This window comes from Microcebus murinus, chromosome 3, assembly GCF_040939455.1.
Source record: "Microcebus murinus isolate Inina chromosome 3, M.murinus_Inina_mat1.0, whole genome shotgun sequence".
NCBI lineage: Eukaryota > Metazoa > Chordata > Mammalia > Primates > Cheirogaleidae > Microcebus > Microcebus murinus.
The window spans coordinates 39,359,042-39,503,220 of NC_134106.1; the positions used below are offsets into that span (position 1 = coordinate 39,359,042).

A 144,179-nucleotide genomic window follows, 5' to 3' on the forward strand; every position below is an offset into this window, starting at 1 on the left:
AACAGAAAGGCATCCAAATAAAACAGAATCTCCTCTGCCACTCAGAGCTGCTTAGTAAAGTCACATTATACCAAAAAAAAGCAAATGTCAATTGCAGAATTGGGGTGCAGAAGGGCTTCCTTTTATATTGTCAAAACAGGAGCAGTGATGAATTGACTTTTGGTTGCTTGGGATTAAATAGAGAATTTGAGTGGATACCTCCTGAGCTGGAAGTCAGTGTTGAAGTGGAAAGCCAGCTTACTGTAGCAGTAGGACAAAAAGGAGGGGACGCTGTGGCTGTCTGCATCCTCCCAACTGTTGCTGTGATAGCTAGGAGGCTTAGGCTCCTCATGGTAGATTCCTGTTCAGTCAGAAATGGAAGAAGAAAGCTGCCACCTCTGGATAGACTTAAAACGGCAGTAGAGTACCTATCAGGTATGAAAACCCAAACACAGCTTTAGAGGAGATCCTGAAAAACTCCGGAAAGATTGATTGACAAAGACTGAAATGAATGGAAATCATGTTGAGAAGAATGTAGTGACATAGACATTTTCATAGAGTGCTAGTGGGAGTACAAATTACTATGGTCTTTCTGGAGAGCACTTAAGCAGTTTTATCAAAACTTTAAATGTGCATTTCCTTTGACCCAGAAATTTCACTTCTAGGAATTTCTTGAACAAATAAGCAAAAGATGTATGTACAAGGATGTTCAGACTGGCATTTTTATAGTAGGGAACTCAGGAGAGAATTGTTAAGTCAATTATAGTGCATCCATACAAAGGCATACTATGTAACCATTATAAATGATATCTGGAAAGACATATAGAAAATTGTTATCAGAAGTTTTCTTCTGAATGGCAAAATTCCAGGTTTTTTTTTTAATAAAAGAAAAAGAAACAAATTCAGGAAGAACTCCTTACCCTTCAATATTTGCAAAATAAAACTATTTTCCCTTTTTAATATTATGGCTGCACCTGTTAGCCACACATCACTAGGGATAAAGACAGGCATTTGTTGCAATTTTCCCATTTAGAAGAGAAGCCTTGAGTAATTAACTCTCAACCCTTGGAGTCAAAAGATCGTTAGAGAGTTTCTCTATGGGAAAACTTTCGAGGGATTGTGTGTTTAATGAAGCCTTAGAGTGGTTTGCTAACTAAGGATTATTAAGATTTATTTATATTTATATAAATGTACATGCAATGAATGAATGAATGGAGTAAATGTTTTATAGGGCTAGAAGGGACAAAAGAAACCATCAAAACTCTCATTCTATAAATGGGGTCCTCAGAGTTGCCAATAAGAGACTTGCACAGGTATATACAGCAAGTAGGTGGCAACTCCAGCCAGACCTGGAGTCCAGGGCCCCTGACCAGCGCACTCAACACTACTACTAAGGTCTGTTGAGACTTCACTGTATTAGTGGGAGCTATGAGGGGTCAGATCCCTTCTGCCTCTAGGCCCCCAAGTCCAGTAAGGGCCACTTGTATGCAATCGCTAGCTATTGGCAGGACACTATTTAAAGCTGTGGTTTAACTTAGAGCTGCAAATAATGACAAAGTTTCATGCATGGGTGCCCAGTAAACATTTGGTGGTAATCAGGATGAGGATGCTGTTTTTTTGTTTTTTATTTCAGCATATTATGGGGGTACAGATTTTAAGGTTTCAATAAATGCCCATTTCCCCACCTCCCCCCACAAGTCTGAGTCTCCATCATGACCATCCCCCAGATGGTGCACATCTCACTCATTATGTATGTATATACCCACCCCCTCCCCCCTCCCACCTGCCCAATACCCTATTACTGTAGTACGTATGTGACCGCTTAGGTGCTGTTCAGTTAATACCAATTTGCTAGTGAGTATATGTGGTGCTTGTTTTTCCATTCTTGGGAAACTTCACTTAATAGTATGGGTTCCAGCTCTAACCAGGAAAATATAAGATGTGCTATGTCACCATTGTTTCTTAGAGCTGAATAGTACTCCATGGTATACATATACCACATTTTATTAATCCATTCTTGGATTGATGGACACTTGGGCTGTTTCCACAGCCTTGCAATTATGAATTGTGCTGCTATAAACATTCGAGTGCAGGTGTCTTTTTTGTAGAGTGTCATTGGATCATTTGGGTAGATGCCCAGCAATGGGATTGCTGGATCAAATGGTAGATTCACTTGTATCACTTTAAGATATCTCCATATTGCTTTCCACAGAGGTTGAACTAGTTTGCAGTCCCACCAGCAGTGTAGGAGTGTTCCTCTCTCTCCACAACCACGCCAGCATTATTGTTTGGAGATTTTTTGATAAAGGCCATTCTCACTGGGGTTAAGTGATATCTCATTGTGGCTTTGATTTGCATTTCCCTGATGATTAGAGATGTTGAGCATTTTTTCATATGTTTGTTGGCCATTCTTCTGTCTTCTTTAGAAAAGTTTCTGTTCAAGTCCTTTGCCCACTTTTTAATGGGGTTATTTGATTTTTTCTTGCTGATTTTCATGAGTTCTAAGTATATTGTAGTTATCAGTCCCTTATTGGATGCATAGGATGCAAAAATTTTCTCCCATTCTGTAGGTTGTCTGTTTACTTTCATGACTATTTCTTTGGCTGTGCAGAAGCTTTGTAGTTTGATCATGTCCCATTTATTTATTTTTGTTGCTGCTGTGATTGCCTTTGGGGACTTCTTCATAAACTCTTTGCCCAGGCCGTTGTCTAGGAGAGTGTTTCCAACTTTTTCCTCTAGAGTTCTAATCGTTTCATACCTTAAGTTTAAGTCTGTTATCCAGCGTGAGTTGGTTTTTGTGAGAGGTGAAAGGTGTGGGTCCTGTTTTAGCCTTCTACAGGTGGCTATCCAGTTTTCCCAGCACCATTTATTGAAAAGGGATTCTTTTCCCCAGCGTATATTTTTGTCTGCTTTGTCAAAGATTAGATGGCTATATGAGGATGGTTTTATATCAGGATTCTCACATCTGTTCCACTGGTCAATATTCCTATTCTTGTGCCAATACCATATTGATTTAATTACTATAGCTTTGTAGTATAGTTTGATATCTGGCATATTAATGCCTCCCATTTTGTTTTTGTTGCCTAGAATTGCTCTTGATATTCGGGGTCTTCTTTGGTTCCATACGAAGCATAAAATTATTTTTTCTACATCTGTGAAGAATGCTGATGGGATTTTAATAGGTATTGCATTGAATCTGTAGATCAGTTTGGGTAGTATAGACATTTTGATGATATTGAGTCTACCGATCCATGAGCATGGTATGGATTTCCATCTGTTTACACCCTCTGCTATTTCTTTCCTCAGTGTTTCATAGTTCTCCCTGTAGAGGTCTTTTACGTCCTTGGTTAAGTATATTCCTAGGTACTTTAATTTCTTTGTTGTTATTGTGAAGGGAATTGAGTCTTTGATTTGGTTCTCAATTAGATTGTTGTTGGCGTATATGAATGCCTCTGATTTCTGTGTATTGATTTTGTATCCTGAGACTTTACTAAATTCATTGATCAGTTCCAGGAGTTTCTTGGTTGAATCTTTGGGGTTTTCTAGATACAATATCATATCATCAGCAAACAGTGAAAGTTTGATCTCTTCTGCCCCTATTTGGATACCTTTGATTCCATTTTCCTGTCTGATTGCTGTAGCCAAGACTTCCAGCACTATGTTGAACAGAAGTGGAGATAGTGGGCAGCCTTGTCTGGTTCCAGTTCTAAGTGGGAATGATTTCAATTTTTCAGTATGATGTTGGCTATGGGTCTGTCATATATGGCTTGTATCATTTTTAGGTATGTCCCTTCTATGCCTATTTTCTTAAGTGTTCGTATCATGAAAGGGTGTTGAATTTTGTCAAAAGCTTTTTCTGCATCTATTGAAAGAATCATGTGGTCTTTGTTTTTGCTTCTGTTTATGTGGTGAATTGCATTTATAGATTTACGTATGTTGAACCATCCCTGCATCCCTGGGATGAAGCCCACTTGGTCATGGTGGATTATTTTTTTGATAAGTGTCTGGATTCGGTTAGCTAAGATTTTGTTGAAAATTTTTGCATCTATATTCATTAGGGATATTGGTCTGTAGTTTTCTTTTTTTTGTTGCAGGAGGATGCTGTTTCTTTTGCTCTGAGAAGGGACACACTGAGTGTCCCCTATACCTCATCTAGGTCCTCTGTGACTGTGGCCACTAAAAGCAATCAGGGTGGGGCTGTGGATAGCAGGTGAGGAAGTGTAGTTTTCTTTCTTCCTGAAGAACCCCCCCCCTAGCAAAGTCCTGGAGAACATGGTTTTAGACTCCTGTAGTATTCCTTTCCAGTCTTCCTCTTCTCCACATGCTGCTTTTCCTTCTTCCTTTCTCCTTTTCTTCCCCAGTTTGCCAAAACCCACCCAGGCACCTATCTATCCTGTGTCCTTGAAAGATCATAAATGGCATTAAATAAATCTATAGTTCTCAAGCCATATTAAAAAGTGTTTCATTATAGAAAATTTCAAATATACACAAAAATAGGAATAATGCCCATATCATTATTTCTTTAGCCTCATCAATTGCCAACATTTTGCCAATTTTGTTTCAGCTATTCCCTCTTTGAACTTTTTTTTAGTATCAATATTGTAAAGCATATCTCAGACATGATATTATTTCACTCATAATTTAGAATGAATCCCCAACTGAGAAGGGTTTTTGAAAACACAATCCCTATGTCATTAGTTCACAAATTAACCATAATTTTTTAATATCATCTAACACTTGATTCATATTCAAGGTTCCCAGCTGCTTCAAAAATGTAATTTAATAATTTCTTTGATTGACTCAGAAACAAAACAAGGTCTATACATTGCATTTGGTTAGTATATTTATCCAGTCTTTAAAAAATATCTTATTTATTTTTATTGAGGTGAAATTCACATAACATAAAATTATCCATTTTAAAGTGAACAATTCAGTGGCATTTAGTGCAGTCACAATGTTGTACAACCACCACCCCTGTCTAGTTCTAAAACATTTTCATCATAACAAATGGAAACCCCAAATCCCATTCATTAAGCAGTTTGTCTTCATTTTTCACTATTATTAGCCACGGGCAACCATTAATCTACTTTCTTTCTCTATGAATTTACCTATTCTGAATATTTCATGAAATAGAATCATAATAATATGTGACTTTTGTGTCTGGCTTTTCCCCCGTTAGCATGTTTTTGAGATTTATTGACATTGTAGCATGTATCAGTGTTTCATTCCTTTTTATGGCTGAGTAATATTTTACTGTGTGTATATACAGCAATATGTTTATCCATTCATTCATTGATGGACATTTGGGCTGTTTCCATCTTTTGGCTATTGTGTATAGTGCTGATATGAACATGCAGATACATGTATTTGTTTGAATACCAGTTTTCAGTTCTTTTGGTTGTATACCCAGAAGTGGAATTGCTGGGTCATATGGTAATTATGTGTTTAATTTTTTGAGGAATCACCAAACTGTTTTCCACATGGGTACACCATTTTACATTCCTACTAGTAATGTACGAAAGTTCCAGTTTCTCCTCATCTTTGTTCTCATTTGTTATTTTCTTTAATTTTGAGTATAGCCATCATAGAGGGTGTAAAGTGGTACCTCTTTATGGTTTTGACTAATGACTAATGATGTTGAGCATCTTTTCATGGGCTTCTTGGCCATTTGTATATCTTATTTGGAGAAATGTCTATTCAAGTCTTTTCTCATTTTTAAATTGGGTTGTTTGTCTTTTCGTTATTGTTGTAAGTCTTTTTAAATCTAATAGTTCCCCAGCTCCCTCTCCTTTTTCATGCTATTTATTTGCTGAAAAAACCAGGTCATTTGTCCTATAGAATTCCCCTCATTCTGCATTTGGCTGACAGTTTATTCATGGTAAATTACTCACAGTAAATTACTGGTAGTGTAATTTAACTTGTTTCTGTATCCTCTTACTTCCTGTAAACAGATACTTTAGAACTAGAGGCTTGGTTAGATTCATTTGTTGTTGTTGTTGTGTGGGAATATGTCACAGATGGTCCTATGTCCTTCCCACTTCATTACAGACAGGCATGGAATGCCTAATTGGCCAGTTTTTAATTATCCAAACTGTATTTTGAGGATCCCTAAGTTTCTTCAGGGCTGCTTAAGGAGCCCTGCAAACGTTTAATTCAAATTTCATTTTAAAAATACATAGTTGATTGCTTCTCGGCCTTTTGGCTAAGCTCCAGTGTAAAAATGCACAGTTGACTGTTGGTTTTCTGGATTTCTTCAGATCAAAGAGAAAGCCAAGTAGATGAGCCCCAGCTCTCCACCCTCCTTCAGCCAGAGCTGCTCTGCCTTTTGTATATTTGGGTTGTAGGTAAGTTTTCACTGGAAAAAGTATTGCACTAAGTTTTAAAAATAGAAAATAAAACGAACATTATAGTAAAATGATCCTTTCCTAAAATGTTAGCTGATTGTGTGACTCCATCATAATTGGGGTCTTTGGAAGTCAGCAATACCTTAAGACTCAGAGGGAAAAAAGTTATTTAATGAAGCAACAGGCCCACCTGTGGGGAGACAGGGTGGAGTCTTTCCGGTGTCCCTCAAATCACACAACACGGGAACTGTTGTAATCTCCCCACATCTATGGCTGCCTCCCATTCATATCATATGTTCCTGCCTCATTAAATGAAAGTGGATTTTTAATGAAAGCAACTCATATTTTACAATAGAGCCCAAAGTTTTATGACAGGACCATGATCAAAAATGGAAGGTGATGTGGTAGGAATAGCTGAGAACCTGGCAATTGCCTCTGGTGCAGTATACAGTTGCCCTTCAGGTGCCTTTTGCTGGAAAGATCTCTAATTCTGGTCACAAGAATAGATCTTCCATCTTTCTGACACAGAATGTACACACTTTTTGCGATACCTTAAATCAATACCTGATTGTCCACCAGGCTCTTTCTCCGGTATTCTATTAAAATTGAGCTCCTCTCTGTAACTGAATGTTGAACACATCAAGGTGATGGATAGTGCATCAGCCCATGTCCCCAGGATTTTGGAGGCAAATTCTTCAGCCTTCTTGTGGCTAAAAGGAGATTTATGAACCTTTGCCTCAATTCCAGTTTAATCCTCAAGTGTCTATATTTTAATCGTTGAAGACTTGTAAAGTCTGCCCTTCGTGGAAATAGGATGGACACAGAACTGGATCACATTGCAAGGAGACAGAGAGAGCACTGCACTCAGTCCTCATATTTTTTCTGGAATGAGAAGACTGTGGTTTGTTTCTGGACTAGAAGATTTTGCCAGTAGAAGGAATGCTTTGGCCAGAGTCAATGCTTACTCATCAAATGCAGTCATGTGATATTGTGGTCAATGATGGACTGCATATATACATGGTAGTGGTCCCATAAGATTGTAATGGAGCTGAAAAATTCTCGTCACCTAGTGACATTGTAGCCGTGTAAGTAACATCCTGGCACAACACGTTACATTACTCATATGTTTGTGGCGATGCTGGTGTAAACACACCTACTGTGCTGCTGGTCATATGAAAGTGCAGCACATGCAATTACATACACAGTCCATACTACTTGATAATGATAATAAACAACTATGATACTGGTTTATGTATATACTATACTTTTTTTTTTTTTTTGAGACAGAGTCTCACTTTGTTGCCCAGGTTAGAGTGAGTGCCGTGGCGTCAGCCTAGCTCACAGCAACCTCAAACTCCTGGGCTCGAGCAATCCTCCTGCCTCAGCCTCCCAAGTAGCTGGGACTACGGGCATGCACCACCATCCCCAGCTAATTTTTTCTATATATATTAATTGGCCAATTAATTTCTTTCTATTTATAGTAGAGACGGGGTCTTGCTCTTGCTCAGGCTGGTTTCAAACTCCTGACCTCGAGCAATCTGCCCTCCTCGGCCTCTCAAGAGTGCTAGGATTACAGGCGTGAACCACCTATACTATACTTTTTATTGTTATTTTAGAGTTTACTCCTTCTACTTACTAAAAACAAAAAAAGGTTAACTGTAAAACAGCCTCAGGCAAGTCCTCCAGGCAGTATTCCAGAAGAAGGCATTGTTACCATAAGAGATAACAACTAACTTCATGCATGTTATTGCCCCTAAAGACCTTCCAGTGGGATAAGATGTGGAGGTGAAAGACAGTGATATTGATGATCCTGACTCTCTGCAGGCCTAGGCTAATGTGTGTTGCTTATATCTTAGGTTTTAACAAAACAGTTTAACACTTTAACTGCCATGTGAGTTGTATTTAACTTAAGCTAGTTTTGAGCCCGGGGCCCTGTGAAGCATATATAAGTCACATATCTGTTTACCTTGGGAACTGCATGAACATTTTTCAAGTTTTGCATATAACTCACTTACAGAAAATAATAAAAAATAACAAAATTTTTATTAAATTAGAAAGGATAGTTTTGTTTTCAAATTTTTTTTCTATCTTCATAACAAAACATCATGGCCCCAGGGAAAAAATTTTTCTTCTAGTGTGGCAGTCAATATGTTAAAAAGTAAAAAATAAGTAAATAAAAATTTTGAAAATAGAAAAAAGCTTATAAAATAATTACATAAACAGGGAACATATTTTTGTTCTGGTGTACAATGTGTGTTTTGAGCTGTGTTAATTACAAAAGAGTCAAAAACTTAAAAAAATTAAAACATTAATAAAGTTAAAAAGTTGCAGTAAGTCAAGGCTAATTTATTATTTGAAAAAAGAAAAATATTTTAAAAATAAATTTAGTGTAGCCTAACTGTACATTATTTATAAAGTCTACAGGGATGGTCTAGTAGTCTTTCACATTCACTCAGCACACACTCACTGGTATACCCGGAACAGCTTCTAGTCCTATAAGCTTCATTCATGGTAAGTATCTTATACAGGTGCACTGTTTTAATAATCTTTTATGCCATATTTTTACTGTATCTTTTCTATGTTTAGATACATAAGTGCTTACCATCATGTTACAGTTGCCTACAGTATTCAGTACAGTAACATGCTGTACAGGTGTGTAGGCTAGGAACAATGGGTTTTACCTTATAGCTTAGGTGTGTAGTGGGCTATACTATCTAGGTTTGTATAAGTACATTCTATGATGTTTGCACAATGACAAAATAGCCTAACAATGAATTTTTTAGAATGTGTCCCCTTCATTAACCAATGCATGATGGTGCGTGTGTTATCATTGCTGACACCATCATCATCATTGTCAGCATCATGCCTGTATTCCAACATAACACTGGGAGAGAAGGGCAATTACTGCCTCTCTTAACCTTCTGCAACTGTGAAAAAAGGGCTACAGAAGCAAAAAAAGAAAAAGCAGCCAATCCAAGGCTCAGATAGCAGTTGGCCCCACAAATTCCAAATTTACTGCCTTTTTGAACCCCCAGACAGAATTCTCATAAATTGGCCATGAAAATTTAGCCTAATTTATTGAAACTGATAAAAAGAGATATACACAATAAAAATGAATTTTTAGACACAAATATCAAGGTTTATCAGCTCCCAAGCCCTTTCCCCAAGTCTGTCCCCAACTGGGACTGTAAGCCTATGATAGGAGATGGTTGCTAGAGGCCCACACAAAAAATGGAGCTGTATAACAGGCTTTCTAAGGGCCTCCTCCCTATTCATCAGGCTGCCTTCCTTATAATACAGAAATCATGCTTTGTGTGTACAGATTTATGTCTAAGATGTTCATTATGTTGAACAACTGGAGAGAACCTAAAAGCCCAACAGTGGGAAGACAGGGAAATATAATTGAATTCTGAAACATAAAGGATGCTACAGAAAATTGATTGATGTGGAAAGATGTTCATGATAAATTAGTTTAAAAATAAGGTGGAGGAAATTTTACATAGCTATGATTTTTCTTTTTAGTTTTGGATATTTTTAGCTTTGAAGGAACTATGTGTGCTTTATTTGGGAAGAGAAGGGATATTCTATTCTGAGACTTTTAGTATATTTTCATGGGTTGGCTTATGAGGCCAGCTCCCTGTGGAAGGCACAGGCATCTTGGACCAATGGGAATAAGGCAGTGAAAACAGTTCAACCTGGGAAGAGGAGGGGAAGGGCTTTGGGGGCAAGTCTAGATCACATTCTAGCAGTACTGTTCAGTTAATGAGGAAGCGGCAGATAGAAAAATAAATAGAATAAATGAAGGCTTGATATGATGCACCAAACTCTAAACTTTGAGCCCTTTGTGGTTTGGTTTCAATATGAGGGGGCATAGGGTGATGCCAGGGCCTGGCCCCGAGCTGACATAAGGTGGGACAGGAGTGATCCTGTGATGTTTCTATTTTGCTGTTGTTGCTTTGACCTCTATATTCTTTCTTTACCTACTTGGTTCTGAGTAGAGAGACTTGGCTGTCCTCTCCTGAGTATCTTAAAGCCCACAAGCGATGTTACAAACATAAGCTAGAAGAAAACAAGTGGGTTCAAACAGAGGGAGGTGCTAATGTGGACACTACACATGTGGATCCTCTTTTTAAGCAGCAGTTCACTGCCCTAAATGTGCTGCCTCAGGTAGAAATGCAGGTTAGGATTCAGAGCCTAACATCAAAGATGGGGTACTTTGTTTCAACAGGTTAAAAAGCAACTCATGGTGTCACTGCAAATATATCCGAAAGGTGTTGGCAACTTCAAAGGGGTTCATTAAGAGATCTCCCAATTAAAGTACCTGGAAGTTGACTAAGCTGCATAAAGGTACTTTTATAAAAGCAGGCCCAGGAGGCATTTTAATAAAGACCTCTGTTTAGATAACCAGACCAGGAGAGCTGTGTTACAGGCCTGGAATGCAGAGCAGTTTGCTGGAATGCATCTGACCTAGCTAGACTGAAGTTCCTAACCCTTCTTACCCCAGTTTACTTCTCTTTAAAATGGTAATAATAATATCCACCCTTACAGGGATGTTGAAAGGATGAAATATTATTTTTATTTATTTGTGAACAAAGTCTGTTATTCAATTGGCACTCATTAATGCTAACTTCTTTATAAGTAAAACAAGACACTCAAAATTACTATCTGAACCAAAATCTGTGGTATACTTGCTTCAGAAAGATTCCAGGTTTTCCCTCAATGACTCATACCTAAAAGACAAGCAATGGAAGAGGAAGGTTTAACCCAACCCACTCCTCACGGTTCAGAACAAACAAAATGGTGGGATGTTGAAGGAAGGAAGCTGTCAAGTGGTCAGAATTTGAATAAGGATTGAAAGAAATATTCTGTCAACCCTCTAATGTTCAAATGATCTCACTTGGTCATTTAGATAAATATAGGGTCTGGTAAAATTTTGAAGCTTTCTGAAAGATTGCTCAAACAGATAAGAAAAAAGGGAAGCACCATTGTTGAAGTGACATACGTACACTGTAATAGTGAGCTCTGGACAAAGAGATCCACCATAATTCCAGTTTAACTTCCAGTCCAGAGGCCAGTTCAGCCAAATATTTTGTTCCTGCTTTTTAAAACTCAGTGGCGAGTACATAAAAATGTCTGCAACCCAGATGAGGTTGTTAAATTCCTTCTTAAGAACAAGACAGAAAGGAGAAGTGATTTACTGGACTGTGTTGCTGGGTTTGTTTTTTATTTTTATTTTTGCTCTTCTAATTCCCAAGCCCACAGCAGCCTGGTGCGTTGAATCGTGATTTGTTTTTGTCTCATATGAATGTGAACATCCATCCTCCCAGCAGAAATGGTAAATAGCTGTACACATCTATGTCATGAAGTGGCCGTAAATAACAATCATTTATGGGGCTGGTGGGAGGGCAACCTTAGGGCTCACAGAACTGCTTGCAGCAACACTGCTCTATGAAGTTTTTTTGTAACAAAAGGAGTAGAAACATTGATTTTTGTTGTTACTGTTGTTTAAGAGTATTATTTTAAAATAATACAAATGCACAGGGAAAAAAAGAAAGAAATGGACATGTCATAGAGTGGTATTAAAGGAAAAGGCTCTATGTCCTGCCATCTCCATTTCTCTGCCCCAGTGATAACTACTTAAAAATGATCAGTTTTAGGTTGCCCAAATCATACATGAACACTTTTTTTATTTTTTAATTTTTAAATTTTAAAAATTTTTTATTTTAACGTATTATGGGGGTACAAGTGTTAAGGTTACGTATATTGCCCATGTCCCCCCTTCCCCCTTTAGTCAGAACTTCAAGTGTGCCCATCCCCCAAACTTCGCACGTCTTACTTGTAGTATTTGTATATACCTATCCCCTCCTCCCCCTCCCACCTGCCCGACACCCAATAAATGTTATTCCTATATGTTCACTTAGGTGTTGATCTGTTAATACCAATTTTCTGGAGAGTGCATGTGGTGCTTGTTTTTCCATTCTTGAGATACTTCACTTAGTAGAATGGGTTCCAGCTCTATCCAGGAAAATACATGAGGTGCTATGTAAACACTTTTTTTACATAAAAATTGCAAACCATACAGGTAAGGCTTGAGTCTCTCTTGACCATCACCCCAATTACATTCCCCTCCTCAGAGGTAATCACTATTGTTAATAGAGGCTGGTTTCCTCCAGATCTTTATGATCTTTGTAGATATGCATGTTTCGATTTTTATTTTATACAAATGGTATACCGCATTTGTTATCCAGCTACTTGTTTTTTGACTTAATACTATTTCTAGGATATCTTTCCATGTCAGTGCATATATATCCATTTTGCTTCTTTAAGTGGCTATGTTATGACTGTGGGATAATATATTTATGTACAATGAACATTTAGATATTTCCAATTCTTCATTATAATGACATGGAGCTCAATGAACATCATTATCCCTACTTCTTGGTGCATATGTGGAAGTTTTTCTCTAGGGTAGATAAAAAAGATCCATTTTTAGCTATTTCTAATTTTTGTTCTTCTGTTGGTCACCATGACCATTTGGAATAATGAGCTAATCATTTATTTCTTGGTTTACCAAATTTAGATCTTATCAATTGACTCCTTACCACGAAAGATGAGTTATTTAGCTCACTTATATGACTCTTCACCTCCCTTTCACTCCCAAGTTTTGTTAGTTATATTTTTTTTTTATTTCGGCATATTATGGGGGTACAGATTTTAAGGTTTCAATAAATGCCCATTTCCCCACCTCCCCCCACAAGTCTGAGTCTCCATCATGACCATCCCCCAGATGGTGCACATCTCACTCATTATGTATGTATATACCCGCCCCCCTCCCCCCTCCCACCTGCCCAATACCCTATTACTGTAGCACCTATGTGACCGCTTAGGTGCTGTTCAGTTAATACCAATTTGCTGGTGAGTATATGTGGTGCTTGTTTTTCCATTCTTGGGAAACTTCACTTAATAGTATGGGTTCCAGCTCTAACCAGGAAAATATAAGATGTGCTATGTCACCATTGTTTCTTAGAGCTGAATAGTACTCCATGGTATACATATACCACATTTTATTAATCCATTCTTGGATTGATGGACACTTGGGCTGTTTCCACAGCCTTGTGATTATGAATTGTGCTGCTACAAACATTCGAGTGCAGGTGTCTTTTTTGTAGAGTGTCATTGGATCTTTTGGGTAGATGCCCAGCAATGGGATTGCTGGATCAAATCGTAGAATCACTTGTACCGCTTTAAGATATCTCCATATTGCTTTCCACAGAGGTTGAACTAGTTTGCAGTCCCACCAGCAGTGTAGGAGTGTTCCTCTCTCTCTGCAACCACGCCAGCATTTATTGTTTGGAGATTTTTTGATAAAGGCCATTCTCACTGGGGTTAAGTGATGTCTCATTGTGGTTTTGATTTGCATTTCCCTGATGATTAGAGATGTTGAGCATTTTTTCATATGTTTGTTGGCCATTCTTCTGTCTTCTTTAGAAAAGTTTCTGTTCAAGTCCTTTGCCCACTTTTTAATGGGGTCATTTGATTTTTTCTTCCTGATTTTCGTGAGTTCTAAGTATATTGTAGTTATCAGTCCCTTATCGGATGCATAGGATGCAAAAATTTTCTCCCATTCTGTAGGTTGTCTGTTTACTTTCATGACTATTTCTTTGGCTGTGCAGAAGCTTTGTAGTTTGATCATGTCCCATTTATTTATTTTTGTTGCTGCTGTGATTGCCTTTGGGGACTTCTTCATAAACTCTTTGCCCAGGCCGATGTCTAGGAGAGTGTTTCCAACTTTTTCCTCTAGAGTTCTAATAGTTTCATACCTTAGGTTTAGTTATATTTTTATTACTAGCTCTTCTATTGATTACCTTTACAACCTCACATAATATACTTAAATATCTAGTTTTTATACAGTCAACTTTAGACAATATCTTTTGATTCTCAGCAGTGAACAATGAGGATATTAGCACTTCTACATCATCTGCTCTCCTCTTCTCCCAAGCCCAGTCAGTTACAGTATTCCTCTTACTCTGTCCAGGTTTATAATTTTTCCGTTCTTTTCTATAACTATTAGTAAGTCTTCCATGGTGTTTCTCTGTGAACTGATTCTAAAAATTGGAAAGCTTTTGATAATGTTTTAATATTATGACTCTTTAAACAATATTCTCAGTATACCCAAATATTGTCTTTGAGTCCTTACAGAAGTGGCAGTATTGCTCAAAGAAACCTTTTCCAGCATCAAGGTCAAATGCATTGCATTTTCTTACACTCCATCATACTCTGGAAATCATGTTGCATTTTAGTTTGATTCATGGATGGAACTTAACTTCCTAATAAACTCCTCCCACCTCTGACATTTCTATTCTTCCTTCCTTCCTTCTTTTCTCCTTTCTTTTAAAAAAATTATTTATGATCCAACTCTGCCTTCATAGTTTATATGCATTTGGGGCTACCACTTCCTTTGCTCTGTTTTTTTCTTTTGTTTAATCTGTAAATAAGGTCTTATCTACTTTTTCTTTTCCAGAAAGTTATCAAATTCTCTGCTCTATGAACGGCTTCTACCTTCTAATCTAATTTTGTATGTTTTTAATCTTGTTTCAGTAAAAATTTGGATAAAGGGAATTTAAATGCACAAATTCAGATATCCATCTTGAACCAGGCAAAGGAGGAATTTAAAAAATTTTCTCTTAAATGCCATTGCTTCTTTTAAGGCATTTTCAACATTATATGGCAGCCCACCTCATAGGGTTGTTATGAGTATTAAAAGCAATAATATACATAAAGCACTCAGTGCAATGCTGGCACATGCTAAGCATTCAATAAATGTTAGTTGCTTTTATAATGAACCTTGCATTCTGAACATATACAGTCCTCTGTGGGAAATTCCAGCAGAAGAAATGAATGTGATCTCCCTACTCCACTGGAGTTCCTACTCTAAGGTGGCAATATGGCCAACATTTTTACTTTATGGCGCTTCACATATGGTAAGAATTTAATGGGTATCTATTGGATGGATAATCGAATACCCCCCAGGTCCCAATAGAAGACATCGCTCCTCCTCTCAGGGAATACTTAGTTGAAGAGAAATAAGACACATATGTAAACAGATACTGAGTACATTTAATCCTGGTTCACTCATAAAATTCATTCAACCAATATTTGTTACTCCTTGACTATGTTAGGAAATGTAGCAAGACACGGTTCCTGCCTTCAAAGGGTTTAAAGTCTATTGGATAAGGTTTATACACAGAGCTAAGTACATCAGGGAGAGGGTATTACCCATCAATGGGGTAAGACAACTTTTCAAGTCACCTCATTCCCATGTCCAAGTCCTTTCTCTCCTCTCTGGCCACCGTCCATCTCTCATGATGTGTCTATAGCAATGTTTATTTCCAAGGCAATAAAAATATCATGTGAATTATATATGGAAGATATAATACCTATGGTGATAGGTATATAGTTCCCTATCTCCCTGGATAAACCTATGGAGCTTAATCTCCCCGCAGGCAAGTGAGCTTTCCAAAGAACACACGTTGTTCACACTGACCTAACCCTAGCCATTCATTGACTTCTTTTCTCTGTGCTAGAAACCCTTCACTCCATTAGTCATCTTATAAATATATACCTAGGGGTTGGAAAAAATCTTCTACTTCTACTTTTACTCCACCATCACCTCAAATTCAATATGTGGTATTTCTGGAGGAAGACAATGGTATGGAGAAAAAAACTTTGAAGCTAGACAAACATGGGTCCAAATCCAGTCTATCCTTTATCATAGTAATAGAATTTTTAGCTGGCCATGAGGTTGCCTAGAATACAACAAGCCTTTGGTGGCCATGTAAATAAATTCTGGCCAAAGAGAGGTAGGTAGAAGCAGTAGTGTGCTGCTAAATGTTCAACTGATTCTATTACACATCTACACACAAACACCATGTATGTATATAAGTTTATTATAAATTTTACTGATATCAAAGATACACAATTTATAAAAAATGTACAATATTTTTTATCATAAGTTCCATACAGCTAACCAAATCTTACAGAATGCTTTGGTTGATTTTTGCTGAACTTTTATATCCATATGCAACTTATGATTGCAATTCTACCATGATTTGACAAATGGAGTTGCATTCCAATTTATTAAGTCTTTTCCTGATAAATGTATTATTATTAAATCTGAAATGTCATCTACTATTAAACTATTTCTTATCTTCATACAAATTATATTCTACTTTGAAATATTTTTCAACTTCAGCATTATGAATTGGAACTTCACTCATTGTCAATGAGGGGATGACTGCTGAACTGGTTAATAGTTTTGAAATAGTAGAAGAATATTTTCTTAATGTTTTGTGCTATTCATAATGTTATGGTTATAGATAGCCATGTTTTTAAGTTTAATCTACATTTTAAACATTTTTCTTCATTACTTTCCTAAGTTTAGACAATCAACAAAATAATAAATCAAATTCTGACGTGTAGCAGTTGCCGATTTCCATGGTGTAAAGATTCCCATCACGGCTGAGTTGAAACAGCCAGCATGAGGTCATTGAATGCAGAGTTGAGAAGAAATATGCAGTATTCCACCATGTGAATGCAATAGATATTTCATATCTTTATGGTTACTTGGAATTCTCTGAATTGTCTATTCATGTTTTCTTATCATTTTTTAAGTGAGTTGTTTCTTTCTCTCTCTCTCTGTCTCACTTGTAAGAACTCTTTGTATATATACAGTCATATGTATCATTTATCACTAGAACATAAACTCCATGAATGCAGAGATATTTGTTTTATTTAGCATTGCAATCCAATAGCACCTATAACATAAAAGATGTTCTAGCAAATATTTGTTAACTGAATGAGTGTGTTGCAAATATTGCCCCAGATTACGGTTTGTCTTTTTATTTATTTTTTATGCTTGTTTTTTGCTATACCAAAATGCTAAAATGTATGTTGTCAAATATGTCTGCTTTTTCATTTATTACACCTGAGTTTTCTGTACTATTTAAAAATGTCTCTCATCACAAGGTTGATTAGTCTCCTAAATTTTCTAAAAGTTTTAATTATTTTTTGTTACATTTAAATCTGGAATCCATCTGGAATTTATTTTTGTATATGACATGCATTTCTTCCAGATGGCTAGCCCATTGTGCCACTTCTGTAAAGAAATTATTTTTCTCTGCTAAACTAAAACTCTACCTTTGTGGTACATTAAGTTCCCATGTATATTGGACTCTATTTCTGGCTTTCTAATTTGTTCTGTTATATATTTACTGTTCTGTTCTGTAATATATTGTTCTGTTATATATATATATATTTCTTCTGGGCTTTTATAATACTCTCGATGCACTGACTTAATGGTAATTGTAATGTAATAACAGGGTACTATTGTGTAATATTTACCATATGCCATTCTGAGCAATTTGCATTTAATTCTCATACAAACCCTATGAGTTAAGTACTATTAACATCCCATTTTACTAATGATGAAATTAAGGCACAGAGAAGTTAAGAAACATGTTCAGCATCACACCACCACTAAGTAGCAGAACCTTGATTTGAACCTATGCATTGTAGCTTTGGAGTCCATGTTCTTAACCATTACACCAGAGTGCTAGTCTTTTTAAAACATAACTTTCTTAGCTATTCTTGGTACTTATTCTCCCATGTTCTTCTTTAAAATAAATTTTGGTTCCAAAACAAAACTCAAACCTCTCTTTTGGGATCCTGATTAGAATTGCATTAACTTTATACATTAATTCTGGGAGGCATATGTTTTTATGAATTATGTTTTCCCATTTAGAAACATAAATTTTTCTATATGTTCAGCTCTCATTTTATGTATTCTGCATTAAGATTTTATAGTTTCCCTTATATAGATCTGATACCTAGTAACATTTTATCCTACGTATTTTATGAATTTTGTCATTGTTGTGAATCCACTGTTGAAAATATAGACAACTTATTAATTTTTTGTGTGTGTATGTTTTACATGTGTATATATACTGTTCACTTACCTTATCAAATTCTCTTATTAATTCTACAGGATTTTTTATCACTTGGATTTTCTAGGTACACAATTATATCCCTTGCAAGTAGAGATAATATTCTTCTCCCTCCTCCTCCCTCTCCTTCCTTTCCCTCCGACCCTCCCCTCCCCTCCCCCTCTTCCCTTTCCTTTGCTCCTTCCTTCCAAGCTGTCATGTGAGAATATAATCCCAAGTAGTCATATCTTCCAACCTTTTAAAAGGAACTAGAAAACTGGATTTTAATATGAGATCTCCTAATTTAAATATTGACTTCAATGTTTAAAAGTACTTTTTAGGTCAAACAAAGATGTCTACAAGCTAGGAAATGCCAATTTTTAAAATATTTCATTCTTACTGAGATAATGTTCATTTAAAAATCTTTGCAGTTTTTATTAGAAATGGATATTGCTATATTTCTCTTTTACTTGTAAATAACATTAATTATGTCGATAAGTTTATTACACTCATATCAGCCTTGATTTCTTAGAATAAAACTAACCCATCATGGTATATTACGTCTTTTGATTAACTGATACATTTAATTTTTCATATTTTATTTAGATTCTAAAAATCTTCCTCATAAGTGAGACTGGTCTATTATAGTCATTTGGAGGGGGTTCTGTTTGTATGAGGTCCGAGTATTAAAGTTTTGTTAGCTTCTTAAAATAATTCCTTTTGCATATTTTTAAGTGGTCTGAGATAATTTAAATAGCATTGGAATCATCTACTATTTAAAAATTACATATAACTTAAGCGTAGAACTATTTGAGCCTACCAACGTAAAAAATGTAGATTCTAGGCCGGGCGCGGTGGCTCACGCCTGTAATCCTAGCACTCTGGGAGACCGAGGCGGGCGGATTGCTCGAGGTCAGGAGTTCGAAACCAGCCTGAGCAAGAGCGAGACCCCATCTCTACTATAAATAGAAAGAAATTAATTGGGCAACTAATATATATATAGAAAAAATTAGCCAAGCACGGTGGCACATGCCTGTAGTCCCAGCTACTCGGGAGGCTGAGGCAGGAGGATTGCTTGAGCCCAGGAGTGTGAGGTTGCTGTGAGCTAGGCTGACGCCACCGCACTCACTCTAGCCTGGGCAACAAAGTGAGACCCTGTCTCAAAAAAAAAAAAAAAAAAAGTAGACTCTTAATTACCTTTTTTAAATTATTACTATTTCTATAAGGTTTTATTGTGCACAGAGGGGAGGGGGCTCAGTCCCTGGCAGCTGCTTTTCTCATGGCGGCCAGGACATTGCTCAGCTCCTCTCGCTTCCTCGTGGCACGGATGTGTGTCCCCACCCTGTTCTTGATTAGCTCCAGGGCGGGTTTGTCCTTGAGCACCCGCAAGGCACGTGGTCCATACGGGCCAAGCCGCACACCTCTCGGATCATGTCCTGCGCAGACTCGGTGTTTGGGGAGGTGGGGAGGCGCCCGCCCACAGCAGTGCCTCCGCTTGCTCACATTCTTGGTCACCTTCTGGGCTTTCTTGAAGCCCATGGCCATGGGGTAGCACAGAGCTGTAGCTGCACTCTCCAATGGCTGCTGCCATGGAAGGGCCCTTAATTACCTTTTAAAACTTAAAATTATAATTGGTCTATTTGAATTTCTTGTTTCTTGTGCTTGGATAGACTTCGGCAATTTCTGTTTTCATAACCAGTACATAGAATAAAAACTCATTGGTGAAAACATGAAAGTCACTTAATTTTGGTCTTCAACTGTCCCTTTAATCCTGTTCAGTGGAATAGTCTTGGACAGGTCTATCTAGGCAGGCCTTGGGAAATAGAAAGTCCCAAGTCACCTAAAGTCACAAAAACAGTACCAATTGACTAACTATACTAGTCCAAAATACTATGTACACTTCAATCCTCATTAGGAGGCATGAATTTTCCCCTACTTCTCCATCTGGGCTAGGTGGTATGTACCGTGTTTCCCTGAAAATAAGACCTACCCATAAAATAAGCCCTAGCAGGATTTCTAAGCATTTGCGCAATATAAGCCCTACCCAGAAAATAAGACCTAGTGATGGGCGTGGCTACGCAGCATCTCTCCACAACCCATGCATTTCCTCAAGGAGTGGTAAAGAAGATGAGCAGCCCTTCTCATTTGCCCCATGAGAGCTCTATTGCTGGACATGAGAGATTGGGGCCAATGGTTCTAAAGGAAATAGAATAGCAAGAAATTCAGGATGGAATTTGGGGTTTGGAGAGTTATGATGATGTTCCAGGAGATGACTTAACTATATTTGAATAAATGTAGATTGTTGTACTGTAATTAAAAAAAATAATACAGCCCCTGAAACTAAGCCCTAGGGTGTCTTCTTGAGGAAAAATAAATATAAGATCCTGTCTTATTTTCAGGGAAACATGGTAGGAGGTGTGTTTGTCTTTCTTTTGCTGTTATAGCTGCTACCACTGCTGAATTTATTGTTTTCTTGTTCTTATAGTTCTTCCTCCTCCCCCTCTCTGGCAATTGTTTCTCTTTCTCTTCTTCGCTTTAACATTTTTATTATAAAGTAAAACACAAACATAGAATATGTTTGCATAAAATAAAAATATCGATTAATGAATTATTAATAAGGCTAACACCCTTGTTACAATCACACAAGTCAAGAAGTGGAACTTTGTCAGCCATCCTGAAGTCCCAACGATGTGCCTCATTCCAGTTGCACCTCCCTTTCTCCCTGCAGTCACTATCTTGACTTCTAGAATAATCACTTTCTTGTATTTCTTCACAATTTTATCACCTATTGTGCATCCGTAGACATGAAAGTTTAATTTTGCTCATTTAACATTTTTTGCATGCTTTCAAAATCTCTTTTATAGTGTCTCCTTCATCTCTTTCTTTTTCTTGTAATTTATCTTTTGAAACACCCAAAACAGTTGATTTGTAGACTTTCCCAAGGTCTAATTGCTGCTGATCGCATAGTCATGTGCAAGTCAACATGTTCCTCCTCTGAAAATTGGAAGCTGTATTCCTAGATTCAAGATTCCTATATAAGAATTCCAGGTGGTGATGTTTTCTTTCATGAGGAGTCACACAATACCAGGTTGTCTTTCTTCTTGTGGAATTAGCAGTATTAATGCCCAATGCCTGTATTCATTAATTCACTGGGAGTTGCAAAATGGTGATATTCTAATTCTATCATTTTGTTTTCAATGTTTCCTGGAATACTTTTATAAAAAGATGCTTCCCCTAATTTATTTTTTGGTTACCCAGTGGTAAAATTAGGAAAGGCAGGATAAATGCTTGATTCTTTCTCTTTTGTTTACTAGGTTTCAAGACAATAGTTTCCTAAATTTTTCTAAAAGTCATCAATTAGTTTTTTCGCCAATTTTTTCAAAGCGGTGGTAAGATACACATAACATTCAATTTACCATTAGTGACATTTAGTTTATTCACGATGTTGTGCAATCATCACCACTATCTAGTTCCAGAATATTTTCATCATCCCTAAAGGAAACCTCCTACTCATTGAGCAGTCACTTCCCTTTCCTCCTTCCCCCTAGTTGCTGGCAACCACTGACTTGCTTTCTGTCTCTATGCTTTTACATACTCTAGATATTTCATATAAATCATAATGTGTGGGTTTTTGTGTCTGGCTTGATTAATTAGTTTTTAAAAGATATTATGAATTCATGGATTTAAACATATCTGATGGGTTTCAATCAACTGAAATTATTGTTTTGAAGCTCAAATTCTCCTATCTTTGGTTAGTATAAGCCTCTTCAAGTTGGCTTCTGGGTCATTTTGATGTAATCATACTATTCCTTGGTAAATGGTATTACAGGATATTCTAGGCTTATCTTGCACATGTCTTGCTGTAGAACCAGAATCAGCCATTTCTCTAAGAAGTGCTGATTTCTTTCAGTGAAAAATGGTGTTTCAAGACTACATTTTGAGTACTAGATTAGGTTATTGCTATTGGGTGTTTTTTTTTTTTGTAGGCCTTTTCAGTGGACAAAGCTAGGTAGTATCTATGTCTAGATCTATATTTATATTGTCTAAGATAAAATATCTCATCATTTTATGGTGATATTTGCAATTCAAGTTCAGGTCTTTAGGTTTTACTTAACCTCTTTTATATTAAAATACAGTTGTATCTTTTTATTTCCACACTGAGACTCCTAGTCTCAAGGGCATAGGGATGATAGAATTAGAACATCCCAAGATTACTCACTTGTTTTGTCTCACATATCACTCATACAATCTCAGTGAAACAATAATATTTAGTGAGAAAAATTTGAATTTTTTTTACATTATGCACTCCCTATTCCCTCTCATTTTTTTTACAGTTTTACTGTATCTATGCATATACACATTATATACTGTACTTTCTTCCTTGTAACTCTCATTTAGTCTTAGTTCTACAGATAATTATGTATTCTGTAATCAATGTTCACCAACAGTCCTAATGTTGATGTTTCTCTAGTCATTTTGGTTGTTTGAAGTTCATTTTCTGATAAATTCCACTGGAAGGGCTATTTGGTGCAATACTTCCTGAATTACTGCTTGTCAAAAACAGTTAATCTGTGCCTTTTGTATTTGAAAGTCAATTCTGGATATAAAATCCTGGGCTTAAATTTTCTTTTTCCTTTTGAGCATTTAAAATATGTAACCACTTTCTTCTGATATATGGTGTTGCTATTGAAAAGTTTGATGTCAATCTAATTTTCTTTACCTTACAGGCCACTTTCTGTTCTTGCTTGGATGACCAAAGAATGTTTTTCTTTACTGTTTTAGAATATATCTTGATGTTGGTTACTGTGAGTTGATATTCTCTGAAACAGGTGAGTCCTGTAGTTTCAAATCTTTTTTCACTTCAGGAACTTTTTTTTTTCAATTAAATATTTTTCTTTTCTTTTCTTTTCTTTTCTTTTCTTTTCTTTTCTTTTCTTTTCTTTTCTTTTCTCTTTCTTCTTTCTTTCTTTCTTTCTCTTTCTTTCTTTCTTTCTTTCTTTCTTTCTTTCTTTCTTTCTTTCTTTCTTTCTTTCTTTCTTTCTTTCTTTCTTTCTTTCTTTCTTTCTTTCTTTCTTTCTTTCTTTCTTTCTTTCTTTCTTTCTTTCTTTCTTTCTTTCTTTCTTTCTTTCTGACAATGTCTTGCTCTGTCACCCTGGCTAGAGTGCAGTGACATCATGACAGCTCCCTGCAGCCTTTAACTCCTGGGCTCAAGTATTCTCCTGCTTTGGCCTCCCAGAGTGCTGGGTCAACTAGATTTTAATATTTGTTCTGCCCCCTTGCTTGGCTTTTCTTCCCCTGGATCTTTATTATCTGTACATTGAACTTTCCTTGTCTGTATTCAATATGTATCACTTTCTCTCAAATCCTTTTTTATTTCTTCATTTAATATTTATCTCTAAAAATAAAAAATAAAAAACTTTGTCCTCTTCACCTTCTAATCCTCTGAAGGCATAATCTAGTGTGTTTATTATTTCTAGGTTAGTCTTTAATTTTGGAATATTTTTTCCTTTCATTTCTAATTCTTTCCTGAAGTCTGTAACCTCATTGCTGATTTTTTTCTAAGTTTGATTCATGTCATTCTTTCAAATATTGTATCATTTTCTTTATGTACTTTAGCTCATTTTGAAATAGTTTTGACAGTTATGATCTTTTCTGTGAGCATACCTGAGTGCTTTCATTGTGTGTAACAGTGGATCTCAAAATGTGGCTCAAGACCCTTTCAGATACACTGAGAGGTAAAAACTATTTTCATAACTTTACTAAGATATTCTTTCTTTTTTTTTTTTGAGACAGAGTCTCACTCGGTTGCCCAGCCTAGAGTGCTGTGGTGTCAGCCTAGCTCACAGCTACCTCAAACTCCTGGGCTCAAGCAATTCTTCTGCCTCAGCCTCCCTAGTAGCTGGGACTACAGGCATGTGCCACCATGCCCAGCTAATTTTTTCTATATATACTTTTTTAGTTGTCCAGCTAATTTCTTTCTATTTTTAGTAGAGACGGGGTCTCACTCTTGCTCAGGCTGCTTTCGAACTCCTGACCTTGAGCAATCCTCCTGCCTCGGCCTCCCAGAGCGCTAGGAATATAGGCATGAGCCACTGTGCCTGGCCCTAAGATATTGTTTTTCTTTCACTGTGTCAGTATTCGCAATGATAGCTCAAAAGCAAGGACAGATAAAATTGCTGATGTTTTATCACAAATCAAGATAACGACACCAAAATATACTACTAATCATTTTACATACAGTTTTTCTTTTTTTAAAAACAATCCAATTTTACTTAAGAATGTCCTTAATGAAACAGTAAAAGTTATTAATTTTTATTAAAATTTATCCCACATCTTTTAATCTTCTATGTTACAAAATGGGAAGTACACATAAAACGCTTGCTTTATATTCAAGTGTGATGGTTGTTTCCAGGAAAAGTATTGTAATTGTTTGAATTTTTAGCTGAACTAACCATTAAAAAAAAAAAAAAAGGAATACCACCTTTACTTAAAAGAATGACTAACAGATGAACTATGATTATTCAAATGTGGACATTTGGGAGACATGTTTTAAAAACTAGCTAATTGAGCCTGAAACTTCAAGCAAAACACCTGAAAGTGTTTGTTGCTGGTGATAAAATTTAAGCTTTCAAATGAAAATTAGAATTTTAGAAAATGTGTATTTGCCACTCTGAGCCTGACAGCTTCCTAATACCTATACTTAGAAGACTTTTCTGGTGATATCGGTGTAACATTTACAAGTGTGATTTTTTTTTTTGCAATTGTATAATGAAATGTGTCAACATTTGGAAGATCTACATAATTCAGTGAACCAATATTATCCAAATGATCAATACATTGTTACAAAATCATCCATGGGTAAAAGATACGTTGAAAGATAAATCAATAGATTTTAATGGAATAAAAATTTTCAAGTTTTGATAGGGTTTTGTATTCCATGTTGCAACTAACCTTCAACCAGCTACCACTTGCGAAGGTTTGGTGTAATATCAAAGAAGAATATCCACAATTATCTGAAAAACCTGTTCAGATACTTCTTCCTTTTCTTTTCTTTTTTTTTTTTTTTTACTTCTTTTTTTTTTTTTTACTTCTTCCTTTTCTAAATACATATCTGTATAAGGCTAGATTCTCCCAATATGTTTCAACTAAGACAGCATATCACAACAAATGGAATATAGAAGCAGATATGAGAATACAGCTGTCTTCTATTAAGCCAGATGTTAAAGAGATTTGCATAAATGTAAACCAATGCTATTCTTAAATTACCTATTTATTTATTAAATATTTATTTATTACTTATTTATTAAATATTTTGGAAAATATAGGTGTTTTCAGTAAAATATGTTCTTAATGTTAACATGTAATGGGTACATTATTATTTTTGAATACATTAATAAATATTTTAAACATCACTCAATTTTAATTTTGAATAGGGTGAATATCAATAGATATAACCCACATAAACTAAAGCTTTTGGGGTCACTTTTTTTTTTTTTAGTATAAAGTGATGCTGAGAACTAATGTTTGAGAACCACTGGATCATGGAGATGTTATTCTATGTCTTATTCTCTTTTATCATATAATAACTTTGGGATTTGATTTCAACCCTTTTTTTTTTTTTTTTTGAGACAGAGTCTCACTTTGTTGCCCAGGCTAGAGTGAGTGCTGTGGCATCAGCCTGGCTCACAGCAACCTCAATCTTCTGGGCTCAGCGATCCTACTGCCTCAGCCTCCCGAGTAGCTGGGACTACAGGCATGCGCCACCATGCCCGGCTAATGTTTTGTATATATATATATTTTAGTTGGTCAATTAATTTCTTTCTATTTTTGGTAGAGACGGGGTCTCGCTCAGGCTGGTTTCGAACTCCTGACCTTGAGCGATCCGCCCGCCTCAGCCTCCCAAAGTGCTAGGATTACAGGCGTGAGCCACCGCGCCCGGCTACCCTTTTTATTATTGATTTTTTAATATGAAACTAGTTTTTCTGAACTTTTGTGAGAAAACATGGTTCAGGGTAACTTCTCTTGTTTTCATGTAGCATTAAAAATATGGCAGCTTGTTTTCTGAGATTTTAATAAGAAAATATTAATGTCCTCTACATTCTCAAAAATATAGTCCTAGAGTTTAACTTAATATTCATTCCCCATATTTCCTTAAAATATCTCTTTTCTCATTCCCAATCATGTGTTTCTCTTTGCTGTAGATTTTCTCTTAATTAGTTTCTAGAGACATATACTCATTTTATTGGTCCTTTTCAAATATCAAGCTCAGAGGTTTTATTTATATTTCCATAATTTTTTAAACATTTCAATAATTTAAACATTTGTTTTTACTAATTAGTTCCTATTACTTTTTGTTGGTTTTCTCATTGTTATTTTACTACTCTCTTCAAAATAAAGCTCATATATTTTTGGTATTCAGGCTGTAAATTTTCCTCAGGTATAGTTTTAGCTGTGCCTTATTGGTTTTCTTATATAGTACTCTCCTTTTCATGATTTTCTATATATAATTTGTAATTTCAGTTTTAATTTCCTCTTTCATCAAGACAATTTCATATAAAAATTAATGAAATATGAATAAAAGCAATGCAGATGAGCAAGGACACCAAGAAGGATTTTGATCCCCCAAAATTTCAGATTACATCAAAAGCAGTAAGTGGAAGAGAGAGATTTTTAATAGTAGTAATGAATACAGTCTTGGATTGTTTGATAACTCAGTTAATCGAGACCACAAAATCATTTGAACACACTGGAAAAGCATTTCTATTAATATTACTTCATGATTTGATATAAAATACTGGACAAAAGACATTTACATAAAACTCATTTAAGCCTTACAGTGATGGCAATGCTGACAAACTGATTAATGAACACCAGCAATTCAAAAGTTAGTCATTGACCAAGGAAAATTAAAATGAATCAAAATGTTACGGTTCATATGTGAAATAAGCTTGATATGAAGTTACTGATAATATCTATATCACATTGTAATGCTGAAGGAAACTTTACTAAACCATCATTAATAAAACACCAAATTTTGATCAACCATGCTAGAGGAAAAACTGAATTATCTTTCTATTTTTCTCCATGGAAAATAATATTATAAAATTATCATATGAGGAGCCAATCAAAGAATGTGCAGTCAAAATATTATAGCGGTACCTCACTTTTCATTGCCTTTGTCAGGCAGTTAATAAAAATATTATTATATTATTTTATTTTTCTATATTTTCTAATGTTTGTAGACTATATTAGCTTTTAAAATTTTAATTTATTATAATTTCTATTTTCATTCTAAGTAAATATTCATGCTTATATAATTTTATATTTGTAATTTTACATTATTTTTCTTAAAGAACACCTCACTCACTCCCCTCCACAAATTTAAGTTTTAAGCCTCACAAAGCTTGTCTGCCTAGACCTGGACTAATCCCAGTCCCCCTGTTTTTTATTCATATACATGCTACTTGTACAAACTTATTTCTCATGGGGTAATCATGGTACTTTCTGTGTACTATGTGGGATGGGTTTTCTGAGGGATGTGAAGGTAAAGATAATGCCAATTTATAGGTTTCTTAATATACCGCCAAGCATTCTCTAAAAAAGATGAAATACAAAACAGTTTTTGGACCACTTGGCAGCCTTTTGGGAAACTAAAATAAAATTGGATCACTACCTTGCTCTTTGTATCTAATATGTTCCAGATGGATCAAAGATTTAAACATAAAAAATGAAGCCATAAAATGCTAGACAAAAAATATAGGAGAATTTCTATATAATATTAATGTGGGAAAAGGCTTTTTAAGTTTGATACAAATCCCAGAGGCCATAAAAATGAATTGATAAATTTTAATGTATAAAAGTGAAAAAAAATTGCCTGCCAAGAAATAATAAAGTTAAAAGACAAGCAACAAGTTGAGAAAAATAACTTTAACACATATCCTGTAGGGGTTTATTCCTTAATATAAAAAGAATTCCTATACATTCTTGACAAGAAAAAGGACCAATAACCTAACAGTAATATAGGCAAAGGATATTAACAGATAGTTATAGGAAAGGGAATACAGATGATTTGTAAACATATGAAAAGTTGTTCATTCATCCTTCTTATGAGATAAATGCAAATTAGGACTAACAATCAGATTGACAAAGATCCAAAAGTTTATAACACATTGTGTAGGTGAGGATATTGGGAAACAGGCATACTGTCTAAGTGTAAATTGATGCAACTTTTGGAAAGGGAATATTAAATTTGACACAGCAAGTTCATTTCTAGGAATTCATATTATAGACATGGCTAAATTTGTAAGTTGTTACAAGTAGAAGGGTATTCACTGTTGCATTATTAATAATAGCACAATGTCAGAAACAACCTGAATGTCTATCATAGTATTCCATGGTGTGTAATATTTAAAAAATGTCTATCAAAAGGAGACTTGTTTAATATATTATGGTACATCCACCATGAAATATTATGCAGCTATAAAAAGGAGTAAAGAAATTCTATATATGCAAACATGAAACCATCTGCTATAGTTTGAATGTATCCCCCAAATGTGTTAGAAACTTAATCCCCCATGCAACAGTGTTAGGAGATGGGGCCTAATGGGAGCCGTTTAGGTCAGAAGGCTCTATCCTCATGAGTGGTTTAATACTGATTCTAGAAGGGCTAGAGGCTATGAATTGAATCTCTGGCTATCTCTTGTCAACGAGTGCTCTCTTGCCCTTCTACCTTCCACCTTCCACCATGGGATGGCATAACAAGAAGGCCCTACTCAGATGACCTTGGACTTCTCAGCCTCCAGAACTGTAAGAAAGAAATTTCTTTTCTTTATAAATTACCCAGTCTGTGGTATTCTGTTATAGCAACACAAACAGACTAAGACACCATCTTACAGACACATTGTTAAAAATGCAGTGCTCTGGGTAGAACCCTGACATTTAAATGAATAAAGTCAAGGCTTGTATTATCACTTAAAGATAGTGGTTGCCTCTAGGCAGAGAACTAAGGGATGGGGGAGGGAGTGTTGGGGTGGATTGTTGGGTAGGAAGGCTTACTTTCCATTACATATCTTTTTACATATCTTTTTGTACTTTTTGAATATTCTTTCATGTACCTATATTACTTTTTCAAATGATGCATTTATTTATTATAAATAAGAGATTCCCAGTAACTAGGCTACTTCCTGGCCTAGACGATATGCCTATAAATATTTGATTGTTGTTCGTATTTCTTTCTCTGAAAGTACGGTATTTAGTACATGAAGAAAAAGTGAGATATTCCCGGGAATTAAATATAAAGTTTTCCTCTGCAAAGAAGATTGTCACTCTAACAGTGATGTGTGAATGGTTGCTGAGGAGTTTCTTAACTAATGAATTCCCAGTCAAGTTCTAACCTTGGGAGAACATAAAAAGCTGAGCATATCTAAAGTTGAAGGCCATTTGCTATACAGTGGTCATCTGTGTGAAGGAAGACTGAGCTGATGGATGGGAGCTGGTAAGCATGTGGTCTAAAAAAGGGAGTCCAAGAACTAGAATTTGACCATATTCATCTAGTACTGACTGAGGGAGAGGAGGCTCTGCAGTGTACAGTGATGTCTTTTAGTTTTTGTGTAAAATTAGTACCCGCCATTTAAGTGATCTTTGAGAAGTGACTAAAGACATGGCCTTTGGAAACAAACAGATCTGAATTCAAATCCCAGTTCTTCTTTCTATCAGCTGGATGATGTTAGGTAAATTCTAATTCTCTGAGCCTCAGTTTATGAATTATTAAAATGGGATAATAATCTTTACCTCCACAAATGCTGTTGTGGATTAAAGAAAACAACATAGAAAAAGTTTAGCACACTGCCCAGCATGTATTTGGTGCTCGCTAAGTAGTAACTATTATTTTTCTGTATAAATTGTTTTTATCATCTCTACCACTTAAGGGACTAAAGACCAATTCATAATTGAAATGAATTAAATTGAGTCAAACATATAACATCTTGTCATTAGCAAGATAACCACAGCCTTCAGACAAGGCCTGTCAGAAGTTGAGGGAGGCTCAGCCCTTTTTCTTTCTTTTGTTCTTTTATGTACTTATCTGGACACTCTTAGTGTGTAAGATAAAGAAAAATTTCAAAACATGTTTTAAAAAATTGTGGTGTGTTTTAAATGTTTACATTAGTTGGAACGAAATATATTTGTGTTAGTCACAGGATAATAATAATATTTGAAATATGAATATTTAGTGCCCCACACGCAGGACACAAGATCGATGAGGGTTTTGCGATGAGTGTCATGTTCTTTTAGTCGCTGTTCATCTCTGGGACTGGATGGATGACTTCCTTTGAGGATAACATCAAATGTCTAAAGTTGAAGCTCTTCATGGATGAGGGAACCAGCCAAATGGCCAACCTAAATCCCCAGCCTCTGTTCTGTGCAGCAAGGCAACAGAGAAAGGCAAACTCCTCTAATGGGCTACAAAACTTAGCATACACATTTCTCTCTTCCACTTGCTCAGCATTTCTAAGTTGCCAATGACAAAAGCCAGCATCTGCGTCTCATGTCTTCCTCTCAGCTGGTGTGACACAGTCTTTAACACTAATCTGGGCAGGTTGCCACTTGGGGGCCTGGATAAAGCCCTTGTAATGCAGGGAAAACTCAATCTGCTCACATTTCCCTGTGTCATGGGGAGCTGCTTCCGCCCAGTTAAAATCAAGAAATGATACAGTTAAAAGACTCTTCAAGAACCAAGAAATAGCTCCTAAGTGGGGTCTTCAGTTGGACACCAAAGAGAAATGGCCCATTTTCTCCCTGGTTGAGTGAATTTTTGCTGCTGACCTGTAAATTCTACACTATTTCAAAGTTACTGGCTGGGAAATTAATGGAAAGTGAGCTGGGAATTTTTTCTTTCTTACTCTTATGTGTGATGCCTTATTTAAAATAATTCAGACTCAAAGTGAATTTCTAGCAAATGGTGCTATGGCTGCTATTAAATTTATTGATGGAGAATACATCATCCTTGCTTTTTATGTATGATGTCGCTGATGTGGTGATTTTTTTTAAAGCTCCACGGTGAGACTTTCTTAAAATTCACCTCTTTCATCTGCCCATAGTGCTATAAGTGACTTCAGGTTAAAATGCCATTTAGCAAATTAATTTCCCATGTTGATATTTTATGGTAAAGCTTCACAAAACCATTAAATAAACCACACTTATTTTTTATATATTGGGATGTTTTTGATGTGCTAAGATTTTATATAAATTTGTTATTTATCTTGATGAAAGCCAGATAAATAAATGTCCCTATTGTGCCTAATAACTCAACTCTTTGCTTTCACAAGGCCAGAGCAAGGCTGAAAGGAAATTCATCTCAAAGCTATTAAGAAAAGCCAGAAAGAAGGGGAGCATAAAAATGAAATGAACTATGGTGAAAGGGCCAGACCCTCTTCCAGCCTGCTCTACATCATCCCAGCTACCCAGATGGAACAAAGATTTAGAGTTCCAAACAGAACTCAAGAATAGAAAGAAATGATGTGGGATGGTCTGAGAAAGGGATCAATCTAGCCTCTGTTCATAGAAGATACAGGGAGAAAAAGAAATCATTTGGCAGTCTCAACAGCCCAAAGTGGAAATAATATGGCCCACACTTAAGCTGCCACGACGGCCCCCATTTGAATACACCGCCAGAGCAACCTTTGTTTCCACTCCTCTACTTACTGCCCATATGTAGAAGGAGATGAAACAAAGGAAGTGAAGAAACAACCTGGATGCCTTCTCCTTGATACCTGGGGGACTGGATTGTTCTAACTTTCAAGCCCCAGTGGCCAGAATACAAAGAGAGTGACAGACAATTTGGACCTTGAGGATTTCCTCTGATGACCTGCTTTGGGTAACCTTTCTTTTAGAGTCCCTGTGACAGCACAGCTGAGAGCTTGGTCTCACTGTGGCTCCTGTGTTACATGACCGAGTCTGTACATCTTATCTTTCCATCCAAGCTGGAGGCCCATTCAAATTCCTGAAGAGTCTGGGTTTTAATTCCCGTCTACCTAATGCTATTCCCTCAGCTGTAACATTCTTCTAATTTTTCTTGGTCTAAATCCTGTCCACCCATCAAAGAGTAGGTAGAGCTATTTCCACTTTGAGAAACCTTTTGTGGCAGCATTAATTATTCAACCTGTCTACCTTCTTCCTATGTTTGGAGAATTACTCTTCTAAGGCATAATGAATGTACTTTCCCCCACAGCCTTGACAATGCCGGGCACCCACTTTCTCAGACTCCTTTGCAGTTAGGGTACAGGCATGTGACCTAGACTCTCTTAGTGAAATGCTCATACCCCAAAGTGGCAGAAAAGCTGAGATCGTGCAGAATCCAGTCTGGTGGCCAGTGAGGGCAGCAGCAGTGGCAGATGGTCTGGCTCCCAGAGGTAGTGGTGACTGTGGTCTCTGCAGCTGAATTCTGCCTTGGTGATGGTGTCTGGGCAAGCAGCACAATCTACACCCAGTGGCAATGGCTGTGATATCTTTGCTATTCCAGCTGCCTGTGTAATTTGGAGCATTATTTCTGCCTGCACGACCTCTAAGCCTGGTTCTCCAGCCACCTGGAGATTCTACAAGCGACCCACTAGTTCTTTAAAAACAGTTTTGTTGAGTTGTGGTTCACATACCATATAATTCACCTGCTTAAAGTGTGTAGTTTAATGTTTGTAAGTAAATTCATAGGCGTGTGCAATAATCACCCCAATATGATTTTAGGACATTTTTGTCCTCTACAACAGCAGTCCCCAACCTTTTTGGCACCAGGGACCAGATTCATGGAGGACCATTTTCCATAGATGGGGGGTGGGGGGGATAGATAGGTGGAGCTCAGGCAGCGATGCTAGTGATGGTGAATGGCTGTAAATACAGATGAAGCTTTGCTGCTCACCTCCTGCTGTGTGGCCAGGTTCCTAAGTTTCATGGAAGACAATTTTTCCACAGACAGGGGTTGGAATAGTGGGATGGTGGTTTGGGAGGGGAGGTGGAGCTCAGGCGGCCCAGTTCCTAACGGGCCATCGCCTGGGAGTTAGGGACCACAGCTCTACAAAACCCCCCTATACTCATTAGCAGTCACTTTCCATCTTACCCCGACTCCCAGCTCTAGGCAACTGCTAATCTACTTCATCTCTAGATTTGCCTATCTATATTTTAGGCATTTTATACAAATGGAATTATATAATATGTGTTTTTCTGTGACTGATTTCTTTCACTGAGCATAATGTTTTCAAGGTTCATTCATGTTGTGGCACATATCAGAACTTCATTCCGTTTTTTTTTTTTTTTTTTTTTTGAGACAGAATCTCGCTTTTGTTGCCCAGGCTAGAGTGAGTGCCGTGGCGTCAGCCTAGCTCACAGCAACCTCAAACTCCTGGGCTCGAGTGATCCTTCTGCCTCAGCCTCCCGGGTAGCTGGGACTACAGGCATGCGCCACCATGCCCGGCTAATTTTTTTTTTTTTATATATATATCAGTTGGCCAATTAATTTCTTTCTATTTATAGTAGAGACGGGGTCTTGCTCTTGCTCAGGCTGGTTTTGAACTCCTGACCTTGAGCAATCCGCCCGCCTCGGCCTCCCAAGAGCTAGGATTACAGGCGTGAGCCACAGCGCCCGGCCCATTCCGTTTTTATGGTTAATTGTTGTTCCATTGTATGGATATACCACACTTTCCTTATCCATTCATCAGTTGATAGACATTTGGGTTGTTTCTACTTTCTGAGTGCTATGAATAATGCCTCTGTGAATATTTGTGTACAAATATTTGTGTAGATGTAATGTCTTCATTTTTCTTGGGTAGACACCTAGGAGTAGAATTTCTGGGTCATACGGTAACTATATTTAAGCTTTTGTGGAGCTGCCAGACTTTTCTAAAGTGGCTGTACCACTTTGCATTAATACCAGCAACGTATGAGGGTGCAGTTTCTCCATATCCTTGTCAATACTTATTATTATCTGGGTTTTTTTTAATTATAGCCATCCTAGTAGATGTGAAGTGATATCTCATTGTGGTTTTGGCCACTAATTTTTAAATGAATTCTTTCTGCTTAAATTTATTTTCTTGGAACTAGAAACTTGACTGATCCATTTTTTATTTAGTCCATACTGACCTATCCTAACTCTGAACTCTACTACACAATTGAGCTTTACCTAATTGTGGATCAATCCCTGGATGTAAGATGCTTTTCTCCTCTCTGGGGTGGTAACCTATTAGGGGTCAGAGAGCCCATCACCTACTTCTGTGTGTCCCTGACAGTGCCTGGCCTGGAGCTCAGAACTTAGGAGCCTTTAAATGCATGCTTATTCATTACAGAATTGTTGATTGGTTCATCAAAAAAAATTCCTTACTTACCTTGCAATTCTGGAAATGTGTCTTTTATTCTCTCATTAAGTAGACATCATGAAGACGTGTAGCAAGTGCTGGGGACATGGGTTTTGGAGACTGGTCAAATTTGGTACTAATTCTATCTCTACTTATTACTATCTGTGGAATCCAGAGCCAGTTAATTAACTTCTCTGAGCTTTGGCTTTTCTATTTACAAAGATAGATAATAACAGATATCTTAGATAAGTGTTATGAGGATTAAGTTATATCCTGTATATAAAACAGTAGAACAGTGGTGCATGAAGGTTGTTCAATAAATATTAATTTCCCCTGCAACCCTGCATTCCTCCCAATCCTGTTCCCAGTAATCTGGCTTAGAAATGCATCCTGGTTAAATTTGTTGTTTTATAGCCTTGCCAGGAAGGTGGAGCAATGCTGCTGCTTACATGACTTAATGTTCTTGCAAATGAGTTTTACATTGAAGGGTGAAGGCAATGGAAATGGAAATCAGGGAAGGCAGGGAAAGACCTTGCCCAAGCCCAATTTAGAGAGCAGGGAGATGTTGATTTTAGAGAGGTCAAAGATGAGGTTGCCACTGGGAAGGAAGGGACAGGATGCAAAGGATGCCTGAGCTCTGCTGTTTACATGTCCTGTTTCCCCAAAGGACTCTTTTTTTGGGTTATGACCACATAGGCATAGAATCTTTTTGAAGCGAAGTTGATGCTTATTTCAGATGACCTATTTCTAGGGGCATTCTGGGATTTGACTGGAAGAAGCCATGTGTATACCACAGGCTGAAGGATTAATCGTGGGGGTGGCTGGCAGGAATGTTGTGTATTACGGGAAGATTGCTGTCCGTGGCAGCTGACTTTATCCATAGTACATTCAGCTTCCATCCTGGAAGGCTTAAAATAAAGCATGTAACTGAGTGAAACGTTTCATAATATGGTTGTTAGGGGGTTGAGCTGACATCTGTGTGATAAACTAATGGGAGTTGAATCTGGTTTTTCAATGAACCTTACTTAAAGGACAATACAATTTGCTACTTATATATTGTTACAATTTTCTTAATCTTCTACTAAGTAACTTAAATTCCTTAAGCAGAGGTCAAAGTCTTGCTACAGATTCCTCAGTGAGTGCTCATGACCAATAAATCTAGAAGAGTTAACAGACTAATATTTTTATTAATGTGTAAGTTACTGGATACAGGGACTTTGTGAGAGTGGGTTTTAGTAGTGAGCAGAAGGAAGTGATCACGAGGGAACCAGATTTCTAAATAGGACACATTATGAATGAGAAAACAGATGCAGAATGAAGAGGCTGCAGATGTAGAAGTTAATGTCTTGGTTTCCCCAGGCGGGTGCTATCTGGCTTCATCCAGTCATTCAACATTTACTGAGCATCATTTACTGTAGACCAGGTTTTGTGCTGGGAACTAGGATGGCAAGACAGGGTTGTTAAGATCCTTTATGTTGTGTGAACTGAACCTATTCTTCCTCCTATAGTTTGGATCCTAGAACTCAGGAGCCTGAATTCTAGCCTGACCCACTTGAACAGTAGCTGACCTGTAGACTTGTGAGCATGAGAATAAGAGACTGTTGTTGTAAGCCTCTGATTTGGGGGCAGTTTGTTACACAGTATCATTGTGGCAGTAGCTGACTAATACATCATGATAGTTTTGGATTGTCTTCTGAAAGCATTAGGGAGTCAGTGAAGAACTTTAACCAAGGGTGAAGTTGATAACTTTTATATTTTAGAATGATCTCTGTGGCTGCAATGGACTCCTGGGTAGGCACTGCTCCTGCAGCTTGGGTGCCAGAATGAGACACATGGGGCAGTCAGTGTTCAAGCCCCAAGTAGCTGTTGGCTCAAAGACAATGAAAGCCAAGTAGAGCATATCTGAACCAACCTGTAACCTGCAGATTAAAGAACGGGTTGAAGATGTAAGACTGGACACAGGGAGACCATCAAGGAGACTGCTGTGATCATGTAGCCTTGAACTTGGGAAGTGACAGTGTGAGGTAAGGGATCATTTAGGAGGTAGAATTGATTGGTCTTTGAGATGGATTGATCAAATGTGAGAGCTGCAGGAGAGGAAGGTTAAGGGTGACTCAGTTTGTCAATAGGATGGACAATAGTACCCTTGACTGAGATATAACACTCACAAGGAGGAACATATTTTTTTTTTCAAGGGGTAGATGGCAGGGGAGACACACAGGCGGGTTCATTTGAAAGCATATTGAATTTGTGTGTCCATGAGATATCTTGAGTTATATCCGGGAGACACTTAGATCTAGAGAACAGGAAAGTGATCTGGCTGGAGACATGTAGTTGGTGTTATTGGCAAACCCTAGCAAGAGGAGCCAGCAAATACAAAACCTTCCAAAGGAGATTATGTGGCGTGAGAGTGCAAAAGGTCCAAGAACAGACCTCCAGAGAGCACGGACATTTAAAGCATGGGTGAAAAAAGCGGAGCCTGGAGAGGAGACTGAGAAGATGCAGCAGAAAGGAGACAGTGGACTCATGCAAAATGAGAGGGCAAAGAGGTGTACAAACGAGGGAGTGGTAACAGGGACAAATTTGAGAGAGAGAGAGAGAGAGAGAGAGAGAGAGAGAGAGAGAGAGAGAGAGAGAGAGAGAGAGAGATATGAGCTAAAGAGACCCAATTATTGATACTGGAGTCAAAAAGAATTGGGTTTGGGTTTGAGTCCCAGCTCAGCAATTTATAGCTATGAGATTCCATACCTTACCTCTTGGAGGCTGTTTTCTCATCTATAAAATGGAACAATCTTAGTATCCATCTCATATGGCTATTGTGAGGACAAATGAGATTGTGAATATATGAGTACTTACTAGAACAGCATCTGGGGCATAATAAACACCCATTAAACCCTAACTATTAGAATTGTTAGCTATTATTTAGAAAAAGGAAGTCATTGGTGACCCAAGTCAGACCAATTCCAATGGTATGGTGGGTCAGAAGCCAGGTTACAGTGGGTCAGGGACTGAATAGGTGCTGAGGAATTGGGGAAACCCATGTAGAAAATTCTATTGCCTGCCATGAGGGAGAGAAAAAATACAGGATAATAACTTGAAAAAAAGCACAATAGAAGGCAATTTTGTTTTGCTACTTTTAAGAGAAAATAAACTTGGCATATTTGTAAGCCATGGAGAGAATTTCAAGAAAGGAAAGAGAAAGATAATTGGCAAAGAGGGTCTTCCAGGAAGAGAGAAATAGAACCCAAGAATGGCTGGTAGAATAAGCTTCAACTAGTGGGAAAAAAACACAAGAAGCAAAACAGAAAAAACAACCCAGCCTCTCCACTGGAAATGTAAGTAAAGAATAGTTTCAAAAAAGTAAGTACAATGAGATGTTGAAATTTTTATGTTCCAGAATTCCAAAAAGCTGGAGACGGGGCAGACTGGCTCAAGAGAGAATCCTTAGGAAGGGGACTATGCTTCCCAGGAGGCTGCTCGTGGAGGTGAAGGTCATGGAGCAGGCGCTTTGGATGACAGGCAGTGTGTACCCCATGTGATACCACCCCATAACTCCTCAAGCCTTCAGTGAAGTTATGGAATTTGCAAAGTCACTATTGTAACAGGATTTTCTGCAGAAAATGATGAAAGGAGCTAGGTGAGCATGCTGGCTGCCAGGCACTCTGCAGAGAAAACCCACAAAGCAGAAGGAATAGACAAAGCAAAGGCAAGTAAGTATTGCATTGGCACAAACCTTAAGAAGGGTCTCTAGACTCATATAGGTAGAGAAATTGAGGGTTTAGGCCTAGGGCTTAGGTCAAGTTACTTAAGTCTCTGAAGGACAGAGGGCCATCGAAAGTGACATCTCAGTCACATAAGTTTGTCAGGAAGGGTTAAACAATTTTGTTGAGGTCGTACTGACCTTATGACATGTATATACATATATAAACGTATACATATATACATGTCATAAGGTAAATATATATGTATATATGACACATACATGTATCATAAGGTAAGTACAACCTCAATAAAATTATGACACATATATACTTGATATATGTTTGTGTGTGTGTGTGTATATATATTTCAGCTAAGTGAGAAGCAAAGTCATTTACTATTTTAGCAGGGCCTTTTATTCAAGTCGAGTTATTCTGATCAAGTTATTTTTTTCTCCTTTTTTTCAGTCCCTATTGTTTATTTAATTTCATAACTGACAAACCAATATTACACTTTGAATGATGAAATTAAAAAATAACTCAATTGATGAAATTTATTTATCTAATTTTTCAGAACCATGTAATTTATATAAAGTGCGGTCACACTCTTGCCAAGAATTTACAGTAAGCTTTTATTTAAAGACATTTATGTCACATAATTAAAAAAAATAGTAATAACAACAACCTTCTGATCTCCCAGTGTAGCAGAGAACAGCAAATATTAACATCTCCATATTGCAGGTGGGAAACTGAAGCATGGTGAGATTGAATCACTTCCTCAAGGGTCCTTTGTATTCCAGAACATTCCAGCTTCTGAATACATGGTAAATCATGTAAACTTCCAAACAAGAACAGTGAACAAATAAGCTATCATCTGTTAATATTTATGGAGCCCTTGTGTCATGCTCATCCTATGGCGAGTGCTATAAATTATTAAAATAAAGATGTGCAATGCACATTTCTGGACTTAAAAATCCTATAATCTGGTTAGAGAGACCAAACCTCAACACATTAAAAGTTTACAAAGAATATTAGAAATAAATAACAATTTGAGACCGTGACAGGAAAAGTCCCGAGGCAGGTTCAGCATTGTGAGTAGTGTGTAGGGTAGACAGTACATGGGAGGTGGGAGGAAAGGAGAAGCCAGAGTGGGCTGGAGCTGACAGGGCAGACTCCGTGTAGGGCTGGGAGTCTAACTGGGCCTTGGAGAATGGGTAGTGGTTGGAGTGTCATCATTATCATTATCATCTTGCTTGTACAAGAGCAGTTGTATAAATGTGGAACCTCATGAATGTCCATTTGGGCAGACAACTTTCAGACAGAAGTCTGAAAATAATTCCCTTTGAGTAAGTGTCAAGAGGAGCGGGAGATGGGAGAGAATGCACTGAAGCCTAACTCTCCTAAACTCCTATTCATTTCCCCCTGAGAACTGGCTCTCCTGGATTAGATTCAGTTTCCTCAGGCTTCTCACAACTCTGTATCTCCTACATATCCCTGCCCCAAGCCTAAAATCTCTGCATTTGTGACATGAATGAATCCTCCAGCTGCCCTAGTTCCTGATGCTCTATTTTACTTTGCTTCTTCATGAAGCAAAACCAAAAGAGCTCTTTCCCAAACCTTGTAAATTTTCCAGAACATTCACTTCAGGGTTTCCTGAGAGGTGGCAAACACTGTGGCCTGTATAGAAGGATGGCAGGGCAGGGTGTTGCTACCCTCATTTCTCAATTGGAAATCTGGTAGGCAAGGACTATAAGAATAAACAATTTAGAGTTCAGTTGATGAGGATAGAAAGGTCCTTAAAGAGTGACTGTTACTAGAGTCCTGTGGACTCACTGGGTACCTATGGGGCAGCAGCCTCGCATTGGAACAACTTTTCAAGGATGGGTCCCTGGCACCTGTGACCTGTATCCAGCAGGCTCTGAGATTGTCCATTCACTCACAGGCTTCTCCAAATACACACCTACACCCTTTTTATCCCTCTACATAAAAGCTTTATTTTCTTATTGTCTCCTACAATAAGGTTAGCTGATGTGTAGGGAAGAACTTATTTGTCCATTAGATGGAAATATTCAGCAATACAAGGCTCTATATTTAGAAACACAGTTGACTTTTGGTTCAAGAGAACATGGGGAATCTTCTTTCCACTTCTAACACACAACATTGCTAAATGCTAAGAACATTTTTTAAAGTATGTAGCCAAACTTTTAAGTAAGAAATTTCAGTGTCAGACCTTAAGAAAGAATTCACAGAGGTGAATAGTATTTAAATCTCATCAGCAATCCCATCAGCTTGGGGTATGGATTTTAACAACTGGCAAGGATGGGGATCAAGTGCCTAAGTCTCCTGTGTATGGGGACAGGCTGTAGTCAGATTGGAGTCAGACTGGAGTCAGGCTGTAGTCAGACTCCCCACAGAGCATAGGCCAGGCCCCCAGCCCTGGGCCATCAATGTCAAAAGTGTTAATTAAGAGAAACCAAAATCCTTATCCTGTGCTATCTTTGCAGGTTTAGATTCTCAAATACCATCATAATGTAGAAGCCTAGAGCCTAAATTATAAACTGGAATCTGTAAATCCCACTGAACCCCGAGCAAAGGAAGCCATGGAAGAGCTCCATTGGATCATTGCCACAACCCGGGGCCCAATGCAAAAGGGGCTGCGAGTATGTTTTAAAATGTTCAAAGAAAGAAGAGTCTAGAACTTGTAAGGGAGGGACATGACATTATTTTTTTAAAGAGAGGTATAAGCTTCTATTTCAACCCCCTTTTTGAAAAAGTTACATAGCATGGTAGGTTGTATCTTCTAAAGTTGCTAAACGTAGTTGGCCGTGATAATATTTCCCATCTTATATGCTTTTCTTACAATGCATCCTTATGCTCCTTTCAGAGAGAGGTAGGGTCTATGTACCCTCCTTTGAGGGTCATGATTATGACTCTCTTGTAATTAATAGAATGTATTGGAAGTGATGCCTTGCGATTTCTGAGACTAGATCAGAAATGTGAGACAGTTTTTGCCTTGCTTACTGGGCCACTTGTGCTTTAGCCCTGAGCTGCCATGTAAGGAGTCAGCCTGCCAGGCAGTTGCCAGGTGTGAGGAAGCCAAAATCAGCCCATACAAAGAGACCACATGTAGAGGTCTTGTGACCATAAAGAAAAAGAGACGTCCGGCCATCCCCAACTTCTCCAGCCTCTGTTGTTCTGCAACTGCAGCCACCGTCTGCAACGGTGTAAGACTCTAAGCCAGAACCTCTAGCTGAACGCATCCTGAATTTCTAACCCCCAAATCATGAGCAAAATAAGATGATTATTTTAGGCTGCAACATTTTGAGATAATTTGTTATGCAGCAATAAATACTGGAACATACAAAAATTGTAGAAGTTAAAATATTAAGAAAACTTAATGCATAGATTAAACAATAATTTAGATTAGTTGAAAATTAGAATTAGACATCTTCTAATCACAGAGTGAAGACTAGAGAGAGAAAAGACAGAAAAATTGGAAAGGAAATTAAGAGACATGGAGGTTGAAAGAGAAGCTTATACCATATGTCTAGTAGGGATTACTGAGAAAGATGGTAGTAGAGAAAGGAGATCTGAGACCTGGCCAGGTGCAGTGGCTCATGCCTGTAATCCTAGCACTCTGGGAGGCTGAGGCGGGCAGATTGCTCAAGGTCAGGAGTTTGAAACCAGCCTGAGCAAGAGCGAGACCCTGTCTCTACTATAAATAGAAAGAAATTAATTGGCCAACTAATATATATAGAAAAAATTAGCCGGGCATGGTGGTGCATGCCTATAGTCCCAGCTACTCGGGAGGGTCAGGAAGAAGGATTGCTTGAGCCCAGGAGTTTGAGGTTGCTGTGAGCTAGGCTGACTCCATGGCACTCACTCTAGCCTGGGCAACAAAGTGAGACTCTGTCTCAAAAAAAAAAAAAAAAAAGAAAGAAAGAAAGGAGAGAAAATATTTGAAAAAATAATGGCTGAAAAATTTCCAGAATTGAAGACATGATTTCTCAGATAGGAATTGTACAAAGCATTAAATAGAATAAATAAAAATAAATCCAAATTTAAACACAGTGTAGTGGAAATACAGAAAGTCAAGGTAAAAGAGAAAACCTTAAAGCTTTAAGATGGAAAACAGATTACCTATTGGGTTAAGCCATATGAAATATAGATCAACTGTAGATCAAAAATGATTGTTTCTGCTTCTGCGTATGAAGGATTAACTGCTATAAGAATTTGTACTCCCTCTGTAAATAGCTAGAAAACCAGACAAATATATTAACCCAAATGTCCACTAGTTTGTGAACAGAAAAACAGGTCATAGTTTATCCACACAGTGGAATACTAATCAGCAATAAAAAGGCACAAAACTGCTGATGAATGTAATAACGTGAATGAATCTCAAAAGTGTTATGCTAACTGACAGGGAGAAGATACAAAAGAGCATGTGCTGTAGGATTCCATGTATGTAAAATTTCAGAAGATCCAGTCTAATCTGCAGTGACTAAAAGAAGATTAGTCATTCCTGGTAGCCAGAGTGGTAAGAAGGGTATAGAATATAAAAGGTCATGCAGGAATATTTTTGGGTGTTGGAAATGTTTTATAGCTTGATTATGGTGGTGGTTACTTTACTGTATGTTTGTCAAAACTCACTGAATTGTGTATTTAAAGTTGGTGAATTTTATTATTTATAAATTACCTCAATAAAACATGATCAAATACTGGAAATCTCATGTAGTTCAATTTAATTCAAAGACAGAATGACAGCTGACTTTTCATCAGTAACAATAGATTCTGAAAGACCATGAAATAATATTTTCAAAGTTCTAAGGAAAAAATTAGTATCCACCTGGGAGTCTTTAACTACTTCAACCAGTTGTTTTTCCACACTGGAGTGCATCAGAATCACCTGGAGGTTTATGGAAATGCAGATAGCTGCGACTACCCCCAGAGTTTCTGATTCAGTAGGTCTTGGGTGGGCTGAGACTCCACTTGTCTAACAAATTCCCATGCATTTCCAATTCTGTTATTATAGGGACTATGCTTGAGAACCACCAAGCGAAACCATCACGTAAGAGAGGATGAAAACAGAAAAAAATTCAGCCTTACAACAACTAACAGAGTTTAGCACCTATAAACCCTCTCTCAAAGAACTAGTAAGAGATTCTTCAATATGAAGGAGCACAACTCAACAGGGGTGAGTGGGAGGTAAGAAGCCCTTCTTTAAATATCACTGACCCATCTCTCCTACTAAATTTCCAAAGCAGCATTCTCTGGAGGAAAGTCTCTTGTATTCCATTCTGTGGAAGGTTCCAGCCTAATTGGCAAGAATATGTTGAATGACTTCTTATAGCAATAAAAAAAGCAGAGGGGAAAGGAGGAAAGATTTGTTCTCTTACCCTTTAAAGACTGAGGATTATTTTCTTGCTGTAAATGTGAGAAGCAGTTATCCATCAGCAGGAGAGACTAATCTGTAGACATTATAGGGGCTAGACCTTTTATGCAGTGGCAAAACAAGTGTGGGTGAAGAGTGCGGGCCATAAGGGGGGCATTTTCTCTAGAGAATCTAAAAATGATAATAGAGCCAAGTTAAAGTGAATATACTTTTTATTATCTCCACATGCCATCAATTCTAAATAACGTCAGTGATAAAATACTTGACCCTAATAAAATCTTTCGTGAGTCTAAGTTCTAAACAATTGTTCGAGTTACCCGTTAAATTATAATATATGTAGGCTGAGCATGGTGGCTCATGCCTGTAATCCTAGCACTCTGGGAGGCTGAGGCGGTTGGATCCTTTGAGCTCAGGAGTTCGAGATCAGCCTGAGCAAGAGCGAGACCCTGTTTCTACTAAAGATACTTAGAAAGAAATTAGCTGGACAACTACAAATATATGTATAAAAAATTAGCCGGGCATGATGGCGCATGCCTGTAGTCCCAGCTACTCAGGAGGCTGAGGCAGGAGGATTGCTTGAGCCCAGGAGTTTGAGGTTGCTGTGAGCTAGGCTGATCCCATGGCACTCTAGCCCAGGCAACAGAGTGAGACTCTGTCTCAGAAAAACAACAACAACAACAACAACAAATTATGCAGTCTTCAAATTATCACACTTTTATTGCTTATTCTTTAATTAATATTGTATTCTGCATGGAAGTTAATATGGAGAATTCCCAGTTACATAGTTGGCTACCAATATATTCAGACTCAGCTACACACTTTTGTTTCAAGAGTAAGTTAGCAATGGTTTGCAATCATCTGAGCTTACTTTGTATCTCTAACCCTGGAGGTATTACATATTACCACATTTAAGTAGTAGAGTAGAAATAAATGCTCATACCAAAGTGATCACAAAGACAAAGAAACTGAACTTGAGTTACTAAAATTCCATCTTTCTATGTTACTATGTAGACTTTTTAATTATGTTTGAAACTTAAATCAGTGAAACAGAATATAAAATTTGAGGCATTATATTTTTGTCTGGCAAGTGCAAATTTTAGTTCATTCCTGTATTTTTTTATTTTTTATTTTTTGAGACAGGGTCTCACTGTGTCATCCATGCTGCAGTACAGTGGCATGAGAGTAGCTCACTATAACCTCCAGCTCCTGAGCTCAAGTGATCCTCCTGCCTCAGCCTGCCAAGTAGCTGGGACTACAGGCACACAGCACTATGACCAGCTAATTTTTTAATTTTTTGTAGAGATGGGAGGTCTCGCTCTGTTGCCCATGGTGGTCTTAAACTCCTGGCCTCAAGTGATCCTCCTACCTTGGCCTCTCAAAGTGCTGGGATTACAGGCATGAGCCACCACGTCTGGCCTTAGTTCATTAATAATATTTTTTTTACTTACTGTTAATAATAGCTTTTAAATGGAAATAGCTTCCTTTTTATTTGTTATTTTTATTATTTTAAAACTGTTATTATTCATTATTATAACACACTAATATGTAAGCATAAGTTTTTTTAATCTTTGACTGCAAAAATGCATTATAATCAAGAAGCATTAATGTATTACTGATTTTCTTTTATGCATTGTAATATTTACCAACAGTTTTTTTTACTGGCATGTATGTGCATACGTATATACATACACATTTAAGTAAAATAAAAATTTTATTATCTATGTTTCTATTCTTCTTATCATGATTATTTATTTAACTTCATGATTATTACTGAAAACAATTTTGTCATATAGAAGAGGGGATGTTAAAAGTGATCTGCTCTTCTGTGGCCAGGTAGGAGTAGGTATATATGTGCCTTCCAGAAATGTCTCATGGGAACTTGGCCTGGCTCTTCCAACAAAGAGGACAGAAAAATGGAAAGCAGTTACATTTTTGGTCCTAAGTCACTGCAGTAAGTGAGTAAGCCTTCCTTCAGCTCCAAGGAATACACGGGTGGTGGCAGTGACCAGGTGGGAAACTGAGAACAGGTATTGGAGCAATGGCTGGGGCATGGTGGCCCTGGCCACCACACAGGAGAACAGTAACAGGAAACTCACAAAAACTGAGCAAACCCCATTTTTATAATGAGGAATTGACTAGACGAGAGCATAAGGCACCTATATAATCTCCGGAAGACAAGAGACAGGGAGGTTTGGAGGGGAATCAAAGTCAAATATTATTTCACTTGTCATTAATGCCTATAACTGCCACTAAAGCAGATGTGGCTTTCATAAACAAAGGTTGCCTTGACTTGAAAGTAGGCAACTCCCTGAAGGTAGTCCAATGACATAAATCAAGAATATTTTGAGGAGCAATAGCATGACAAATATATTGTCTTTAACAGTGTATTTATGTCAGCCTATTAAGAAATTATGCAAGGAAACTACCAAGGGCAGGCCTGGACTTAATTTAAAAAATTGGTGAAATTCGGCTTCTTTATTTGGCCTCATTCTGGTGCTTTAATCTCCATTGTGTATGCACCTTCTTTTCATAAGGCACCAGGGTCATCCTGTTCTCCCTGAAGGATCATCTATCAAAATATTTTTTACGCTAAGGTCTAAAAGAGTAAAAACAGCCAAATGTGATCTCATCTGGTATATGTGCTTTCTTAAAAAATAAGCTTTTTATTTTGTGATAATTGTAGATTCAAACACAGATGTAAGAAATAAAACAGAGATCCTTTGTGCTCTCTATTTAGTTCTCCCAGTGATAGTATCTTGCAAAACTACAGTATTACAACTGAGTTATTGAAATTGATAGGCAAGGCACAGAATATTTCCATCAATACAAATATCCCTCATGTTGCCCTTTGAGAGCCCCATTCACTTCCCTCCTACTTTCATTCCTTCCTAGACTCCATTTCTGTAATCTGTTCTCTGTTTCTGTAATTTTGTCATTTCAAGAATGTTATATAAATAAAATTGTATAGTATGTAACCTTTGGGGATTGGCTTTTTTCAGTCAGTATTATTCTCTGGAGATTCATCCAGGTTGTTGCATGCATCAGTGGTTCATTCCTTATTATTACTATTATCTATGGTATGGATGTGCCACATTTTGTTTAACCGTTTACACACTGAAGGACACTTACTTGTGTTTTTCCAGTTTTGGGCTATGATGAATAAAGCTGCTGTCAACATTCATGTGCAAGTTTTGTGTGAACATACATTTTCATTTCTCTGGGACAAATATGCAAGAGTTCTATTTTTCTGTCATATGGTGTTAGCATGTTTATTTTTTTTAAAGAACTGACAAATTATTTTTCAGAGTGGCTGTACCATTTTGTATTCTCACTGCATGTATTCTCACTTTTGTATTCGCAATGCATGAGTGATCTAGTTTCTCCACATTCTTATCAGAATTTGGCGTTGTCTCTATTTTGTTTTAGTCAATCTGATAGATGTAAAATGTATCTCATTGTGGTTTTAATATGCACTTACTTAATGGCTAATGAAGTATATGCATCTTCTCATGCATTTATGTGCCATATGCCATCTGTATATCCTCTTCAGGGAAATGTCTGTTCATGTCTCTGTCCATTTTCTAATCGGATTATTGGGTTTTTTTACTGTTCAGTTTTAAGAGTTCGTTATATAGTCTAGATACTAGATACTAGTCCTTTGTCAGGTATGTGGTTTGTAAATAATTTCTCCCAGCCTGTAGCTTGCATTTTCATCCTCTTACAGAGACATAGAGCATAAGTTTTTCAATTTTTATGAAGTTTAATTTATCAGCTTTTCCTTTTATGGATTGTGTTATTAGGAGCTCTAGAGTGGAACCTCATTTTTTTCTGAGGCATTTGGCTACAGTAGAACAGTTACTGTCTAAAGGTTTTCCATCTGCCTGGTCCTTTGCTAGAGAAAGCAGGCTTTTGTTGGGACTTTTTATGTCTGGGCTCATTGGCATTTCCATGTTGCCATCTTGTTTAGCACCTAATCTGGGGTATATGAGGCAAAAAGAAAACTCAGGGAACTCACCCCCATACCATTCCTTGGGTCCTGAGAACCCTAGCTAGTCTACCTTCTCTCTACCATTCAGAGTTCTTACAATTTTACATATAATGTCTAGAGTTTTTAGTTGTACTTAGTGGGAGGAATAGGGAAAAGTGTATCTACTCCATCTTCCTCAAAGCAGAAGTTCTGCATTTAATTTTTATTATGGATTTGGGAATAAAGTCTGACATAAGAATTTGGGACATCAGATTTTTGTTTTTTTTTTTTTTTAATTACTCCTTCACTACTGATGATTTTTGTTTTTAAATAGTAAAACCAGTCCTAGTAAACTATAAGAATGTAGTTCTTTTAAAGTCAAAGACTCTGATTCACTGAGATGGATATACATACTGAGGATTCATAGATCTAATTTAACACATTAAGTCAAGCCACAAATAGGAAAGTAGGAAAATGTGTATGTTAATACAGGTGAAGAATGATTGCCTTTTAAGGCAGGTTGAGCCAAGTTAAATATGTAATAGAGGAAGTAACTGTAGGCATGTCATGAGTAGAGCTCTTTCTTTGAATCAATCTGGGAAGGCTGCCTAAAGGAAATGATGTTTCAAGAGTTGCTTTACAGTATGAGGAAAGGGCATGCCAATTGGATGGTAAAAAATACCCAGCAAGGTAATACTTTCTAGTGCATTTTTAATTTCAGATACTTTGTTTTTCATCTCTTGAAGTTTCATTTTAAAATAATTTACAGTCCTCTCCTCATTTTGTTTATGTTTTCCCCTACCTTCTCAAATGAATGGAACATATTTATAACAGCTGTTCTCTGTGGAAAAGGCACTGAGTGAGAAATGGGTTGTGGAGCAGCTTTGAGGCAATTTGAGGGAGATGATTTGTATGCAAAAGACGAGAGTAATAAGGTAAAATCAGATCCTTAGATTTTCTAGATAAAAATTCATGTGCATACCCATACACACATATATATTTTGCAGAAGTATTTGAGAATACATTACAGACTTAATATACTTTATCCCTAAATATTTGTCTCTTTTCTAAGAAATGATATTCTCTTAAATAATTATCATGCAATCATCAAAAGGAATTTAATGCTGATACAATATTATTATCTAATATTCAGTACCCATTCAAATTTTGCCAGTTTCCACAATAATGTCCTTTCTAGTTATTTTCTTTTTCCTTTGATTCCGTATCCAATCTAGGATCCTGTGTTGCATTTACTTAGCATGTTTCTCTAGTCTTTAATCTGTAACAGCTCCTTAGCCTTTCTTTGTTTTTTTATGACATTGATATTTTTGAAGAGTATAAGCAAGTTGTTTTGTAGATTGTTCTTTAATTGGGGTTTGTTTGTTTTCTCATGATTACATTCATGATTACATTTTTGGCATGAATACTACATAAATGATGTGTATCCTTCTCAGTATCAAAAAATGCATAATGTCAATTTATCTTTATTTTTTTTTTTGAAGACAGAGTCTCATTTTGTTGCTCAGGCTAGAGTGAGTGCCATGGCGTCAGCCTAGCTCACAGCAACCTCAAACTCCTGGGCTCAAGCAATCCTCCTGCCTCAGCCTCCCAAGTAGCTGGGACTACAGGCATGCACCACCATGCCTGGCTAATTTTTTCTATGTATATTAGTTAGCCAATTAATTGCTTTCTATTTATAGTAGAGATGGGGTCTCACTCTTGCTCAGGCTGGTTTCGAACTCCTGACCTCAAGCAATCCACCCGCTTCAGCCTCCCAGAGTGCTGGGATTACAGGCGTGAGCCACCACGCCTGGCCAATTTATCTTTTTTTTTTTTTTTTTGAGAAAGAGTCTGGCTCTGTTGCCTGGGTTAGAGTGCCGTGGCATCAGCCTAGCTCACAGCAACCTCAAACTCCTGGGCTCAAGCAATCCTTCTGCCTCAGCTTCCCGAGTAGCTGGAACTACAGGCATGCGCCACCATGCCCCACTAATTTTTTTTATATATATATATTTTTTTTAGTTGCCCAGATAATTTCTTTCTATTTTTAGTAGAGATGGGGGTCTTGCTCTTGCTCAGCCTGGTCTCGAACTCCTGACCTTGAGTCATCCTCGCACCTCGGCCTCCCAGAGTGCTAGGATTACAGGTGTGAGCCACCACACCCAGCCTCAATTTATCTTTTTATTAGTGATGATAACTTTGATCTTTTGGTTAAGGTGATGTCCACCACGTTTCTCAACTGTAAAGTTACAATTTCTCCCTTTGTAATTAGTGAGTAATCATTTCTGGCACTTTTCATTCCCTTGTGTACATCCAAATTTCCAACTCTTACCATTTTCCATCTACCTGAAAAACTTCCTTTATCATTTTTTGTAAGAAAGGTCTGATGTAAATAAATCATCTCATCTTTGTTTGTATAAAATATCTTTATTTAACCTCTATTTTTGAAACATATTTTTGCTGGATAAAAAATTGTAGGTTTTCTGTTTTCTTTTAGTAAAGATGCTTCTCCATTGTCTTCTGGATTACATAGTTTCTGATGAAAAATATGCTGTAATTCTTATCTTCATTCCTCTTTGTATTGTGTTTTTTCTAAATTCATTTATAATTTTCTCTTTTTTTGAGGGTGTGTGAAGTGAGTTTATTCTTTAATATTTCTTTTTTTTTAATTTAAGAATATTACAGGAGTACAAACATTTTGGTTACATGAATTGTTTTAGTTTTCAGTAATTTCATTATGATGTGCCTTGGTATGATTTTCTTTAGGTTTATTCTGCTTCTTGAGGTGGTAGCTTAGATTATTGATTTTAGATTTTCCTGCCCTCTAGGATAAGTTATTAAATCCATGAATTTCCCTCTGAGCACTGCTTTTATCTATATTCCATAAATTTTGATATGTTCTGTTTCATTTTCATTTTCATTCAGTATATTTTCCAAGTTCCCCTTGTGATTTCTTCTTGTACTTATTATTTATTTAGAAATGTGCTGTTTATTTTCTAACTATTTGAGATTTCCTCAAATTTCTTTCTGTTTCTGACTTGTAATTTAATTCTGTTGTGATCAGAGAACATACTTTGAATTATTTCAATCATTTTAAATTTATTGAAATTTGTTTTTGGCCTAGCATGTGATCTATCCTGGAGAATGTTCCATGGGCACTCAAAAAATAAATGTGTATTTTGCTGTTGTTAGGTGTAGTGTCCTAAAAATGTCAGTTAGGTCAGGTTGGTAGATGGTGTTGTTCAAGTCTTCTATATTCTTACTTGTTTATCATTTAGTTTTATAAACTAAATGATAAACAAGTAAGAATTGTGAATGATAAACAAGGAGATAAAGATAAACATAATCTTCATCATAAGAATGATAAACAAGGAGCAATGATGTCTCCAAGTATAATTGCTGAATTGTCTAATTTTCATTTCAATTCTATTAGTTTTTGCTTCATGTATTTTAGAGCACTGATATTAGATAAACATATACTTTTATAATCTTTATATCTTCTTACTAATGTATTAAATCTTTTATCTTCATGAAATTTTTCCTTTCTTCTCTAGTAATGTTTTTTGTCTGAATGTTTGTTTTATCTGATATTGATATGGCCACCCCAGTTTTTTATGGTTACTCTATGTATGATATATTTTTTACCATCTGTATTACTCAGGGTTTTCCAAAGAAACAGAACCAACAGAATCTCTCTCTATCTCTATATATCTGTATATCTCCTGTCTTTTATATATTTATGTGTGTGTCTACATATATATTTGATATATATATATGTACATATATATATCTTGTTGACCTAGGGATTACAGTATACATCTTAATTATCACAATGTGCTTCAGGTTAATACTGACACAATTTCAGAAAAATATGGAAACTATGCTCCACTACAACTCCATTTCTGTCTCCTTCCTTTGTACTATTAATGTCATATATTTTAATTATATGTGTTATAAACCCAATAATATAGTGTTGTAATTATTGTTTTATACAATCTTATGTTTTTAAAGAACTTAAGAGAAGAAAGAAAATATATTTACTCATAACTACATTTTATGTAATATATACTTATAAATATATATTTCTTATATATATATCTTTTTAATATACCCATATATTTACCATGGCTGTGATCTTCATTTATCCCTGTAGAATTAATTTACTATCTAGTATCATTTTGTTTTAGCTTGAAGGACTTTTTTTAGTATTTCTTTCTTTCTTTTTTTTTTTTTTTTGAGACAGAGTCTCACTCTGTTGCCTGGGCAAGTGCTGTGGTGTCAGCCTAGCTCACAGCAACCTCAAACTCCTGGGCTCAAGCAATCTTCCTGCCTCAGCCTCCCGAGTATCTGGGACTACAGGCATGCGCCACCATGCCTGGCTAATTTTTTCTATATATTTTTAGTTGGCCAAGTAATTTCTTTCTATTTTTAGTAGAGATGGCATCTCGCTCTTACTCAGGCTGGTCTCAATCTCCTGAGGTCAAACGATCTGCCTGCCTCGGCCTCCCAGAGTGCAAGAAGTTCTAGCAATTTCTTAAAAAAAAATCAATAAATATTTCTCAATTTATTTGCCTTTGGTCATTTTTCAGAGTCCTGAAATAGTTGTTTTTGACAATTTTGTCCAGTTTTTGTTTTGCAAAGAGAATATTCACCTACTTTTTAATTCTACCATAGCCAGAAGTCCTGTCTACCTACTTGGTGATTTTTTTATTGGATGACAGACATTGTGAATTTACCATTTTGGTTACTGGAGTTTGTTCTATTTCTTTAACACATGTTGGATTTTGTTCTGGTGCACGGTTATTTGGTCTTGTTTGGCTTATTCTGAGGTTTGCTTTTAAACTTTGTTAAAGCAGGTCCAGAGCTGACATTAATCTGGGGCTAATTTAATGCTACTATTAAAGTGATACCCTTTCAAGGACTCTACTGAAGTCCCATATATTATGAGGTCTTTTCACTCCGAGTGGTAAGAACATGAACTATTCCTAGATCTGTGAATTATTCTGCTACTCCTTTCAGGGGCTTCTTTCCCCTGCCTAGGGCAGATTCTGCTACGCATGCATAGATCAGTATCATCCAGAGACTCGATGGGATTCCCCTGCAGACTTTTGGAGCTCTTTCTCTTTCTCTGTTGTTCACATCTTGTCCAGTATTCTGCTCTGCAAATCCTAGCCACTCTAAAGATCTCTACCCCTATATAAGATCTCTATGTCTGCAACTCATGGAGATCTGTGTGGTTTATCCCTGCCAGTGAAGTGAACTGGAAGCTGCCACCAGGCAATAAGCTCATGCAATTGCAGGGCTCACCTTGTTTGTTTCCCTTCTCTCAGGGACCAAAGTCCTGGACAAAGTCTTAGTACAGACTACCTGTCTAAATATACATAAATATTTTTGTTTATTTTTCTAGTTGCTTATGAAAGGAGGCTAGATCTGATATCTGTTACTTTATTTTGGGTGAAAGTGAAAGCTAAAGAGTTTTAATCAGAGGAGAAAAGTTATTTTATTCACGATGTAAGATTACTGTGGCTTTTTTGTAGAGAATGAATCATATGAAAGTAAGATTGGAAAAAGGGAGATCAGGAGGTTTCAAGTAGTAGTCCAGGGCAGAAGTGGTTGCCTGGTCTAAAGAAGTTGTGGCTAATGAAATGCCAAAAAACAAAAAACCCAAAACAAAAAAGAATAGATTTGACATGCATTTTGGACATAAAATGGGTAAGAACTGTCAATTATTTGGATGTAGGAAATGAAAGAAAGCTAGCAAACAAGGGTGATTTCTGATTAGCAAGCTCAGCCAACTTTCATTTCCTTTAGCTTTTTTTTTTAAAACAAATCTATAATTTGGCTTCTAGTTCTGCCCTTACCACTCTGCTCTTTGAGCCCAATCTCCTTCCCTGTTTCTTGCTTCCTTCTCTGACAACAGAAAATGTCAAATGGTCAATCCTGTAACTATGGAGAAGAGAATGTATTGCATACCTATCGTGTGGGCACAGAAGCCCCAGGAGAGACAACTTAATCAGTGGCCCATGTCAAACAGATCCCAGGAGCAGAAGAGGACTTAATAGTACCAAGTTAGGTAGGCTATCTAAGATCCAATGTTATAATCCAATCAGCAAGAGTTCAGGCACAAAAGAAAGATTTAAAACAGGTCACTCTTTAGTGTTCCAAAAAGGCAGGGTTCTCCAGCTGGTTGAGGCTCTGGTTGGGGAAAGCTTGGAGCCATGTGGTTGGCCCCATCCCGCGGCTAATAGTCACAGCAAGCATAATAACTTTGCCAGATGTGAGGGGTTGTCCTGTTTATCCCAGTAGTTTGTGGTATTTGTGTTCAAAACAAGAGTCACTTCCTCGTGAAAGACTGACCATTAGTTGAAGGCTTTGTCATGGGAGATTGGGAACATGGGGTCCAAAAGGCCAAGGAGATATAAATGTCCTTGTGTCAATGCTGTGAATGAAGTAACCCAGTCACCCTGGAGGCTTGAGGGGCTTGAGTCTAGGGGTAGGAATCAAGCAGTACCTGGGAGTATCTGGACTCCTTTTGCAGTTCTTCTCAGTGCCACATAGTTTAAGATCACATTAGTCTATAACTGCGTTGTTATGTCTGAGTTTTTGAATCTTTAATTAGATGACTGTATTAGTTTCCTAGGGCTGCCATAACAAAGCACTACAAACTAGGTGGCTTAAAAACAGAAATTTATTGTCTCACAGATCGGAGGCTGGAAGTTCAAAAGCAAGGTGTCAGCACAGCAGTGCTTCCTCTTCCATCAAAGAGAAAGACTATTTAGAGACTGGCATATTTATCTTATTGTACTGATTATGAGACATACTCAAAAGTGAGGCCACATTTTTATACGGAACCTGTAGAGAAGAATTCTGCCATGCCTTTTTAAGTTTCTGGTATTTTCTGGCCTCCTTGGCTTGTTGATGCATCACTCCAAACTCTTCCTTTGATATCACATAGCCATCTTCCCCTTCTGTGTCTCTGTGTATGTGTCTTTTCTCCTTTTTTTATAAGGACACCAGTTATATTGGATTAAGGGCTCACCCTACCCCAGTATAACCTCATGGTAACTAATTGAATCTTCAATGACTCTATTTCCAAATAAGGTCACATTCTGAGGCACTGGGAGTTAGGACTTCAACATGACTTTCTGGGAGACACAATTTAACCTATAATAACCACCCTTAAGGAAAGGGACTGTGTCTCATACTGTTTTCATTCCAAGGAAACTTAACTCAGGGCACTCTGCAAAGTTTTCTGCTTTGGATGGAAGTGAAAGAAAATTAAGCACTATGATTTTAAAAGAAACATTTTATGTAAGGCTGGGAAATATATTTAATTGTAATGGAATGATATTTTGATATTAATTAATATGTGTCTCCCAGACTTGTTTTTATTTCTCCTACAACTCTTCCCCCATTCTTGATATATGGGTTGTCTTAGCAAATGTTTTACAGAAATATTAGGGAACAAAAGAGTAAAATTTTACCTTTTAAGTTTCAAAAGCTTAGGTCCAGGATAAAGCAAAAAGATTTAGAATAATACCTGGTTAATCAAAGACAGTTCTTCCTCCTTCCTTTCTACCTGAGACTAGATAAAGTCTCTAGAACTGGGGGAGGAGTAAGAGGAGCATCTGAAAGGAAGTAGAACTTCACTGGTTCCTGAGCAGGGGTTCCATGGCTCATCCCCAGAATCAATTCCTGGGAAGTGGGAAGGAAGTGAGACCTTCCCCAGACAGGTATAGAGATTTAGGAGAAGAGGAGATTATACCCTGCGTTCAGGGAGGCTATACGACTTGTAGAATTTTTCTGTCTACCTAGAATAGAAGAAGAGTGGAGTTTTCCTATACCTCTGAGACAGGCACAGAAATACCCAAGGTAGAGCTAGCCTGGAGGGGCCTAGTGGCCAGGAACAAAGGGCTGAGAATGGCTCTAGGACTCAGGACCAGCACAACAGATACAGGTATAGACAGATGACAGCTGAAAGCCTGCCCTGCTATACCTCAAGCTCAAGTCAACACCAAGGATGGGTCCCTAAATTGACTAGCTAGGTTTCTACACCTATGTGGAATGAGGTTCACAAAATAAATTATGCTTGGTTATTAAAAATAAAGTTAGTTTATTTCAATCCTTAATTTGTGGCCTGAGATTTATTTCAGCTACATAGAGAAAATGATCATTCTACTTGCAAGTCACTTCTTATTTGTAGGTGGGCAGTGGGAACTGAAACCATCCTCCGGGCAGTCAGGTGTAACCTCTGCATTTTCCCAGACTACAGAAGTTATTGCTGAGATCTTACTGACTCAGCCTCCAGGGAAAAGGGAAAGGGAAAAGGAAGAGGTGGGAAGGGATAAAGGTATGCGATTAAAGCAATTAAATTATGTGTTAAGCTTGTAACTTATTGTTCTGAAAGGGACTCTCTGGCCCTTTTAGAGAGGAAGTTCTGAGAAGCTCTGAAACTTGAGGTACCTGCAAAGACAACTCAGCTGTCGTTGCTAAGGAACAAGTGTGTTTGAATTGTGGTATCAATGTCACCAGCTCCTGCTCAAATGGCAAAAAGGAAAGGAAAGATGTAAAATCATCAGAGGCAAAGAACAGTTTAGTGCGATAGGCCATGCGAAGTGATTTAAAATTGTCTCTTCTCTGAAAAAATATGGGCTCACATTTGAAGATGTCTCATAATTGCTCCAATAAGGTAAATACACCAAGCCCTGAATAGTTTTCTCTTTGATGGAAGAGAAGTGGAGAGAAAAACAGGAAGACATCGAGGGAAGAGAGCAGAAGCCAGAAGGCATAAATGACCTAATTAAAGGACATTTTGGAGGGAGAGGTCAGAGTCAGAATGAGCCTTTGGAATCAGACTGAGGTTTGAGTATTGGTTTTGTTACTATATAATAATTAAATGACTTTGGGCAAATAATTTTTTTTTTTTTTTTTGAGACGGAGTCTCACATTGTTGCCCAGGCTAGAGTGAGTGCCGTGGCATCAGCCTAGCTCACAGCAACCTCAAACTCCTGGGCTCAAGCAATCCTTCTGCCTCAGCCTCCCGAGTAGCTGAGACTACAGGCATGCGCCACCATGCCCGGCTAATTTTTTCTATATGTATTAGTTGGCCAATTAATTTCTTTTGTATTTATAGTAGAGACGGGGTCTCGCTCTTGCTCAGGCTGGTTTCGAACTCCTGACCTCGAGCAATCCACCCACCTCGGCCTCCCAGAGAGCTAGGATTACAGGCGTGAGCCACCGCGCCCGGCCCGGGCAAATAATTTTTAACTGTTCCACACCTTGGATTTCCAATCTATAAAATGGGATGTGTTGTGTGAAGACTGCATGAATTTTGCTATTTTGGATCTTAATATTTCTAAATCATTCATGATTTTCATTTTTATTTCAATAACTCAATGTAGTAGGCAGTCTCTAAAGTGGTCCCCAGTGATCCCCACTTCCTGGAATTCACACCCTCACACAATCTCTTCTCCTTGAGTATGGGTTGCACCTAGTGACTTGCTTCTAACGAATAGAATACAGCAGAAATAGTGGGATGACACCTTCTATATTAGGTTATAATGACTATGGCTTCTGTCTTGGGCACATTCTATTTCTCTCTATATATCTCTCCCCCTTCCTCTCTTCCTCCCTTTCTCTCTCTTTCTCTCTCCCTCTTTCTTTCTTTGTCTTGGATCACTGGCACTGAGAGAAGCTTACTGTGATGAGGTGAGGAACTGAGGCCCTCAAACAACCCAGAGAAACTGAAGCCTGCCAACAGCTCGGTGTGTGAGCTTGGAGGTGGAGCCTTTATCCACAGTCAAGTCTTGAGATAACTGCAACCTCGGGCAGCAGCTTGGCTGCAATCATCCTGGGGCCAGAGGCACCTAGCTTAAGCCACTCGCAGACTCTTGACCCACAGAAACTGGGAGATAATAAATGTTTGGTTTTTTAGCTTCTAAGTTTCAGAATAATTTGTTATGCAACAGTAGAGAACTGATACATGGCTCAGGTCCATCTCACAGTGAGCCCATCGTGTCCTAAAACTCATAATGTAGTTATTTTCCCAGTTCCAAGAATGCATAATTAGAACAGACATACTCAGCAACTGGCAGAATCCCCCACAGTGGTTCCCTGACACATGGAATGAGGGCTATTTTGGTAGGAAAGACCAAGTGGAAGCCATTAGAGCTGTCTCTGCTTACAGAAACAGTAAAGTAAAAGCAATACTGCATTCTTAGAGGAATTGCAGAGATTAGTAGCACTAAATGGGAGTTGAAAGATGCAGGGGCTGTGATTCAACCAGAATGACAATGGACTATCATAAACTTAGTCAGGTGGTGACTCCAATTGTAGTTGCTTTTCTAGATGTGGTTTTGTTGCCAGAGCAAGTCAACATGTCCTTCGTATGCAGCTATTAATCTGGCACTTGATTTTACCTTTATACTTGTTAGCAAAGACCATCAGAAGAAGTTGACTTTCATCTGACAAGATAGCAATATATCTTCGCTGTCCTGCCTCAGGGGTATATCAGCTCTCTATGTCATAATCTTGTCTGCAAGGACCTTGATTGCTTTTCCCTTCCATAGAACATCATACCAATCCATTACATTGATGATATTTTACTTATTGGACATTGAGCAGAAAGTAGCAACTACTTTAGACACTTCAATAAGACATTTTGCACCAGAGAGTGGGAGATAAATACCACAGAAATTCAAGGACCTGCTACTTTGGTGCAAGTTCTTGGAATCTATTTATCTGAGACAGGAAGAGATTTCTCTTCTATGGGTAAGGTCAAGTTGCAGCATGAAGCTGATCCCACTATTAAGAAAGAAGCATAATACCTACTGGGCCTCTTTGGCTTTTGGAGGCAACACTTTCCTCATTTGAGCATGCTCCTTTGACTCATTTGCTGACTGATCTGAAAAGCTGCCTGTTTTGAGTAGATCTCAGAATAAGAGCAGGCTCTGCAAGAGGTCAAGTTGTCATGCAAGCTATTCTGCCAATTCGGTCACGTGACTCCGAAGATATGATGGCACTTGAAGGATGAGTGATTCATGGGGATGCTCTTGGGAGCCTTTGGAAACCTGCTGTGGGTGAACACTCCCCAGACCCTTAGAAGTTTTTTAGCAAAGTCCATTGTGAACTGTGTATTGTTAAACTCACCAAGCCATGATGTTGAACATGTACAGCAGCACTCCATTATCAAAAGGAAGTTGAATCTTTAAGATTGGACTTAAGCAGGTCCTGAAGGCACCAGTCAATTTCATGATGAAATAGCCCAGATGCCCAAGCCCTTTATTCATGCTACATTTGCTTCTTTCTCTCACCTATGGCCTCATGGGGAGTTTCTCTATGATTAGTTGACTGAGGAAGAAAACACTTGAGACTGGTTTATAGATCATTTTTCATGACATACAGATATCACCTGAAAGTGGAGAGCTGCAGTGCTGTAACTCCTTTCAGGGACAGCCCTGAAAGACAGTGGCAAATGGAAATCCTTCGTATGGGCACGGTTTTGAATAGGCTATGTGGCTGTTCATTTTGCCTGGAATTATAGATGGCTAGACATATGGGTCTACATCAGTTCATGGGCTGTGGCTAATGGTTTGGCTGGGTGGCGGGGACTTGGAAGGCATACAACTGGAAAACTTCCTGTGGGGAAGAGGGATGTTGGATAGGCTTTGCCAAACAGGCACAGAATGTGAAGATGTTTGTAACCCATACGAATGCTCACCAAAGGGTGACTCAGCAAAAGAGGATTTTAATAATCAGGTGAAGAGGATGACCTGTTCTATGCATATCAGTCAGCCCTCTTCTCCAGTTACTCCTGTTGTTGCCCAATGAGCTCATGAACAAATGGCCATGGAATCAGAAAAGGAGTTTATGCTGGGCTCAGCAACATGAACTTTCACTCACCAGGGCCTATTGCATATAATCTCTGCCAAGGGCAGAGACCAACACTGAGCCCCTAATATTCCTTGGGAGGATCAGCCAGCTACCTGGTGGCAGGTTGATTACACTGATCTGCTTCCACCATGGAAAGGACAACACTTTGTATTTACTGGATATGCATTTGCCTTTTCTGCCTAGAATGTTTCTGCCAAAACTACTATGTGTGAACTGTCAGAATATTCAAAAACATGGTATTTTACACAGCATCACTTTTGCCCAAGAAACTAACATTACAGCAAATGAAGTGAGGCAGTGGGCCCATGCCCACAGAATTCACTGTCTTCCTATGTTATCCATAATTCTGAAACAACAGATATGACAGAATGGTAGAATAGCCTTTTGAAGGCTCAGTTATGGCACCAGCTATGTGTTAACACCTTGTGGGGCTGGGCAAGGTCCTCCAGGTTGTGGTAAATATTCTAAATCAATATCCATTATATAGTGCTATTTCTCCCATAGCAGGATTCAGAAGTTAGGAAGCAAGGGGGTAGAAATGGAAGTTGTTCTCATTATCACCCCTAGTGACCCAATAGTAAAATTTTTTGTTTCTTATCCCACAACTTTAGGTTCTACTGCTCTAGAAATCTTAGTTTCAGAGGGAGAAATGCTTCTACTAGGGACACAACAATTATTCTATATTTTTTTGGTGGATTTGGTAACACTTCAGAAGTTACAACTAAGTTGTTAAAAACTCCAATCAATTCAATTTTATCCTCTGTTACACAGTTTTGCAAGAGTAACTGTGTGGTTTTTTTCTTTTCTTCTTCTTCTTCTTTTTTTTTTTTTTTTTTTTTTTTTTGAGACAGAGTCTTGCTCTGTCGCCCAGGCTAGAGTGTTGTGGCATCAGCCTAGCTCACAGCAACTTCAAACTCCTGGGCTCAAGTGATCCTCCTGTCTCAACCTCCCAAGTAGCTGGGGCTACAGGCATGTGCCACCACACCCAGCTAATTGTTTCTATTTTTAGTAGAGACGGGGTCTCACTCTTGCTCAGGTTGGTCCGATCTCCTGACCTCAAGCGATCCTCCCACCTCGGCATCCCAGAGTGCTAGGATTACAGATGTGAGCCATCACGCCTAGCCAACGATGAGTCTACTGAAGCAAAAGTTTCTTAACAGTCACTTAGCCACTTTGGGCTCCAAATATCACTGAATCAATGGGCAAAGAAGAGAGTTACCATACTAGCTGTGGTGACTAATGTTGACTATCAGGGGGAAATTAAGCTGCTAACATTCAGCGGCTATGTCTAGAATGCAGGGGACCCTCTAGGGCAACTCTTTGTATACCCATATTTTGTGATTATTAAGTCAATGGAAAACTACAACAACCTCTGATTCAAGTGGAACTGTTAATGGCCCAGACCCTCAGGAATAAATATTTGGAAATAGACAAGGAACTGTGACTTGTTAAGGGCCTTAGTGAAGAAATATGACTGGGTAGTAGAAGAAGGTAGTTATTTATATATACCAGCTATGCCCCATGACCAGCTACAGAAACGAGGACTATAATAGTTATGAGTATTTTTCCTTATTTTGATATGTATATTATGTATGTATATATAAACCAAATATTTTTGTTTTCTTCCTTCTTTCTCACCGCCTTATCTAATATAAGATGTACTAAGTTAACTTTATATTACAATACTTAGGTTACAGAATATCAAAGGATGACATGTGAATCATCTAGGAGAAGAATAAAGATCATCTAAATCACACAAGAGACTGTTTATTCTCTTTGGTAAATAGATTAACACAGGGCTCAGCAAACTATGGTTGATGGGCTGGTTGTCTGTTTTTGTAAATAAAGTTTTCCTGGAACACAGCCATGTCCATTCAGTTATGTATCATCTATGATTGCATTCATGAATAGTTGCAATAGAAACCATATGGCCTGAAAAACTGAAAATATTTACTATTTTTACTATTACTATAAATATTTACTATTTACTATTTATTAAAAATATTTACTGGCTCTTTAAGAAAAAGTCCCCTCTGGTAGATCAGCTAAATCACGACTAAACTTGATGAGAATTGAGATTTGAAGGTGGATAATGGTTTGTATTAATGCTATCATTAAACAATAGTGAAAATTAAAAAAAAAAGAAAGAAAAATCCTCTGACCCTTGAGTGAGCATGTTTTTGGCTGTATGGGGATGGTTGTATTATGTTTGAAAATTAAGTTTGGAGATCTGTATGAGCACAAAGTTGACAAGGGACAGTCTGCAGTGCTTTTATAATGTGTCGCCTAGGCTAGGCTGAACTACATTTCCCAGAATTCCCTTTCCTGTATGTTTCTAGTTAGGCTGGACTACAAGACAGATTCTTTGGGCAATTTGGAGAGTGTAAATGAAGCAATAGCCATTTTGTAGCTCACATACATTGTCTGTTGGCTCTCCTTGTGGATATGGGGTGATGGCCAGGGCTGGAGCTATTCCATCTTTCCCTGGAGCCTCCTTCAGCTTCTCTGACACTTGGGCCCGAAGGGTGTATGTGTTTAGCTCTTTGACAAAAGACTCTGGCGTCTGCATGACCAAGGTCAGAGGCAATAAGAACAGACACGGGGTTTAGCCTGTCATATTGGCTCCAGGTTTTGCTCGTGGGTTCCAGCTTGTTCTTGCTCTCCCCACTTTACATCTGCCTGCCTGCCTTGAGGACTTCAGACTCCAGCATCAGATGCAATGACAACAGCCTTTTAGAGACTGCTTAATCAGCAACCACAACTGCACAACATAAAATCTCTATAACAAATATATATTTCTTAAGGATCAACATCTCTAATCAAACTCAGCTAATACATACAATAATCATTTATAAAGGTATTTAAAATTTTCAAGTAGATAGATTTTTTTGCTATTCTTTGTTGTAAATGTCTAAGTTTTATTGCATTTTGTTTAATAAATATGTTTGTATGAATGCTGCTTTTTGGAGTTTATGAACATTCTTTTTATTTTTTATGGTTTAATACACAGTTAACTGTTATAACTGTTTCCATATATGTTTCAGAACAATGTGTAATATCTGTTCAGTGGGAAGTTTTATATAACTTGTTACTAGGCTATATAAATTCTTAATATACTGAATTGATTTGGTCTATTTGATCTATTTTAGAGAGAAATGTGTTAACTTCTAATATAACAGTTGTTCTGTCAACTTCTCCTTGTAAAATGCTAGAAATTTTTTTCTTTAAACATTTTGAAACTATATGGTTAGATGCATAAAAGTTGATGACTTGTATAATTCCTTGGTGGATTGTGTATTTTATCAACATGAAACATCCATTTTTACCCCACTTAATGTTTTTATACCATGTTAATATTTGCCATTCCTACTTAATAATTAAGATAATATATAAAGTGCTCATGCGCTTCTGACAATAACAAGCAGGCAATAAATAGAAGCTGTTATTATTATTGTCATTATAATAATAATTATTATTCTGTATTCTACAGCATGCAGGTTGTCTGGTTTTTTAGGGGAGACAAAGAGAGAAAGAAAGGACTGAAGGACTCCAGGTTAAGAAAGAGAACAACTACCTCTCAGGCACTTCATAATAATGCTTAGAGTTTCTTCTCCCCTAAACAAGGTGATGGAAATTCCAGGAAAGAGAGGCCCCAGGCTTGGACAAATCACCAGAAAGCCTGCCAAGAGAGTCCTCCTAGGCAGCCAGGAGAATACAACAGAAACAGATTTTCTTGTTGGATCTTGGCCTTTCTGCTTTTGAGGCCCAGCTAAAAGTAGGAAGGGAAAATGCAAAACAAGATCAGATTCAGTACTAGATGTGTCCTGTGATTGAAAGGTCAGAATTATCTCTTCATAGATCCCCTTGAATTTTGGCTCATATAGGCCTATTAAGGTAATTCTCATAGCAGTGTTAATTCTCACTCCCAGTGGGATTCTCAGCTCTGCAAAATTTGCATGTGCTTAAGGTTCTGGTCTCACTGCCTTACTGCCCAAACCTCCATCCTTCAGGTCTGCCCTATAGTTGGGGATATCTCTGTTTTATTATATTAGATGCCCTTGTTCCAGTTGCAGTGTTGCAGTGCAATCACTTGCATACCGATTGCCAATACATACTGAGTGTGTGTGTTTGTGGGTGTCTGTGCGTCTGTCTCTGGAACCCCAAATCATGGTAGCCTTGCCAACTGACCACTTAATTGCTTAAAATCCCTTGGTTTCCAAATCCCTTCCTTCATTTGCCTGAAATTCTTCACTTCTCTTTGTTTTGCTGCCTGAAATTCACAGAAGCATAAAAGGTTAAAATTTGAAGGTGCCTTAGAGATTAATTAGTCCAAGCACCTCATTTCACTGAAGAGGGAAGTAGAGTCCAGAGAGGTGAAGTGACTTGCCCCAAGTCACACAACCTGTGAGAGGAAAGTAAAACTGGAGTCCAGCTCAGAGAAACAGTGTTAGGAAATGAGATTTAATGGTGGGGTGGTAGCAAGGGGAAGTAATCTGGGAGTCCAGGGCACTGGCTGTTGGAATGAGCCTGAGCAGAATACCAGGAAGAGGTTGCTTTGGGCAGCCGAATGCAGCATGGAGTGCCTCAGTGCCTGGGGTGGGAGAAAGTAGGTTCCCAGAGGTGGGGATGGTGGGCTGGCAGGCACCAAAGACACACAGCCTCTGCTCTTCAGGCCCTGCTACTAACAGCACAAAGTATTCTGAAGATCAAATCCCAACTACAACAGCAACATGGTGGCAATAACTACAACTCACACATGCATAGTATTAAAAATCTTTCCATGTACATTACCTCATGTAAGCTCACTCCTGAGAAGTTGCTATTAGTCATATCACTGATACAGAGAAGATAAGATCAGAGACAAGAAAAATAGAAAAATACACGAAAAACACAGAATGTAGCCATAGGAGTGTGCTAGGTATTGCTGGCTGTCTACACATCACCATCCCTCCCTTTCTCCTTCTTAAGAGAGCCACAGTTTTGTCCAGCTTTCTCTGCTACTTGCTGCCCAAAATTCATGTGCCTTGGGAAGATGACCACACCCTCAAGCTCTAGGGATGGGTTTGATTGGCTTAAGGGTAATTCCATCTTCTTGATAGTGACCAGTTTGGGAATGGGCATGTGACCCTAACTGGGCCACTGAGATATGACAAGAAGTTGCGTGTGGGGTGCAGTGTTCCAGGAACACTTTCTTCTCTCGTCTAGGAGAGCACTGGGAACCTCTTTTCCTTTCCCACTAGGTGGGAAGGCCGAATCGTGCAGTTCCAGTTGTTACAGGACCAAGAAGCTTCAGGACGACAACAAACAAGAGAAATAGAAAAAAAATCTGAGTCTTTTAGGACCTCATTGAGTTGCTACAGCAACCAACCTTAGAGCTTGTCTTGCTTTTGGACTTGTAGTTAAGTGAGCCAATAGGTCTCCCTTAGAGACTAGTTGGAGGGAATCTTCCATTACCTATAGCTGAAAGCAGGGACAAGGAGGGGATGAGCTGCATGGCTGAGAATAAATTCATCTTACTCCTGAAAGAAGGGACTGTTGGTATTTCTAGAACATTTAAACACCTCTCTCCCCAACAAATATAAAGTACAACATGGAGAAGTTGGAAAAATATCTTGTAGATCCTCCAAATATACCATTAGTGTCAGCAGTCATGTATGGCCTTTAAATGGTGCCAGCTTTGAACCAGACTGTTTTCAAATCCTGGTTTTATCACTTCCTAGTATGTGACCTTGGGTAAGTTGGCTAGCTGTGCCTGAGTTTCTTCATCTGTAATACTGGAATAGTAATAATTCCTACATTACAGAGTTGATGAGAGGATTAAATAAATTAATGCATGGAGAAAGTTTAGAAGTATGCCTATATAGATGGCATTTTACTATTTTTATTATAAAGAGTAGAGAGAATAATTAAAAGAGACCTAATTATTACCAATAATATAGTCTATTTACTAATATAGTACCTGTCATCAGATGTGTCAAGCATCTGAGTAGGTACTTTACATATATTTTCTCTAATTTTGATAATAACCCTCTGAAGCAGGATTGATTCACTTCCCTCCCAGAAGAGGAAACTGGTGTTCACAGAGGCGAATGACGCGGACAAAGGCGCATAGCCAGTAACTGCAGAGGCAGGATTTGAACCCGGGTATAGCTCCAGCAGTCCTCTTCCCACTCTACCATGCGGCTTCTCAGAGCAGCTCTCAGCGAATCATCCTGGCAGGGGGCAATGAAGTTGAGGTCAGGAGCAACCTTCAGCAAGAGCTAAGAAAAAGTGCAAAATAGAAAGTAAGCCACAAAGGAAGCAGAAGTGTTTGGAAACACTGGAGAAAGGCCCAGGCCCATATGAAAGCTACTCCCCGAGCTCTGTGCCCTTGTCCAAATGGACAGCACTGTGATGGGAGACGAGTGACGCCTCACAGGTCCAAGAGGATGGAGCGCACTGGGGAGTCTCTCAGCCTTGCCATTTGAAACCGGAGAAGCAGAGAGGAAAAGAAGGGGGTGGAATTAGAAATTCAAATGCATCTGATGAAACCACTTTCGACTCCACAGTTATTAACCCCAAGTTGGCTCATTCCTTTAAATCTCGAGCCCGTCTCAAGTGTACTATACATTAAGTGCCAGAAATTATCGATCCCTCCTTTCATACAGCAAGTGCATCTCCCCACCACTGAAATGGAAAGAAGCAGTAAATGCTGAATAAGACATTTCCTCAGCAAAGACCAGTAGTGAACACGTTCTAAAGATGGGGCAGGAATGATGAGTATCCTTTTGAAAAATGGACACCCACTGCAGGAAAGAGATGAGTTACTTTGATGGATCTGCTAGAGATTTTTTTTTTTAAGCTAGGGGAGTTTGTTCCAGGCACATTCACTCAAATAATAAAATGAGAATGGAGTTTGTAAGAATTTACAAAGGCCCTTCAACTCTTTCTAGTCAGAATAGATTGTTACAAAATGTTCAGGATAGCTATTTAGACAGAGTCTCACTTTGTTGCCCAGGCTAGAGTGAGTGCCATGGTATCAGCCTAGCTCACAGCAACCTCAAACTCTTGGGCTCAAGCAATCCTCCTGCCTCAGCCTCCCGAGTAGCTGGGACTACAGGCATGCGCCACCATGCCTGGCCAATTTTTTCTATATATATTAGAAAATATATATAAAATGTTGGCCAATTAATTTCTTTCTATTTTTATTAGAGACGGGGTCTCCCTCTTGCCTCAGGCTGGTTTTGAATTCCTGACCTCAATTATTCCGCCCGCCTTGGCCTCCCAGAAAGCTAGGATTACAGGTGTGAGCCACCGCGCCCGGCCCTATTTCTAAGATCTTGACATAAGTCCAAAGCAAATCTCTGCCTTAAAAGTTGTATTGGTATCTTGACCTAAAGGTGGTATGGGGAAAAAAAGGTGGATTGGTGAAGTGATTAAGAGTATGTGATGTTCGTTGCTGAGAGGTGTTCATTTGATGAGAAATTGGAGAAAGGCTTTTTCCTGACACTATTATTGGAGCTCTTTGCAAGAACTTTAGTACATTCTGGCTTCTGTCCTTGGTTAAGTTAATTAGTGGTAAGTAATTAGTAGAATATATAAGTTAGGATAATGAGTAATAGCTAACAAAATGATTGAGGCTAAATCAACAAAGGATGAGGATGGCAAGATGCAGTGGGGGCAGAGGCCCAGTCCTGGCCTTAAATGCCAGTGAATGAGGCTCCCAAATTGGCCCCTGCCTGAGGATAATCAGAATGATCTGATCTAAAGAGATCTTTGATATTGATTCATTGTTCCTAAGATTCCTAGGATTGAAAGAGATGGACAGCCTACTAAAGCTCCATTTGATTTGCAAGTTTTTAAAAATATAGGTCTGGTGAATAAGAGCTGATTTACACTACCCCCAAAGTGAGTCATAACACCTCACCCAACTTCTAGATCTGGGTGAATTTACAATGCATAACTCCTTCGCTGAAGGAGTGGTCCATTGTGCCCAAGTAAGGAGTTTACACCAACATCACAAGAACATGCTGTGCATTTTCCTCCTCCGTCTTCCCCAAGAGATCTGAAGCCACTTATTGGGAAACACTGAAAACATTCAGGGGCACTTCAACATTGACTGTAGACTTACAGTAATCTTTTAGAGACCTGAACCACATTGGTATTGAGACTTAGAAGGAAGAGGTATTAACACCCTTGTGGTAGGTCCTGTGGAAACCCAAACTCTCATCTTGTGTTTATTTCCCCTTACCTAAGAGTATAGATAGATCAGACTACCTCAGCAACTGGAAAAATCCCCACATTGACTCTTTGACTCATAGAGCATGGGCCAAGTGTAAGCTCTTGGAGCTTCTCATTACCAAAATAGTTACAGAAAAGCAATATTACCTTATGGTACTTTGTATCACCTGCCAACTGATTTTATGAGTATTTGTTTATATATGGTCTATTTCCCTCCCTAGGAAGTAATCTCCTTGAGAGCAGATATTTTGTCTGCCCTGTTTACTGCTCTATCCCCAGTGTCTAGAAATTGACTGGCACATAATAGGAGGTCAATAAATATTTATTGAATAGATAGATGAATAAATTTCTGAGGGAAATTTCAGAAATCAGTGCCATCCTCAAAGATTTGAAAGATATAGGTGTGGTAATTCCTACAACATTCCTATTTCATTTTCCATTTTAGCCAGTGAAGAAGATAGCTGCGTCCTACAGTATGAAAGTAGACTGCATAAACTCAATCGGCTAGTATTTCCAGCCACAACTTTTGTTCCAAATGCAGTGTTCTTATGGGAACAATCAACCACCGACACCTGGCACACAGCTAATAACCTGATGAATGCTTTTATTTTTTCCTCAGCCCAGCAAATATAAACACCTGAGACAAGGTGCTTTCACTTGGCAAGGACAATGGTACAACATTGCTGTCCATCTCAGCTATACATCAACTTCTGTCACTGTGCCATATTTGCTACACTGGACCTTGGCCGTCTCGTTCCCCAGGACATTATTTTGGTTGGCTCTATTGATGAAATCATGCTTATGAGACTGTGTGTTAGTTAACTATTCTTACATATCAAATTACCCCAAAATTTAGTGGCTTAAGAAATAATTATTTATTTCTCATGATTTTTGTGGGTCAAAAATTCAGACAAGGAAAAGTGGGAAGTTCCCTGACCAATGGAGCCTCAGCTGGAAGACGACAAGTCTAGGGATTGGAATAATCTGAAGGCTTCTTCACTCATATGTCTGACAAGTGTTGCTCTCCGTTGGTTAGCTGGGTTCCCAGGGCATGTAGAGAGATACACACAGAGAGAGAAACTACATCCTTTTAATGTCTTAGTCTTGGAAGTCACATGGCATCACTTTGCTGTATTTTATTAGTTGGGTTAGTTATAAGCCCCTTTCCAGATTAAAGGGGAGAAAATCTAGATTCTACCCCTTAGTGGGAAGAGTGACAATCACATTGTAAGAAGAGCATGTGGGATGGGATAAGTATAAGCTGTGGGTATCTTTGGAAAATAAAATCTGCTATGGACTTAGAAGTAGCAGGTACTCTAGATACATACGCATGCCAAAAAGCAAGAGATTAATGCCTTGAAAATGCAATGGTCTACTAATGATCAAATATAATTAATGAGTTTTTATTGGATTCTGGTTTGGAAAAAAACCACTATAAAACACTGTAGCCTTTATCCTTACTGCTTTAGTTGTTGCATATAAAACAGATTCCCAGTTCTTTCTTCTCTCTTCTTTCCACTGTTCTATATAGGTGTATTCATGATGTTTAACTTCAAAATTTAGTCCATATATTGTAGAATATCAATATGGGATTGTATTGAACTAAAGAAGAAATGGAAATCACTCAGAAGTCCCACATGCAGTGTCTGATGAAAGTCTGGATTATCTCACTTCAGAGAGAATGTGAGAACATATTTGGTTATTATGAAGAAGAGCTATGTTATATTTAGTGAGAAGTTTATGTATTCAAGTATAGGAACATGGGTGTATGGTATATGTGGATATTGGATACTCAAAGGGGTGGGTGGTAGTACCTGATAGGATACAGATAAATTCATTTCCAGCTTAAAATAATCTGAGTCCATTTCTGTTGCTTGCAACCAGGAACCCAACTGATATACCTCTTGACATCAGAGAGAGTAACAGCTACTATGGGAATATAAGCAAACTCCACCCATCTGATCAACATCTGTGATAGAAGCAGAAATGGCCTTCTGGAACAGTGCACCTGGGTAACTCATTCTGGGATACTGACCTCCCCTTCGTCTTCCCAGTATAGAGTCAGGAATATGCTGGGGTTGTTATCAGTTACTTGTACCTGGTGGGCAGGCAGGTTCCAAGCTAGAGTCTCCAGGACAGAACGGAGAGCTAAGAGAGTAATCATCCTCTCCCTCACCCCATGAGAAGAGTAAAAGGAACATTTGAAGACTGGCACCTCCTCAGCCCCATGTGGTGGCATCAGAGCCAGGGCAGCAGGGCTGCTGAATCTCCGTGTGTGTGTAATGGGTTGTGTCCTTTGCAGGGCCTTTGAGGCTATTTCTGTCAATCACTGTCATCTGCACAAGCATGCTTTTATTATATGAAACTGTTCCTTTCCTAGGGACCATCTATGCCCTTGTAGTACATTAAACCTGTGAAACTGGCCGGGCACGGTGGCTCACGCCTGTAATCCTAGCACTGTGGGAGGCGGAAGCAGAAGGATTGCTTGAGGTCAGGAGTTTGAAACCAGCCTGAGCAAGAGCGAGACCCCATCTCTACTATAAATAGAAAGAATTAATTGGTCAACTAAAAAATATAGAAAAAATTAGCCGGGCATGGTGGCTCATGCCTGTAGTCCCAGCTACTTGGGAGGCTGAGGCAGGAGGATTGCTTAAGTCCAGGAGTTTGAGGTTGCTGTGAACTAGGCTGATGCCACTGCACTCTAGCCAGGATGACAGAGCGAGACTCTGTCTCAAAAAAAAAAAAAAAAAAAAAAACCAAAAAGAAAACCTGTGAAACTATCTGCTACAATGGGGTTCTGGATAATTAGTGACCCTTTAATTCAACTCAACTGAATTTGCTCTTACTAAGCACTCAGTATGTATTCTCTGATTGGAGGTCAGAGAGGTGGGACAGTCCTTGCCCTCTAGGGGCTCATCATAGTCAAGTTGGGAATGTCAGGCTCAAAGGCAGCCCTCCCCCAAGGCCATGGCTCTCTCCACACACACCTCTCCCCACGGCCCCCCCCGGTCCTGGACTGGAGGCAGAACTGAAGCAGCTCCAGGGGGTCTCAGGCTCATCCTGGCTGCTGGTCCACTTGCTGCCCGGGCCAGCTCTGGTAACCAGGTGCTGTCCGTGTCTTCTCTGTGCCGCAGCACTGCCTGCCTTGGGTGTTGCCTCATAAGTGCAGGAGAAGCCTCTGGTTTTTCCTTGTCAGGAGCAATGCCATCGTCTCCCCCACCATGCTGGCAGGAATCCACCCCTACGTGCTACACCTTATGCCCTGTGGTGCCAGTGTCAAGCTGGCCCACCCCTGATTGCCCCACTCCTGCTTTGCCTGGAGACTGCTTCCCAGTTCTAGAATTTTCCACCTTAATAGTCAGTCCTATCCCATTTCAATTAATCATAGATGTGCAGCTGTTTCTTGAGCTATGCCACAGGAAAGGGAGTAAAAGAAAAGAGAAAACAAATACAAGACAATGCACATACAAGTGTACAATTTGTTTATTAGTCTATATGGGGGGTAGTGCCCATATCTTATTTTTTCTTATATGCCCGGAAACTATTATCATATTGATATGCCGTAGGTACTAAATAAATGAAAGTGAATGAATGAAGACCTATTGATGTTTCTTCACATGTTACATCATTTTCACGTTACTTGTAAATGTGAATAAACGGAGTGCATGTTTTAAACTGAGATCTCCCCAAAGCCAGTGATCTTAAGTATCTGACCCAGCCCATCAATGATCCTAGACAGCAACGTGGGGAAGATTTTGCTATAGGGTGAATGAAGTTTTCTTTTTCTTTAGCCTTATTTCAGCCTGTCTTCTGGATCAAATAATTGGGCATTCAACTCTTATAACTCATGAGTTTCTGTATAGTCATTTCCTGAGAAAATTCACAGTGCATGTTTGTAAAGGGAAAGTAATTTGCCTTTATTTTTTTTCTCCTTTTTTGGCACATGAATAAACTAACTGTTCTGACAAACTCACTATCTCTCGCTTTGCTCACTGCCTTGCCCAATATATTTGTCTTCAGCAATTTTATTGCAGTTATTTATTTATTTTTTCTTTTGCACAAAGGAGTACGTTTCTTCACGTTGAAGAGGCACAAATTGTTGCTCCCACTTTCAAAAGAGATGTGGTGTTTCCAGATTTAGAAAGACACTTCCAGCTGCCAAGCTCCGTCAGACCCTGCCTTGGCTTAACTAGGAATGTTTCTGTTTTTCTTAGGCAAAGGAAAAAAAAAGTAAAGCCCCCAAATTATTTAAATATCTTTCTGTTTAGTTTAGAGGCCAAGAGAGGCAGTTACATGAAAATCTGGAGGAGGAGCTTGGGTTGAGAGCTTGGACTCAACAGCCAAATGCTGTACCGGGCTTTGCACAGCCTGGGTGAGGCCCTGGGCCCCTGCTTCCTTGTCAGTGCAATGAGGCGGGTGAACTATGTGGTCTTTGGAGTCTCTTCTAGCTCTCAAGTTCTATGCTCCAGTGTATTATTCTCATCTGTTGTTACAGTGTATTATTCTCATCTGTTGTATGTGCATGTCCTCTCCAAGGGCACAAGGCTATGGAAGTGGCCATGGACAGTGGCAATGTATTGTTAGATGAATTTTCTCTCTGTGTTGAGGCCATGGGAGATGACAAATGGTTAATCCTGGGGCAGGAAATGAAGCAGGCTTCGGCCTGGGAGGGAGAGACTTCCTTTCTTCTCTGGGAATCTCATCTGATTGCTCATGGAAGAGGTTTGGTTTCGGATTTATCTGTGGCTACTGTGGAAGCTCTACTGCCCAGTTTCCATTGGCATTCCTAGGCAGGGGAAGGAAGATTTGGGAATATGTAGCTGTTTCCCTAAAGATCTCTAACACTGAGGTCTGAAGCACCCAAAGTTGACCAGGCCTTGGGAGGGAGGACTGTTCCCATTCTCCCTGCACTCTCAGAAGTGACTGCTAAACTGGCAGTGAGCTTCAGATTCAGTGGTGATTCTTGCAATGCACAAGACCAGCACTGGGCTGCTGGCTTTGGTGGCAAGGTAAGCACAATAACCTCAACCCTTTCTGCCGTGTGCCTTGGCCATCGTCATAGCGTTTATTTTGGCTAAAGAGTCTGAGGGACTCCCTGTTTTCCGCAGCTCCATAGCAAAACCACACTGTAACAATGGTGGTGAAGAATGGTTTCTTCTGGCAGACAGAATGTATTTTCTTTGAAGTGATCTGGGTAAGCCCCTGTGGGCTTCTTGAATATATCACAGGCAGGAAACTCCAGGACAGGAGAATGGATTTCCTGCCCTTGGAGTGAGGGTACAGAATTTTATTGATTTGATTATGAAAAGAGATATCATTTTATTTTGAGCCTCAAATGGGTGAAGTAGACATTTCAATTGTATCATATTTTTTAGTTTCTCCCACAGATAACACTTATTCAATAAATGCTTGTGAGTTGAATGAATGAATAAAACTGATGTCAAATAGAAGCTGGGGATAAAGGGCTCTGTTGGCCATTAGCTGTCTGTCTTGATTCATCCTCTAAGGTGGGGTTGGTGCTGTGGTTTCCAAAGGGTGGATAAGCACTGGGCCATTTCTTCATTTGGAGGTTTTGATTTCATTCCTTCATTTCTGAGTAGATGCCAACCAATCTGAAATGTCTCCTTTTTCTTTTCACTTTCTACCTTTTCTGTACTCCATTCTTTCCTTTCTCCTGTCTACAATCATATTTTTCCAAATTTAAAAACAATGGTCAGGACGAAAGAGGGTTGAAGGAGACTAATCAATTTCTAGACTAGGCCTGGGAACATTCCTTTGCATATTCCACCTACAAACACTCCTTGAGCCCCGAGATGTTGGGCGGGCCACAAAATCCAAGACACCCAAATCTCAGTCTAAGGAAGTATCCAGGGACCGAGTCAATTCAAATCCTTAGGAGCCATACAAAGGAAGTTCCAAGTGCAGATGTTTTCGTCAGGGTTATCTATTGCTGTGTAATAAACTACTCCGAAATTTAGTTGCTTGAAACAATAGCTATTTTACTATATTTCACTATTTTGAGGATCAGGAATTTGGCAGCTTTTAGTCAGGTGAGTCTTCTGTCACACCTGGTGTTCTCGAGATTATTCAGTGGAGCTGTCGGTCTGGAGGGTCACAGTGGCTTTTCTCACCTTCGTGGCACCTTAATGAGAATGGCTCTAGCTGGAAGGCTGGCTTGTCTGGCACCTCTTTCTCTCCATGTCACTTCAGGGCCTTGCTATGTGGTCTGTCTAGCAGGGCAGCCTGCCTTCTCATGTGGCTACTCAGGGCTCCATAAGAACAAGGAAGAAGCTGCCTGTACTCTCAAAGGCGAGTCTCAGAATGATCAATCATAGCTTCCCTCCCACTATGCTCCACGGCACCAGCCCAGAATCAAGGGAAGGGGAAATGGAGCCCACCTTTCTCCTTTGGGAGGAGTGTCAGAGGATTTGCAGCCATCTTTAACCCACTACTGAGGCTTATGAGTAGTATATGCAACTGGAATTGCCTCCTGCCAGCAATCAGGAGAGTGAGGGTTTGTTGTTCTACGTGCCAAGAGATACCTGGCATGGAAACATCTGGGTCCACTGGATCAAAACTTTGACCCCACCGATAGAATGGAGCTGAGGTTTGCATGTCATTGCACCCTACACTAACATCTGCAGAAGCTGCCAGTCCTGATAGCTGAAGTTACAAAGAATTTTAGAAGTGCAGTCCCTAGTATCAGGCTGCTGGATGATTTCCCTTTTGATCTCTGCACTGCGTTTCCTCTTGTTGGCAGCGACACTCAGAACGTTGGATCCTTGGCCTTCAGTGCAACCTCGACTCCATTTCATTTTACACTGCTAAACTCAACCTCACTTTTTGAAAAAACTGACATAAGTACTCCCAATTATAGAGTGGCTGGCACTCTATGCCTTATCTCCAATTTTCTCAGTAACGGTGTAAGTTCCATATGCCAGCCCGATTTGCAGGTGAGGGAACAGCAGCTCAGAAAGGTTAAGGAACCAGCTCAAGGTTGCATAGAAAGTGACACATTTGAGATTCTGAACCAAACCTCTTTCCACTCCCAATCTGTGATCTTTGGAAAATCAGAGACTTTAAGAAAACATCCGTAGTGTACTGCCTGAGAAAGCACAGGCGATGGTGCCAGAGCCAGCAGACAGCAAGAAGACCTGCAGCTCGGCACTGTGCCCCCAGACGGCCACCCCCACTGGGGCTGCTGGCGGCCACAGACTTGTTCTGACTCTGGCTGCGCCCTGTCTGAGAAATCTTGTTATGCACAAAAGCATAAAAGTGCAGAGTGATTTGTCTTTTTCCAGAAACTTTCTTCTTCTTATAAAAGGTCTCTCTGCAAAATTTCTTAGAACAGACAGCTTTACTAGGGTACTTAAGAATGATTAGAGATGCAAAGAACCAAAAAAGAATCGCCTGTTTATTATTCCCCCTCACATAGTCTGCATCCTCAGAAAATTGTGCAAAGGAAACTGAGCAGAGAGTTGGCAAGGCTGGGGGGTCACCAGGCCTAGTGCGATCAGACCTCGGTGAGCAAGACAGTGAAGGGAGGTTAGGTAGAGTGTTCTAGACTGCTGTGCAGTCTAGGAAGGTTTGGCAAAGCCACTGGGAGTCCTTGAGCCAAAACTGGACATCATTCGAAACCATGTCTTCCAGAAATGGGCCTGTCTCAGAATCTCTGTCCCGCTCAGGCATTGGCCTGGAGTGGCCCGTGGGAAGTGTGGCCTCAGTGCTGGGGCAGTGGTCTGTTTCAGAGTGTGACACTTGGCCCCTTGGATAATTGAGCTCCCCGTAGTTGGGGGCCTATGCCATGTAGTCTCATGGCTGCCACACCAACACGGTACTGGGCATACATAAGATGTCTAATAAATGTTTGTGGGTATGTGGTCTTCAAAGCAGTCTTTTACTACTCTGCACTTCCAGCTTCTGTGACTTTGCTCAGAGTTTTCTCTGCTTTGCTTGCTCTGCTCTCTTGTACCTGCATTCAGAAGCCAGCTCAGCTCTCCCCCTATGCAGCTTTCTCCAATCTCCACAGTCAGAATTAATCTTACAAATCTTCTTGTAGGTACCTACATTACTACCTCTACTTTCATCAGGGAATCTAATACAGAGTCAACAATACACACTGGAATTATTCATTTGTGTTTATGAGGTCCTGGGGACCTAGGGTAGTGGCTTATTCCCTTTAAGTGCCCCCCATAACATTCTAGCACAGGACTCTGCACATAGTAAGTGCTTAATAATTGGTTATTGAGTTTGTTGAGATTTTTGCAATAGGATGTACCCAAATATATCTTTAGGAAAAAAGGCTGTACCTTTCTGCTCAGAATCTCTTACAAGAACTTCAAACTCAGCATGCCCGAAACTGAACCCCTCATCTTCTCCCTAAATCTACTTCATGTCTGCTATGTCAGTACCCAACACCCACGCTCCAGTCCCTAAACCAAAGAACCACGGTGTCCTCCTGGACTGTTGCCTTGGGTCACATCAAATATTGCTGGTGCTACTTTGAAAGGACCTCTCTGATCTCTGCACCCCCAAAGCCTTCATCCTCTTTCATCTGGACTACTGTACTGGCCTCCTTATGGCCTGCTCTGATATATGTCCTCCTCCCCCTCCAAGTCTCTGCATTGTCCTCATAGTTGGGGCTAAGACTGGGGTGCAGTGAGTGAGGTGCCAAAGGCAAAACATGTAGGGAGCCACTACTTTCAGGAGTGTGCAAGTGTTGAAAGTGAGGACTTCCTTATAGTTAACTTTTCACAGCACCTAACACAATGGCTTGGGCACAAAGTCTTTAAACATATTTGTTGAGTGATTAAATGAACAAAGGAGTGAATATGGGCCAGAGTTTGTCATCACCATTTAGCCACTTCCGGGGAGTTTGTATGTGTTTTGGTGTTACTTGGGACAGCTCAAATGTCAGTGAGCATAAATCAGAATCATCTGGGAGATTAGTAAGTACGCAGAATCCTGGCCACACTCCCAGAGATGCTGATTCAGTGGGTCTGAGTGGGGCCTAGAAATTTGCATTTTTAACAAGTATCTTGGGTATTTCTGAGACAGGTGGTCCACAGGCTAAATTCTGAGAAGCACTGCAGGAGGCATCCGGTGTTAAGCAGGTGGTGTTCACTCTATGGCTGGATTCTCAGGCCAGCTGCTCCAAAATTGAACTCTTAAAGCCAAAGATAACGTGGAGCCCTATCAGGAGGATGTGGTAAAAGCAGCAGGTCTGACATGGCATCTGATGGGACTTCAGATTCTGGGAAAGCCATTGTTGGGAGAGCCATTACATCCTGCAATGGCAAAAAGAATGACAAGGCATGCAAACTTCATCTTGGTTGCAGAGTCTCTTGCTTCTGGCCTGTGGCTGCTGCCAGGCTTCCTGCTCTGACATGGCCCTGTTTGGAAGCCCCGATTCTGATGCTCCCTGAGCCTGGGTACCTCCCTGGTTGCTCCTATTGTCTAGGCCCATCTTCTGTGTTTCACACAGGGCCACTGCCTTCATGGCCATCACTCTTTGTCCAGACACACCTCCACAGGGGAAAATCAGGGAGGGTCTGGTGAAAGGAGGCTGGTGGATGAACCTACAACCCTATGTCTTGGTCTGAACTCTGCCACTAAACCACCCACCAGCCTTACCAAAGGCCACTTAAACAAAGTAAGCAGGCACTTATTGAGCACTTACATATTAGTCTGAGTTCTCCAGAGTAACAAAACCAAAGAGAAAGGGATTTACTATAAAAAGTTGGCTCACAAGTTTATGGAGAATGAGAAGTCTGTGATCTGTAGGCAGTAAGCCAGAGACCAGGAAAGCTGATGGGTATAGCTGCAGTCTGATTCTGTAGGCCTGGGAGCTGGGAAAGCTGACCGTGTAAGTTCTAGTCTGAGTCTGAGTCAAAAGTAAGAGAAGACTCATGTTCTAGCTTGAAGACAGTCAGGCAGAAAAAGAGAATTATTTTTTACGCAGCCTTTTTTTTTTTTTTTTTTTTGTATTCAGGACTTCAGTGGATTGGATGAGACCCACCCATACTGGGGAGGGCAACCTGCTTTACTCAGTCTACCAGTTCAAATGTTAATGCCATGCAGAAACAGCCTCCTGGACACACCCAGAATATATTTAACCAAATAGCTGGGCACCCCGTGGCCCAGTCAAGTTGACATGTAAAATTAACTATCATAATCTGGTATGTGCAAAGAGGCCTCTGGAGAACCTCTAGGGGCCCCAGATTCTTCAGGTGTGAAGCTCCTTGTAGTTCTAATTTCTTCAGTTGAATGCAAAGCTAACCAAATAAAACTCACTTCATTTTAAGGGGGAGGTTCTATCTATCACCTTCATTTTATAGATAAGGACACTGAAGCCCAGCAGAGTTAAGAATCTTGCCTCAGGCCACATATCCAGGAAGTGGGATGCACATTAGACATTTATATCTTAAATCATAACCCAACATCACAATTAACAGGAAAACAATGGAAACATTTCCACTAAACTCAGGAATAAGATAAGTATATCCACTATTACTGTTGTTATCTAACATTTTTTTTGGAAAAACCAGCTAATGAAATTAGGTAAGAAAAACAATTAAAGGTATAAATATTATAAGAGAGGGGGAAAATTATAATTACTGAAGATGATATGACAATATACTTAAAATCCCCCCAAAAAACTGCAAAGCCATTAGAAACAATGTGAGACTTCAAGGAGGTAGCCAGTTACATAATTAATATTAAAAGATGCATGACTTTCTTGTATACAAACAATAATCAGGTAGAAAATCTACTGGAAGAAAAGATCTTATTCAAATTAGTAATGAAAAAATAAAATAGTTAAGAATAAGTTAACAAAACTGTGTATAACCTATACTATATGAAGAAAAAAGTATAATATTGAGAGGAGTAAATGGAGATTCGAATTCATACAAAGACAGTTCCACTTTTGAGTAGAAAAAAATAAATTGCCAATTCTCTCTTCGTTATAAACTGAATGCCATTTCACCAAAACAGTAGCAGAATTTTTGTAAGAACTTGACAAAATTTAGACTTAATCTAGAAGAACAAACTTCTGAGAATTGTCAGGAAAACTATGAAAAGTAAGGGAGGGAAATAAGCCATACCAGATATTAGGCTATATTATAAAGTAAGAACAGTTGTAACACTGTGGTTCTAGCTCAGCAGGACAGTGACAGGACAATGAAATAGAGTAAGGTGGTCCAAAAATGGACCCCCAAACATATGACAATTTACACCTAATTTACGATGCAGGTATCATTTCCAATCTATGGAGAAAATACATCAACAAATGGTCTGTAATAACTGATAGCCCTTTGGAAAAATAAGAATACTGGATCATTACCTTACTCCTTGTACTACAAGTCAAAGGGATCAAAAAATTAAATGTATCAAGGAGGTCATAATTGTACTGGAAGAAAATATGGGCATGTATTTTTATAATCTTGAGATGGATAAGGCCTTTTTAAGCATGAAAATTCCTAGGTTCTAAAAAGAGAAATGTAACTACATAAAATAATAAGCTTCTGTGTAGCAAAAATAGAAGTAAAGGATAAATTATGGGGAGGGAGTACAATACATATAATAAGCAAAGAATTCATTGATTCCTCTAGTAAACAAAAGCACTTATAAATCAATTAGAAAAAGATGGACGGTGCAATAGAAAAATGGGCAAAGGACATTAGGGGCAAATCACAGAAGAAATCAGTAAAGCAAGTGAAAATTTGCTCTATTTCACTAATAATTAAAGAAATACAAAATGAAATAACAAGTTATATATTTTTACCTATAAGATTGAAAAATAATAAAAAATTGATAGCATCCAGTGTGGAAGGTGAAAAACTTGTACTCTCATATATTGTTGATGAGAATGTAAATTGGCATAATATTTTTGGAAGAAAATTTGGTAGCATCTACTAAAATGTTTAAAGCCTTCACCCTTTGAAGGAAACTATGGGTTAAATTGTATTCCTTCCCTCCTTTCCTTCACCTGCCTCCCCCAACAAAAAAAGATATATTGAAGTCCTAACTCCTAGATCTCAGATTGTGACTTTATTTGGAAATACAGTCATTTGTGGATATAATTAGTTAAGATGAGGTCATACTGGAGTGAGGTTGGCCCCTAATCCAAAAAGACCAGTATCCTTATAAGAAGATGGCCATATGAAGACAGAGACACACAGGGAGAACATAACATGATGTTGAAGGCAAGAATTGGAGCTATGCAACTGCAAGCCAAGGGATGTCAAAGATTTCCAGCAAACCACTAGAAGCTAGGAAGAAGCAAGCAAGGATTTATCTTTAGGTTTCAGAGGGAGCACAGTCCTGCTGACACTTTCATTTTGAACTTCTAGCCTTCAGAACTGTGACACAATACATTTCCAGTGTTTTAAGTCACACAGTTTATGGTACTTTATAACAGCAGCTCAAGGAAACTAATACAAAGGTCAAATTCCACATCTAAGAATTTATTCTACTCATATACTCACTTGGTTATACATATTCAAAGATGTTCATTTCATTGTTGATTTTAGTGTTGAAAAACTGGGATACTATCCAATATCCATCAGTAGAGAATTATTTAAATAATTATGGTACTTTCTTTAGTAGAATACAAAAGTTTGGTTAAAAGCAGTGAAGTAACTAAAAATGGACTAATTCATGAGACAGTTAAGATAAATTAGTAGGTTGAAAATCAAGTACTAAGGCACAGGTACATCCTAAATTTATGTTTTAAAAAGTCATAATAGGCTGGGCGCAGTGGCTTATGCCTGTAATCCTAGCACTCAGGGAGGCCGAAGCGGGAAGATTGCTGGAGGTCAGGAGTTTGAGACCAGCCTGAGCAAGAGCAAAACACTGTCTCTACTAAAAATAGAAAAAATTAGATGGGCAACTAAAAATAGGAAAAATTAGTCAGGCGTGGTGATGCACACCTGTAGTCCCAGCTACTTGGGAGTCTGAGGCAGGAGGATCACTTGAACCTAGGAGTTTGAGGTTCCTGTGAGGTAGGCTGATGCATAGCACTCTAGTTTGGGCAACAGAGCAAGACTCTGTTTCAAAAAAAAAATAAGGAAATTCAAAAAAAGAATAAGGAAATTCAAAAAAAGTCATAGTAACATGCTAGTATGTAAATAGAAAAAAACGTGGATGTACTTTTCACAAGTAGTTATTTGGAGTCATGAAAGGGAGAAAAGATGAAGGATTTTCCTTTTCCAAATTATATATAATATATATAACATTCGAATATTAAAAATTGGCATGTATTACTTTTGTCATAAGAAATATAAAGTCATTTTTATTATAAATTCTATAAAGGGAGATTCATATCTCACCTTACCCTCTGTCTTAGTCCATTTTGTGCTGCTATAACAGAATACCATAGAGTAGGTAGTTTATAAACAACAAAAGTTTATTTGGCTCATGGTTCTGGTGGCTGGAAAGTTCAAGATTGAGGGGCCATATCTGGTGAGGGCCTTCTTGCTGTGTCATAGCAAGGTAGAAGGCATCACATAGTGAGAGCAGGCATGAGAAAGCAAGAGAGCAAGAGATTGAAATCACAGCATTAAGCCCTTTTATAATTGGCCTTAAATCCATTTATGATGGCAGAGCCCTTGTGATTTAAACACCTCTCATTAGGTCCTGTCTCCCAACACTATTGCACTGGGGATTAACCTTCCCACACAAGCTTTTTGGTAGACACATTCAAACCATAACACCCTCCTTCTCAGTATTTGAATCAGCTTCCTTGGAACAGCTGTAATAATCTCTTACTTTCCAGAATTCATCTTTCTGACATTCTCCCTATAGATGAAGATGGAAAGAATAAGGAAATTCAAAGCACACAAAAAAGTCCCATTTGCTTTCCTTTAGGTTCTCCCTCAGAGACTGTTTACTTTTACTTTATACCCAATATGGCCTTGTGTTATTCTAATTTCCATGAATGTAGCAGCTTAGAAGAGGGAAATGAATTTGCTAGTGGTAGGTACATTGACAATAGAGAGGCAGGTTTTCAGAAAAATTATAAAAACCATTTCAAGGACTTACATGTATATAAATCTAGGTCACTTAATATATAAACCATCTTACATGTCTCAGCAACTCCTGAGGTCATTTTTTATGACAACTCAATGTAATAAACTATCATTTTTATAATTCAGTAAAGAAAATTTTAAATTATGTCCATTTTTAAGAGCCCAGGGAAGAGTATGATACATGTGATTTAGATTTCTATTTGAAATGGTTAAACTTAAAAGTTTGGGCCTTAAAGAAAAAAAATGCTCAGTTATCTAGGAAATTTCCACCGCCAAGAAAGACTCATTACCTAAGGGTTCTGGATAATCAAGATTTTTCTCTCTCTCTTTTTCTTCCTAGAGCATTTAATCAAGGCCACCCACAGTCTAGAGGTTTTAGAAGTCCCCAGTTGAGTCATTTACTAACCAGCAGAGTAAACAGGGAGGAGATGAGTCTGTGAGAATGGAGTGCTATGAGTGGCTCTTCTTGCAGCCCCTCCCCTGAGATAGAATGAACAGTGAGGGGGCCCCAGGGGAGGAGGCTCCACACTGGGGATTCTCTACCCCTCTCTAAGACTCCCTTCCCCTAGCAAAGCCCAGAAATGATTGGTTAGGCTGTAAAATAAATAATGCTTATTAAGCCTAATTACCATGTAGCACAAAAACAATTATGCAAATCATTAAGAGTCAGATCAACTTTGCTGTAAGTGTTTCTTAACTTCAGAAATAGCTCTGCAGTTCAAGTATCCTCGGCTTTCAGAATTCATTGTTTTCTAGCAAGCTAGGCTGCTTTAACCATCTCACATTAGGGAGGAGAGGGAGAGAGGAAAGGAGGAAGGAGACATACCACCCTCTACACACACACACACAGAGAGAGAGAGAGAGAGAGAGAGAGAGAGAGAGAGAGAGAGAGAGAGAGAGAGAGAATTGTCCATAAGAACATATTTAAAATATCAGAATAGATTTGTGCAAAGTAGGGCCATAGCAGCATGGTTGCAATTATTGTACTTAAGCAACAATGTATGTGCTACATTCCCATTCTGTCCTTGTTCTAGAACCACAGCTACGATTTGTCAGGCCAAAATTTAGTGTGCAGTTCACTTTTTACTTCTCTTGCTCTCGCTCTCACTCTCCTCTTTTTGAAAAGCTGGTAACCAACATTAAAGACTTTGTGGTTGGTATCCTTATAACTAAAATATAGCTTCACTTCTGCTCATGGAAATATGTAGTCAATTAGCCATAATGTGGTCCAGACTTCCTTTGATATTCTAAAATAAAAACATTCCAAGTTATTTACTTGAGAAGAGTTGTTTCTAAAGCACACCCAGTAGCTGCTGTTTTTAATAATGCTGCTTTTAATGGGTGTGGGGCATTCTGAGTGAAGGAGGTGGGGAATGTGTGGCTCAAGGCTCTGAACTATTATCATGGGGGTTTTGGAGTAATATCCAGGTGGGCTTATATTTAGATACAACTATTACTGAGGTTCACTCACAGATATCTAACAATTCTTATTCTCTTTTCTCTTTTCAGGCAATGTGAAGGAGGAATAAGGAGTAACCAGGGAAAAGAAGCAGATGGGAGACCCCTTACAAGGAGGCCTTACCCTGGAAATCCTACCGACAGGAGGAAGATGGGAGCTGCCCTTTATATAGCATTGTCTGAGGAGTAGCTCCCAAATGCTTGTTCTTGAACATGGCAGGGCTGGATGCCCAAGAATCTCCTGGGAAATGTTAATTACAAAAACCAAGCAAAACAGAATCCTTGGCCCTTCCCTGATTTGAAGTGGGTAAGGTGGGTGCAGTAAAGGTATGGGGTATGGGTGGTAACCACTGATCTGGAAAGCAGGGATTCTCATTTGTAGTTAGGTCATTTGGGATTTCTGACAATTCCCTGCTGTGTGACTTCAAACAAAACAATCAACTTCTCTGAGTCTCATGTTGATCATTTATAAAGTGATCATGATGTCAATAAGTTCACCTGAAAGGGTTGTCTTGAGAATCAAATGAGATTAGGTATGCAAAAGTACTTATTAATCTGTCAAGTGCTCTTCAATTTTGGCTAATCTTAGATATTTAAATCCTAGTAATATTTGTGCTAGTGGTATGGGAGATAAAAAGAAGAACCAGAATCTAGTTTGGGAGATGTTTTCAATCTAACTTGAGAGACAAGGTATAAATGAAATTAAAACTATATGTAACAGCATATTAAGCCATTAGAAATATTTTCAATGTGTATCATGGGCTCTATGCTAGGTAGGTTATGTAGGTAATTGAGAAGTATAGCATACAACAAGGATATTATTTGAAAGGGCTCCCAGTGTTGGTGGAGAGAAGAAATTACCTGATAATAACAACTAATACAAAGACAATATGATCAAAGTAACTGCTAAAGTTTACAGTACCCATCTAAAAGATTAATGAGGAAAGTTATGAAGAAACACTAATAGGAATTGCTGTAGTTCAGGAAAAGAGAGAACTTTAGCTAGGCCTAGGAGTTAAAATATCAAAGGGAAAAGAGAGAGGCTCATTGGTCAGGAGAACAGCAAAATCCAATCATACAGACAGGAATAAACATGGTATATGGAGTACCAGTCAGGAGATCAGATTGGCTAGAATGGTAGAACAGATTACAGAGGGCCTTAAAAGCTCAGCTGAAAAGTTTGTACTTGATACACCTATGCATATTTTGTTTACATGTGGCCAGAGTTCCAGAGAGGGGACCGTTTATACACTTACCATTGAAACTCTAGGATTGTACTGTCCAATATGACAGCAACTAGCCACTGTGGCTACAGAACACTTGAAATGTAGGTAGTTTGAACTGAGAAGTGCTCTAAGTATAAAATGTATAACAAATGTCAAAGATTTAGTATAAATAAAACTCATTAAAATTTTAATATTGATAATTTGTTGAAATGATAGTATTTTTAATGTATTGGGTTAAATTTAAAATATTATTAAAATTAATTTTATCTATTCCTTTTCCTTTTTTTAATGTGGCTACTAAAAATTTTAAATTACATATGGGGCTTGCATTACATTTCTTTTGGACAGCACTGTTCTATAATGTCAAGATGGTTAAAGAAACTTATTTGTACAAAGAATCTGGGAGAAACAGATAAGCATTGTAGTAGATGGTTGGGAAGATGCCTGGGAAGACATAATTAACAGTATTGCATTCCCCTTACCCTTCCTCCCTTCCAACACAGAGAAGAGTAGATATATACACTGAAGTCAAGGCAGTAGGTATATTTTTGTATGCAATACTGAGAGGTATCTTTCAAAGAAAAGAGACATTAAGAAATCGAGCAAGCAAGTAACATACATGAATTGTAACAGAACTCATGTTTAAAGACCAGAACAGTAAAAGTCATAAGCCTTTGAGAAGCCTTCTCTCTTATCAGGAAAATATACTGGTGGCTATATGGCAATATGCTCTGCCACTGGACAGGCCCAGAAGAGCAGAACAGCCATGGTTAGAAGAAAGGGATGGGCCAGATGTGGTGACTCATGCCTGTAATCCTTGCACTCTGGGAGGTCGAGGTGGGAGGATTGTTTAAGCTCAGGAGTTCGAGATCAGCCTGAGCAAGAGCAAGACACCATCTCTACTATAAATAGAAAGAAATCAGCCAAACAACTAAAAACAGAAAAAAATTAGCTGGGCATGGTGGCGCATGCTTGTAGTCTCAGCTACCAGGAGGCTGAAGCAGGAGGATTGGTTGAGCCCAGGAGTTTGAGGTTGCTAAGAGCTAGGCTGATGCCATGGCACTCTAGCCCGGGCAACACAGTGAGACTCTGTCTCAAAAAAAAAAAAAAAAAAAAAAAAATAGAAGAAGAAGAAAGGGATTTGTCAGAAGTGGCTCCAGCTACCAGGCAGCTGGGTAGGGGAGGAAGGGCTGGGGAGAGGAGAGAAGGCTCCTTATTCAAGTGGTGTGATCCTCTTTTTGTAACTCCAGCTAAAGTTGTTTCTACTAAACTCACCAAAATTGGGCATGAATGGATTTCTTGGAAAAACCAGCAAAGGGACTAAGTGTTGCCTCCAGGATAATCTGGGGAAAAATATACAACATATTCAAACGCCTAGCCAGACCTCAAAATGAAGTCCTCTGTACCATCTCATATTAGGGAATAAGACTGGGAAAATATTTTTTAAAAAAAAAATTAAAAATATAGAATTGGAATTTAGAGATACAAAATTTGTGCCCAAGGATAGCATGTAAGGAAACTGGCCCTACTGGCCTTGCCCCCTTGCTCTGGTCAGCAGGGCTCAAATGGAGGCCCTGGCTCTGCAGGCTGTGCTGTTTTAAGGAATGCCTGTCTCCCTGAGAAGGAGGGCTGGACTTTTCCAAAGCTCTATCTCATCCATTTTAAAAAGTTTCTTTTTATTTTAGTAGAGCCTTCATTGACTCAAAGGCCATAACGTGGAGAGACTGAGAAGTAAAAGACGCTGGGTCTCCAGACTTAAGTATTCAAGCTGCTTCAGATCCAGGAGTTGGGGGAAGAGGAGGCGGCTGGAATGATCGGAGGAGGGAGTCAGGGAAAATGGGAGGGGTGGGATCATGACACTTGCTTTCCTGTTCTCCTACTCATCTGTTAGTATTGGAATGAGTAGGCTTCTGGAATTCAGCTGAGTGTAGAGATATATTTTTCCAGTTTCTTTTTGGGCTTCATATGTTAACTGAGGATTCCCACATAGAATTCTTCAGACCTTGAGCCAGCTCTGCAGCTGACAGTGTATGTTTCTGCCTGGTGTTGTGGAGGGACTGGGCAGGATGAGGGACCTCAGGAAAAGGAAGGGCTCCCCAGCAGTAGACTTGAGGTGTCCTAAATGAAGCCCTGTCTGTCTGAGTTGCCTAGTAAAGCTGTGTTTACTCTAGCAAGAATCACCTTGGCAACCAGCATAGTCAACAGAGTCTTAATTTTTAGATGTGTGTTGGGGCACCCTTGGAGATAAATATATAAATATGAATTTTGTATGTGCATCTGTGTATATACAGATAATGCCGTGTATATATATTTTTTCATGTGCTTGGCCCTATTAATTTTCACACTAAAGAAGAAACCATCAGTCTGACATAGTGAGATATTCTCAGGTTATTTTTTGATTGCTTGTATTGTAACCATGCTGTCATTCTTTGAGGACACAGTGGGTAACACTGAAAATATGGTGAATTCTATATTTCACAATATGTCACTGTAATCAATGTGGTGTGGGGGTTTTCTGGCCAGCTGCATTTTCACAGAGCATCAGGGCCTTCCTGGGGTCCTCATGGACCTGAGGCCTGGTCCTCAGCTCATCAGGTTGACCAGATACAGTTCTCTTCAGAGTGCAGTTGCCAGGCTTTCCAATTACCAGACTTATTGGTTGTTTTTTTAAATAACAATTGCTAATAGTACAACACAGGTTCTTCCCAGAAAGAAGGAAAGTGAGAAATAACATTCATTTCAGAAAATTCTTTGATAAACCGAAGGTCAGGATGAAAGGAGATAAGTTATCCCCAGAAATACTGATGTTGTGCTAACCATGTCTTTGTTAAAAGATACCAGCCAAATGACCACAAACGTTCATATTGGGATATTTTTGCCCCTGGTTAATAAGGGCGCACAAAGACAAATGCTTGGAACTTTTCCTCCTGAGATTACAAGCCCTTCCCATCACAGATCTAGGCAAAATCAATCTGTCCCTGAGGGAAGAGTAGAAACAAAAGAACATCTGCCCTGGTGAAGGGCAGGAAAGCTGGTCAGGCCCAATATCCTGTGGTGATACAAACCATATATCTGCTCTCATTGGAGGTAAAGCAGGAAACTCTCTCTTGCCCAAGAATCCACACATTTACAAGGGAGAAATTGGCTTCCATAGGTGTGAGAGGGGCAGGAATGCCAAGAAAGTCCCATCCTCAAGGACCAGGCATACAGAGCCTGCCTAAGACTGAGTCCTCCTTTCCCCCGTCAAGAGCCTTGCATTGGTGAGTAACAAGACACAGCAGCATATCACAGGGGTACAAGCAAGAGTGTGGAGAGAGGTCCCCTCTGTAGCACAAGAATACAGAGAGGGACCTCTGTATTCTTGTGCTACAGAGAGAAGAGAGATGAGAGTAAAACAGGAGCACTGAGAACAATCCTTCAGTGATTCAGGCCGCACACTAAAGGGTTTGCACTTCAGGCCCCACACTGAAGATAATAGCAGCTGACTAGTGTAGTAATTTAAATTCTAGTATATTGAAGGTCACTATGGCAACAAAAAAAAGCCAAATTTAGATCAACTACTGAATGGATTGACTTGAACCTCCCACATGAGTAGCTTGACAGAGGAAAGGTATGTCCATTTCCAGGAGAAAATACTATTTACATCAGTCTCTACTATTCTTTTATCACAGTGTCCAACATTCAATAAAAAATCATGAGAAATACACACACACATACACACACCCAGAAAAAATACAGGTCATTGTCAAAATACAAAGCAATCAATAGAACCAGACCCAGAGATGACCCAAATATTGTAATCATCAGGCCTTTGACTTTAAAATAACTATGAGCGCGGTGTTAATGGATCAAGTGGAATGGATAGACAAGAGACATGAATGGATAAAGAATGTCAGCAAAGAGATGAAAGTATAAAAGAGGTCAAATGAGAGTGCTGGAATGAAAAAAATATCATAAATGAAGAATTTCTTCGACAGCTTTATCAGCAGACTGGACACAGCAGAGGAAATAGTCAATTAACTTAAAGACAGGTCACTAGAAGTTATCTAAACTGAAATACAAAGGAAAAAAAGAGTGAGAAAATAAACAGAATATAGCCTCCAAGAGTTGTAGGACAACATCAAACAGTCTAATATACATATAATTACAGAAGAAGTGGAAGGAAAACAGAAATTTGAAGAGATTGTGGCTAAGAATTTCCAAATTTGATTTAAAAAAATCAGAAATATAAGAAGCTCAGAGAAACCCAAACAAGGGAGGGAAAAGAAATTAACCACACCATAGAGAAACTGATGAGAACTAAAAATCAAGAGAAAATCTGGAATGTAATCAGAGGGAAAAAAAGAAACATTGTATACAAAGGAACAAAGATAAGAATGACAATAGATTTCTCAAGAGAAACAATGCAAGAAAGAAGACAGTGGAGTAATATCTTTAAAATATTGAAAGATAAAAAGTTATCAACTCTGAATATCATACCTAGTTAAAATATCTCTCAAATATTAAGGTAAAATAAAATCTATTTCAGACACTCAATGTCTGAGAGAATTCATTTAGCAATACATGACATACTAAAGCAAGTTCTTCAGGCAGGGTATGATACTAGAGGGAAATTTATCTCTATACAAAGAAATAAAGAATTCTAGAAATGGTAAATAAAGATGAATAGATTACAGTCTGTATATGATTTTTTTTTCAAAAAAATCATGCTTTTGTTCAAAGCACTATTGCTTTGAACTCATCAAAATTGGTCAGATTATGTTGCATTACTTACACTTTAACTCTTTAGATATTTGGGAGAAGCCATAGGTATTTAATGATATTTGTGAAGCATTCAAGATTTAGCAGCATGTTTATAAATATCTTTCAAGATGGGTTACTTTGTAAGTGACTAATCACATCCATTCAAATTAATTTTTATTATCTGAAATTTCATAAGGTGAATTCATTTCAAATTGTAGCAACAAATGTACCTGTATACACGCATAAGGACAGAAACATCTATATATGTACCATGTAAGCCCAAAGACATATGAATGTATTTAAAAGATAGACATATGTATCGATTCATGACTCATTCATTATTTAGCGTATTTTTACTAGGTACCATGCTAGGGGCTGGGGATAATAATCTAAATAAGTAAAGATCGGTACCTGACTTAAGGAAGCTCGTGGTCTAGGGGGATCAAATTCAAAATAAATAATAAACACATTGAGAACCAAATGACCCATGCCATATAGGTGGATATGGAAGACATTGTATAGAGAAGGGTAGAACAATTCTGTCTAGGGGAGTCAGGTAGGACTAGCCATGGTAGGATGTGCTGCCATCACAGGAAGGGAGATCCTTTTCATCACAACAAGAAAAGTCATGTAGTCATTTGCAAGATGGATTGAAGAGGAATGAGGCTAGAGGCAGGATAGTCTCTAGGAGGTTTGCATAGTGGTGCCAGTAAGAGATAATAAGGGCCAGATTTAAAGTCATTGGTGGGTATGTATCCTGAAGATATTTAGATTTTTATAATCAATTAGATCTGCTGAGCCAGCTGATATGGAAGGGTGAGAGAAAAGAGGAATTTGGAGTGAAATACAGATTTCTGGCAAGTGAGAAGATGGGTAATTATACCATTAACTGAGATGGGGCTATATAAGAACACAAGGACAAAGAGAAGAGGCATTAGCACTCAAGAGACACCAACAAATTTTTGCAAGTTAGAGAAGAGAAAACTGACTGCAGAGTATAGGAGGTTCCTATACAGAATGGAACACTGATGAGAAGTGGAAAAACACTTGGAAATCCACAGGGGCCATGAAGGGCAGGGGTGAGGCATGACAATAAAACAGGGGGACAATTGCAAGAGTAGTTGGATCCTCATTTCACTTCCTCTTCCCACTTTAAAAATTCTGAATAGATGGCATAATAGCATCTCAATGGAAGATTAGAAGATTCTTTCCCAAAGAAACTGGCTGCACAGACAAGTGCTCCAAATATTGATATCTGGAAGCCTCTTAATGAAACAGCTGGCTCCCCACCTGATCCATGTACAATGAAGCCTGCTAGTTATTAAGTTTTCTACACACATAACATCTTCTAATTTCACTATTTTTTGTTCTTACATATGAACAAATAGCTAAAGATGATCAGACATTTGAAGAAAGCTTCTAAAATGAAAAAGAAAGAGAGGGAGAGAGAACAAACAGAGTAAAAAGTCTTGAAATTAAATGAAAATATTCAGGAAACAGAAGGAAAAAAATTTCTTCATTTGAATTAATATGCTTAGAGAAATAAGAAAATCTCATACTTTAAAAAAGGTTATAATAGGATGCTATGAAATAGCAATTAACAGAGAACAAGTAAAAGCCTTAGGAAGCTGAGAAAGTTTGTTAGGTAAGGTCATTGATGTCTCCCCAATAGTCGAGTAAGCTATGAAAAATATTATAAAATAAAATACGGACGACACTTGGAGGGTGCTATGGCTTGAATATGTTGCCTCCAAAATTCAGGTGTTGCCAATGTGATAGTTTTAAGAGGAGGGGCCTTTAAGAGGTGATTAGGCCATGAGGGGTCCTCTCCTGTGAATGGAATTAAAGCCCTTATAAAGAAGCTTCACCCAGCTTTTCCACTCACTTGCGCATCTGCCTTCTGCCAAGTGAGGACACAGCAACAAGGTGCCACTTTGGAAGCGGAGGGCAGCCCTCACCAGACAACCGGTACTGATGGCACCTTAATCTTGGACTTCCCAGCTTCCAGAACTGTGAGAAATAAATTTCTATTCTTTATAAATTACCTAGTCTGTGGCATTTTGTTATAGCAGCATAAGTGGATTGAGACAAAGGATCAATCCAGAATATCCAATTCATGAATTATAAGAGCTCCAAAAATGAAAATAAATAAACAAACAGAAAACTGAAAGGAAGAAATTATTCCAGAACCAAGCCATGTGTCTTCATGTTTAAGGGTCCCACAGTTCTTAAGTAAAAGAAGATACATTGTAGTGAAATTTCAGAACACCATGAATAAAGAAAAAATATAAAAGCTTTGAGATAAAATGAGATGACACAGAAGAAACAAGATATAGAATTATAACAGATTTCTTAATGGCAACACTGGATATCAAAAATCAATGGTGAGATGCAGTGGTACACACCTTTAGTCCCAGATAGTTGGAAGGGTGAGGTGGGAGGAACCCTTGAGTTCAGGAATTCGAGACTGCAGTGCACTATGATCATGCTTGTGAATAGTCATTGCACTCCAGCCTGGGCAACATAGCGAGACTCTATCTTAGAACAAAACAAAATATCAAAAATCAATGATGCCTTGAACTCCATTATTTATTAATCACAGAAATTCATATTAAAACAAAATACCTGCTGTTGCTCAGAATGGCAAGAAATAGAAAGGTAGAGAATACCAAATGTTGAAGAAGATGTCAGGAGACAAGAACTCTCTTGCTCCGCTGCTGTGACTGAAATGAGTAAAGTCATTCTCATAAGCAATTTGGCAGTCCTTACTGACATTTAAAAAGCATATGCGGCCGGGCGTGGTGGCTCACGCCTGTAATCCTAGCACTTTGGGAGGCCGAGGCGGGCGGATTGCTCAAGGTCAGGAGTTCGAAACCAGCCTGAGCGAGACCCCCGTCTCTACCAAAAATAGAAATAAATTAATTGACCAACTAAAAATATATATACAAAAAAAAAAAAAAAATTAGCCGGGCATGGTGGCGCATGCCTGTAGTCCCAGCTACTCGGGAGGCTGAGGCAGTAGGATCGCTGAGTCCCGGAGATTGAGGTTGCTGTGAGCCAGGCTGACGCCACAGCACTCACTCTAGCCTGGGCAACAAAGTGAGACTCTGTCTCAAAAAAAAAAAAATAAATAAAAAGCATATGCCAAACCCCTACCTCACACCATACACAAAGTTAGCTTGCCTCAGATTACAGATCTATTACATGAAGGAATAGGAAAATCCACAGAGTCTGTGGGAGATTTTTAACACTCCTCTCTCAGTTATTGACAGAATAAAGACACACAAAGGATAAAAAATTTGGACAAAAAATATATCTAATAAATATAGGATATTACACCCCAAAACTACAAAATACACATGCTTTTAAAGCACATGAGAAACATAAAAATCGATGTTATACTGTTCTATAGAGCAAAGTTTCACAAGTATCAAAGCATTGACATTATGCAGAATAGTTTTCTTACCACAATGTAATTATAGTATAAATCAATAATGATATTTTCAAAAATCCTCATACAGTTGAAAATTAAGAAAATTGAAATTAAGAAATATTTTCCATAGGTTAAAAGAAATTATATGATATTTTAAACCAAATAACAAGAGTACTACTACATACCTCCTGAAGCATCTAAAGCAGTCGGTTAGGGAAATGTATGTTTTAAATGTTTAAATAGAGAAGAAGAAAATATTGAAAATTAATGAGCTAAGCATCCATTGGATAAAAGTAAAAATAAAACAGGCGAACCAATCCAAAGAAAGTGAAAGGGGGGAAATGATAAGGAAAATATCAGAAGCCAATGAAATTGCAAAGAAAAATAAAATGGAGAACAACAAAGCCACGGCTGATTATTTGAAAAAACTGGTAAAATTGATAAAATGCTTCTGAGACTGATTAATTAAAACACATAGATAAGGCAGAAATAACCAATATCAATAAAAAAGAATATCATTATAGAACCAAAACACAGGCCAGGTGTGGTGGCTCACACCTGTAATCCTAGCACTCTGGGAGGCCGAGGTGGGCGGATTGTTTGAGCTCAGGAATTCGAGACCAGCCTGAGCAAGAGCAAGACCCCCATCTCTACTAAAAATAGAAACAAATTAATTGGCCAACTAAAAATATATAGAAAAATTAGCCAGGCATGGTGGCACATGCCTGTAGTCCCAGCTACTCGGGAGGCTGAGGCAGAAGGATCGCTAGAGACCAGAAGTTTGAGGTTGCTGTGAGCTAGGCTGACGCCACGGCACTCTAGCCCGGGCAACAGAGTGAGACTCTGTCTCAATAAATAAATAATAGAACCTGAACACATTAAAAAGATAAAAGAAAACTATGAGAAATCTTTGACAACATTTTTGAAAATTTAGATAGAATGGGAAAATGCCTAGAAAAGTACAACTTAAGAAAAGATAGAAAATTTGAATTATTTTTTGCCCTTCACAAAGAAGCAAGATTTGAATATTTTATTGTTAATTTTTTTAAAAATATATGTATAATAAAAAATTTTCAAAAAGCAAACTCTAGGCCTAATAGGCATTACTGTTAAGTTCTACCAAGCAATAAATATCCTAACCTTACACAAACTCTACCAGAGCAAATAAAAATAGAGAGAATACTGCTGAATTCATTTTATGAGGCTACCTTAACTTTAATACCTAAACTCCAAAAGACAGTATAAGAAAGGCCAATGACACTTAGAAACACAGAAGAAAACAATTCAAAATAGTAGCAATCCATATCTACCAATACATAAAAAGAATATTATGACAGGTTGTCTTTATGCCAGGAATATAAGGTAATTTAACAGGAAAAAATTAATTTAAACAGCAGCATTAATAGATTAAAGTAGAAAGATCATGTGAGTATTCTAATAGTCATTCTCCAATGTCCATTAATGATAATTTTAAAACTTAGTAAAATAGGGATAGAAGGGAACTTAATTTATAAAGTGCATTTTAAAAGCTTTATAGCTCTCTTCTGCTTGACCTCTACCTCCTCTGGCAGAAATCAGGTGGCCCTCACTCTTCTGCCAGGTTGATGTCACAGAGAGCTGGCTAAAACAGTAGGTTTAAGTAAGAGTCAGAGTCTCATAATATAGTACTCAAAATTTCTAGGTTTCTATCAAAAATCACTTATCATACCAAGAACCATGAAGATCTCAAACTGAATGAAAAATAATCAATAGACACCAACACTGAGATGACAGAGCTAGTAAAATTATTGAACAAAGTTTTTAAAGCTTTCACATCTCAACAAAGAAAGTCTCATCAAGGAAACAGAAGATATAAGGAAGAACCAAATAGAAATTTTAGAACTAATACAAGAATAGAATAAAACATGCAATGGATGGGCTCAACACCAGAATGAAAGGAACAGTAGAAAGGATCAGTAAAGTTGAGGTAGAACAATATAAATTACCTATTCTGGACAACAGAGGAAAAAAATAGAGCCTCACTATTCAAAAATGGTCAGGCGTGTTGGGTCATGCCTGTAAGCCTAGCACTCTGGGAGGATTGCTTGAAGTTAGGAGTTGGAGACTCCTCAAGCTCGAGGTCAGGAGTTCAAGACCAGCCTGAGCAAGAGGGAGACCCCATCTCTACTAAAAAATAGAAAGAAATTAGCTGGACAATTAAATATATTACATAAAATATTAGCCAAGCATGGTGGTGCATGCCTGTAGTCCCAGCTACTCAGGAGGCTGAGGCAGAAGGATTGCTTGAGCCCAGGAGTTTGAGGTTGCTGTGAACTAGGCTGATGCCATGGCACTCTAGCCGGGGCAACAGAGTGAGACTCTGTCTCAAAAAAATCAATGTAATTCACCATATCAACAAGCTAAAGAAGAAAATTGTATGATCATATCAATTGATGCAGAAAAAGCATTCTACAAAATTCAACATGCATTCATTTAGAAAAATATCTCTGAGAAAAGACGGGAACTTCCTCCACTTGATAGAGAACAACTACAAAAAACTTACAGCTAACATTACACCTAAAAATGAAAGACGAAAGACTAAATGTTCTCTTTCTAGGATGGGGAACATGGCTAAGATACCTAGTCTCACAACTCTTATTCAACAAAGTGCTAGAAGTTCCATCCAGTACCATAGGGGGGAAAAAAGAATAGAAAAGAAAAATAAAAAAACCTAAAAAGCACAAGACTGAAAAGTAAGAAATAAAACTTTCACTGGGCTGGGTGTGGTGGCTCACGCCTGTAATGCTAGCACTCTGGGAGGCTGAGGCGGGTGGATCGTTTGAGTTCAGGAGTTCGAGACCAGCCTGAGCAAGAGCGAGACCCCATCTCTACTAAAAATAGAAAGAAATTAATTGGACAACTAAAAATATATATAGAAAAAATTAGCCGGGCATGGTGGCGCCTGTCTGTAGTCCCAGCTACTCAGGAGGCTGAGGCAGAAGGATCACTTGAGCCCAGGAGTCTGAGGTTGCTGTGAGTTAGGCTGATGCCATCGCACTCTAGCTTGGCAACAGAGTGAGACTCTGTTTCAAAAAAAACCAAAACAAAACAAAAAAAACTTTCCCTCTTTGCAGATAACATGATTGTCTATGTAGAAAATCTCAAGAACTCTACGAAAACAAAAAACTAAATAAACAGAAACCTCCTAGAAGTAATAAATGAGTTTAGCGAGGTAACAGAACACAAAATAAACATAAAAATCAACTGTATTTCTATGCACTAGCAGTAAACAATTGGATGCGAAAATTAAAAATGCAATGGCATTAATAATGGCTCAAAAAATGAAATACTTGGGTGTAAATCTAATAAAATATGTATAGGACTGTAGAAAACTACAAAATGCTGATGAAAGAAATTAAGGAGAATCTAAATAAATGAAAAGACATACTGTGTTCACGTATTGAAAGACTTAGCCTAGTAAAGAAAGATGTCAATTCTCTCTAAATTGATATACCAGATTAATGCAACTTCTGTTAGAATCCCTGCAAGTTATTTTGTAGACATACATAGACAATATTATTATAAAATATTGGAATACTATGGAAATATGAAACAGCAAAGAAATTAGAACACCCAAAGAAACTTTCAAAAAGAAGAAAGTAGGAGGGGGCATGGGCAATATACATAACCTTAACATTTGTACCCCCATAATATGCTGAAATAAAAAATAAATAAATAAATAAAACTGTTGGTCAGAAAAAAAAGAAGAAAGTACCCAATTTCAAGACATATTATATAGCTACAGTAATTAATACTATGTAATATTGTTAGAGAAATGAACATATATAAAAATGGAATGGAAAAGAGAACCTAGAAATAGACCCACACAAATATGCCCAACAGATTATTGACAAATATGTAAAAGCAATTAATCGGAGGAAGGAAAGCCTTTTCAACAATGGTGCTATAACAACTGGATATCCATAGGCAAAAAAGTGAACTTCCACCTGTCTGACACCTTATACAGATATTAATTCAAAATAGATCCCGGACTTACACATAGAAGGCAAAACTATAAAAGTTTTGGAAAAAAACATAGGAGAAAAATCTTAGGGATATAGAACTATTAATAGACAAAAAATTCTTAGAGTTGACACCAAAAGCATGACCCACAAAAGGAAAAGTTTATAAAACAGATTTTGGCTGGGCTTGGTGGCTCACACCTGTAATCCTAGCACTCTGGGAGGCCGAGGTGGGCGGATTGCTCCAGGTCAGGAGTTCAAAACAGCCTGAGCAAGAGTGAGACCCCGTCTCTACTATAAATATGAAGAAATTAATTGGCCAACTAATATATATAGAAAAAATCAGCCGGGCATGGTGGCACATGCCTGTAGTCCCAGCTACTCGGGAGGCTGAGGCAGGATTGCTTGAACCCAGGAGTTTGAGGTTGCTGTGAGCTAGGCTGATGCCAGGGCACTCACTCTAGCCTGGGCCACAAAGCGAGACTCTGTATCAAAATAAATAAATAAATAAATAAATAAATAAAAACAAATAAAAATTTTAAAAAATAATAAATAAAATAACATATATAAAACAGACTTCATCAAAATTAAAAACTTTTCCTCTGTATAAGACCCTGTTGAGTCCAAACAACCCAATTAGAAAATGGGCAAAAGACAAAAACATTTCACTAAAGAAGACATATAGATGGCACATGAATACATGAAAAAATGCTCTATTTCATTAGTCATCAAAGAAGTGCAAATTAAAACCACAATGGACATAATTACATGCCTATCGGAATGGCTAAAACAAAAAATAATGAGAACATCAAATGCTGATGGGGATGTGAAGAAACTGGATCACTCATACATTGCTGATGAGAATGTAAAGTGGTACAGCCACTTTGAAAAAGAGTTATGTATTTTCTTTAAAAACTAAACATGTAACTACCATATGACCTAGCAATTACACTCCTAGACATTTATCCAAAAGAAATTGAAAGCATATGTTCATACAAAAACTTGTACATGAATGTTTATAGCAATGTATTGGTAATTGCCAACAACTGGGAATAACCCAGGCATTCTTCAATGACTGAATGTTTAAATCAACAGTGGTCCATTCATGCCATGAATACTACTCAACAATAAAAAGGAACAAACTATTAATGTACAGCAGCCTGGATGAAAATTTAGAGAACTATGTGGAGTGAAAAAAGCCAACCCCTAAAGGTTACATACTGTATTATTCATTTATGTAGTGTTCCTGAAATGACAAAATTATAGCAATGAATCAATTGGTTGCGAGCACAATGGGTGTTTCTATAAAAGGGCAACATGAAGGATAACCTTGTAGTGATGAAAATGTTCTTTATCTTGAGTGTATCAATGTCAATAACCTGGTTGTGATATCGTACTTGAGTTTTGCAAGATGTTACCATTGGAATAAACTGGGTAAAAGGTATGTGGGATCTCTCTGTATCATATCTTAAAATTGCCTTTAATTCTACAATAATTGAAAGTAAAAAGTTTAATTAAAAGAAATAAGAGATAAGAAAATTACTCCCAAAAGCTGTATAAAAGTATATTAAATGTATCAAGTACCTAAGAATAACTAATAATAAAAGAGATGTGAGAATTCTTTGAGATTATTTGTAAAACTTTATTAATTGGCATTTAAAAAGACTTAAATAAGTCGGGTGTGGTGGCTCATGCCTGTAATCCCAATACTTTGGGAGGCTGGGGAGGATCCTCAAGGAGGATTACTTGAGGCCAAGAGTTTGAGACCAGCTTGGGCAATACAGTGAGACACCCCTCTCTACAAAAAAATTTACAAATTAGCTGGGCATGGTGGAATGTGACTATAGTTCCACCTACTTGGGAGACTGAGGCAGGGCCTGAGCTCTGGAGTTTGAGGTTACAATGAGCAATGACTATGCCACTGCATTACAGCCTCCCAAAGTATTGGGACAATTTTAAAAGCAATTTGGTAGAATCTATTAAAGTTGAAGATATGCATGTACCATGAACTAGTAATTTCCGTTCTGTGTACTCTAGAGAAATGTATATATGTCTATATCAAGAAATGTGTATAGAAATGTCCATGTTCCATCTGTCAAATGGTGATATTAAAAAAAAAAGAAATAGCCCTGTGAATAACAGCCATTTTTCATAATCAGCCCAACTGGAATCAACCCAAAATATCCACCAACAGTAAAATGAATAAATAAATTGTAGTATATTTATACATTGAAATACTATACAACAATAAAAATGAACAAATCATAGCTACACGAAACAGCCTGGATCAATCACAAAACAATGTTTAGTGAAAAAAAGAAGGAAATAAGACACAAAGGAATACACATGGTTATTTATACAAAGTTCAAAACAGGCAAAACTAAACTATTTTTTTAGGGATGCTTATTTGTCAGAACTATAAAGAAAAGGAAATGATTACTATAAAAGTCAAGATGATAATCATCTCTAGAGGGAAGGAGGAAGGCAGTTATGACTGGGAAGAGACACAGGAGAAAGGACTTTTGGGACGCCAGTGACATTTTCTCTCTTGATCTGCATAGTGATTACATAGTTGTTCACTGTCTAATTTGTCACTATATCGTATCTATGTATTTTATGTGCTTTTCTTTCATGATTTAAAAATTTTTAAAGTATATATGTACATTGTTTTACAAATCAGACAAATGTGTACTATAGAACTCTGGCTAGATTGATTTATTTTATTCAGGGCCAGGCATGTGACCAATGAAACACCAATCTTTTTCTGAGATGTCCAGGAAAGAGACTTTTGCCCTTTTCCATTACTTTTTCCCACTCCAGAATGATCTGGAGCTCCTATAGTAGCAATTTTTCCTTCACTGGCAGTTCTGGTTCAGTCTAGTGTGGTCCAAACCAATGGATTTAGTATGAAAATAATCAGTTGATTTTTTTGACACTGCCCACAATGTCTAAAAAAAGATAAATAAGAAAAAAATATATATAATTAAAAAAAAAGAAAATAATCAGTTGAACGTCCATCCACTTTACTTCCAACCTCTGTCCAGCTCTGTGGGAGACAGACAAGGGAAAAATACGGGCCTTTTTGTTGAATGAGTTGACAACCTAATTTTGGAGACAGGACTAAAACAAAGGAAATAAGACTTTGGTGGCTGTGCAGGACTGAAACGCAGCTACACACCCATTAAAGGAAGCACTTCAGGAGCTAGTAAAATTCTGCCAGCCCCAGCCTTCTCACCCAGTCTACCAGGAAGTGAATGTGCTTGTCACATCAAAATACAGAGGCTTTAACATGTGCAAATCCAAATTTACTTGAAAGGGGCACATACTACTGCAGAAGGAACATAATTAAAAGAAAAAAAAAAAAAAGAAAGGGGCACAAAAAGAAAATATTAAAAAACAGAGTTGACCAGGCATGGTGACTCACGCCTATAATTCCAGCACTTTGGGAGACCAAGGCAGGAGGATCACTTGAGTCCAGGAGTTGGAGACCAGCTTGAGCAACATAGTAAGAATCTGTCACTACAAAAAATTTAAAAAATTAGCCAGACATGGTGACGTGCACCTGTAGTCCCAGCTACTCAGAAGGTTGAGGCAGGAGGATTGCTTGAGCCCAGGACTTTGAGGTTGTGGTGAGCTATGACCACACTAGTGTATTCCAGCCTGGGCAACAGAGCAAGATCCTGTCTCTAAACAAACAAAAAACAAACAGTAATAACAACAAAAAAGCAGAGTCTCTGTCCAATAGAAATAAGTATAAATATTTACCAAAAGAAATATACTAGAATGACCAAAGATGCACTATTTGTAAGAGCTCCTACCAATAGACAACTTCCCAAATGTCCATCAACTGTAGCATAGATAAATTGTTGTATAGTTACTCCATGGAATACTATATAGTAAGCAGAATGAATGAAATATTGCTGTATGTAAAAATATGAATGTTTAGTGAAAGAAGCCAAAGAAAAAAGAATACATATTATATGATTCCATTTATATGAAGTACAAAAATTAAAAATTAATTTGTGCTCTTATATGTCAGGATACTGTGAGCCCTGGATGGAAGGTGGGTAGGTGAGTAACTGGCTGGGGTATGAAGGGACCCTGGGATAATGGGAGTTTTTTGTTCTTTGTCTGGGTGCTGGTATGTTTAGTCTCAATGGGCTAAACACTGATGATGTGTGCATTTCTCAGTGTATAAATGATACTTCACTAAAAGCTAAAACTACAAGAATTTTTTTTAAAAAACTGATTTCTATATAATCTCTTGTATGGTATCTTATAAGTAACAAAGCATGCTCAAATGACCCAGTGAGGTATGAACTTAATATCTCTATTTTACAGATGTGGAAACTGAGGCTCAGAAAGATTAAATGACATACACATTGTCACATAGCTGTCAAGAAACAGAACTGAGAATGACCAACATGGTGGGGAGCGTCAAGTTCTGTGCCAGTAACTGCTGGTTATTTCCCCGGGGAAAGGAAGGTTTTCCCAAGGGTTTCGATTTGTCTGTGTTGTTTTTCAGGAGCAGAGCTGGAGTGGGTAGTGGGAAACAGTACCAGAGAAGTGGGCTCTTGAATAAATAACACATGTAGAGTGGAGCCTTACTATCAGTTTATTAAGTATGGAATGTCTGATTTTCTTAAGTACTAAGTTTGACAGTTAATATCTCTGACATTTCACTTTGAGACCTCTTTTTTTTATTATTGTGAAGGTATATCCTCAGTCTTTCAAACGCATGTTTTGGCTTGTGATTATCTTTCGAAAAAATTTTTAGAGTAATTTTTGTGAAACCATGGATAAGTCCAAACTTCATGTTATTTTTGAATATGAGTTCCATCATGGAACCAATGCAGCACAGACAGCTCAAAATATCAACGCAGTGTTTGGAAAGGATGTGGCTAATGAACACATGGTATGGCTATTGTTTGAGAAGTTTCATTCTGGTGATTTTAATCTTGAAAATGAGCCATATGAGCAACCTGACACCAAGGTGGATAATGATGAGCTGAAAGCTGTAGTGGAAGCAAATCCATCTCAGTCTACATGTGAATTAGCAGGAAGGTCTGATGTTAACTATTCCAACAATATTGGACCATTTAAAACAAATGGACAAGGTAAAGAAGCTGGATAGATGGGTACCGCATGAATTAAACAAGCATCAGAAGAGAGTTCGTCTTGCAGCTTGCCTTTCTTTATTGTCATGACATAAAGGTGAACTATTTCCACACCATACTGTTATATGTGATGAAAAATGGATTCTTTTTGACAATCGTAAGCATTCGGTACAATGGTTGGATAAGGATGAAGTGCTGAAACACAGTCTAAAACAGAATATTTATTAAAAAAAGCTCATGGTGTCTGTTTGGTGGTCCAGCGCTGGTATTATCCACTACAGTTCCACAAAACCTGGTCAATCGATTAGAGCGGATGTCTACTGCAACCAACTGGACAAAATGATGATGATGCTTGCAATGAAGCAGCTGAGATTGGTCAATAGAGACAGGCCCATCCTCTTGCAAGACCACATGTTGTAAAAAACAAAGCTGCTCAAACTACAGAAGCTGGACTTGGAAACTCTCTGTCACCCACTATATTCACCAAACCTTGCACCAACTGACTACCACTTCTTCCAGGCTTTGGGCCACCTCTTGCAAAGAAAAATATTCAATTCTCAACAAGCTGTGAAAAATGCCTTTCGTGATTTCATCGCCACTGGTGATTTCATCGCCAGGCTTCTTCACTGCCGGCATAGGCAGGCTACCATTAAGATGGCAAAACTGTGTCAATAATTTAGGCGCATACTTTGATTAATCGTACTGCTTCTTGTTTGAGATATAATAAATTAAACTTTTGATTCGAAATTGGACATTTCCTATTTAATGACCTAATAGATGCTACTTTTCTCCTCACACACCAGCCTTTTGCCAGGGAAAGAGCTTGGGGCAGAATGCTGGGGAGCTCTGGCAAGTCTGCAGTGCACACTGCCCACCTCTGGACAGTGACCAGGCCAGGGTCCCAGGCTTGTGCTGAAGCGTCTCGTCTCCACTGCCAGAGCAAAGCTGTCCTGGGGTTGGGAGTGTGGAGGAAGGGCTTCTAATTTGGGTCCAAGTTCCTTACTGATTATTTGTAAGACCAGTTAGGAGCACAGTAGCAGAACGCAGAACAAGGGGCAGAGATCCAGTGTGAGAAGAAAGGTTCCTAACACCCCGATATCCGAAAAGCGTGTGTGTGTATTTGTGAGTCTGTGGGGTTCGGCTCCGCTGGGTGCTCTCTGCTGACATTCTTGCTGGTCCCTTCTTTCAAGACGGCTGGGCCAGCCTGGGCCGGGTGGAGTGTAGGCGCCGGTTCCCGCTTAGACCCCAGACAACCCCGCGCTCTGAGTTCCTCCGCACGTTTACAAACCCGTTTTTCTAGGTCTGGAAACCAGCCTTGCTCCTTTACGTAGAGGGGTTCGGGTTTTCCCTGCGAGCCGCCCCGCCGGCCTTAGATTCCACATCATGACAGCGACACCTAGTGTCCACGTGTGAAAGTCCAGCCGGCCCCGTGCACGGGGGCTCTGGGAGCCAGGGGAGGCGGCGCTCACAGAGGTTCCAGACGCTTCCGCACTTGACACACGGCTTCCAGGAGTCGGTGCTCCCGCGCCGCCAGTTCCGCACAACTCAGCTCTGAATCACATCCTGTGCTGAGTTGCCCCCGGTGTAATCCTTTAAATTCATTCTATCTACCCAATTTTACCAAAGATTTGAGGCTAGGGCTATTAAGAGACACATCTCTTTAGAGTTGGATGGGAATTATGGTCCTCTCATGTGACCTATTTATTTTTCAGACGGGAAAACACAGTTGGGGTGGGGGGTGACAGGAATTGCCCAGGCAATTAAAAGTGAAATTTGGACAAGAGCCCAGATCTTCTGAGCGCTTTCAGTCCAGTGTTTCCCATGGCATCGTGCCATGTCTTTGTGTCACCCACAATGCTTGCACACCATAGCTGCCTGGCACACAGTAGGTCCCCGTAGACACGCCTCACTGATAGATCACAGCCTTTGCCACCTTGCGTGCCACGGAAGTCAGTTTTCAATTGTCATCTGGGCCATCTCCCACTTCTGAGCTTCCTGAGAGTCCTGACAATGAAAGCGGTCCCTCTCTGCATAGTAGGCCATTGTCTCTTCCATTTATAAAGCACACAGTGTGGACTCAAGGGGAGAGGAAATGAAGATGAGACACAATTTGAAGTGTCCCAATCTCAGCATCCATTCAGAAAAAGCGGCGACAGTGGGCTTCAAAAGCTCTAGCTCAGCGCCTCTGGAGCTTCACGGTCATCTAGATCTCCGGAGAATCTTGTTGAAATGCATATTCTGATTCAGTACGTCTGCGTTGAGACCTGCGGTTCTGCATTTCTAACTAGCTCCTGGAGGCTGCTGGCCTGGCAGCCGAAGCTTGGAACCGCACTTTGAGGAGCAAGGATGCAGGCAGCTACCCCAAGCTCGCCCCCGCCTCGGGGAGGACCAGGGACCTCCTGAGCCCCTCCTGAGCCCCTCCCTCCACCTCTTCCCCAGCTGTGGCCGCTCTGGCCCGGCCTTGGGTGGGGGCGGGGAAGCGAAGGCCCTGAAGCAACTGTGAGCACTGCAGTCCTTCCTCACCACGCCCCTACAAGCTCCTACCCGCAGACAGTGGAAGAGGAAGGCGAGGCTGAACGGGGAGATAGACTTGTGTCTCAGTTTCCCAGAGGAGCAGCCCTGCGTGGTTGCCACTTTATAACTGGGTACTCATGGCATCCCTATAAGCCGCAGGGTTCTCTTTTTAGTTATAAAATATATTTTGATTTATGTAGTTTAATTATATTGTATGGATTATACATATGTTCATTTGTGCTATTATTTTTCTGCCACTAAGCACGCCAAAAATTGTTCACTATTACTAAATTAAGAAAAGGAAATAGGGATTTGTTGAGCCACAATGACATAGCCGATACTGTGATGAGTGTCTCCACGTGTTTCCTCACCTATACTCACAATGCTCCTGCAAGGTGGTGTGGTTACTGTGTTTTACAGATGATGAAACTGAAGCTTTAAAAGTTTGAGTAACTTACTCAGGACCACCCATTTAGGGATAGGAGCTCAGACATGTGTGATTGAAAAGTTTCTTTCAATTAAGAAATTCAATAAGGCCGGGAGCCATGGCTCACGCCTGTAATCCTAGCACTCTGGGAGGCCCAGGTGGGAGGATTGCTTGAGCTCAGGAGTTCGAGACCAGCCTGAGCAACAGCAAGACCGTCTCTACTAAAAATAGAAAGAAATTAGCCAAACAACTAAAAATAGAAAAAATTAGCCAGGCATGGTGGCACATGCCTATAGTCCCAGCTACTCTGGAGGCTGAGGCAGAAGGATTGCTTGAACCCGAGAGTTTGGGGTTGCTGTGAGCTAGGCTGACGCCACGGCACTCTAGCCCAGGCAACACAGTGAGATTCTGTCTCAAAAAAAAAAAAGAAAAAGAAAAAGAAATTCAAGAGAAATCCAATGATAATAAATACTAACATTTGCAGTATGTTTACCATAAGCCAGATACTAGTCTAAGCATTTGCATTAATTCATATAATCTTCACACATCAATCTTATGAGGTAGGTATTCTAATCACCTCCATTTTACAGATGAAGAAACTGAGTTACAGAGAGGGCAAATGACTGGCCAAGTCACACAGCTAATAAGTGATAAAGCTGGGATTGCAATCCTATCTGCCTCCAGAGAACTACACTCAAGCACTAGTTCACATTGCCTATCAATTGCCTACCAATTTCTTAAATCTCATAGTGAGTGGAAATCACCTCTCCTCTTGTTATGTCACCCTTTCTTATTCAGTGCGTGCTGCCATGCCCTGGAAAAATCCCTGTTTGCCAGGCCAGTACGCATCTACATTTCTGGTTTCCAACTAGGACCGCCTAGGGTTTGGGGCTTCCTTTACATCTGGCAGAGGCTGAGGTCAATCCGAAGAACCTGCTTCCCCGTTAGTTGGAAGTTGAAGAAGTCTGAAAGAGTTTGGGAAGTCATGAGCTTCTCTATGGGCTGGTCACCCTCTCCTACCTTGTCGAGCTGGCCTAAATCAGAGGACAAAAAGATGAGGCTTAGGGCTTGGCTGACAGAGCAGGGCTGGCCTTGTAGGAGCCCACTCTATAGACACAATAAATGTTGGATGTACACACAGGGCCTTCTGACAGGAAATGTTTTCTCACTCTGTATTCTTAACTCCTCATTTCCTATTTACCTTTTATTTTCCTGAGTCTTATTTTCCTACCTGAGGGATTCCAGAGGGTGAAGGTGGTTTCATATTTCTGTGTGCACAGGAGTCGAAGCTACATGTACCTATCCCAGCTTTTCCTGTAGTGGCACGATTGTGGGCAGGTTATTTTAACTCTTTTTAAACTTTAGTTTCCTCACCTGTAAAGTGGGAATAATGAGAATCTACTTCAAAGGATCACTGCACAGGAGTAATAAATTTAAGTGCTGTGCTTATTATCATAGGCCCATTAAGAGTAGCTATTAAATATTAGGCAGGGCGCGGTAGCTCACACCTGCACTCTGGGAGGCTAAGATGGGAAAATCACTTGAGCTCAGGAGTTCAAGACCAGCCTGAGCAAGAGCAAGACACTATCTCTACTAAAAATAGAAAAATTAGCCAGATGTGGTGGCTCATGCCTATATTCCCAGCTACTCAGGAGGCTGAGGCAAGAGAATTGCCTGAGCCCAGAAGTTTGAGGTTGCAGTGAGCTATGATGTCGCCACTGCACTCTAGCCAGGATGATAGAGCAAGACTGTCTCAAAAAAAAAATTTAAAATTATAAAAAATTTAAAAATTATTAAAATTTATTAATATAATGTATAAATACATTTCTTCTGAGTCAATGAATGAGATGAATGAACATTCGGGAAAACTGAGAAGAGTAATCTGATTCCTGACAACTTTCTTCTTTTATTTTTATTATTTTTTTAATTTTTATTTTTTTCATCCTAGTCACATAGAACCTGGAACTGACAACTTTCTTAAAAGTGGATTATTTAGAAATTTGTTATTTTTGGTGAGAACCAGGCAAGAAAAGCTCACTAAAAGTTGCATGGGAAGATTCCAAGGACAAACTTCCTCAACTTTATAGCTTTGCCAGGGACTAGGCTGCTTTTAGCAGCTGATGGTAGGACAACCCTCTTAAACCTTCCTTTGTTTCAATGCTGACCTTGTTCCAAATGTAAACACGAAGCTTTCCATGGAAACTTCTAGAATGACTGGATGCATTTCTTTTCCCAGGTGCAAAGCAGGGGAGGGAGTATACTAGGTGACTGCTTTCTACGAACAAAGCAAATTTACTTTGTTGTTGCTTTTGGAGAGGAAACTAAGTTATCGAAAGAACTTAAGGTACTGTGATAATATGAGTACACCTACTGATAAGACTGAAACTTTTTTGAAAACAAGAAACAAAATTTGAAAGCAGAAAATAGTCTTTCTTGCCTCAGGATAATAGACTTTAAAATAATATGGTTGTTTTTTTATTGGTCTTTTTTCTGCTTGTTATGTCTAATGAACCGAGTATTTTTCTTGAAAACCAATTTATTCTTCAAATCAAGATACAACTGGTATACTGACTGTAGTATCCCTATTTTTTTTAATGGATTGTGTTTGACTTGCAAAAATAAAATAAAATAAAGTAAAATAAAATACAAATAACATCACCTATACGCTAACTGTAATGAGCATGTGACTCAAGTTTGAAAACGTCTGTGACTGGGTTTCTAATGTGATTATAATTGATCATAAAAGTGGGTGAGAAACACTAGTTTCCCAAGTTAGGGTGTCTATTTACCACCTACTGGAATCTATGACTCTTAGGAATAAGACAGTAATCAGCCAGGAAGAAATGACTGCTGTTGACTCATCAATCCATGTACTCTGTGCTAATTACAGTGCCTCAGTTTCCCTATTTTATAAAATGAAGCTGTCACCTGCCTACTTCTCTGTAGTGTTTGGAAAGTCCAGGGAGATAATAGACTTTGAGTGCTTTGAAACTACAGAATACATTATAAATGCTAAATAATAATAATAATAATAATGGGAAGTCTTTAATAACAGGGGTCCTTTAATAATACTCATCAAGTATAATAACATTACCAACCAGTAGGAACAAGACAGAGTGCGTCTCTGTCTTCTTAATCATTGGTTTGTCTCATGGGAAATTGGTGAGGGGCCGGCACTTCATTCAGGCTGGTTATGATGCGGGTGGGGGGATGGGGTGGGCAAGAGCCCCTCGGGAAGGCTTGCAGCAGGCTGTCACTCCTGGACTCGCCACCTAACATTTTGGTTGCCTTTAGGAAGACACCCCCATGCAATTGGGAGAGGAACAGAGGCATCACAGCTTAACTCCTGTGGCCAGGGAACATGATGTTAAAATTCCAGTCCCAGCAGGTTGGAGGAAGCAGGGAAGGCGTGCTCGGGACGCTAGCGAGTCGTGGGCGTGCGGATCCGGCCCGTGGGCCGGTGCGGCCACCTAATCCTGCCGCAAGATGGCGACAATCCAGCTGGAAACGGCAGCCGGGGCCGCCCTGCCGGCCTGGGCGCGAGAGGGGCCTCCTGCCGCAGACACAAAGAAAGGATCTTCCGCGCCGGGGGAGAGGCGCTGGGGTCGCTCTGCGAACGGGGATCGGAAGAGGCCGAGACAAAGGCCGCCCCGAGAAGAAGTGGGCAGCTAGCTTCCTTTTCACTTCTGTCGGCTGCAGCTTTATGGGGCTGAAATCACTGGAGGGGGATTTTGTGCAAAAACACCCGAGAAATTCCAGGTTTGACCCCTCCCTCTGCCCCGAGGCCCGCCAGATGCTTCCTCGGGCGGCGGCATTCCCAGGATTCCGGCAGGCGGAGCGGGCGCTCCCCGGGCGGGGCGGGTGCAGGCCGAGCGGCCGTGCTCCCTCCCTGCCCTAGACCCCGCCGCCCGGGCTGGGCAGGGCGAGCCCCGCCAGCACCACCCCTGGGGCCCCGGTGTCTTTGGGGTTCAGGACCACGGACCTGAGCACCCGAGACGGCAGCGCTGCGAGGCTCCGAGTGCAGGCTGCTGCCGCAAAGGCGCGCCCTCTGCTCTGGCTGCACGGTGTGCCTGGGAAAAAAAGGTCCTGAGGTCGTCCGTGTCTTGGGGGCAGGCGCTCTCTTTGTTTTCTTCCTTTTGTTTCATTTTGAATGAAAGGAACCACCACACCCGTGTTTGTTTGTGGCTGGAGTAAACTTGCTTTGAAACAAAAAAGTGTTAGGGAACGCACAGATTCCCATCTCGGGGTTCCAAGTACAGTCTCAGAGGCCCTCCACGGCTGCAGAGCCTGGGCCCTGGCCAGCCCAGCCTCCACTGTCCAGCGTTTGGCCGACTGTGGCAGCCCTGGGCAGTCCCTACTCCTCTAGCCTCCCACCACTATTCTCTCCATTTTATAGAGGAGGCAAGCGAGGCTTATGAAACTGCCTTTACAAATTGATAAAGGGATGCAAGGCGAGAACTGTGGTAAGGGCCTAGCTAAAAATAAGGCACAAGCCTAGCTAAAAATAATGACAATAATTAGCCACTGTCCCCCTGTTTGCTTCTCTATAATTGCCACTCTGGAGCCACACAGCTGGTGGTCATAAAGATTCTAAGCTTTCTCCATAGACAACATCAGCTTTTTGGAACCTGGGGGTAGTTTCTGAGATATCTTCCAGGTCCTGCATTCCAAAGGAATGGGTGACCCACCCAGACCAGTGGCCCATACCAAGGAACTGACTCAGCTGGTCTTGTGACCCCCACCCAAGAACCTGAAGCAAAGAAGACAAAGAAGCAAAGAAGACAATTTCTACAACCCTATGGTTCCAGCCTGAACCCAGCCAATTAGCAGACTCAATTGCCTATGCCAAACTGTCTTTAAAAACCTTGTCTCCCAAATTCTCAGGAGGCAGATTTGAGAAATTTCTCCCATCGCCTCACTTAGCACTATGCGGATTAAACCCTTTCTCTGCTGCAAACCCTACTTTCTCCGTGCATTGGCTTCCTCTTGGGCAGTGGGCAAATGAACCTGGTTGGGCGGCAACAGAGATGTTGAGTAATTTGCCAGGACCATGCAACTCTTACCAGACCTACCTTCTGTATGTGGCTTTGAGATGCTGCAGCTGGGATTCTGCAAACCACATTTCTCCTTTGTGGCTGCTCCCTGTTAATCTCTGCCACTAGGAGCGCTAGAGGGAGACTCAAGGCAAGAGGAGGAATAGGACACATTCCTTTCTATAGCCTTGCTAACCCTGTCAGCTTCACCCCAGCATCAGCAGTAGGTTCCAGGCTCCAATTTTCTTCAGCACTTCCAGTCCACTTTCATCGTGACCCATCTAATGTATCAGCACAAAGGGGACAGCCACACCTCCTTTGTAGCCTAAGCTCTGGGGTCCCTTCTCTGAGCTCCTAAGTTTTCATAACTCAACCTCTTCCCTTTGTTTCCCAGCCCTGGTGTGGTAGCTGCTTTCTCCAGTGACTACCTCTGTGTTACCAGTGTTTGCTTTTTTCTAGCTTTTCAATATCTACAACCAATGATATGCTTGTAAATATTTAATAACTAGTTCTCTAGGAAAAAGACAACAATAAAAGAAACCTGATTTGTAATGTATACCAATTTCTTTAATATAAATCATTCACTGTGGATAATTTTTAACTACCAACACAGCATCCCTCAACTTCACAAGCTGGTATGAGCAGATCCAGGATATGAATGCCAGCAACCAATCCCCTATATTAAAATCTGTCTGCTGAAGTACCTAGTGTGGTTTCTATTTTCATGACTGGGCCCTGACTGATAACACTTAAGCTTCTGAGCATCTATTTTTTGGCTCCAAAATGGACTTACTACCATTTTTTTCTAACAGAGTTGTTGGGATGATATGCAACAATACAAAGAAAACATTCTGAAAATTACTTTTAAAATTTGGAGACTGTAACACATTTTCCAGAAATTTCTGCCATTAGGATATAAAGTCAAGATGATGAAAGTTGGTAAAGTATATTAATGATGGCTCACAGGGGTGTTCCAGGTGCTTTTATTAATAGAACCCAGGGTGACCTCAGAGCATGGGTGAAACCTGATGACTAAGAATCAGAGAACTAGTCATGTCAGTGACTAGATTATGACATCACAATGAGTATGTGTAGATACTTTGTTCTTCAAGGATTGTGGGACTGAATATTGTGCAAACCAAGAAAGCACACAAACCCAAGGAGCAAACAAGTTATGTCACTCAACTATACTACAGATATGGGGCAGGGTTGAACTTTTACATGGCATTCATGTCCTGGATCTGCTTGCACCAGCTTGCAAAATTCAGGGATGCTATGTTGGTAGTTTAAAATTATCCATGGTGAATGATTTATATTACAAAAATTGGCACACATTACAATTCTACTTTGTACAAGTACATTCTACTTGTGCAAAGGAAAGAAAACTTCTGTATTTTTCCATAACTGCCTTAATTTTCCCCTCAAGCTCCCAACCTAGTGAGCAGTGAGAGGAAACAATCTTTAAACTTTCAAACCGCCAGGATCTCTATTTCTGCCATTTGAAATAACCTCTTTTGAATGACCTAGAGTTTACATAAATGCTCAGGCTTCCCATTTCCTCTTCTGCTCCTTTCTGAGATGATCTTTAGAGTATATGGGAGTGTATATGACCTTATAGCACAGAGGAGGAGGCCTCAGAGGCATGTGTCCTCTGCTTTCTTATCTGTCTCCAGCCTGGCTCACTTAGTCTCTTGTCTCTTCCTGGGACAAGTTATTGGAGTCTGAGGTTTCAGACATGTCCCCTTGATTTAAAAGCAACAATCACAACAACAACACTGCATACTGAGACTTCTTCCTCCTGATCCCAGACTGGCTGTTCAATCAGGCTTCCACCCCTTTAAGTGACCAACCTAGGGCACTTGGAAGCTTCTAGGTACTGTGCATAGCACACACAGGCTGGAGCAAGCCAGGGATGCTGCCTCTGCTGCCTCTGCCTTCTCCCAGACCACCCATCCCTGTTGGTCTAGTGAGACCCCTCACTGTTTGGTCTAGTGAGGCTAAAGGTGGGGCTCCTCCTAGAGGCCTGTGGGCTCCCAAGACCATGCCTGGAAGTGGAGCCACAAAATCCAGCTAACTTGGACCCCCAAGTGCCCAACTGGATGTCTCTACAGTCTCCTCACCTTGAGGTTCAGCCAGGGAAGGGGCTAGAATCTCTTCTAGCCCTGGCAGGGTTCTAGCCCCTTCCCTTCCATTGGCATCTGACCAACTCCCTCCACCTCTCTTTTCCTGTGCTTCTACCTCTTCAGAATGAATAATCACCACAGCCTCCTTCTTCCTGGGGGGCCATGAAGCCTTGTGGCTAAATGGCTGAGGGAGAATCCTCTCTATACTATGGCAGAAACTCTGGTCTGGCTTGATATGGCCACCTCAGTAAAATTAGGAACTATGGGTTACAGAGAATGAAAATACATTGGTTTAGTTCTCTCAAAATGTTGTCCCTATTATATACATATAGTTGAATACAACAGTCAACAAAGATAGACTACAGTAACAATTCTGGCCAACAAGAAAATGTATTTTTATAGTTAAAAAAAAAAATCCTTGGTTTCCTGCTGACTAAAGTTATGCATGCTTATTATAAAACAAATGAACAAAACAACCTAAAATATGTTTTTAAATGAAGTGTCAACCTGAAATAATCAAAAGGCTCAGAATCCAGTTGTAAAGAGTTTATTTAAGTAAAAAGTTGGGAATGGTCATTCTGGGACACATACACTCCAGAGAAATGGGGTCAGTGCTCCAAAGTTAAGTTACATTCTTGCTTATATAGAAAGACAAAGAAATTTAACAGGATTATAGTACTATCTATACAAGGCTGGTGTAAGAGTTACAACAAATTAATTAGTTACAGCTTCTTTTCTTTTCCTTATAGCTGGTTTTCATTTCCTTTCCAATTTAAAAGAGTGTGTTTAACATTCCGTCTTAAGACATTGTGATAGCCATGAAGGCTTTGTGTGAGAAAGCTAAGAGGAAGGTTAGTCTGTAATGATCACCAGTGGAGAGGGACTGGGTCTTCCCTGGCACCCTTCAGTCATTCACAGCATTTTACAAAACATTGCAGGTGGGGAAGAAGGCCAATCTATAATCAGAGAAACAAAGGTTACAGCTACCTGGTTACAGCTGTCTGTCACCTAACTCAGGTCCCATAATCAGAATAATTTAGACTGTCAACAGCTTAAATTTTGAATTACTTATTTTCACAGAAGGGAGGAGAGCTCCTCAATTCTCCTGGTTTGGCCAAGAGCCACTGCTCATAAAAGAACCCAGTTTAAGAGATTCTTCTTTTAACAGGTACCAGGGTTTATTCAGGGGCTAATGAGGTATCGTCCCTTCTAAGTCACTGGGAATCTTCTCTCTTCCTTTTGAGAGTCAGGGCCTGGCAAGAATATTGGAGACTATGAGCTAGAGAAAAAGAATGAGGCCTGGGACCAGGCTAGAAGGTGGGATGGGTATGAGGAGTAGGGAAGTCATGGATGCAAAGTGAAGGAGAAAATATGTGTCTGGAGCCAATCTGGATTGGGTTTTGAACTGGGCTTCTGCCATACCTTCCTTTATGGGTATTCATATACTCTGGTTTATTTGGGTATGTTCTACAGTGTTTAATGACACTTATAGGATGAAGTAGGAATACAAGCACTGTGGTGTTCCTTCTTAGTTACAATATGCTGGAGGCAGGAAGGACTGCTGGGCCCCACTATAAGGACTTTGACAAGCACCATGTGCTTTCCCTGCCTTTCGCTCATTTGATCTTCTGAACAGCCCCATGTGGTGGAAAACCCTGTTTAACAAATAAGGAAATAAAAGCCCATAGCAGTTGAAATGATTGCCCCAGATCTCACAGTAAGTAAAAAGTAGAACTGGAACCACACCAAGGTCTCCTAATTTCCTTCAATCTCTTTCCAAGGCTGAGTGTTCCACATGAGAGCTGAGTTTGCCAGCCTGTTTATTGCTCTGCCCAAAAGCAACAGAATTAGTGTAGAAATCACAGTGACCAAATATCCAAGTTGACCTTTTTGGGTTGTTGCCCAGGCAAAGTATAGATTATACAGGAACATGAACAGGAGAACAAAAGAGGTTAGAGTATGTGCTCCATTTGGTGGATAAGGGGATGGCTAGTGCAGGGGTTGGGGAGGAGAGGGGATGTGACTGAAGACAGTATTAAGGGACAACTTAAGAGTCAAATCCAGGCAGCCCTCGATGAATAAGTAGGTGACTTTGCAGTGCCAGTCACTCTAGTCTGCATTTTGAACTGTTGGAGAGGAAGAACTTTTTCTCTACCCTCTTATGTTCTATAATTGGGAGCCCATGAATTAAACTAACAGAAGACAGATCAGCAAGAGAAGGCAGGTTTTAATCATGTATATATTATATGTAAGGGAGTTCACAAAGAAATGTGACTCAAAGGGAAAGTTAGGCAAGGCATGGTGGTTCATGCCTATAATGCTAACACCTTGGGAGGTTGAGGGGAGGATTGCTTGAGCCCAGGAGTTCAAAACCAGCCTAGGCAACAGAACAAGAGCCCCTGTCTCTACAAAAAAATTATAAAAATTATCTGGGTGTGCTGGCATGTACCTGTAGCCCCAGCTACTCGGGAGGCTGAGGTGGGAATATTGCTTGAGCCCAGGCGTTCGAGGCTGCGGTCATCTGTGATTGTGCCACTGCACTCCAACCTGGGTGGTGGAGTGAGACTCTGTCTCTTCAAAAAAAAAAAAAGGTACGGGGGTTGAAGGGAGAAGTTAGAATTTGAGGTTGATATATCATCTTAATAGGTGAAGGGGAAATTTTGCAGCCAGCACCACAACGCAGTGTGTAAAGTTGTATAATGTGGGCATGTAGAAAGTGCCATGAGCACAATAGAGAGCATCTACCTCTTAGAAATATAGGAGTCAGAGGGAGAGAGGGAAGGCTTTGGGGCAATTTTAACATGAGCTGTTAGCCCTGAGAATGAAAATGAGGTTTCTACCAGGACAAAGATCTATCACATAAAATGCACTCAACAACATATTTGTTGAATGAATGAATAAATAGATGAAGAAATAGATGAATGGGATGGGTGGATGGATGAATGGAAGGATGAGTGGATAAATGGATGAATAACAGGACACTCCAGGCAAAGGAAACGATATGTCTAAACCACCCAAGTATCAAAGGCATGCTATGTTTGTGGAGCTGTAATCAGTCTCTGCCTGACCCTAATCTACTGAGCAACTGCCATACCTGGGGGAGGAGGGAATACCCTATGAATCTGCCAATCAGAACTTAGCATGCCAGCTGCAAAAGAATGCAGAGGACTCTCTAGCCCTTGTACCAAGTGGCATAGGTACCATAGAGTACAGAAATTGACCTAGAACAACAGGCATGTGTAGTAATGCAACTCCCAACTGTCCAATCAAAGTGGCTCCATGGTGATGTCTGAACTGTTAAGGAAGTCCCAATCCAGGCTCTATAAGACAAACTGCAGACCATAACCAAGCTCTCTTTTCCTGCTGTGACAATGCGTCCAGTAGTCATCTGTGGAGTATGTATCACACTCCGTAAACCTGTACCTTGCTGTTGCTCTATAATCTTATCTTTCTTTCCTCAATAAACCTCATTTTCATCCTTGCCTTACTTTGGCATGTCTGGTCATTCTACAACCATGACTGTGCTAAGAACTGCCATTTCAGATTGAAACCTGACAATAGCACCCAGTGAAACAGAACACAATCAAGTAACAGGTTGTGTAGTGTTGGCTCAGAATACTGTAGAATCCTAGGGAGAAAGGGGAAATCTGGATGAATCAGGAAAGCATCAGAAAGCAAGTGAAATGTGCTTGAAACAAGGAATGAAATAGACAGGGACCAGCTGAGTCAAAGTACAGAGTTGATGTGGAGCAAGGAGATAAAGAAACCATTTTGAGTGGCTGTATATTTGGAGAGTAAAATTGTCGATGGCTTCCCTTCATAGACAGAATCAAAATCAAACTTTTGGCTAAAATATAATTTCCAGGATTTTCTCTGTATCTGTGCCCCGCTTACCTTTCATTCTCATTGTGCCTCCCATATCCCTAAACTTGCTTTCCATCCATGTTAAAGAACTTGAGGTGCCCCACCATTCATTTATTCATTCAGCAAATATTAACCCCTACCATGCACTGGGCACCATGCTGGAAGGGAAGAGTCTGGACCCTGCCTTCATTCATCTTATCATTTAATGGGGGAGGCAGATAAGTAATCAGTCCATTATAATGCAGCATGATCAGCATGATAGGTGCAGATGAGGGTGTGAAGGTCAAGGAAGACTTCCATAGAAAGAGACTTGTAAGCTGAGACATGCATGATGAGTAAGAGTTAACCAAGTTAAGAAGAGGGGAGGGAGGTCGGAAGAAGAGGAGTGGTGGGGATGGGGGAACAGCATATGCAAAGGTTTGGAAGACAGAGCAAGTGTGTATTTCAGAGGAACTCAAAGTAGTTCCTGTGATTAGAGGCTGAGAATGGAGAGCTCTGAGGCTGGAGAATGAGCAGGGGCAACTCATACAGGGCCTTGTAAACTATATGGAGGCTTTAACCCAAGGAAAATGGGAATGCTGGAAACAGGAAAATAGTGTTGTCGAGCACAGGCTCAGGTGCTCGCTGCTTGCAAAATCCAATCACCAGGACCAGGTGCAGTGAAAGGAAAGTGACTTTGCTCCAGAGCTAGTGGTGGGGAATGGCCAAGGCTCGTACCTCAAAGAAACCATTTCAAAGTCTTGAGCTGAGGGCAGGGGTTGAAAAAAGGGAATTTGGTATGAAGGAATGGCAAGGAGGTGCTTGTCAGTATGACTTGTCCTGATGACTATCTTGAATTATTGCTCCCCCAGTGAATGGGCTGGGCCTTCTCAGAGGCTGTTTAGCCATAGATTAACTATAATCTTGAGGTCATCTCCTAGTGGAGGTCTGGACTGTTTCAAGACTCAGTCTTTGGAACTTCTAAATAAGCACATAATTAGATAGGGGAAACGTGCAGGGGAGTACCTGGTGGAAAAGAGGAGAGTTAAGGTCAATATTTCCTCATTAAGAGAATAACAAGACTGGGCATGGTGGCTTACGCCCATAAACCTAGCACTCTGGGAGGCCAAGGAGGGCGGATTGCTCAAGGTCAGGAGTTCAAAACCAGCCTGAGCAAGAGCGAGACCCCGTCTCTACTATAAATAGAAAGAAAGTAATTGGCTAACTAATATATATAGAAAAAAAAATTAGCCAGGCATGGTGGCACATGCCTGTAGTCCCAGCTACTCAGTAGGCTGAGGCAGAAGGATTTCTTGAGCCCAGGAGTTTGAGGTTGCTGTGAGCTAGGCTGATGCCACGGCCCTCACTCTAGCCTGGGCAACAAAGTGAGACTCTGTCTCAAAAAAAAATAATAATAATAAAAAATAAATAAATGAATAAAAGAGAATAACAAAAAATGGGCAAGAAAATTTCAAAATGGAACACTGGAAAACAGGGCACTGGTTACCATAGTGGATCCAATTTTTGTTTTTCAGAGATCACTCTGGCTATAGAGAGTGGGTTGAGGTTGACAGGGAAATGAGAGCGACCCTGGAATCAAATGACCAATTAGAAGGTGAGCTAGGTTCACCTAGGTGAGCTAGGTTGAAAGAATGTTACTTTAACTAGCCTAGAGGCAGTGAACATGGAGGGAAGTCCATGATTTCAAGAGATATTTAGGAAATTGAATGGGCAGGACTGGGAGCCTTGCTGACTGGGAGATGGTGGATGTAAAGGAAGGGGTAGGGGTGGAGATGGTGGCCAAGTGTTTTGTTGGACAGTTGGGTGGTACCATTCCCTGAGATAGGGAACATGGGAGGAAGAGGAGGTTGTGGAAGAGGGCGATGATAATGACTCTGGTTCTGGACTTGGTGAGTCTGAGTCACCTGTGGGACATGGCAGCAGTAGACAGGGAGATCTGGAAGTCAGGAGACTGGTGACAGCTGGGTACCTCAACACGGAGGTGATAAATGCAGTGGCTGAGATTGGGAGTGATAAAATGAGGAAGAAAAGGGAGCAGGGACAGAACTTGAGAGATAGCTCACTTAAGGGAGAAGCAGGGGAAGAGGATCCAGCACAGGACTATGAAGATGTGATTGCATCTACAGAAACCCCAGGAAGGTGGGGTCATCCAAGTAACGAGAGGAAAGTAGTCAAGAAGGAAGGGGTGTTCAGCAGGAGCCAAACCTTCCAAGAAGCCAAGAAAAATAAGGATGGTATGAATTAAGACTATTTGGTTGCAGGTAACAGAAACCAACTTGAGTTAGTTTAAGGAGAACGAGGGGTAGATTATAAGGGTGCAGGAGTATCTCATGGACCCAAGAGTAATAAGGACTGCAAGCAAGAACTTAAAGCTCTTAGCCCCCTTGAAGCTTTTCTCTGCATATCTGCTGCATTCTCTTCTCTCTGCGGACATCCTTTCCTGGCTCATGAGGCTACATAGGAACTGGAAGATGGCCAACCATGGTTCTGAGAGTATGGCTTTTCTGGTTAAAAGACTTGCCCAGATTACACTAGAATCCCAATTCCTGAGAAAGGGTAGGAGAGAGGAGGAGAAAGAAAGAGGGAGGGAAAGAGAGATGGAGGGAAGAAAATAAAGGAGAAAATGGGAGAGGCAGAAGGGAGAAGGAGAGGGAGAGAAAGAAAGGGGAAGACATAGAGAGAGAGAAATTGATTTCCTTAGAATATATTCAGGTGGCCATTCCTGACACAATCATCTATGGCCAGAGGGAAGGATCTCAAGGATAAACTAGGCTACTAGGGGTTCATCCTAATTGGGAAACAGGGCAGTTAAAGGAGATATTATGAAATGGGCAAATACATTAAATTAAGGTTTCTATTATAAGAACTAAAAAATATCCCTGGGATTTTGAGGCTACACTGTACTTGTTGACTTTGGCAAGAGCAGTTTCTGTGGAATGTTATCAACTAAAGTCAGTGTGCATCGGGCTGAGAACTGGATGGAGCAGGAGAAATGGAGGCAGTGCACAGAGGCAACTTTTTCAAGTCCTCAGTGAAGGGCATCAGGGAAAGTCGGTGTCGAAGATTTTGTTTGTTGGTTTGCTTGTTTGTTCGTTTTTTGAGGTGTGTGAGAATTGAACATATTTATATGCTGATTGGAGAGTATGAAGAATGAGCATAACAATCATTTTGGCACCTCGATAAACATGCAGAATCCCAGGCCCTCCCCAGATGATTTGGGTCCAGCAAGTGGAGGGTAGACTTCAGGCACATAATTAGTGGGGCCCAGTGCAAAATGAAAATGCAGACCTCCTTATTTAATTCTTTTTTTTTTTTTTTTTTTTTTGAGACATAGTCTCACTTTGTTGCCCAGGCTGGAGTGAGTGCCATAGTGTCAGCCTGGCTCACAGCAACCTCAAACTCCTGGGCTCAAGCAATCCTCCTGCCTCAGTCTCCCTAGTAGCTGGGACTACAGGCATGCACCACCATGCCTGGCTAATTTTTTATATATATATTAGTTGGCCAATTAATTTCTTTCTATTTGTAGTAGAGACAGGGTCTCGTTCTTGCTCAGGCTTGTTTCGAATTCCTGACCTCGAGCAATCCGCCCGCCTCGGCCTCCCAGAGTGCTAGGATTACAGGTGTGAGCCACCACACCTGGCCGAGACCTCCTTATTTAAAAAGCAGGAAAAAAAATGCTTTTTCCTTTATTCTGTGGTCTCTTTCTCCATGAGTCATTGTGTTATTTATTTTTATTTGACATTTAATGCTTCACTTCCTTGGGAGTAGGCTTACTTGCTGAGCAAAGGCAGACCTCATAGGTGTCCAGGGCCTTGTTCTTGGAAAAGGTGCTCAACATGATTCGTCATCAGGAAAATGCAAATTAAAGCCACAATGAGATATTACTGCTCACTAACCATAATGGCTAAAATTAGAAAGACTAACCATACTAAGTATTGGCGAGTATGTGTTGGAAGTGTAAATTGGTTCGATCACTTTGGAAACTTGGGCAGTAACTACTAAACCTAAACCTACATTATGATTCAGTAATTCAACTCTATATAATTGTACATGCTCATCCAAGGAGGTGTCTAAGAATATTCATAGAACTTTATTCCCAATAGCCCCAAACTAGAAATCCTCAAATGTTCATCAATAGGGAATGGGGCCAGGCATGGTGGCTCATACCTGTAATCCCAGCGCTTTGAGAGGCTGAGGCAGAAGGATCGCTTGAGCCCAGGAGATTAAGACCAGCCTGAGAAACATAGCAAGACCCCATCTCTATAAAAAAATAAGCAAATAAATAATTTTTTAAAAAAGAAAATAGGGAATGGATAAATATTACATAGAATATTCATAGAGTACAATGAAGCTAAATATCATTCATGGATGTTACTCACAGATACTATGCTGACCGAAAACTGACAGATACAAAAAAGTTCATACTGGGAGGAGGATCAAGATGGCGGACGAGAAACACCACCAGAAAGAGTGTCTCTACAGAAAAGACAGATTCTAGCAGAAATTAGAAAAAAGAAGCAAGAAGGCGAGCATACAGCAGACGAGGGCCGGAAGGAGGGTTACCTGAGACCCCGGGAGACTCCACGGGAGGAGGCTACGGAGGAGAACTGGAAGCTGAGACCGCTGGAGCAGCTCGGAGACCAGCGGGAAGGGTAGGTGGATAAATCACCTTTCCCCTCCCCTGCATTTGGGACTGCTGGTGGGCTCCCCAGCGGGTGGAGAGACCTGCGGACACCAGCCCAGAGATGGCCACCGCCAGCTAGCCGTGAGCCTGTAGCGGACGCGGCACCAGACTCCCAAATCCCTGGGGGCACCTCCGTGTGCACAGACCCAAGCCGCACAGCAGGCGCCATATTGCCTCCTCCTCCCCTCCACCAACCCTACCCGCGGCTGTCCAGAGAGACAATACAGCCACCAGCCAGAGGCACCTCCAGGGAACAGGACCTTCCCTTTTGGGACCCTACAGCTGACTAAGGGGAACTCAGACTGTGAGCTCCCTACCTGCCCGCCCTCCCAGGTGCTGCTGGCACGGTGTTCCCAGGAGAACGGTGCCGACTCAGAGGCTGAAAGACACAGACACAGCTTGGGCTCCCTGTGGGTGAATTGGGACCAGAACTCCTCTCCCTGGTGGGAATACAGTTTGAACTCTGGGACCCAGAGGTCGGACCTGCAGACCAGATCCCCTGCACCGAGGGCGAGCATTGCTAGGGCATAGAAGGGATATTTGTGAACAGCCTGCTGAGGTGTGTGTGCCTCCAGGGGCAGATCAGTGTCCTAGAGGGCAACCCTCCCCCCAAAGGGAGGCCGTGCGCCCAGCCCAGCTGTCGTTCCTGCGCAGGGAACCTCTCCACCGGCATCACAGTCCGGGGAGGCCTGGTGGTGTGTGGTCTGGCCTGCTGGCAGAGGCCCAGGAGTAGCTGCGGAGTTGGGGAGGGTGGAAAGAAGCGAGGCCTGCTCCAGACTGCGGGTCTCAGACAGCCCCACCCCCACAAGCAGACTTTCTGGCTGAGCGGGACCATTCCAGCCCCGCCCTGACAGCTTTTCCTGGAAGCAGAGAACAGAACTTTGATCCCTGCTAACGACATTGGTGGTGCCTGAGGGCAGGCTTACCCAACCCAGCTCCGCCCAGAACAAGAGCTGATAACAGGACACAAAAACAACAGCATAGCCTCTTCCTCCAAGCAAACGCCACCTACTGACAGGGACGGCATCCTGCACAGCCTTTTCACGGCACCCACTGACTCATTATACAGGGAGTGGTCGAATTTCACCCACAGACACCACCTAACGGCTCAGAAACTAAACAAGGTGTGTGAATACCCAAACAAAAACCTAAAGGAAAGAAACAACAACTGATCGATATGGGAAGAAATCAGCGAAGGAACTCAGGAAGTATGAAGAACCAAATGGAAAACTCTCCCCCAAAGAGGAGCCCCAGCCCCCTAGAAACGGACACCAACCAAAATCAGACAACCAAAATGACAGAAGAGGAATTTCGTCTGTGGATCATAAGAACACTCACGGAGCTGCAACAACAACTCAATAACCAACACCAAGAAACCACAAAAAGTCTCCAGGACCTGGAAAAAGAAATAGACACAATGAAGAAAAGTTTAACCGAACTCCTGGAAATGAAGAATCAATTCAGGGAACTACAAAATACAGTGGAAAGTCTCAAGAACAGGGTAGATCAAACAGAAGAAAGAATCTCAGAGATTGAAGATAATACCCTCCAACTAAATAAAACCATCACAGAGATAGAGCAGAGAAACAAGAGAAAAGAGCAAAGCCTACAAGAGATGTGGGATTATGTGAAGAAACCTAATGTGAGGGTCATAGGGTTACCAGAAGGGGAAGAGGACAACACCCAAGGGTTGGACCAGCTATTTGAAGATATAATAGAGGAAAATTTCCCAGGCCTTGCTCAAAATTTCAATATACAAGTTCAAGAAGCTCAGAGGACTCCTGGGAGATTCAATGCAAACAGGAAGACATCATGACATGCAGTCATCAGACTGATCAAAATATCAACTAAAGAGGCCCTTCTAAGAGCTGTAAGACAAAAGAAGCAAGTGACATACAAGGGAAAGCCAATTTGAATAACACCAGACTTCTCTAATGAGACTTTACAAGCAAGGAGAGACTGGGGCCCCATTCTCACTCTTCTGAAACAAAACAATGCCCAGCCTAGAATCTTCTTCCCTGCAAAACTAAGCTTCATATATGAAGGAGAAATAAAGACATTCTCAGACAAGCAAAGTCTCAGAGAATTCACCAAGACAAGACCAGCCCTACAAGAAGTACTCAAAACAGTGTTATGCACAGAACACCATAATAAAAACTCACGAATATAAAAACAACCAAAACCCAAAGATTAAAGGCCAGATAATACAATGGCTCAAGAGAGAAATCAAAGCAACAACATCCAACCCAACAGAATGAACAGTAATCTACCTTACCTATCAGTTCTCTCAATAAATGTGAATGGCTTAAACTCTCCACTCAAGAGACATAGGCTGGCTGAATGGATAAGAAAATACAGGCCAAGTATATGCTGTCTTCAGGAAACACATCTAACCTGCAAGGATGCATACAGACTAAAAGTAAAAGGGTGGAGATCAGTATTCCAGGCAAGTGGAAGCCAAAAGAAGGCTGGTGTGGCAGTTCTAATTTCAAACGATTTAGTTTTTAAAGCAACAAAAGTAGTGAAAGACAAAGAGGGTCATTATATAATGGTGAAGGGCATACGTCAACAAGAAGAGATAACAATTTTAAATATATATGCACCCAACTTAGGTGCACCCAGTTTCATAAAGCAAACCTTACTGTATCTAAGCAAATGGATTAATAGCAACTCCATAATCACCGGAGATTTCAACACCCCACTGACGGCACAAGACAGATCCTCCAAACAGAAAATTAATACAGAAATAATGGACTTAAACAAAACCTTGGAACAACTGGGTCTGACTGACATCTACAGGACATTTTACCCACAATCCACTGAATATACGTTCTTCTCATCAGCTCACGGGACATTCTCTAAGATTGACCATATCCTAGGACACAAAGTAAATCTCAAGAAATTTTAAAAAATAGAAATCATACCATGTACCTTCTCAGATCACAGTGGAATAAAAATAGAAATCAACCCTAACAGAAACACACATTTCTATACAAAAACGTGGAAATTAAACAACCTCCTACTAAATGATTACTTCATAAATGAAGAAATCAAGATGGAAATAAAAAAATTCTATACTCCTACACTGCTTGTGGGACTGCAAATTAGTTCAACCTCTGTGGAAAGCAATATAGAGATATCTTAAAGCGATACAAGTGAATCTACCATTTGATCCAGCAATCCCATTGCTGGGCATCTACCCAAAAGATCCAATGACACTCTACAAAAAAGACACCTGCACTCGAATGTTTATAGCAGCACAATTCGTAATTGCAAGGCTGTGGAAACAGCCCAAGTGCCCATCAATCCAAGAATGGATTAATAAAATGTGGTATATGTATACCATGGAGTACTATTCAGCTCTAAGAAACTGGTGATATAGCACATCTTATATTTTCCTGGTTAGAGCTGGAACCCATACTATTAAGTGAAGTTTCCCAAGACTGGAAAAATAAGCACCACATATACTCACCAGCAAATTGGTATTAACTGAACAGCACCTAAGTGGTCACATAGGTACTACAGTAATAGGGTATTGGGCAGGGGGGAGGGGGGCGGGTATATACATATATAATGAGTGAGATGTGCACCATCTGGGGGATGGTCATGGTGGAGACTCAGACTTGTGGGGGGAGGGGGGAAATGGGCATTTATTGAAACCTTAAAATCTGTACCCCCATAATATGCTGAAATAAAAAAAAGTTCATACTGTGTGATTTAATTTATATGAAGTTCAAAAACAAGCAAAAACAATTGATGATAGAAATCAGAATAGTATGTACATTTGGAGGGATACAGATGTGATATGGGCACAAGAGAATCTTCTGAAATACTGGAAATGTTCTGTATCTTGGTCTGGTAAGTGGTTAGGCTATATACCTGAGTAAAAATTCTTCAAGCGGAACATTTAAGATTTGTGCACTTTGCTGTATGTAAGTTATACCTAAAAATATAAATAAATAAAAGAAGATACTCCAATGCTTTAATACAGTTAGAAGTGCTATAGTCCTTGAAGGAAAACAATTCAAAGGAAGATTCCAATGTGAGTTGAATAGATGCTCTCTTTATTGATAAATTTTAGTGTTTATCAGTGATGCAGGCATCCTAGGGAGATGTCTAGATCCCATTGACTCCTGAGGTTGGGTGATCGACCTAACAATCCTCAGACTCACTTCCTATATGACATTCTGCCTCCTGTCCCCTCCCTCCAGGAGAAGATGGAGTAGGGGAAGGACCCTCCCTGGACACTGAATAGGGACCAGAAGCAGTCATATTACTCTCCCTACTCTCCCTCCATTTCCCTTCTTCCCAGACCTGGGCAGTGGAGGAGTCTGAAAAGGAGTGGGCTTTTGGGATCCTGAAAGTGAGTATGTTAGAATCTGAGACCTGGGAGCCATTTCCGTGGGAGGTGAGAACTTTCTGGTCATTTTGGGGGCATCTTCAGTTCTAGCCCCAACCATGGGCTAGCAGGCTGATGGGACCATGAGGATCTTGTCAGGATGATGTAAAGATTCAAATCAACAAATGCCAACTCATATTTAGTGCAGAGTAAAGGTACTAAGAGTTAAATTTCCACTTTGTAGTGTGTCTTCTCCTGTTTTTTTAAAGCATGGGAGCAATTGTGATGGGAATTGGGAGGAGGAAGGAAGAAAGAGGGCAGCTGAGGGACTCTGCTGTTTTCTTTTCTGCCCAACTGAAACCTTGACGTTTTTCTATGGCTTGGAGATGGCCAAGTCCGTATTGGATCTAAACACTCTAAAGTCTACACCCTCAGAGGAAAGTGGAGGATTGGAAAAATTATGGGGCTCCTGGAAGGAATGTGGCTCTTCCATGCAAGGTGTTTCAGGCAAAGTATGGGGCTCCTCACTGGGGGGTAAGATTCCTTAAGTACCAGTAGTGCTCTGCTTGGAGAGACAGAGACAGAGAGACAGACAAACTCAGGCCCTGGGTTCCTGCCTGGACTGGGCTTTTCTTTGGAATATTTGACATTGAGTAAAATAAAAAATTGTCACCAGGCTTAGTGTACTCACTCCTTTTTAGTAGGGAGTTGGTTCTAGCCAGTCATGAAGTCTGGATAGAAAACATGAATGTTTCCTTTGAGAAGCGCCATTGCTTTCAGCGTGTGCTTTGGGTCTTTTCCCAGAGGTTTCAGTGAGCAATCATGTGTCTCAGAGGTGAAAATAAAAAAAAAAACATTTGAGTTCTGCAAAATCACAGTGGATTGGAAAAACAATGTAGTTAGCCTTTTTGCTATAAGCATAATTTAAAAATATTCAAATGCTTTTGTTTTTTTCTCTCATGAAAAAAATGTAGTTTTATATACACATTACACACAGAGGGGTGGGGTGGGGGTGTTCAGAACAAGATGTTTCTCATTCCATTTGTTTCAAGCAATAACTCAGAGGCTCTGGAGAAAATAAACCATACATAAATAGTAGAAAACAGACTGCATCTTGTTGCTATGGCAACGCCCTACTTATATCACATTAAGCTGATTCATGTCTTTTCTCACCTCACTGTTAATAAATTATAGTGGCTGATGAGAATCAAGCTGGCTAGAAGAGTTGGCATGGACAAGTTGCATCTTAATTTGTTATCCGATTCTGGGTATTCCATAATCTTTTTTTTTTTTTTTAAGGGGGAAGCTACCTTTTATCGACAATATATTTTTAAAAGATTATTTTTATTGCCTTTTTTCCACTAAAAATTATATATCTGGGAGTTTCAGGTTCAGATATTGGCTGCTTCCTGCTCCATCAGGCTTATTACTTGTGGAGAGAGAAAATGTACAGAGCAATAGAGCTTGGAAAGTTCCGGGGCTTCTTCTCCTGTTCCCTATTTTCTTCATTCCATGTGCTTAGGGCCATAAAACAATCCCTCTATTCTTTTCAGCTGCTTTAACTCATATGCATCCCCACCGTACACACACACAAAGTAACACAGTTAAGAGATAAACAAGAAACTGGGTTCAAAGACAGAAAAGAAATAAAAAAATATATATTGGCAGCAGATACATCAAAGGATGGATGAATTTTATTAATATACTAAAACCCAAACCCCAAAAAAACACACAAACTTCTCACAAATCAAACAAAAAACCAAACGATATAAACTAACCAACAGACAACCCATTATAGAATGGTCAGAGGATCCACAAAGTCAGCTCATTGCAAAAGGGAGACCAATGGTCAGCAATATCTGAAAACATGCTCAATTTCAATCATTATTTGAGAAAGTATCAAGGAGATACAAATTTCCCTCATGCTAGACGAGGAAGCATTAAATAGCTATATGATTTGGAGTTGAATAGGATAGGGAAAAACAGGCTCTCTCAGACACTGTTTATAGTAGTATACTTTGGCATAGCTTTCATGGGAGTAAATGTGCCTTTACTTAACAAGTTAAATGCATGTACTTGTTAACCCAGCAGTTGCACTTCAATGAACTTATTTATGAATATATTTGCATAAGTGATTAAAGATGTTTTTGCAACAGTGTTCATTGCAACATTGATTGTAATAGGAAACAGAATCCAGACAGAACATAAATGCCTATTAATGGATGACTACTTAATAAAACTGATTCATTTATACAATGGAATACTATACAGCTATTTAAAAATGAATGTGCAGCTACAGAAAGATGTTAAGAATACAATAAGTAAAATTATCAAATTTCAGAACTGTATGCATAACATGATTCCATTTGTGTTAAAAAATATATTTTTATAATATATATGCTATTATATGCATAGAAAATTTCTCAAAAGATTCAAATAATCATTGTTCCTTCTGTGGAGTGGGAACAGACAGTGACAAGGCAGGAACTGAAAAGAATGGGTTGGGAAACTCAGAAGAATTGAAAAAATTTAACTTTCATTTTCCATCCTTTTGGACTGTTTTACCTTTTTTTTTACATGAATATATATTGCCCTTTTGATAAAAAGCTTTTAAATAACATATGCACGCACACACTATGTGTGCATGTGTATATATATATTTGTATGTCATCTGTTTGTCACTATTAATGGTTAGAAGATGTATGAGATAGTTCTGCCCACAGTCTAACTGGGAAGATGTAAATGTATGAAAAGTTAAAAAATACAAGGACAACTGCATGGTAGATATTGATCATATCCCAATGATTGGCATCTACAGCGATATTCTAGAAGGTCAGAAGATGAAAGTCACTATGACTGCAGTAAGTTACAGAAGACAAGATCACCGACATCTGGCAGCATCTGGGTACGAGATATCCCCAAGATTTCAGAAAGAGCAATGCTTGCTGCTGATAAGAGTAGAGCTAGGTCAGCCTTGAAGATAGCCAATCACCCTTTGCAAGTTTCCTCTTTGGCTGCCAGTGGCTCAAGACTATGCTGAAAGTTATACCTGTTCTGCTTTTGGAAGCTGCCTATCTGCTGGCAGTAATAAGTACAGATGGCTTATTTCTGTTAGGAAGTGTCCAAGGCCCTGTAGTACAGAGAGAAACCGTCTCATAATTATTAATAGTACTGACCTGGTGCATAGGTCAAGAACCCAAATTGCCTTAATGGTGTTAATCTCTGCCATTGGACCTAGAGTCTGAAACTCTGAATTATTGGTAAATTCCTTCGGTTACTTTGCCCTCTTGGAGAAGCTAAGAAGTATAGTTAAGAGCATGGACTGTAGAGTCAGAGTGATTGGATATAAACTCTGGGTATATCACCTACCAGCTATGTGTCTATAGGAAAACAACCTAATCTCTCTGTGCCATGGTTTCTGTTTCTGTAAAGCAGGAATAATTATACTCTTAACAGCCTTATGAGCTGTTTGAGGATCTAATAGTTAAATAGTCTACAAAGTAAGAACAGTTGCTGGACACATAGTTGTTATTCACAATATTACTTATTCTTAACAAAGACAAGAAGATCCTAAAAGTTTCCGTAGAGAAACAACAATCACACAAAGCATTGGGAATAAGAAAATAATGACAGTGACATAACAATAGTACCATTGGAAACCAGAAGGAAAAGGAATAATGCCCACCAAATTTACGTCTGCTTAGAAGGACATGCCCTGGCAAATCAAGCATGAGGACATAATAAAGATGTTTCCAGATATGTAAAGTCTCAAAACTTTCAGTAAGCTACTGGTATATGTGTTCCATTAAAATAAGGGACTGACCCAAGAAAGGAAACATGGAACTAGGAAACAGCGCTTTCGGTATAAAAAAGTAGCAAGGATTCTTTAAAGGGAGATTTGGGCAAATTTTTAAAAAAACCCAAAACAGAGAGAAAAGTAGCAAGGATATTCCTAGGATGAGAGCTGTGCTTCAGGCCAAAAAAAGTGAATCTGCGGGAGGAATGTAGAAAGGGAGTAATCCAACAGGTTTGACCACGTGGGGAGTTGGGCACGGGTTCAGAGCTCAGGGGACATTGGAAAACTTAGTAAGACTTAGGTTCAGAAAAAACTAAGAAATGAAAATATGAGGCAATGAATAACTACAAGAAAATCAAAATATTTTGCAAGAAAGAAAATGTAATTAGAGTATATCACTCAGCTGAGCAGTGTGTAAGATTTATTGAACATAGAATGACTATTGGATTTAACACAAAAATATAACTATTTTGAGAGAATGTGGAGACGAGTAGAAAGTTAAAATCCTTACCTGCCACAGGAAAACAATAGATAAAACAGAAATTCATGAATCAAGAGAGTAGTATACGTTTATTATTTGGAAATATGGTGAAAATAAGAGAAGAAACATCAAGTGGATGCCTTTGAGGGGTTGGAAGGCAGGGGCAGCAAGAACAGTGATTGCTATTTTTTATTCTATCACTTTTAGTACTATTTGACTTTATAAGCTATCTAAATTTTTAAGTACTTTGCAAATCTAAAGCTTTGACACTTCTGAAATGACAATTCTTCATCCTTAGTTAGATATCTATGAAACCCTGAGTAACGGATGTCTTAAAATAGGCTGGTATGTTTAAAGATTCTGTTTTAACAAAGTGGAAACAGTAGAGGAAAGCATGCCTTTTATTATCATTACTTTCCATTTAACTCTCTAGATTTAGCCTCCACAAGGTTCATTAACTCCCTGAAAACTTTATTGTCTTCTATTCTCATTTTATTTAAAATATATTTAAGGCATGGTAAAAAAAGTTTACCTAACCACGACACTAAAACCAGGAGAATGAGGAGAAAAAAAGCCATGGCTCTATATTACATAATGTATAGATATAAAAATACTAATTAATTATAGCAAGTTAAATGTAATAGCATGTTAAAGGATGAATATTGTTTGAGCAATTCAAATTATTCCAGGATGGCTAAAAATTGGTAAATTTATTAAAATAATTATTGCATTAATAAATTATATAAGAAAAACTATGTCTCATCATTCTGATGCATACAGAAAAGAGATCTGATAAAATTTAACATCTAGGCTGGGCGCAGTGGCTCACACCTGTAATACTAGCACTCTGGGAGGCCAAGGCGGGAGGATCACTCGAGGTCAGGAGTTTGAAACCAGCCTGAGCAAGAGTGAGACCCCGTCTCTACTAAAAATAGAAAGAAATTAGCCGGACAACTAAAAATATATAGAAAAAAATATATAGAAAAAATTAGGCGGGCATGGTGGTACATGCCTGTAGTCCCAGCTACTCGGGAGGCTGAGGCAGAAGGATTGCTTGAACCCAAGAGTTTGAGGTTGCTGTCAGCTAGGCTGATGCCATGGCACTCTAGCCGGGGCAACAGAGTGAGACTTGTCTCAAAAAAAAAAAAAAAAAATTAACATCTGTTATTGATCAAAACCTTTAAGATAGGACTACATGGAACTTCCTTGACTTGAGAAGGAACATTTTTCGAAAGCAAAAATCATGCTTTATGGTGAAATACTAGTGGCATTCCTCAATTTCTTAGAAAAATCCATTAAGATTAGGAACAAGACCAGGAAGATCACTGGTGTTATTCAACATTATTCTGAAGGCCCTCATTGAAATAATAACACAAGAAAAGGAAGTAGGAGGTTCAATGATAGGAAGGAAAGTTATAAAATTATCACTATTTGCAGAAGATATGATCATCTACTGTGAAAATACAAAAGAATCAACTGAAAAACCTAGGACAAATAAGAAAGTTTAATAAAGATTCAGGTTGCTAGATAATTATTCCTCCACCAACTTTAATATATAGTAAACAGGATAAATTAGAAAATGTAAATTAAAAAATTCCCATTCATGATAGCAGCAAATTCTATGAGCTTCTTATGAATAAGCAGAAATTAAAAACATAATTTCCCATTTTAAAATGTCATAGAAAATTGGGTAAAATGTAAACAATTGGTGAAACTGGGTAAAGGAGTATCTTGTATTATTATTGCAACTTTTCTGTACTTTAAAAATTACATCAAAATTAAAAGTTACACCCCAAAATCAAGAGAAGTGAAAAGAAAATGGACAATGCTGCAAGGAAGATTAGTGATTTGAATATATAAAGGAGACACTATCTCACATCCTATCTCACTATCTCACATCCCAATTTGAGAAAAATTACTCAAAAATGGGAAATTAGGAGTAAATGAGTGAGCCATGGAAGGTGTACCCAAAGTCCTAAAATGTGAATAATAAAAGTTACAGATGGGAAAAAAAGAATGGATAAAGAAGATACAATTATAAAAGAAGTAGAAAAAATAACTTTCCTGAACTAAAGAAGTTTTCAGACTGAAATGCCTCATGAGGTTCCAGACAGAATTTAGGAGAAAATCAACATGTGAACACATCCTAGTAAAATATCTAAACCCCAAGGATAAAGAGGAAATCTTAGAAGCTTTCAGACAGAGATGAAGTTGCTTAAATGAAAAGATAATCAGGCCAAGTTCAGATTTCCCATCTGCAATACTTGACTCTAGATATAGTGAAACATTTATAGACATTTGAAAGAAAAGACCAAAAATCAAGATTCCTATTCTGAGCCAAGTTATTATATATGAAAGCAAAAGACAGACATCTTTTCAGACATGCAATGGCACAGATAATATATAGACATATGCTTTTTCTGAAGAAATTGCTCCAGAAGTATTCCAATCAAATAAAAATTAAACTCAGAGCAAAGATCTCAAAATAGTGTAAGATGAGACTTCCAGTTCCAAAATGGCAGCATAGAAGAAAGCTGACTTCACTCCCCCTACCCCGAAAACCAAAAACAAATATACAGCACCAAGATTACCACCAGCAGTATCCCAGAACTCAAATAGGAGGAGGAGACAGTTTCTGGGGCCACAGAGAAATGAAAAACCTCTGAGCAGATGGTGAGGGAGTTAGACTTCCATATGTGCCATGCTCCTCCCTCCAATCTGCCAGGCACCAAGTATGAGGAAGATTTTCCCCCAACTCACAGTTTCTGCTCTGAAAAAAGTGAGATCAAGGTGGACAACCAGCTTCCCCGCCATTTTGAGTTCTCTGGCAGGAGACCTGTTCTTGCCTCAACTAATGGGAAGCACTGGGAGTGCCCAAAGGAAGAAGTATTCCTGAGGACAGGCAAAGACAAAGGGAGGAGGTGGGGCTACTGTCCCCAGCCTTGGAAACTCTGCCCTGTAATTCAGCCAAAGGAGACGCCAAATTGGAGCGGCTGTTCAGCAGCACCGCAGTGTAGGAAGTTCATTCCAGAGGTCCCCTAAGCATGAACCCATACCCATTCTTCCCACACTACCAGGATACCCCCTCTGGACCCTCCCCTATTCTAGATAGGTGGCAATCCTATTGTTTACTAGAACTGAGGCAAACCTGGGCTTAAGGTGCCATCTAGTGCCATAAAGGAGGCAGCAAAGAAAGAGAAAGAAAAAGAAAATCAACAGATAAATTACTAATAATCTCTAAGCAAACATATCCAATAAAAACTAAACAGCACTTTCAGAGGCCAAGGCGGGAAGATCAATTGATGCCAGGAGTTTGAGATCAGCCTGGGTGACAGAGCAATACTCTGTCTCTAAAATTAAATAAAAATAAATATATATATGTATATATAAAATATATAAAATAAAACTAAACAAGCCAGACAGAGAAGACTGGAATAAATACCTTGTCCTTCGGTGCAAAGACACAGACATGCATCTACCAGAACAACAGCAAACAGGGAATCATGACTCCTCAAACGGACAAAGCAGGGACCAGTGACTGACCCTAACAAGATGCTGATACTTGAACTTTTTGACCAAGAATTCAAAATAATAGTTTGAAGAAAACTCAGTGATCTCCAAGATAACACAGAAAATCAATTCAGAAATATATCAGAGACACCTAGCACTCTGGGAGGCCGAGGCAGGAGGATTGCTCAAGGTCAGGAGTTTGAAACCAGCCTGGGCAAGAGCAAGACCCCGTCTCTACTAAAAATAGAAAGAAATTAATTGGCAAACTAAAAATATATAGAAAAAAATCAGCTGGGCATGGTGGTGCGTGCCTGTAGTCCCAGCTACTTGGGAGGCTGAGGCAGAAGGATCACTTTAGCCCAGGAGTTAGAGGTTGCTGTGAGCTAGGCTGATGCCATGGCACTCTAGCCCAGGCAATAGAGTGAGACTCTGTCTTAAAAAAAATAAAAATAAAAAAAGACATAATAAAAAAAAGAGACATTTAACAAAGAGATTGAAATAATTTTAAAAAAATCAAAGTAGTATTAGACAAAAAATATATAAGAAGCAATGGTAAACCATAAATTAAGCACAAATTACAGTTAAATCTAAATGGGTAATGCCAATGTAATTGCAAACTGCCATGTAAGAATTAAGAAATGATTCTTGAAACAGAAGAGTCATTCTATGAGGAAAGATGTAAAAATAACCTGTAACTAAAATTCTATGTTACTTTAAGGAAAAGAAAAAAAGAAAGATATGGGATGGGAATGGGAGGGGAGAAGAAAAGAAGTAGAAAATTAAAGGTGTTCAAACAGTTTCATCTTACTGGTGGCAATCATAGATATCAGTTGATCAACCCAGTAAATTTAAGGAAAGGGAAAAGAGGAACAATAGTAAAGTATATTAATAGATGTGAAGTAAAACGAAAGCAATAAAACTCATATAAATGAGTTGAATCCCTGTAAAAGTAAATACTCTAAAATGCTTTCTGTCTAAAAGAAATGTACCAGGAACACAATGATAAAGGTTGGAAATAAAAGAAAGGGCCAAATAGATCATGTAAACACAAAATGTTATGGATTGAATTATGTTCCCCCAGAAAAATATGTTGAAGTTCTAACCACCAGTAGCTCAGACTGTGACCTTATTTGGAAATAAGTTCTTTACAGAGGCAATCAAGTTAAAATGAGGTCATCAGGTTGGGTCCTAATCTAATACGACTAGAGTCCTTATGAAAAGGTGAAATATAGATAGATACGCACAGAGGTAAGACAATGAGAAGACTCACTTGAAAAGATGGCCATGTGACTGGAGAGGTGCACATGCGATCCAAAGAATGCTAAGGATTGACAGTGTAGGGGCAGAAAGGGCATGATCCCTTTCCTACTGATTGTAAAGGGTCACACTGAACACCCCATAACAAAAACACAAGTTAACAAGAGAAAAGCATAAGGGATGTATTACTATTATATGCACATGTGTGCATGGGAGTCATACAAAGTATGAACTTAAAAAGAGGCCAGATAATTGAAGCTTAAATGACTTCTTCATAGGGGAGCGGGAAGCAGAGGCTGTAGGAATAAATAATATTCAGGGGAAACAGAATAGGCCTAATGCTCATACAACAGCCCAAGGAACAAAGGTTGTCTTATTATGCAGACAAAGTTTCTTAGGTAATCTCTTGGGGCTACCTTCAGAAGAATAATGTCTACCTTCAGAAAAATTCTGTCTTGGGTGAGAAATCTCATTCTCTTCTCTTCTCTGGTGGCTGATCTTTCCTGGTTATTTGATGAGATCCCTAGGAAGGGAACCTTAAGACAACTGCATTTCTTTTAGAAAGATTTCTTGGTCAGATAAAGAAATTCCAGAGAGTCCTCGACTGCACTTGGGAGGAGTGGGAACAAGACAAAGTTAAAGGAAACTTGATTCTGAGGCAGCTTCTAAGGCCACTCAGCATGTCAAAGCTCCAGTCTTTGGGGGTATTGCTTTTTGGATCCCAACATCCCCCTGTCTGAAACTTCCCTAGAAATTTTAGAAGAGGAGTTTCAGACATTAAAAGCCAAGTTGGTGGCTGCGGAGAGAAAAATTGAGTTAGTAGCTGAGTGACAAAGGATCCCATAAACAAATCTCCAATTTCTGGGAATAGGCCAATCCAATTAAATAATTGTGTCTCATTTCGGCAGGTGGCATTACAGATGGTCTTTCGAAGCTAGGCCTCCATGTATGATGCAGGCAAACCGATCTTTAATCAGAGGCATTTATATGGAACAGAAGAAAAACAAGTGTTAATGTCTAGAGTATTCTATAAACTAGCTTCTTTAGAGTCTGAAGGGCAGTTAGTTGAGAAGATTGCTAGATTTGGGTTTGAAGCATCTTTAGTTGGAGCAGGCAGGCAGTGGCAATCTGACAGATTTTTCTCTCTTATATAAGGTTGGTATGTCACAAGGTTGTTTATACGTGAGCTTCAGCTTGAGGGGGCTCAGAAAAAAGGTAGTTTCAATTTCAGTAAGTCCAAATCTGAAAAATGGGAGAAAAATGGGGAAATGTTAGTTTCCTATAACAAGGAAAGAATTCAGGATTCAGTCCAAAATATAGGCAAATAATAAAAAACCCAAAACAATGGACAGGGCTAGAATCTAATAACAGGAGTGCTATAGCTTTCTTCTGAAACATAATTTTTTTTCTCTCCAGTCTGCCATTTCTACCAAGGATAAATCATAATAAGACTAATTGGTTTGCAAGATACATTTTAGTCTTTTTATACTTAGTCTGATTATTTGCATAAATGCAATGAGTAGTGATTTCTCATATATGTTCTTTTAAATTGACTTTGTGGAATTTTTTCATAAAGAATCTCAGATTAGACTCTTTAAAAAGCCTCTCAAGACTAAAGAGTCAACCAAAGACTGGGTCTGTAATGCCTGTACAAATTGGGTGAATCTCTTCTTGAGGTCCCCCAAATATCTTCAAGTTTCGCAGCCTGTCAGAAAATGACATTTTTTGCTTATCACAAGGTCAGGAACCCGGTAAGAGAAGAGTATGCAGGTTTTTCCCAAGGGTCTTTTTATTGGCTCCATAAAAGTCAATAAATCTCAATCTCTCAAAGTACGATGGCCATATCTGAAAATATGACATTCTAGTCAAAGCCTTGGTAAAATAACCAGTATCTCTAATTGTGTCCTGTTACAGAAGAAAACAGATTCTTATTGAATTTACACAGATAACTATGTTGCTATAAAATAAGAATACTCACAGATAGTTTCTAAATTCTGGAGGCATCAGGTAGAGAGAAAGGCCATAGAAAATAACCAAAATTTCTTGTCAATTGCATTGTTATTGTGAACTCTTATCAGATCTTTAACCATGGACATTTTAAGTCTTGTCCAGTTAATTGCTTTATTCTGATGCTTCTTCTAAAAGATCTTTGTAAACAACTTTAATCCCAAAGTGTTGTGTTGTCAGGGAGGTTCATGAAAAGGATAAAAAGACTCTGAAATACAGACCTCTGCTCATGGCTTTGAGATTATTCAATTGGACTGGGTGAGAATTTCAAAAACTTCAATGAAAAAGTGGACCCATAAAATTGCTAACCTAACATCAAGCAGAGCAAGAATTAATTGCATGGGACTGAACTGATAAAGGATTAAAATGATTTTTTAATGACATTTTTATTTTATTTTCTAGAGTAAAGAAAACCCTTTTTCTCTTAATCTATCTGTAGCTTGAAAACAATTTGGTAAAGCATACTTCTGTGAACAAAATTGAAACATTTACCTTTCTCCATAACAAGAGGAAGTTTGGGAAATGTACAAATAAATGAAAATTAAGCAACATGCCCCTGAATGACAATTGGATCAATAAAGGAATTAAGAAGGAAATAAAAATATTGCTTGAAACAGAGGAAAATGAAAGCCTATCGGATATAGTAAAAGTAGTGCTAACAGAGAAGTTTATAGCAATAAGTGCCTACATCAAAAAAGTAGAAAGATTTCAAATAAACAACCTAGTGATACACCTCATGAAATGAGAAATACAAGAATAAACTAACTCAAAATGAGCATAAGAAAAGAAATAATAAAGATCAGAATACAACTAAATGAAATAGAGACTAAGAAAAATAATATGAAGTATCAATGAGATGAAAAGTTGGTTTTTTTAAAAAATAAAATCAATAACCTGCTAGCTAATCAAGGAAAAAAGAAAAGATAAATAAATTCAGAAATGAAAAAGGAGGTATTACAATTAATATCACAGAAATACAAAGGATCATTAGAGATTAGTATTAACACATATATGCTAACAAGTTGGAAAACCTTGGGGAAATGGATAAATTCTTGGACACATACCACCTGACAAGGCTGAACAAGGAAGAAATAGAAAACCTGAACAGACCAATGACAAGTGAAAAGATTAAATTAGTAATAAAAAGTGTCTACTAACAAAGAAAAGCCCAGGACCAGCTGGCTTTACTGCTGAATTCTACCAAACTTATTATTTAGGAGAACTAAAACCAATTCTTCTGAAAATATTCCAAAAAATTTCTGTTTATACAATTAACCATCTACATATAGTTGATTTGCTCCATTCTACATCTTTTAAAAGCTGTTATTTCTCAGTCTAGATAATGTGTAATGTTCAAGTAACAAAAACACTTACAAGATGCAAGGTGAGAACAGAGTCAATCCGAATCATCCATAACTCAGCTCTGTTGCTGTGCGCACCAAGCCTTCCAGTCAGAGCCTGAGGAGAATCGGGAATTAAGTCGCTCTTTAAGAGTTAATCTCATAAAGAAAACACACATTAGATTGGAGTTCTGAAGAAGTTGGCTTAAAAGACAGACTTTTCCCCATGTAAAAAGCAGGCAATACCTGGAAATCTAATAAAGATTTGCCAAAACGTCAGAAAACCTGCAATTCAATTAGTAATGGTAATCTATCTACCTAACAAATCTGCATTTCCAGTATTATGGCAAACTAGGTAGCCTAGCCAACCCTCAGGTGAAAAAATAAATAAATAAAACATGGTGTAATAAAATCTAAAACCATCTCTTTAAATGTATTAGTGACCTAGCAAGAAAACAAGGAATACTGAGGCCAAAAACTAAGTGAAGCAGGGGGTCATCTCTTCTGAGACATCATAAAACTGGGGCCTAGTGTAAAGGCAAACAAGCAATAAATCTATTCTTCCCTCCTTCTACCCTAAGAGACTAAAAGGAGAATTCTCTGCCTTAAACCTTACTACTGAGTAGAAACGAAAACAAAATCTTACCTGAGAATTTGTAACCAAGCAAGTAGGCTTATAGCCTGAATTCCTATTATCTAGATGGTCAAGCTGAAAACTTAAAGTGTTCTTGGACAAACTGTACTCTCAGGCACCTGGTAGAAGGAAACCTACCTTTCATTACAAGTCTCAAAAAATCCCCACAGATAAAATTCCATAAAACATAATATCATAAACAAAAATCACAAAACACAAAAGGAAACAAGATACCATGACAGAAAGCCAGCAGAAACTACAGTTAGCATAATCACAGACTTCATATATATAATTATCAGAAACAGAAGGTAAAATTAAAGAAAAGAAAAAATGAATAAAGAACAATAATATAAAGAATTAATAAGTATGTTAGAAAAGAGCCAAATATACTTTATAGAAAGGAAAATCAGCTGCTAAAAGCATAAATCAATGAGTGGGTTTAACAACAGGTTAAAATAAAAATAAAGAGAGAATTACTGAAATAAAAAATTCTAAAATTCGTATGGAACAACAAAAGACCCCAATAGCTAAAGCAACACTGAGCAAAAAGAACAAAGCTGGCGGCATCACACTATTTGACTTCAAAATACACTACACAACTATATTAATCAAAACAGTATGGTGTGGCTACAAAAATAGACACATAAACCAATGAAACAGAACAGAGAACTGGAAATAAATCCGCATATTTACAGCCAACCGATTTTTGATGAAGTCACCAAGAATACATTGGGTAAGGACACCCTCTTCAATAAATGGTCCTAGGAAAACTGATATCCAAGTGCATGCAGAAGAATGAAACTAGACCCCTATCTGTCCCTTGTACAAACATAATTCAAAATGAGTTAAAGACTTAAACGTAAGACCTGAAACCATAAAACTACTAGAAGAAAACATAGGGGAAATGCTTTAAGACATCAGTCTGGGAAAAATTTTTTAGATAAGACTTCGAAAGCAGAGGCAACAAAAGCAAAAATAGACAAATGGGATTATATTAAACTAATAATCTTCTCACAGCAAAGGAAACATCAACCTCTAGAATGGTCGAAAATGTTTACAAACTATTCATCTGACAAGGGACTAACATCCAGAATATAAAAAGAACTCAACTCAATAGCAAAAAAAGAAAAAAAGAGAAAGAAAACATGTTCTTACTCATATGTGGGAGCTACAAACGTTGATACCATGGAGGCAGAGAGTGGGATGATACCAGAGGCTGGGAAAGTGCGGAGGGCTGGATGAAGAAAAGTTGGTTACTGTGTACAAACATAGAGTTAGATAGAAGGAATAAGTTCTGGTGTTCAATAGCATAGTAGAGTGACTACAGATAACAAAAAATTATGTATATTTTAAAATAGCTATAAGAGAAGATAGAAAATGTTCCCCAAACAAAGAAATGATCAATGTTTGAGGTGATGGATATCCTGATTTGATCATTACACTACAGGTTGTATATATGTGAGCATATATCAAAATACCACTTGTACCCCCAAATAAATACAATTATTATGTATCAATTAAGGAAAAAGACAGCACGACTGAGAATTCTCTTCCATTTTTTTGTTTGTTTGTTTAGAGAAAGAGTCTCTGTTGCCCAGGCTAGAGTGCAATGGCATGATCATAGCTCACTGTCAGCCTTGAAATCCTGGTCTCAAGTGATCCTCCATCCTCGGCCTCCCAAAGTGCTGGGATTACAGGTGTGGGCCACTGTGCCCCAGCCCAACTATCTTTTGTCTCCTTTGAAGTCTATCCATTTCCTAGCATAAAGATAACACTAAGTGTATTTCTTAAACAAAGTAATTGCCTTTGAATTACTTTCGTAGACTTTTTAAAGCAGACAGACTACTTAGGAGTTTAACTCTTTCTTTGTGCTAGGGAATACTTCCCTATGAGTTTCTTCAGCTTAAGATGAAGGTCAACTGAAGCCACCTCCCTGTCAGCATCACATTTTGCAGATCGCTGAAACAACTTTTACTTTTTTTCTTTCATTTTTATTTTTATTTATTTATTTATGTTTGAGACAGAGTCTCACTTCTGTTGCCTGGGCTAGAGTGCCATGGCGCCAGCTTAGCGCACAGCAACCTCAGACTCCTGGGCTCAAGCGATCCTCCTGCCTCAGCCTTCCGAGTAGCTGGGACTACAGGCATGCACCACCATGCCCAGCTAATTTTTTTTTATATGTATATATACATTTAGTTAGCTAATTAATTTCTTTATAGTAGGGACAGGGTCTCGCTCTTGCTCAGGCTGGTCTCGAACTCCTCACCTTGAGCAATCCACCCACGTTGGCCTCCCAGAGTGCTAGGATTACAGGCGTGAGCCACTGCGCCCGGCCATAACTTTTACTTTTGGTGCTTCAACTGAAGCAATAGAAGCTACATCACCTACTGCTTCACAGACGTGTCTGTATAGAACTTCTAAGTCCCATTTCTGTGAAAAGAAATTCTTTCCAGTGCGTTTCCGCAGCTACTAGTTAAGGGCTTTTCATATATTACTGAAGTTTTGTTTTTTACTTGAAAACTAGTTGTGTCCTGGCCCAAGAAATTGCTAAAACAGTCTCATAACTCTCCTTTTTTCTTTTTGTTTCCATATATCGGATGCTTATCACATCATCAACCTCAAACAAAGGAGAATTTGATAATGGACTCTATATAAGAATTGGTTCCTAAGAACAATCACTGTCTTAGTTTTTTCACCTTTTCTTCAATAACCTTAGGACTAGATGTTATCTTTCTTTGCAGGACTCTTTGTAAAACAAAAGAGAATTTTTCTATCACTTGGGACTTACTACAAATGCAGTTGATGGAAAACAGCAATTGAGGTGAGGCTGCAAGACAGTAGGCTAGGCATACCTCCCAGATTAATGTAGTGTCTTAGATACCCAAAACTTGTGACAATTTATTCAAATGTATGCTGTCACAAAATGACAAGGTTCTACCTGTGATGAAACTTCAGGTAGAAGTTAGCTGAGCCAAAAAACATGAAATCATTAATCCTGTCCTCAGGGACTGCCACACCTAGGGGAGGAAGGAACACCCAACAAATCTGCCAATCAAATACCAATGACCAGATATTGCAAAACTTAGGGAGTTTATTTGAAAATTCTACCTTTGAATAACTGGATTTCAGCATTAGCATTTTACATAATTCAGCATATTTCTTTTCTATCTGTTAAAGTCTATAGAGAGCAGATTTTTTATTTATTCCAGGGAAGAAATTGGAGACTTACTTCATTGAAAGTTATGATATCAAATATCAAGACCAACCATGAGAATTATTAATTTGCTGCTCAGACCTTTGCATTCATTGGCATTTCCTCTCCTTAGGGCATTAATTCTGAGTACGAAAGAATCCATCAAATATCTCTAACGCCAGACCATATGATTGCTTTTCAAACAAGTTTCCATGTTCTTATCTTCTTATACATAGCTCTTCCTATTGATGAAGACTGTTTCCTTCCCGAGACCAGAGAAAGAGGAGGTGTTTGATATGAATTTTAAAATCACCATACATGAGACATCTTTGGGAGAATTTCAGGTAAATAGCGTTATCCAGGCCCTGGTCTTCCAGCTCTTTTGTTTTTCTTTGTATCTTCTTTGAGACAAATACTCTTTGTGATGACTTCATCTTTGGAAATGAGGCAAGGGGAAATATTCAGCAGATTTCTGATACTCTATTCATCAGGTTTGCTCACAGGAAAAGGCCTGGCCCAATGGCATGAATTATAGATTCTAGGGTATTACAATGACTGTGAGATATCAGTGGAGATCCCTGGACACAAGGGAAAATTAGGTTCAACCTTTATAACTTTATCCTTGTGTTTAACTCTTCCAACAGCACACACTTGAAAATCAGTGATGATTCAGCATTCTGCAAACACCCATAAAGTTTATCAAAGGTGTTCCTACTATTTCATGAAAAACTAGGTCACCTTTAAAAAAAAAAAGTATGGATTTTGTTCTTTTTAAATATATGTTTTAAATATATGTCTTTATTCTAAAGACAATTTAAAGTTGTGGTATAGTTATGAATGCCACATTCCTGAGAACAAAAGCAGTGATAACACTGTACTAATTTAGACAATAGCAAACAACCCCAAATCTTTCCACAAAAGGTTTCTTTCTTGTTCTGACTACATGTCCACTCAGGGCATATAGAGGGTGGGGGCCTCTGCTTTGTGCTGTTCTCATTCAGGGACCTAGTCTGATGGAGACTCCGCCATCTGGATATTGCTGGTCCCTATGGTGGGAGAAAGGGGTTAAATAATCATGTACCAGCTCTTAAATGCTTCTGCCTAGAAGAGACATCTATAACTCTATTCACATTATATTAACCAAAGTCACATGAATATTCTTCAAGGTGGGCTAAGCCTGGAAGTAGAAGGGAACTAAATATTAGTGGGCAGCAATGCCTACTATAACTGTTTCCATTTTTATAGGCCTGTCTATTTTTTGAAGCACTGACACATCCAAAGAAGAGAGTAACTGCCTATTAAAATGTTCATGCTCCATTCTTCACTCACAGGACCAGCTTCAGAATGTGGGACTTGTGCTCAGAAGGGCCCCACAATTAGGGTTTAATGTTTGCTGTTTTGAAATTCTTAGTAATCTTACCTTTGGACTTATGTTCTATAAATAAAGTCCAATGGGACAATGGGGCCGTGCGCACAGAGGAGATACATGCAATATGCACATCTGCTACTGTTCCTTACCACCCTATTTGCATAAAACATTCACAGTATCTCATGATCACAGAATTCCAGTGTACCCACAATGCGTGGGAGCTCAGTAAGAGTCAAATCAAGTACAAGGTAGGAGTGTTATTGTTAGGTAGATAGCGAGGGATTCCAGGTCTCCTAGGGACAAAAGTATGCCCCCATCCTGGTACCGCCCCAGCTTAATCCTGTCCTTCCTTAATCCTGTCCTCAGGGACTGCCACACCTCGGGGAGGAGGGAACACCCCACAAATCTGCCAATCAGAACTTAGTACGCCAACTGCAAAAGAATGCAGAGGACTCTCTAGCCCAGAGGCCAAGCTGCATAGCAACAAAAAAGTCTGGAAAGTGACCTAGAACAACCGGCTTTCAGAGAGCTCATGGGAGATCCACATGCTTAGTTAACACTCGGGTCACATAACTCCCAACTGTCATCAAAGTGCTTCCATGATGATGTCTGAACCACAGAGGGGTCCCTATCTGGACACTATAAAACAAGACCCAGATCATAACCAATCTTTCTCTCTATTTTGCTATGACAATGGGTCCAATCTTCACCTGGCATATGTATCTTGCTCTATAAACCTATATCTTGCTCTTGTTCTCTAATCCTATCTTTCTGTCCTCAATAAACCTCATTTTCATGTTTACCTTGCTTTCAGTGTGTCTGTTCTTCAGCCAAGAGTGCACCAAGAATCAACATTTCAGACTGTGACCTGACATTCTGTCTACTACTAGCTAAGCAGTGGTGCTGACAGCTCCAACAGGTTACAGCACTTGCTTTGAACCTAGAAAGAAGGTAATGGTTGTCTAAGAAACATCGATGACCAAGGAACCCTATCTCCTTTCTAATGCATATTACTTTCATAGGATTCGCTAAAAAATCAACTCACAAGAGGCAGATTGATTAGAAACAAGGCATATAAATTAATTTAACGTGTACACCAGGGAGCTTCAGAATGAAGACCCAAAGGTACAGGGGAAATTGTCCATTTTTATGCTTAGGTTCAGCAAAGTATGGACAGCCATGTAGAAATATGATTGGATAAAAAGGGTATGATCTCATGCTAATAGACTGAGTGTGGAAACCCAGCAAGCCTGTCTGTCTAGATTCTTCTTGGCCTCTCTGAGCTTGCATTCCTTCCTTCTGGATGTGGGGGCAGGACCTCCTCTGGAATGGGGGTCTTATGACCTGTAGTCAAACAAGGTAGGTCAGATAATTTCTTTATGGCCAGTTTTTACAAAGAAAAATGGAGGGAAAGTTAGAGTAATATTTTTAGGTTTTATGGCTAGCTTAGTGGGAAATAGGTTCTGGTTTCTGTGATCTGCCTTGGGGAAGAGGGAATCTAGTTTTTATAACTGTCCTTGGAGGAGAATGGAACTGAAAAACAGCAGGGCAGAAAAAAGGCAGCAAAAAACTTGTTCTTCATTTTGGGGTATTGTTTTTCTAAGCCACCACACTTTCCTGCATTAGCTAACCACATATGCTGAAAATGACAACACAGAAGGACAGGGAAAGAGAGGGCAACCAATAATTCCTCTTCCTTTCAGTTGTTTCTATTTTATCATCCATAAGCTAAAGGAAGAGAGAGTTGGTAAGGTGAATGCATATCAAGATATAAAATAAAAACACTTGACTTA

The 144,179-nt window shown here is 39.1% G+C and overlaps 1 pseudogene; it reads right to left on the reverse strand.

The window, feature by feature from the left end:
• Positions 1 to 19,558: 19,558 nt before the first annotated feature.
• Positions 19,559 to 62,156, reverse strand: LOC105867002 (large ribosomal subunit protein eL36-like; annotated as a pseudogene).
• Positions 62,157 to 144,179: the final 82,023 nt, after the last annotated feature.